This window comes from Staurois parvus, unplaced genomic scaffold, assembly GCF_062004578.1.
Source record: "Staurois parvus isolate SC_StPar_1 unplaced genomic scaffold, SC_StPar_1.0 ptg000376l, whole genome shotgun sequence".
NCBI lineage: Eukaryota > Metazoa > Chordata > Amphibia > Anura > Ranidae > Staurois > Staurois parvus.
In genome coordinates, this window is record NW_028318172.1 from 2250815 (window position 1) to 2394993 (window position 144179).

Genomic DNA, 144179 nt, shown 5'->3' on the forward strand with positions numbered 1-144179 from the left:
TCAATAGTTTGTAGATCCACCTTTCACTGCAATTACAATTGCAAGTCTTTCTGGGTATGTCTCTACCAGCTTTGCACATCTAGAGAGTGAAATTTTTGCCTATTCCTCTTTGTAAAAATAGCTCAAGCTCTGTCAGCTTGGATGGAGAGCATCTGTGAACAGCAATTTTCAAACTTTATCACAGATTCTCAATTGGATTTAGGTCTGGACTTTGACTGGGCCATTCTAACACATGAATATGCTTTGATCTGAACCATTCCATTGTAGCTCTCACTGTATGTTTAGGGTAGTTGTCCTGCTGGAAGGTGAACCTCCACCCCAGTCTCAAGTCTTTTGCAGACTAGACAGGTTTTCTTCTAAGTATTTGGCTCCATCCATCTTCCCATCAACTCTGACCATCTTCCCTATCACTGCTGAAGAAAATGATCCCCCCAAATGATTAATGCCACCACCATGTTTCACGGTGGGGATGGTGTGTTCAGGGTGATATGCAGTGTTAGTTTTCTGCCACACACAGCGTTTTGTTTTTAGGCCAAAAAGTTCCATTTTGGTCTCATCTGACCAGAGCACCTTCTTCCACATGTTTGCTGTGTCCCCACATGGCTTCTCACAAACTGCAAATGGGACTTCTTATGGTTTTCTTTCAACAATGGCTTTCTTCTTGCCACTCTTCCATAAAGGCCAGATTTGTGGAGTGCACGACCAATAGTTGTCCTCTGGACAGATTTTCTCACCTGAGCTGTGTATCTCTATAGCTCCTCCAGAGTAACCATGAGCCTCTTGGATGCTTCTCTGATTAATGCTCTCCTTGCTCGGCCTGTCAGTTTAGGTGGACGGCCATGTTTTGATAGGTTTGCAGTTGTGCCATACTCTTTCCATTTTCGGATGATGGATTGAACATTGCTCCGTGAGATGTTCAAAGCTTGGGATATTTTTTTTATAACCTAACTCTGCTTTAAACTTCTCCACAACGTTATCCCTGATGATGCTGTTTGTTCATCAATGTGCTCTAACAAACCTCTGAGGGCTTCACAGAACAGCTGTATTTATACTGAGATTAAATTACACAAGGGTGGACTCTATTTACTAATTAGATGACTTCTGAAGGCAATTGGTTCCATTAGATTTTAGTTAGGGGTATCAGAGTAAAGGGGGTTGATAACAAATACATGTCACACTTTTAGATATTTATTTGTAAAAAATGTTGAAAACCATTTACCATTTTCCTTCCACTTTCACAATTATGTGCCACGTTGTGTTGGTCTATCACATAAAATCCCAATAAAATACATTTACGTTTTTGGTTGTAACATGACAAAATGTGGAAAATTTCAAGGGGTATGAATACTTTTTCACGGCACTGTACCTTTCCCTCTTCATTCTCGCTCCTGCTCATGCTAGGAGTCAGGACAGTAATGTTTCCTTTTGTTTTAAAAATGTGCTTGCTTTTCCTGGGTGTCAGATCAGTAAGTCCCAGATCCAGATATTTGTTTCAGGTGGCACAGAACTTTTCACCACCAAAGCAACCTTATACCACTGCCCCCCAGAAAAACATTATTCAAATTTGCCCACACACCATCTGTACCTCACATGGATATTGAGAGGAGGCTAAAATGAGGAGATGTAATCGGGTTATAATACTTTATCCAAAACAAATTTCACAAACAAGGTGTTGGTGGAGGTGCATCATATCCTTGCCTTTTTTACAAACTGGCTTGGGTTAAAGCTTAAATTGAACCCATTAGTACAGAAAAATGAGAGCTGCCATGATTCATTTGGATTTAAAAGGCACGGCTCCAGGCATGTCATTCTGATGCAACACTTTATTTGCCTAAAATAAACGTTAAAGCATCATCTTTTGGAATACATCCTAAAGGAGACCTGCCATGACAAAAATCTGCAGACAGCTATAGATGATGTCAAAAACCTGGCTATCATGCAGATTTAATGGCTTCAGTGCTTTTTGAGTCACTGACCTAAAACACATATACAGAAAGTAAAGTTAGAACTGATTTGCAGATTTATTCCAGGTCCCTGGTTTAAAAAATATTGAAGACAGGGTTTCTACATGATAGCCAGGCAGCTAGCATTGTCAAGTCAGCAGTGGCTGCCCACATATTACTCCCCTTACTGATTTCCATTATCTATAGCCAAATACATGACTTGCTTTTACTTTAATGCATGTGTTTAGGATTTCAGAGAATATTGCTTTTGCCTGTATCAGCTTGCAATGTCTAGGTACACGTGTGTGTCTGACACTCATTTGTAAACTATTCGTAAGAAATGAGCAATACGTAAGACAATATGCAGGACACATACCAGTTTTAATAACTGCAGTGCCAAAGTATGTGTAAACACAAGGGGTGAAGTCACTCATGCAGGGTGTATCCAGACAATTGAATCATTTTCATATAAGGAGGGTGGTGAACAAAGAATTTGTACTAAAGTAGATAAGAAGTGCTTCAAATGAGCTTGTCACTGTATTAAATAAAATGATAGCCACTCTGTCAGGCCTCATTCATATAGGCATACCAATTCATATGTCCACGTGAAGAATCGTTTTTGGCCGACCAGGATGCAAACAGTGCGGAAAATAATTATTTGATCCCCTGCAGATTTTGTAAGTTTTCCCAGTTACAAAGAGATGAAGGGTCTATCATTTTTATCATAGGTGTATTTTAAATGATAGAGACATGATATCAACCAAAAATCCAGAAAAAATACATGGCACAAATGTTATAAACTAAGTTGCAGTTCAGTGAGTAAAATACCGTATTTTTCGCTCCATAAGACGCACCTGACCATAAGACGCACCTAGGTTTTAGAGGCGAAAAACAAGAAAAAAAAATATTCTGAACCAATGGACTGCAGACATAGTACAGGGGATGACCAGAGACTGCGGACATAGTACAGGAGATGACCAGAGACTGCGGACATACTACAGGAGATGACCAGAGACTGCGGACATAGTACAGGAGATGACCAGAGACTGCAGACATAGTACAGGAGATGACCAGAGACTGCAGACATAGTACAGGGAAAATACCAGGGACACAGTACAGATGATCAGAGACTGCAGACAGTGCAGGGAATAACCAGAGACTGCAGACAGTGCAGGAAATGACCAGAGACTGCAGACAGTGCAGGGAATGACCAGAGACTGCAGACAGTGCAGGGAATGACCAGAGACTGCAGACAGTGCAGGGAATGACCAGAGACTGCTGACCTTTGGGGAGTGAGGGGGAGCGGGTACCTGAATTTGACAGGTACCCGCTCCCACTTCCGCGGAGTTGTCCTTCCCTCTTCTTTCCGCGCCGGCTTCTGTGACAGCCGGGTGCCCACTGCGCATGCGCGAGAAGCGCTGCGCTTTGTGAATGGCCCAGCGCCTTCTGGGACCTGTGTTGTGTCCCAGAAGACACCGCACCATTCACAAAGCGCAGCGCATGCGCAGCGGACACCCGGCTGTCACAGAAGCCAGCGCGGGAAGACTGTGCAGCGCTGGAGCGAGGAACAGGTAAGGCCCTGCAGGAGAGAACAGCTGAGCGGCCGGCCCGGTATTCTGACTTGGTGGCTGCAGAAATACCGGACCGGCCGCTTTATATTCGCTCCATAAGACGCACTGACATTTTTCCCCCTTTTTTGGGGGAAAAAAGTGCGTCTTATGGAGAGAAAAATACGGTAAGTATTTGATCCCCTACCAACCAACAATAATTCTGGCTTCCACAGACTGGCTATGTGCTCATGTGGCACACAGATTAGTCCTGTTAATTTAAGAAGGTGCTCCCAATCACAACTCAGTATGTGTATAAAAGGCACCTGTCCACAGAATCCCTTTCTTCCATTCAAACCTCACCATGACCAAAGAGCTGTCAAAGGATATCAGGGACAAGACTGTAGACCTGCACAAGGCTGGAATGGGCTACAAGACCATCAGCAAGAAGCTTGGTGAGAAGGAGACAGCTGTTGGAGCGATTATTCACAAATGGAAGAAATACAAAATAACCATCAATCGCCCTTGTTTTGGAGCTCCAGGCAAGATTTTGCTTCATGGAGTAAAGATGAACATCAGAAAAGTGAAGGATCAGCCCAGAACTATATGGGAGGAGCTTGTGAATGATCTCATGTCAGTTGGGACCACAGTCAGCAAACAAATCATTGGTAACACAATAGGCCACCATGGATTGAAATCCTGCAGCGCCTGCAAGGTCCCCCTCCTCAAGAAGGCACAAGTACAGGCCTGCCTGAAGTTTGCCAATGAACATCTAAATGATTTATAGAAGGATTGGGATAAAGTGCAGTGGTCAGATGAGCTCTTTGGCATTAATTATGACCCTAAGAACACCATCCTTACAGTCTAGCAACAAGGTGGAAACATTATGCTTTGGGGCTGTTTCTCTGCTGGGACAATGGACAGGGCCATGTATTGTAAAATAGTGGTTGAGAACCTTCTTCCCTCGGCCAGAACACTAAAGACGGGTCATGGATGGGTCTTCCAGCATGACAATGACCCAAAATACACCACCAAGGCAAGAAAGGAGTGGCTCAAGAAGAAGCACATTAAGTGTCACGGTCTGGGTCAGGTTCAGAGACCAGTTACTATAGCAGTGAAAGGCTTACCTGAAACCAGCAGGATAGGTACACCAGCAGGTCACCCTGGGAAATGATGCAGGCTCACCTGAGGTGCGGGGTCTAAGCACTAACCGGTTTTCACCAGAGCTCCTAATGGTGGAGATGGATTTGGCTGCGTGATAGTACCAGGTCACAGATCTCAGGATCACCCCACCAGGGAATGAGCAAGCCGGAATCCAATAGCAGACCGAACAGGTTAGGGATCAAGCAGAAGCAGAGTCAGTCAACAAGCCAAGGATCGGTCACAAACGGTAGTAGATGAGGATGAGGCAGAATCGTAGTCCAGGAACAAGCCAAAGGTCGGTAGCGAAGGTATAGACGGCAGCAGGAGAGACAAGCGGGATATTGGCTGGAGAAGGCACAATAATCTGGCAACCAGGAAATGCAGAGACATGGCTTTTATCAGGAAGTTCATGGGAGGAGCAAGGGGTTCAAGGTTCAAGATAAACAAGGTCAAGGTAGGATCATCCAAATAATTGTCAAGGGAGCAGTCCAGCATTCCAGGTGGCTCAGCAAGAAGAAACATTGCCTCTCACCACAGAAGGCCCAGGTTTGAACCCAGGCTCTGACGTTAAGGTCATGGAGTGGCCAGACCTTAGTCCAATAGAAAATTTATGGAGGGAACTGAAACTTTGAGTTGCCAAGGGACAGTCAAGAAACCTTAAGGATTTAGAGCAGATCTGTAAAGAAGAGTGAACCAAAATCCCTCCTGAGATGTGCGCAAACCTGGTAACCAACTACAAGAAACGTCTTACCTCTGTGCTTGTCAACAAGGGTTTCTCCACCAAGTACTAAGTCATGTTTTGCTTGGGGATCAAATAGTTATTTTTCTTACTGAACTGCAACTCAATTTATAACATTTGTATCATGTGTTTTTCTGGATTTTTGGTTGATATTCTGTCTCTATCATTCAAAATACATGATACACTGTAATAGAAATTCAAGTTGTGGGTGCCCATATTGGGCACCATTCAGTTGGATAAAATTCGATTGTTCAATCCATTTTTGTCAAAGGACCCCAGTGAAAAACTGTCAGCTAAAAGATGAATGCATCCAATTAGATGCAGTCGTTGATCTGGTATTCTGACAACCGCAGGTGCAGGTTATCAGAATAAAATAGCCGGCAGGGGAGATTTTTTCATCTGCCCTGTTTGGATGAAGGAATCTGTTAGATTTCTTTATTGTTCAGCCTGTGAAATCCATGGGCACCCAGCATTCAGAGCGGGACATACTGATGCTCGGTCCATACATACAGAATAAAAAAAAAGAACCTTAGATTTACCCCCAACAAACAAAAGTGGTCACAATTATAAAAAAAAACAAAAAAAATTCAGCATGTTTAACAAAAAGATGTACTACTGTGCAATGTCTATATGTAAATGGTTTTAAAACTCAAAACAGCAAAGTACACTGTGTCGCAAAACAGGAACAGCGTGCAATCTGTAGAAAAGAGGACTGGGTCAAGTCACTGGTTGATCAAAGGAATCAAGGGAGATTCCTATAACATGGCAATCTGGAGCAGAAGAAAAGTGGGTGATTCCTGTGATTTTTAGGGCAAGTTGACAAGACTGTTTAATTTTCAGGTCAAAAGGGGCATTAGTGTTTCTGAACTGTTTGGAGAACTGTTTTCCCAGTGTCAGTAATATCACCCAGGATTATGTAGGCCTCTCATTATTACATGCATCAGGACATTTAGTTCTGCTACTTCTGTGCAAGGCCAGTCCAGTATGCAAGGACCAGTGAAGAGAGCTGGTAAATAACAAAGTCCTTTCATCCATCCTGTAACCTGAGTCTGTCACTAGGCAGCAGGTGCCTCTGTCATAAACAGGAAACTTTCACAGTAATTAGAGCAGATGTAGCTGGGAGCAGAGGGGGAAACTCACCTGTAACATGGAGACTAAATCACTTTTATCTTTCTCTAATCTCTAACACCACACTGCCTTCATTTAGATTGCCACAAAGCAAGCGAGTGCAACACAACTGACCAAAACAATCAGAAACCTTTGCTTCTGTTCTTTATGAAGAAAAGATTATGCCTAGTTCACATGATGAGAAAATTAGACAAAAAATACCGCTTTCAAAGTGATCATCTGATAACCTGATCATCAGTACACAGCTTTCGAGTGCCGACCATGTGAAACTATCCCAAGTGACAAGCGTGAACATTTTTCTTGTACGATAAAGTGAACAATTTTCATGTAATTAGTACAGTATTCATCTGAAAAATATTTATGAAGACCAAATCCAGGCATGCTTGGAAACAAAAGAATACATCACAATACATCACTTCCAAAGTTGTATTCTGTTGTACAAGAATTTTCGTACGTTTAGTAAACTCATTTTCGATATGAGGCTAGCAGGCAACAAAAACATTTTTACTATAGAACCCTTGAAATAATTTTAGAGTCTTAGTACATAGTACATGAGCACAATCTGTAAGTTTTAACTATATTAAAAAAAGAATTTGGTGTCCAGAGCATGTTTGACACCTAAAACTGATCATTTTTAACATCCCACCTCCACTGCACAGCAACTTTACTATAAGTAGTATTCATGAAATTTGAAAAGTAATATCAATGGCAAAAAATAAACTCAAACAATGAAATGTGTAGTGTTCCTTTACAGTTGTGTTCAGTGGAAAAAGTATCACTTATGTTAGTGATCAATGGAGAGTTCTCTTACCTTTGTGGCCCATGGAGAAATTTCCATTTACATAGTTTGTCACAGGAAAAATGGTTACATGCTTTAGTGGGTCACTGGAAGGCTCTTTTACATTAGTGGTCAGTGGAGAAATTCCCCTTTACTGTGGTAGTCACTTGAAAAATGGTTACTTGCCTTAGGAGTCAGTGGAGGGCTCTCTTACATTAGTGGCCAGTGGAGAAATTCTGATTTTCAGTGGTTGACACTGAAAAAATGGCCCCTTACATTAGTGGTCAAAGGGGGGCTTTTTACATTAGTGGCTGGTGGGGAAATGACCCTTTGCATGGGAATACACAGAAAGAGTTAACATTTCCATTTGTGGTCAGTAATGGTAAGGTGGTCTTACATTGTCAACCAGTAAGAGAGGTGCTCTCTTACATTGGTGGTCAAAAGTTGTATGGTTACAACTTACATTGATTGTCACAAGAAGGAGTAAGTGCCAGATTACCAATTAGGCAGAGTAGGCACCGACCCATAGGCCCCACGCCTTTTAACCACTTGCCTACTGGGCACTTTTACCCCCTATTGCCCAGGCAGGCCAATTTTCAGGTTTCAGCGCTGTTGCACTTTGAATGGCAATTGTGCAGTCATGCAATACTGTACCCATAGGAAATTTTTATAATTTTTTTTCACACAAATAGAACTTCCTTTTGGTGGTATTTAATCACCACTGGGTGTTTTAATTTTTTGCATTATAAATGAAAAAAAGCAAAAAGTTTGAAAAGAAAAAAAGTTTTTCTTTGTTTCGATTATGAAATTTTGCATACAGGTATATTTTCTCCTTCTCTGATGTGCATTGATGAGGCTGCACTGATTTGCAGCACTGATGGGTACTGATGAGGCGACACTGATAGGCAGCACTGATGGGTACTGATAGGTGGCAATGATTGGCACTGACTGGCGGCACTGATGGGTGGCACTAATGAGCACTTTTGGGGCTGCACTGATAATCAGGGCACTGACAGATGCCCTCTGTGACACTTGTCGGTTATCAGCAGTATAGTGCTGCCGATAACTGGCAACTGTATTTACTTTGTGATCTTGTGGTAAAAGGCCACTGTGATTGGCCTTTAACTGTGTCATGTGATCAGCTGTGTTCGTTGGACACAGGCATCACAGACAGCGCCAGGTGAGTGCCACTGGGGGAGCGTTCTGGGAAGACGTCATATGACGCCCTCCCAGAAATGGACAACCGCGCCATCGTTTGGCTATAGCGCAGTTGTAAAGTGGTTAAGGGCCCCACGACAACGGATCAAAATAACATTGATTTGATCTTGAAAGAAAATTACAATGAAGCTTTCTTAAATTGTTTACAAAACATAGAAAAAAATTAATCAATTCAAAGAAACAAAAACTTTACATGAAAGACTCTATAGAGAAAACAATGTACCCAATAACAACTTAAAGTACATAAACAATGGACATCAGATTCACATTACAGGTTCTTTAGCTGCCAGAGCTGTTTTCGCATTTCTTGCACACATTTAAAAACTGATTTTAGGCCTAAGGATTACACAAAACCCCCAAAACATATATTTTCTGAAAGCAGCCACCCTAGAGAATAAATAGTGCTAGTTTTTATGTCACACGATATTACTGCAAAGGTGAAAAACAAACTAAAGTGAATTTTATGGTAAACAAATGCAATGTTACCCACATTTTTGGTAAAATATAAAGATGAGGTTGTGCCAAGTAAATAGATACTCAACATGCCAAACCTTAAATTTGTGTGTGTCTATGAAATGGCGACAAACTTCAGTACCTTATATTTTCTATAGGCGACGCTTCAAAAGCCCCTACAGGTCATCCGTTTTGCGTTACGAAGGTGGTCTTGTGCTAGTATTATTGCTTTCACTCCGGCATGCGTGGCAATATGTAACGTGTATCACAATCAACGTTTTCATGCGTAGGCGTCCTGACGTGTGCATTTACGTTCATACAGCGTATATGTGGAAGTGGCCTCATACTTTTTTTTTGGGGGGGGGGGGGGTGTTATGTTCTTGGCTGTCACTTTATTTTTTTGCAATTACAAAAAGAAAAATATTTTACCTAACTTTGGCAGGGGTGGGCAACTGTGGCCCTCCAGCTGTTGGTGAACTTCAAGTCCCATCATACCTCTGCCTTTGGGAGTCATGCTTGTAACTGTCAGTTTTGCAATGCTTCACGGAACCAGTGGTGAATTTATGTTTTGTGCTGCCCTAAGCAACACAAAAATCGTCTGCCCCAATGGACACTGACCAACACCACCCCCCCTTCCCCATCCTGCAAGAGATCCTGACACTGACCGACAACACCCCTGCCCTCCACTCGGGAGGGCCTTCCACTACCCCCCGCCCCACGATAAAGTGCGAGACACTTATCTTCAAAGCTCCAGACATCCCCGGGAACGGGAGTCAGGCTCTACATACACCATCAAGCAGCCCACAACCTCTCTTGGATCCCACCTGGTTCCTATGGCATGAATGTCCCTTCTTTCATCCCTTCTTCTGGGGGGAGGTGCTGCCCCCCTGACAAATCCCACACTAGGAAAGTGCCTTGTGGTAAATATGCCTCTGCATGGGACTTGTAGTTCTACAACAGCTGGAAGGCCACAGTTGCCCACCCCTGCCCTATGGGATGATTTTTAGGTGACAGGTTCTCTTTATTGGGCTCCACTCAATGTATTGCAATGCAGACCGCACTGCAATACATTGCTTCTTGGGAGAGAAGAGCACTTACAAGAGCACTTGTAAGCAATTACAAGTGCACTAGAGCTCTTACAAGAAACCTCCAGAAACCTACAAGGGGCGCCCCAAGGTTTCAACTGCCCAGGGGCCTCCATAGAGTTTAATCCAGCACTGGAATGAGTGCCCCATTATATTGCTCAGGGAACCCCTAGCAATAACTGGAGGAAAAGCTGGATTATGCTCTCACATAAACACTAAAGGAATCATTAATGAAAAATGTACATACATAGAGAAAAGCTTTAAATAACATTTCAGGAGGTTATCAGGGATCAGGTCATTTCACCTAACCAGGGTCACATTTCAATCTCTGGAGTCTGCATGCAGGCACTTAACCTGCGGCACACAATGCAACACCCCATGATAGGATCACCTCTATTACACAGAACATATCCTTGTTTTACTTACTTACCTAGTTTAAGCCTCGTACACGCAATGAGAATTGTGACCAAAAATACCACTGTTGGAGCGATCGTCCGATAATCTGATCGTTAGTACACAGCTTTCGAGACCCAATTACGAATGTTCACGTAAAATTATCTGAAAGGACAAACACAAACATTTTTCTTGTATGATAAAAGAATGAACGATTTTTATTTAATCAGTACAGTATTTATCCGTAAAACATCGACTGACCAAGACTGTACATGCTTGGAAATGAAAGAATACATTACAATACAATACATCACATCACTTCCAAAGTTGTATTCTGTTTTATGAGAATTTTCTTAACCTTAGTAAGCTCTTCATTTTCAATATGAGACTAGCATGCAAAAGAAAAAAAAAATGGATGATCATTCATCAGATATTTTCATTGTGTGTATGCAGCTTTAGAATGTTGAGATAATGTGTAAATAATAGGGATGCACCAAAATGTTGGTGGCCGAAATGTTTCAGCTGAAAACACCCCTTTCGGCCATTGAATGAAATGAAAAAAAGCACCGATACAGGTGAAGAAAGCTGAAGGAACCCTGCCCCTTGCCGTTGCCCCCTCGCCGCTCGGTAGTTCTCAGCCTTACCTGAGAAACCACTGAACGATCCCGGCGCTGGGTGTAGAGATGAGTGAAGGGAAGATGGCCTCCACTCATCTTTATGCCCTTGGAGGACCGGAGTGATGTCACTTCCAGTTCCGGCCATTTTTTTTTAAAGCACTAGATCAACGATTTTTTTTTATCTAATGCTTTACATTGCAGAGAAGAAATGTGGGGTCTTATTGACCCCATATCTCTCCATAAAGAGGACCTGTCACTAATTATTTCTATCACAAAGGATGCATGCATTTCTTGTGATAAGAATAAAAGTGATTCAAATTTTTTTTTAAAGGGACAGTGCAAGAAAAAAAAGTTTAATTTGCCCCCATCCCCCTGTGCTCGCACGCAGTGGTGAACACATATGTAGGCCATGCCCACATATGTAAATGGTGTTCAAACCACACACGTGAGGTATTGCCACGAATGTCAGAGCAAGAGCAATAATTCTCACACTAGACCTCCTCTGTAATTTTACACTGCTAACCTTTAAAAAATTTTAAAGCATCACCCATGGAGATTTTACCGAAGTACCGCAGTTTCACGCCATTCCACGAGCGTGCACAATTTTAAAGCATGACATGTTAGATATATATTTACTCGCTGTAACATCCTCTTTCAGAGTTTACAAAAAAATTGGGGTATATATATATATTTTTTTTTTTAATCAAAAGTGTAGTTTTTTCTAAAAAACATATTCATTTTTAAAAACTGCATTTCGGTTTCGGTTTTTGGCCAAGTGCAATTTGAATTTTTGTTTTCGGTACCAGAATTTTCATTTCGGTGCACCACTAGTAAATAAGTTCATAAAAAGGACAGTAATTCATACTGGGGACTGAAAAAAGTAACAGTACAGTATATCCATAGAAAAAGCTGCCTCTTTGCTTCTGCACAGGCCTACATGGCCATAATGCTAAATCTTGCAATGCACAAAACTAATATTGTTTCAGTTCACGGATCACATTTCCCTAAATTCTGGGTAGCTATAATGGCTGAGATTACATAATACAGCACAAAAATTAGAGGAAATAGTATATTTATTATTATTTCAGTACAGGTCATAAATACAAATGTTAACAGACATTAATGGGTTTCTGTGATTATTTTACATAGCCTTTACAGTAGTTTTCATTTTGTCTGATAGAGGTGCATGTACGTTGTTTTATGAAGATATGGCATCTAGTATACAGGATCTTGCTGGCAGAAAGATCCTGCGTAAAAAGTGATTTGTACAAATGTAAGGTTTGAGCAAGATGCATACAGCATTGCAGCCTGTTGCAAGGACACAGGTCGCTTCTTACAGGAAACTCCTTAGTTGCTAGGCTGCAAGCGGCCGTTGCCACTTAGTGTGCTTTTGTTACTAAGATGCAGGTAGCTCCTATAAACTAATAGAGTACATTTGTAGGGCGCTCCCATAGGAGCCTCTGGTCCAATAGTACACTCCAATTTCACCACTTAGAGTGCACACAGCATTTTCTTCATTCTTCCACTGGCTCAGTAAACAGTCTAGTGGTTCATTCTTGTCCTTTTTAGGGTTTTTATTGGGAAGGATGAACTGGGATAGGGAGGAGGAGCATGGGATATCCCAAAACTGTAGAACTGGATAACTTGAGCACTGCACAGCCAAAACAACTCAATGTCCCACAGTATCTCTTATACTGTAGGTGACCAGAGTTAAAAGCTGCACACAGTCACTTTTCAGCCAGCACTGGTGGTCATCTACTCACTCAGCCACAGGCTCATCGGTTGCCTCCTGCCGATACCCACCAGGATTTCCAAGTGAGGGAGATGTAGACTCACACCTCTATAGGGCAGCTGGACTCTTTTCCACCAACTTCCTCTCGACACTCTCCCATGAGCTTCTCCAGACCCAACTTCATCCCTGGACTTGAACTTGCGAATAGGCCCCCCAGCTAAGCCTAGCTGGGACCTTGAGGTCTTCACAAAGGTATCTCTAGCACTCCTGCCCCAGGGGCAAAGCCTTTGCACATGGGTCTCCTCTTGCAGGACTGGACCCAAGAACACTGCCCTGGTGCCTCAGACCACTTATGGGTTCTCCCACCAGCTACTGAACAAAGATCCCCAGGGATTGACTGGAGTTCTATAAATATTGAGGCTGCCTATTCCACTATAATTCTAGAATCCTCTACAAGACAGGTGGAAGCAACAGAGCAGCAGACTGTGAAACACTGATCAGCCCTAACCAATCAACCCCTGCTCCACTGATAACTGGGGAACTAGTTAACTAGCAGCCTACACTACACTAGGAGGGTGCTACATGTGTAACTGCTAGAACAAACATTTACATCTGTACAGTGTAAAATATACAGCCAGTATTGCAGAGATTTTGGCCTTGTGCACAGGTGCGGGAATCCATATATTGTAAATCGCAGGTATATTTCCATGCATCGAAGAGAAAACTGCAGTGTATAGTTATGAATGGCTGTATGCGGGTATATCCCATGTTTGCATAAATACATGCATGGGTGTAAATCCATGAACATGTCTTGTATGTCCAGGGATTTATGCCTGCGTTTGCTCAAGTGCAATATATACCTGTGTACTGCTAGAGTACAGCCATTCATTATTTTAGATAGCTGTACACTGCAGCTGTGTCTCCTGAGCACAGGAATATGCCTGCAATTTACATGGTATAGCCTTGTGCCGATTTCTGTTTTTTTTTTCTATGAATGTGAATGCAGTGCACGTTTACTGATCTTTATGCAGTGGATTGCATTGGCTTTTAGTGTACTAGGATCTTTGTGCCTGTGTGTTTATCCACCCCGAAGAGACAGGTGGTCCATGCAGCCAGCCTGTTCAAATAAATGACAAGTTGAGCTGCATGGATCTTCACACACATCCCCATGGGACTGATGCCTAGTTGTAGGCAGGGGCGGACTGACAACTCATGGGGCCCCCGGGCAATAGGGGATCACGGGACACCCTTCACACAGGCGTACTGCTCAGTACCAGCCATGTTTATGCCCTTGGGAAGCACAGGTGGTCTGTGCAGCCAGCCAAGTTCAAATCAATGACAGGCGAAAGGATCTTCACAAAACTCCAACCGCATTACTGGGTGTACATCCGCGTGGGGACTGATGCACGGCTCAGGTGAACCAGGCTGTACAGATAGACTGCATTTAAAGCAGTCATTGATTTTAAAAGGCTGGCTGCATGCACTCTCCTCTCCTTGCAGGAATGACCGTACAGGTGAAATGGCTTCTGATTGGTCAGCTCTGTAGCGGTGCTGACCAATCAAAAGCCATCAAGCCCACACTGTCATCCCTGCACTGAGAGGAGAGAAAGCTGCGGGTTTTCAGCACTGTCCAAACAGAGGTCAGGGCTCCTGCATTCTCCTAGAGCAGAATGAAAACTCCTCCTACAAGTTTTAACCAGTGCTCTGCTGAAGTCACAAGACTGCTCTAACTGCTGATGAGAAAAGGTATTTAGCAGTTTATATTTACTAAAATAATTGCACTTCCATGTTCTGTGTACTGTGGGAAACCAGATATAGTGAATGCAGGGTCCTGGGTTTAACACTTTAAGTCTAAACAAAAGGAAAAAATAAATTCTAAAAACAAATTATGTACACATGCGCGTCTTTACCTGTTTAAGTACATCTGATATGCAAGTATTTTACTGGTCATTATGCAGTAGCTTCAGTAACATTTTTATATCCATGTTCATTTAATCTTAGAGGAGTATGAAACTATACACATCTAAACGCAATGTTGTAGATGTCCATGTGAATGAGCCCTAAGGGTCAGTTCACATTACAAAAACACACTCCAGATGCATTCTGGATATGTTTTTGCTTACAGTTCACAGCACACGCAGTTCCAGTGCAGTTTGCCATGTTCCCGTATGGTTCTGTGCAGAAAGAATGCAGCACTTTCTGCTTTTTTTTCCTGCACCGGAAACTGACTGGAACTGACTGCACTAGTGTGAACCGGGGCCATGGGAATACATGGAAAACACTGCATGCATTTTTGATGCAGAAAAAAAGCGCACTGAACTGCATCTAGTCTGAATCAGCCCTAAGGCCCAGTTCACATTACAAAAGTGCACTCCGGTTGCATTCCAGATCAGGGGCGTGTAGAAAACTTGCTCATCAGAGTTGGACACGGAGTTCCCCTTTTTTTTATTAGAAGTATTCCTCAATCCTTTATTCTCCTTCCCCCTCCCTTCCTGAGAGGCACAGTGACACATGGTGGGCTGTTATGGGTCAACCACAGGTTAAGGCATCCTTAGTTCAGGGCCGAGCAGTCTGCAAAAGTGTAGCCTTCCTCACCTAAGTCATGATAAGGCCAGTGTTCCTCAGAGAATTGGGAAGCACTGACCCTAGACCCTGCGTAGGCTCACACATCATAAAACAGATAAGGCAGCTTCTCCCAGGAATTGAAAGAGATTGTAACCTCATAAAACCTAACAGTTAAAGGTGACAGAATGAAATTAACATTCCTCAAGTCAGGTTTTTCCCCTATGTTTCATGTCATGGATTATGACAGATGTTGGTTCTAATTCAGAGTTCGCCCAACTGACCCCTCCCAAAACAGCATATTGGCCAGTATTCAGAGCCACCCCCCCCCCCCTGCAGGGGGACTTTAAAAGACAGGCTGGCAAGCCTAAAGAATGAAGCTAAAGAGATCTTCTAATTTTTAACATCGTAACAGCAGCAGATCAAAGACCCTTTCCGCTCTGCAACTTGGATCTGCTTACCTTAAGGCTTAACATGGCAAGTACCTTAACCCTTTAACTTCCTTCCTATTATCTCTTTGCTGTGTCTTTATATACATATATATATATATATCTTAGTGATATCTTTGTAAATATTTTATTGCACCTGTTTGACTCTTTTAGTAATAAATCTTTCTTTCTGAAAGTGTTAAACTGTTTTTAAGCGCTTACTTGCAATTCACGAATTCCTGCCTTTGAAGAGACCCTACTGTTTGCTTTAATCTCTGTGTAACTGGCCTGCGGACCGTGTTACACAGACCATTATTTCAATCATTACAGTGTATATTTGATAAAGAGAGTTTCCCCTTTCTCTGTACAAAAAGGGGTGGTGGCAGTGAAGGGTTAGTTGCGTGATTAACCCGACCCAGTAACAAGCGCATTCAGGCTGCCGGTGCGTCGATTGTGTTCCATTAGCTGGACAATCGTTGTAGGGCACAACTGAGTGTGGCATTGTTACGCGCGTCACATCGCGGTTTTACAGCGGCCGGTCCTTTGGTCATGAGTTTGGAGAGAAGGTCTGGGGTCTGACGCTATGGGCGTGACGTAATATTGTTGGTCGTGCGACTGTCGCATGTTGAGGGTGGCGATTGGGCGATCGTGACAGGGGCGGACTGACCATTTGGAAACTCGGGCACTGCCCGAGGGCCCAGGATCAGTAGGGGGCCCCATGAGATGCCCCTGGTACCTTTTTCATAGGCTTTTTTGTGTTTGGGCAAGGACACAGGGGCCCCATGATCCCCTATTGCCCAGGAGCCCCATGAGTTGTCAGTCTGCCCCTGTTCCAGATACATTTTAATTACAGTTCACACCACTCATAGTTCCAGTGCAGTTTTGATGGAGTTTAAGTTCCAGTATGGTTTTGCCCAGAAAAAATGCAGCATGTTCTACTTTTTATTTCTGCACTGGAAACTGACTGCGCTAGTGTGAACCTAGGTCATTGGAATACATGGAAAACACTGTGCATGTTTTTTTGATGCAGAAAAAAGTGCTCTGAACTGCATCTAGTGTGAACTAGCCCTAATACTTTACTTCTAAGCTACACTAAGAACACACCCACTTCCTGCCACCAATCAGAGTATAGTTTGACAAACCACACCTACCTCTTCTAATTACCTTCCAAAAAAGTCGGGACAGAGTCGGTAAATGAGGTCTGCAAATGGATTTGTGGCAGGAGGATTTCTGGATGTGATGTCAGGGATGGATGTGATGTTAGGTGTACGATGCATCTACTGGGAGGCACTGAGCCTGTAATGCAGATTTAAAGGGAAGCTGAGTCGTGGAAAGGCTGACAGCAGGGCTGGACTGATCCATTCTCGATGCAGTCCAGAGCCAGGAAGGGAGGGGGAGGAAGGAGGTGGTACCGGCACCCACAGCACCCCGAGGGCAGACAGCAGAAGACAGAGAGCTGCAGATCGGAGAACAGGGGGACCGCACCCTTCCTTCCCATCCTGCCTTCTATCACACCGATCCTCTCTGCAGTACTGGCACCGGCCCAGACACAGCACAGCGGAGATCCGAGGTGTGTGCGCCTCCTCTACACCATACACCGGGCTGTGTCTTCTATCATCTGCAGGCTGATTGTACAGAGAGGTCAGGGGTCACAGAGTCCAAGGCAGGACAGGCAGTCCCCCATCAGGGATGACAGATTCCCCTGGCCCCCAGTACACTGCTGCTTCTATTTCTGATGGTCCCAGTCTGTAGAGGTGCCTGCTGATTGGGGCAGATTATTCTGCAGGTGGTGGGTGCAGGTGTGAGGTGTCAGGGTAGGATTGCAGATACAATTGGAAGATCAGACTGTCATCTGCTGATAGGAGGTATTACTGTGCTGCTTTGGGAATAACTTTTTTTTTTTTTTTTTTGATCAGGTGCCATGTTTAGAAGTTGTACATTCTACTGTTGATTGTAACCATCTTTGCTTTGCTTAGAGAGGCACATTGACTCAGGATCCTGCACCGACATTGGAAAGTGAAGCATTCCCTGTACAGGTGTCCAACTTCTGATTTGGTATGTAATATTTCTCTATAGATTCCTGTGTGTGTGTGTGGTGGTGACCATACACATAACAATCTGATCAAACCGTTCTACTCAGTATTAGGTAATATTGGATCTATGGATTATTGGATAATTTGATCTAACCTATGAATGATCAAAAATCAACAATTGATTTTGAGCAAAAACAACTGATTTAGGTCCGGTTTACAACAAAAAAATGCACTCCAGAGCCGGATGCATTTCTACATGCATATTTGTGATGTGTTTCCAAATGCGTTCCACTTACTTTTTGTTTTTTTCTTTTCTCTTTTTTTTTTCCACTGTACTGGGGTCTGGTGCATTTTTTTTATGCATTCCAGTGCGTTTTTGATGCATTTTACTGTGCTCCACTACAGTCCAGTGCAGGAAAAATGCAGCATGTTCTTTTTTTTTTTTTTTTCTAGAACTATATAACCCAGCGAAGATCGCAGTACTATCTCACACCATATGCAGTCCAGTGCATTGAGTTTTTTTTCTGCATCAAAAACGCATGGAAAGTAGGTTATCTGGTTTCCAATGGCATAGTTCACACCAGTGCAGGCGTTCCAGTTGCAGAAAAAAAGTAGAACATGCTGCATTTTTCCTGCACTGTACTGGAATGTGGTAAAATGCATAAAAAAACCCACTGGAATGCATTAAAAATTCACCGCACCCCAGTAAAGCAAAAAAAAAAAAAAAGAAATAAAGCATCTGGAATGCATTCAAAAATGTGCATGTAGAAATGCGTCTGGAAGAGATCTTGAGTGCATTTTTTGTGGTGTGAACCGGCCCTTTATCAGAATTTTTTTCTTTTCAGCCTGGATAGAAAATCTGATCATAGTAATGTAGATAATTCAATATGATCATTAAGCGTATGGCACAGTGAAAGATATTTAAATCTTATTTCCAATCAAGCAATAAATTGATAATGTGTGTGTTTTGGTTTTTTGTGTTTTTTTTTTTTTTTTTTTCTTGGGAGAGTGCATGTGATTAGCACAGGGCCAATCAGCACTTTCCAGGCAGAGGTCAGGGGTTTTGCATCCTCCTAGAGCAAAATGAAAACTCCTTCTACAAGCTTTAGCTAGTGCTGGGCTGGACACTGATAGAAGCCACAAGACTGCTCTAACTTCAGATGAGAAGAGGTATTTAGCAGTATCTACTTACTAAAATAATTGCATTTCCATGTTCTGTGTACTGTGTGAGACCAGATAGTGAATGCAGCGTCCTGGGTTTAGTAACACTTTTAATTTTTAAAATGTATCTAAACAAACTGAAGCTAAAAGCTGATTGTTTGCCATAGATAGCAGATTCTGTCTGCTCCAGTCTTGATAAATTCCCCCCTGTGTTTCTGCTACATCTCATAGCTTGATTTATGGTAAATGTCTGTTAGATTAGCGTTCTTTGCTTACCCAACAAATGCTGCCTCCCAACACTGTAACCCATCAGTTTTGTGCACAACAGAGCTAATGCAATTTTAATGCTCCATAGATCTTTCTTGGCTAGGTTTTCCTTGCTAATATCAAAGTTGTGTTTGCTCCCTGAAGCTATGGATTGGCACATCTGGTTGTTGTTCTGCCGGTTACTGTCTTGTTAATCTGCCGTTCCCATTCATTCACCTCCTGACTGCATGTGTTCATTTTTTCCTGAACAGTTTTAAAGGAAACCTGCCAGCAGAGAACTATGGTGGGTGCCATTGCCAAGGTGATCTGGGGATAGAGATCACCTGAAGTCTGACAGTTACTTGCTTTTTAACTGGCTGACCTCACATATTCCCTGCAATTCATAAAGAGTGTCATAGGCACTCACTAGAACTGTCTCCTCTTCATACAACAGATGACTTTGTGTAACTGTTGGTAAAGTGTGTATAAATCTGTTGCAGAATTGTACAAACAGAGTTCCGTCTCAGGGACAATTGATTCCAAGGTTGAAGAGTTCTTATTTATGTCCACTGTTCTTATCACCAATGTGATTTATATTTCTTAAGGTGATTGTAAAGTAATTTTTTTTTTTTTCTGTTATTTCACTAATAACCATGTCATACTTAGCTGCTCTTTTGGGGTCCCCTGCTGGTGCTGTCTTCTCCTCCTACTTCTTTGTGTGCCACCATAGGAAGCCACTTCCTATGGGGGGCACCTGTGGGCTCGCTCTGGGGCTGTGTGTTTCTATTGACATACACAGCATGGCTCATCCCCCTCCCCACATTCTCTGCTCGCAGGATTTGTTTGACAGCAGCAGGAGCCAATGACTGCTGCTGCCTCTGTGAGCAGAGAGCTGCTGCAGACGGGCATTGTGCTGGATTGAGATCAGGCCCAGGTAAGTATACAGAGATGTGCGGGGGCGATACAAATACTGGGCTAATTTTTACCTTAATGCAAGGAATGCATTAAGGTAAAAAAGTTCAGCCTTTAGACCTACATCAACTGCTTTAGGACAATATGCTTTATTGTGGATGCAGTCCTGGTGGGCTTAAAAGCCCGGCTGCCATGTATATGCATAGTTGCTTTTTTTCTGGGGCACGGTCACGGGGCACAGCCCATGGCTCACTATCTGTTGCTGGTAGGACAGGCTTCCAGTAAATTAGCACTGTGTAACCAGGGCCCATTCACAATGCTGGCTTTTGTCAGCGTAAAAGGGGTCATTGAATGTATCATGATCATAGTGCCAGGATGTAGAAGTCTTAAGAATTACCTGAATCTGTTGCACACACTGGTAATGACAAGAAATCTGTCACCTCTTCTTCCCTTTTTTTTTTTAAATTTTTTTATTTTTTTTAAATTAATTTGGTGTAGGACTTTCTAATATAGCCATAATGGCAGAAAAGTGTTCTTGAATTGCCCCATTATTTTCTGTCTATTCCCTGTGCTGTATATTAGTTCAGGCAGCGGACAAGATAGCAACTGTCTTTCTTCCGGTGACCTCTGATCCTGTGACATTTTCAACTAGAATGTCCAGCTCAGATAAAGTAAGCCTATGGTATTTCTAATAATTAAAGACTAAAATGTCCTTTACTGTTGTAACTGGTTTTCCTCAATGGCACTTTATTTGGTCTATATTTTACTTAAAGCTGAACTCCAGGCATAAAGAATAAGATTGGATATAAATCCACTTTGTGCACCAAATGTCAAAGCAAACCCAGTTATTATCTTGTAAAAGTGGCAGTGATCCCTGTAGTGCAGGGCTTGACAAATCCCAGGTGCCAGGTCGCCATGGCAACTAGAAATTGTGTCCTGGCGCCTGGGTTCACACACTGCCTACCATGGACTTCAAAGCAAAGGGCCTTCCCATGGACTTCAAAGCAAAGGCACGTCCCATAGACTAACTGTTTTTACTGGCTCATAGTTTCAAACAAATTTGTCAAGCCCTGCTGTAGTGTAAATAGCCTGTGTAGAGAGCAGAACTGTGGGAGGGATCTAACAGGTCCACCCACTACAGGCTGCCTGCAAATAGTAAGAGGGAGTGGAGACAAGACCAGTCACCCTGCACAAGGAGAGAGAGCAGCAGTGACCAGTCATTATTAGAAGAAGCTCCTACACAAATACAAAGTGTCACACTGCACAGAAATACATAAAGCACACCAAGATTCAAGGAAGACCATGCTTGCCTCTTGTAATTAGACAATATATGCTTGTGCTGGAGTTCAGCTTTACACTTTTGCCTTGACCACTTATATTGTCATTGCCTGTGAAAGAAACCCAGTCTAGTTGCTTCTCAGAACAAAGCGATCACAATTTAATGCAAATGTTGGGGCAGCACAGTGGCTAAATGGTTAGCACTTCTGCCTGGCAGTACTAGGGTCATTGGTTCGAATCCCAGCCATGGCACCACCTGCCTGGAGTTTGCATGTTCTTCTGCGTGGGTTTCCTCCAGGTACTCCGGTTTCCTCCCACACTCCAAAAGACATGCTGGTAGGTTAATTGGATCCTGTCTAAATTAGCCCTAATATGTGTATGTATGAATGTAAGTTGGGGACCTTAGATTATACACCCCTTGAGGGTTAGGGACTGATGTGAATGTACAATATATATGTGTAAATTGATGGCGCTATATAAGTACCTGAAATAAATGTCCACATTGCTAACTGTCAAGGGGAGGGAGAGAATTATTATATGGGTCTGGCCTCTTACTATTTTTTTTTTATTTATTTATTTCTTGATGTAAAATAACTGACTTTCACGGAAGAAACCGTTGCCAGTAGAAGACATACAAGTATTTCAAGAGTTAACATAGATGCTTCCAAGAGCCAGCTGCTTGGAGAACACCTCTCAGTACATATCCCTCCTTCACTGTGCATCTCTTGTGTTCCACCAAAGTAACATTCTTTCTACTGTTAGCTACTGAATGGCAATCACTGTTTAGAATGCTACAGTAGCCTAGGTGTTCTGTGTAGTATCATTTACTTATACACACATGTGAGTGTCCAGATAAATGATTAATCCTCTGCAAACATAGACGCTTATCCTGGCAATCCTAAATTACCCAGCAGCTAGGTAACCAGAAAGTGGACCAACACACTGCAGACTGGTAAAATACGGCTTAAGGTCTGGGCACACACAGATGGCCTATGGAAGTGCACAGTACATTTACTTTATGGTACCAACCTTCATCATCAATTTCCTATCAAAGGTGGAATGCAAGAATAGAGCATGTGTAAGAAGGCTTCCTAACGTGCACATAAAAAAAATTGTAGTCCTCTGAGACATTAGCCACTCTGCAGCCTTGCTGGCCATACTGTACAGGAGCTGGAACTCTACCTGTTCTCTCCCTATGCTCTCGCTAGTTTGCAGACCATAAAAATTGATGTTCGAAGCATACATAGATGCTACAGTCAGTCATGCCCATACTGACTCCTCTCCCATTTTGGGCTTCATTACATTGGCGTCGCCTTCTGAAGAGCAATTTGGTGGATCATTTTTCAAAGGGAAATTGATTAAAAGGTGAGTTCATCTTTACAATAAAATTGCCCCCCATGCATTATAGAGTCCCCAGTACATTAAAAAAACACTGCTCAGGTTTTTAAAACTAAGCTTCTTTTAATGACAAACATATTGGCCATCTGTGGTCTCTACAAAACCTCTCCCAGGTAAGTGACCATCCTCATCCTGCCTGGATGTCAGAATGTGCCAGATGTTGGACACACCCCCAGCTTTGCAGAAATGAGACCTCTGGCTGATTCAATACCCACATAGGGCATTTCCTCTGCTGCTACAGTGGTTGAGCTCTGCATTGTGCGTCAGAGGGAAAGAGAGTGCACTGCACATGATTTAAATACGCCAGAGTGCTTGTTACTGTGAAGCGGAGGCGTTCAACCAATGCCCATCAAGTCCTGCTATCTAGGGGGAGGGGGGGGGGTTAAAACTGGTGTCGGTACTTTTTTGACATCTGTATCTCATTAAGATTTCCTTTTAACTTCCAGTTCTATAGTCTATACAGGAACAGTTGTCCCCATTGGCAGGTTTCCCCTCTATTCCACATACAGTAATAAACTTAAAAGGGTTCTAATACCTAATCACTCTATCAAAATCTTACAAAGGCAAAAAAGTTTTTTTTTTTTTGTTTTTTTTAAAGGTATACTTTACCCTTACTATGGAAAATTTAAAATTTTTAAATCCTAAAACTTTCTCTGTATAAAAGTAAGAAAAGCATACTTTCTAATCCAGCATTACTTTACTTGTAGGGAAATGTCTCCCTACACTGCTCTTCTCTGACATAGACCTCTTGAATTCATATCTGGTACATGTGCAAGCATGCCACAGGGGTCTTTGCCAGGTTGGCTTGTGCGCTGAACTGCCAGCTGCCTCATGGGATAGATGACGTAGAAATCCAAATCACAGGAGCATGTGCATGCACAGAAATGCAGCAATGGACTCGGGAGTGACCTGTGTCATTCCAGCACATGCACAAGGTCCAGGTACATTGAAATCATCTTGTCGAGAATGACGGACCTGAATTTGAGTAGGAAAAAATTGAATTGAAAAAAAAAAAAATTGCAATTGTGTTTTAAGGAGTGGGAAGGCAGGGAGAGGAACATAAAAAAAATAAAAGTGAAGGTCCGCTTTAATTATAAATACTTGTAATGTCATTTTATGTCTAAAAATAAAAAAACCCTGCATCAAGCATTTACCGACTTGTGGACTGGCAAAAAATGCTGATCATTTTAGAGTGTGGTTTTTTTTTTTTTTTTTTTTTTTTTTTTTTTTCCCCCCCTATTCATTTTATTAATTAATAAAATCTTCTTTTAACCAGAAACAGAATGCCAGGCCTATTTGATACATGTACCTGGATGCAGCTGCCCCTAGAAGCTTCATGTGTAAATGCCTGTGCGAGTGGATACAGTCTGGGGCTCCATTCTCATCTCACCTATCGCAACACTAGTAGTGAAACCATGCAAGGTAGGTTTATGGTAATGTGGGTTCAATTGCTTTTGAGCTGTCGGAGGATATCTTTTTATTCCCTGTTATAGCAAGTTGTACCACCCTTTTATTGGGAGCTTTTGTCTGTAATTAGAGATTCCTGTAGAACTTTTAGATTAAATACAGCAGTACACAGAAAAGTATTTGACAAGGTGGCATTGAGAAGAACATAAAACAGAAGGTGAAATCTGGCCTCCCTATTCTTTTTAAGACTTGATACAAATATAATCTCTTATCTCACCCTGTTCCTCATCCATTGCATTCTGGTGACCTAGCATAATGCTGGCCATACACTGTTCTACAAAGGGGAAAAAAAACGTAACGAAGCACAGACCCAGGGCTGGTCTGGCTGTATTGTCCCACGTTCCATTCCCTGTGAGGCACAAGGCAGCCTTGGATTTTTAAAGTGCTTGGAAAAACAGACTTTTGAAGTAACCAAATATGAATAAAAATCAATATATTGTTAAAAATAAAGCTTTTGCGTGCACATGGACTATTCAACAGCAGTCGCTCATTGTATATACCTGCACCCTTTAGAACTATACTCACCTCCACTCCAGTGATGGTTGTTCCAGAGCTCCCTCACAGGCTGCTGACATCTTTTGCTGTTCTTGTTCTGGGTTTCTATCTTTGGCCATTTTGATTGGCCGAGATGACATCAAATATCCACTTTGACACATAGCCACCATGTTACTACCAAGAATGTTTCAAAATCATGTTAAATGTTTGTTGATAATTAAGAGGCAGTCTTCTTCTTTCTCAATAATTTTTTATTGAGAACATTTTTTTTTCCAAGACAGTATGGAGCAAGTACAATCCAGATAAATGTCAAGTAACCGTATCCTATCATGAGACAACAAAAAAGGACCCCCCTCTTCCTCCTCAGGCTGTGTACTATGTAGGTGGTAAGTCATAGTCAGTTGCACCTTAAGGAGTAGGATAGTTTTCACTCCTCGGACAGAGGTGGTTTAGGGGTCCTAATACCACCACAGAGAGTGTTATAGTTCTACATTGTATGAACTGCAAGGACGATGACGACAAGGCTATAGAGCAAAATGAACAGTTACTGAAGAACCGTATAAGGTTCCCAGTGCCTTAACAAGTTAAGCTGGAGAACTCCTTCAAGCTTGTACCAATACATTCTTAAATGATTCGTATGAGAAACAAATAATGGAGATTAGAGGAGTGAAGTAGAGAAGCTGAAGAAAAAGGAGAACTGAGACTGATCACCACATTCCTGCCTACTGACCTTCAGGCTACCTCGCCCACTAGGTAGATTGGAGGTATCTAATACTGGAGGCAGGGGCGGACTGACCATTGGGATACTCAGGCACTGCCCGAGGGCCCGGGGTCAGTAGGGGGCCCCATGAGATGCCCCTGGTACCTTTTCTTCATAGGCTTTTTTGAGTTTAGGCAAGGACACAGGGGCCCCATGATCCCCTATTGCCCAGGGGCCCCATGAGTTGTCAGTCCGCCCCTGACTAGAGGTATCTAGTACAGGGGTTCCATACTTTTTTTTTTTTTTTTTTTTTTTTTATATCAAGGCAGTTTGTCTTGGAGGATGCTAGCCAATTTTTCATTGATCATATTTCAGGAAATTTTATGTTTTGACTAGCACAAGGTTGATCACAGGAGTTTTCTACGCTCGTGCTTTGGTAATCTTGGCTGCCGACAAGATATAGAAGGCAAGAATTCTGATGTATTTAGGTAACTCACTGTGCAGTCATCTTCTTGATGCTTTTTTGCAAGTTGGTTCCTCAGGAAATCTGAGACAGATTTGCTAAGATCACACCTGTACTTCACAGCAAAGACAAGGGACACCTTGGATTTATTGTCCATATCTTTTACCTTTTATTTAAAACTTAATAAAAGTTAGATTTTATATATTTATGCATTTCAGGCATGCTAAAAATCTGCTTTTAAAACAAAACAATTAGTTTTTCTCAGGTTATTTGACTATTGGGATGTGGTGTTGGAGCTTCTCTATCAATCCAATCTACAGTATATTTTGCCATAAACAACTGGTTAGATAAGTTGATCGGAAAGTGATCAGTAATTTTATGTGGACTGCCTTTTTGTGTTTTTGTAGCCATATTTATATATCTTCTGGAGGAGGGGGAAGTGGTGACAAGTTTTGAGGCAGTGACTGGCAACAGGAAGGTTCAAACACAGATTCAGAGTCAGAGTCGAATAGAGGAATGCTGCTTTGGTTGTCAGTGGGAGGCCCTGCCATGTTATTGCCCCAATGGTAAGTAGCCACCCAATACATTTCAGCTAATTTAGAATACATATGACATTGCCTCTTAGGGGCACACATCTGCCTGTATCTTTATCTGATTAGCAAAGAGCATGAATCTTGCAATAAACACTAACCGACTTGCTATACGCCAAAAAAGTTGATTTTATTAAAGTGAATGTAAGTTGAGAAAACTGTTCTTTAAAAAAAAATGTTGTCATACTTGCCAGGTATTGTGCTCTTGGTTCCACTTCTTTTTCGTGTGCCACCATAGGAAGCTGCTTCCTATGGTGGCGCACATGCCAAGTTGATACCAAGCTGGGCTGTGTGCATCTATTGACCCCAAAACCCCCCCCCCCCCCCTCACACCTACAGCAGGAGACGAGAGATCAGGGCCGCTGCTCACCTCCACAGGCAAAGCTCAATCGAAATCAGGCTCAGGTAAGTATCTAGGGGCCTGGTGGGGGCTGAACATTTTTTTTTTTTTTCTTCATACCTTAAAATGACCAAGTGTGCAAACATGAAGATGCTTTTCAAAATCTGTTAGTATCATTAATTCACTAGAACTGTTTTGTAAGTTTAGCCCTGTGGTTATTTCCTTGGCTTTCTGGACACATTATCAACTATTGCACTAGTTATATAAAAATATACAATAGTGATAAAGTATTAGCATATTGGGGTTTCCTATATTGGGGGGGGGGGGGGGGAGGGTGTGTCCAATAGAGTTGAAAGTTGGTTCTGATGGATCTACCATTAAGTGATTGTTTCTTTGCTTTTGTTTTTGCCTTAAAAAAAAAAAAAAAAAACAGATCCATGGCAGGGGCGGACTGACACCTTATGGGGCCCCCGGGCAATAGGGGATCATGGGGCCCGAGTCCTTTCCCAAACTCAAAAAAGCCTATGAAAAAGGTACCAGGGGCCCCCTACTGACCCCGGGCCTTCGGGCAGTGCCCGAGTTTCCAAATGGTCAGTCCGTCCCTGATCCATGGTTGTAATATATATATGTGTGTGTGTATATATATGGTGGACCCTTTTTTGGTCCTGGGCTGCTACAATCCCTCTCTGATAGCGAAAAAAGGAAGTGCTTGCCTGACAGTACATTCATGGGTGTGGTGTGCCTGCCACAAAAGTTCATCTCACTTGAAGGACTTTTTGAAACCTTTTATGGTTAAGAGCATTGTTACAGACCCAACTGGGACAGGGGCTTTTGGAGGGGACTACAGCCTAGCCTCTTGCCTACTGACCATGGGCCCTGGCATCTGAGAGGGCTCTATTCATTGGGAGGTGTGTGCCTGGGGGGAACTTTTGGAGTGGTTTTACTTTTGGATTAAGGTCTGTGTCTCCCTGAAACACACAGACTCTGAAAACTGGAGGATTAGGATACAGATTTGGGGTCTCTGTGCCCAAACCAGCATTGACTGCTTCAACCTCCCCCCTCCCTTAGACTTAGAGCAGATGTTAATATAATCCGCTCAAAACAATCTGATGCTGAGATCTCTTGCTGTAATCTGTTTATTAAGGTGTTCTGTGTCTACTGTTGTGTCTTTCTCCCATGAAATGAGTCTGTTTGTTGGCTAGTCTTCCTAGAGGTTCCTACATGATGGGATTAGTCTTGTGTCAACTTTACCTTCTTACCTTATCAAGTGCATAAAAACCTGTATTTGTGTTCAATAAAGTTGAGTTCCTATTTGCACCCAAGCTAGTGTCGTTCCTGTGTTCCAGCGGCGAGGAAACAGCTTTCTGACCGAAGCACCCAGGCGGGGTGCCAGGCAGCCCATCAAAAGCATCAAATACAGCCATCAAGTCTTAACACAGGTCCCGTCCTGTTATGATTTTATTAACATTGACTGCTCCAGCTCTGAATGAGGAGGTTTTTTTACTGCCGAAATGTATTGGCTGTAATTGACACTCCTTAACAATTAAATGTTTAAGATAAAAAAAGTGTTTTTTTTCCTTTCAATTCTTCAGCTGGTGATCTAGGCAGTAACGCACTTTTCTGTCCGAGGGTGACACCAAGTGCTCACTTACTGTACTGTATCTGTGGAGGAGCAGCATTGTTACCATGAGTCTGTTTAGTGTATTAGGATTATAGAACATCCCCCTCCCTCCATTCCATAAAAAGTAGGAGAGGTGTTCTGTAGTCCAGAAATGGCTGAAAAGAATGTTAATGACAAGTTGGCAGAAAGAAAGTTATCAAGATTTCTGGCAGAATCAAAAGGTGTATGTGGTGTGGTGTGGTGTTTTTTTTTTTTTGCCTGTATTGATCTGGTAAAACTGCTTTTGCTGGTATATTTAACAGACCAAATGGGGCATATAAAAGTTCATTATTGAGATATACATACACTTTAAGGTGTGTGTTTTTTTTTTTTTTTTTTTTTTTTTTTTTTGTAATGCAGCTTAACATGTATTTTCCAGTGGGCAGGACCTTCTCTGCGTGTGTGCTACCATTTATTCATATTAAAGATGCACTTTTTATGAAGAATGCAGGTAACAATGTAAGGGTAACATCGTGCCATGGAAAACAATAGCACAGGACTGCCCGTATGCTCTAGGTGTAATTTAAAACAAAACTCTTAAAGTGCAGAGCTGCAAATGAAAACTGGAATAAAAATAAAATTGAGTTAGCCAATATTGACCAGCCAAAATGTGTGTGGTGTTTTTGTAGGTTTTTTTTTTTTTTCTAAATTATAAAGTGAATCACGAGTGGTTGCTGTAGGCAGAAGATCACATTTTGAGCTAATTTACTTTCTCCACTTTTCATAAACCAGCTCCAATGTTGGCCATGTTGAATATTCAGCTATAATGTTATTGCTAAGTGAGTATATTTGTGTCATGAGCTATACTTTTCAAAGGAAATAGTATGCAAACACACCAGAACTGTAAGTGTTTGGAAACACTGCTGTCCTTATAGTCAACACTTCATAGCTGGGCTCAGTTTTTAGTTTGTGTTTTTTTTTTTGTTTTTTTTTTTTTTGTTTTTTTTTTGTTTAAGGCGAAGTTCAATTAAAAAAAAATGTTGTTTTTAAATGTAAGTGTGCATTTTGTTTTTGTTTTTCTCCAGAGCCTGCAGAGCATTGCATCTGCAATCAGCAGATCACAGGTGCAGTATCAGGTTCCTGCATACACTGCCTACAGGTTTTCTGTTTGAAAGCTGTAGGATGTGTCAATGAACTGAGCACTTAACAGCGCCCTTGCAGTCTATTTAGAACTACAAGCTGACTGCAGCAGTGGAAGACAGGACTTGTAGTTCATTCACAGATTGTTGATGCAGCTGTGCGGGTGGAGCCCTGCACAGCTGCGCTGTGTTTAAAATGTGACAGCGGGTGTGGGGAGAGGATCCCCTGTTCGCTGTTTTGGGGGTTGATCTGTGGCTGGAGGTGCTGGAGCATGTTCCACATTTAAAATCTAAATATGCATGCAATATGCTTCAAAAGGTGAACATAGCCTTGTAAGAGGAATTAAATTTCTGGAGGCTGTGCCCCCCCCCCCCCAAACAAAAAGCAGGGGGCTAAGGACTAGTCCTTAGTGTTGCTTGTGGTCCCTCTGCAGCTGATCTTTGTACATTACTGACTTACGATAACTTGCTCTGCACTGTGGCCATCTTGGAAGAGTCAGGGTTTTGCTTCATCATGTTGGAGCCTCCAGCAAGGAGAACAGTGAGCAGCACAGTAGTGACATCAACATACTAATTGCAAATCTCTGAGAGTAGAGTAGCAATCTGAGGTGGCAGTGCCTTAGATTTTGCACTGCAGATATACCGCTAGGACAAAGTACATTGTTCATGGTAGTGCTTAGGCACAATTTAACATTTCTAATTATTTCCTATAACATAAATTTTTCACTTTTTAAATCATCAGGTCTGTTTTAGAATGCTCATCCTCCATTTGAAGAAATCTCAATCTCTGCACTTCTGATTGTCTCCCTGTTTCATATTTTTAGGTCACCTTGTGTTGGACGCAGACACGGCACACAATGTGTTTGTACTCAGTGTGGGAGCTGTACATCCCTCTTCAGTAGTGAGTGTGACTCTGCAAAGTTGCAGAGAACTGCAGACTCTTCCAGGAGGAACTGTGCGTGTGACCCTCAACTCCACCCTTACACCCTTGGCCCTGAGTCCAGGGGATCCTAGCGAGCATGGGGATGGTCTTTGTGACGACAGGTTGTGCTTATGGTGATTGTGTGTTTGTGTACTGGGCTTTCTGGTGTCCTCTTTAATACAAAATCTGTCCTATCCCTCCCTGTAATTTGAGTCTCCTAACTTCTGTAGTAATCTGTTCTTCTACCACTACCTTCACCGTATAGTCCTAACCTTTGGCTGTAGTGCTCAGAAATGAAAACCAAGCACTAAAGAGCCTGATTTGCCTTTTGAGATGAGGTATTTTTTCAATATTTTCCAGCATTCAGTGCTGCAACAGAAATATAAAGAGCTTATTATCATGTAGAAAATGTTGTCTTTGGTTCACAAGTGGAAGTAGTTTAATGTTTTAGTGCTTTAGCATGTTATAAAACTTTTTTTTTTTTTCTAATTTTGTACAGCACATCAGTTATATTTTTCCACCTTTTTAAATAGTCGGTTTTAAAATATTTAGCTGCTGTGTAACAATCTTCATTGTACCGCTCATATTTTAATCTGTTCTGTTGACATTAAAGCTAAAGACCATTTGGGAAAACTCTCAATACTTTAGAAACTGGATTATTGTCCAAAAGTGTTGGTTTTCATTTACCGATGCACACATCCTCCAGGGCACTCTCCTTGTGTTATACGTTAGGTGTGTATTGTGACCGAATTTCATTTATGTGACTATAATGACGTTCTTTGTCTTACAGTCCGGCCAGTTGTTTTGGTGGTGTGAGTGGAGCAGCGGTAAATTCCTGGCTGCTGCTTCCAGATTCCCCTTCCCAGTTACTGCACTCCACACATCCCCGATCTTTGTCTGCTGCTCTCACCGGCCTGGCTACTAACCCGCAGAGCTATCACTTTACCTTCCAATTACAAGTTCAGGGTCCTTGTCTTCTGGCAGGTGACTATTTTTTATTTGTAAATTGGTATTGATAACTGAATCTGTGTAAATTTCTAGTTTTAACTTGGTTAGTGATCACATACTGTATATATGGCCCTCCATTTTGGAGAAACTTGTAATGTGACTTCTCTCCTTTGTACAGGTATAGAGAGTCCATCCCATGCTCTTCGTGCTGACGCAAGCCCTTTTGCTCTCTCGGCTTCTTCCATCTGGATTAGCTTGGCAGAAGAGTATAAATGTGATCGTGCTTTAGAAGTTATCCTGCACCTTAGTGGTAACTAACAGGAAAAATTGTGATTTGATTATTGACAAGCACAATTTACCTAACTCTGGAAAAAATTTTTGGCAGACACATGCCTGTGGTGGTAAGATTACTAATTATTTAGCACCCACACACTCAAATGTGAGTGTTATCTGCATTAAAGCCCAAATTACCTTTGTTTAAATTGGCTAAATGCATTGTAGGTAAATCCAAAACAAAAGGCGTGCAAGATCTTACAGATGTTGTGGACCTGGTTGGTCTTTTCTCTGCACATGCTATGTCTGTCCAAACTTCCTTTCCTTGAAATTAAGTATTACTTAAGCTAGGTTTTTCCATTCTGAATTGTAAGGCATGCAGTGGCACAGAACTAGTCTTCCTCGTCGTGTTACTACTGTGATTGACAGTCACATGACTGGGAGCTTCTGACTGTAGACTATGCCTGGGAGCTCTGTGACAGCTCGATCCCTGTGCTGGGAGTACGCAGTGAGTGCGACCTCAGCACAGGAGATCAGTTTCCTACAGACGCATATGTACAGCAGCTGGGCATTAAGGCTTGCCCACCAACTCTACTGTCGCGTATATGCCTTCAGCCAGTGGTAACTGATTAATCAATCTCTCTCTCTCTCTCTCTCTCGTGCCCCCCTTTTTTGGGAATGGCAATTCCCTATTTTTATTTTGGCCCTTCTTCTAAATCTTATTTATGCTTTTTTGATTCCCTCGTATACTTACTCGCCAAAAATCTTTTTCATGAAGCCTATTAAGTGACACAGGTTACAGGCTCTGTATTATTGGCTCTTGTTCTGCTCCTACACAAAACTAAAGCATGAGAGAGGTGGGGTTATATGGGGGCTATCTTACTACTTTTTTTTTTTTTTTGTCCCGGCCTCCTGTAGGTGGCCGTATAACCATTGAGGGACACTGTAATTCCCTGAACTTCAAGAAAAAGGTTTCACAGTAAATACAGAAATCTTATTATTGCCTTCTACTTACCTGAGTCCAATGTTGATCAGTGGCTTTTGGCTCTCTCCCTCCTCACTGGAGAGAGGGGCAGCATTGGAACCCATTGGCTTCTACTGCTGTCAATCACAGCAAGTGGGGGGGCCGAGCCATGCTCTGTGTTAATGGACAAACGGTGCAGCTAAGGAGAGAGCCTGCACGAGTGCCCCCATAGAAAATGACTTGCTATGGGGCACTCAGCAGGGGGAAGGAGCCAGGAGCGCCAGTGGGGGGCTATTCTGTGCAAAACCTTTGCTCAGAGCAGGTAAGTAGAACATGTTTGTTTATTTTTTTAAATCCCGTAGAATCACTTTAAGGCACTGTCAAAATGAGTACTGTAATTATTTGAGATCTCCTGAATAATTGTGAGCATAGTACACTTTAATTTGCATACATACACTATGAAATGGCTTTAAAACTTTAAAATAATGAAATGCTGAATTAAATTAAATACATTTCAATTTGCAGAACCCCATCTACCCCACCTTTGTTTGGAGAGTGGCACCAAGAGTTTTTCACAGTATGAGGCACACATAAAAGAAAGGAAAGATTTCATCAAAGGCATGAAGAAATCTAGTGATCCTGAAAGACAGGTGGGTGCAGTTGATTAATAGTGCTAAACAACTGGTATGAATAAAGGAAAGCTGGCTAACTGGTCATAGCTATTATTTATAATAATGCACATTAAAACAAATGGCTATGCTGTCTTCTTTCCAATAGGTTAACTTTGTACGGAGGAGGTTTCACAAAGATCTTAACTTTAATCCAGTTTTGATGCTGAACTTCTGTCCTGACCTTGCTGCCCTCAGTACTCTGAGCTCTGACCTTCCCACTGTTACCCGTGAAGTCATATTCATTGTCCATTTGATGGGAGAACCATCTCGCAATGTTCGGGTGAGAGCCAAGCTACGTCATTGAACTTGGGGTTTAAATCTGCTTTCTGTAAGAATCTGGCAGCTTGAGGTGGAGAAAGGTCATCTTTTTTGATATATATTGCCTGTAATTAAAACCTCTGTATTAAAGCCCAACTCTGGGAAAAGTAAAACTCCTCCCTTGTAGTGCGACTGCACTCATACTGCAAAGGTTAAATACTAGTTTAGTCTAAGGTAAAAGTCATGTTTACTTTGCTGATCCTCTGCTTCCCTGGAAAATGGCACTCTCCCATACATCAGTGGGCTGTCTCTCTGTGTTTTTTCACTTTTTAATCCACATACTAGGGCAAATTAACTTAACACCAAAGAACCCAGAGGAAATCTACACAGGAACAGGGAGAACATGCAAAATCCAGGCAGGTAGTGCTTTTGGTTGGGATTTGAACGAACGACCCTAGTGCTGCTAGGCAGAAGTGCTAACCAGTCCCCGCATCAGTCTTGATGATGTAAGAGGACATTAGCGCAGGGAAGAAGTGGCTGCAGTGTCCAGTCTGGGAGTATGAAGGAGCTTGTGGAATAAGAGGATCGGGTAAGAAAAACTGCTTTCTTCCACCCCCCCAGGCATAAATGACAATTTAACCCTTGCGGTGTGGTCAAAGCCCTGCTATGAGGGAGGACTTTTTTACTTTTTCTAGTGATCAGATTTAAATAGGTCTTTGTTTTTGCATGTTTCTTTATGAAACCCATTTTCAGTAGATTTATTCAAATTATATTCGTACAACTGAAATTATTTGACCTCACGGATAAGTACAGTTGAGCAGCTGGTAAATAAAACTGAAATCTCCATTTCCGTAGGTCCTCACTGGAGGACAAAACCACTGACAATGATAAAATACTGATTTTTACAGCATCTGGAAATTTATTTTTTTTTCCCACATGTTTATTTTCTTGAGGGACACATAACAGAAGTAATTCTTGGACATTTGGGTTATACTTCTGCCTACAGGAGGTTTAAACACTGGCAAACAAACTTTAAAGCCAGTCCCCGTATAATTTTGTTTCCAACAGTCACACCTCCGTTTTTTGCTATTGTTTTAGGAGATTGGGCATTATTTTTCTCCGCTAAGTTGTGAAAATCTAAAAAAAAGGGAGGAGCTACAGCGTCGTGACTTCACACCGCCGGCACCATGTGGGTCCCGGCGGCCATCTTGGATTCTGTCATCTGAGCTACATGAAAGGAGAGGCAGAGCCATTGCTGACAGCGGAGTTGAGCAGTGAGAGACATCAGACCAGACCACATTCACCTTAAGGGAACCTCCAGTTTACCACTGAGAGTGTTATCTCTAAATGCGCACATTGATTGCGCATCTGGTGAGTGCGCAGTCTTTATACTTTTGGCCACATCACCACCTCATTGGATAGACCACCAGTTATTGAAAATCTTCATGATCTTCCGTGCACCTATTTTGGACATTTGCTGATTATCATTTCCAGCCCTATGTTGTATGCACTGCTGGTCACCACATAGTGACAGAGTTTCACGTTACCACTGAGTCACTTTATTTATTTGATTTGCTAGCACCTTGTCACTGGTCACTTTAACAGATTTTCTTATTTTTCAATTACATATGTGGTTATGCATATAGTGACAAAGTTTTTATGTCATCACTAAGTCACTTTATTTAAATTGATCTGATAGCACCTTGTCACTGGTCACCTTAACAGATGCTTTTATTGTAATTTTATTTATATACATATTTTACACATGTGTTTATGTTCATTTTAGCGCTGCACCCGATTTTATGTTGATACTTTGGAGGTGTTTTTGGTACCTTTTTGGTGTCTCAGCAGCTATGTTGACTTCAAGCGCTTACTTATTTCTTTGTGCTTTTTTTTTGTTGTAGTTTCTGCTTTTTCCAAACCCTTGTGGATCTTCTGGTCTCTAGTCTTGCTCCGCTGTTTGCCTACAGTGACTTGGTCACCTGAAGTCCCATGCAATTCTCATCTGCACCAGCTACTTGGGTTTGAGGGCATGCTAGACCTTGCCAGGGATGTAGATCTTCTTCCCTTTTTTTTCCCTGGGGGAGGGGTTCAGCCTTGGGCACCCTGAAAATAATAATTGGGCAGCAAAATTGTGCTGACAGAGGGAAGGGCTTGAAACTTGAACCTCCTTACTGTGTACGCTGTAAAAAAATGCCATAATCATTGTACCCAAAACATTTGCTTTAATTACTCTGCTATAAGCGAGACAGTCTAACAGACACATGCAAACCTCATAACATTGATTTGTAAAATATGATCCTCTTCCATTTACATATGCTTTTCTGCCCATAGTACGGCCTATGGAAAAGAAGAACTTCATTATCAGTGACCACTGAGCAATCCGCATCTGTTGCACTGGTGCAGGGGTCAAGTGTATGTCATATACAGTCTAGCATCCTATTTAGCCAAAACTTTACAGCAGATCCCTGTGACAATAAACCAGTAATAAACAAATAAGGGTGACCAAAGGCCTTTGCCCACACTGATGCTGCAGCTAACCTCCTCATGCAATCAATATTGCATAGTCTGTCCTACCTGAGCAAGAAGTAGCCAGCAATGCTATGAGCCCCTCTCTCAAACCTGGCGTCCACGTGCTCCTCTGGCTCAGCTGTCCATCCCTTGGTGGCCAATCATGTAGGCTGGGTGGAGATGGAAGAGCAAGTCACACACATGGTACAGTGGAGGGGTTAAAGCCTAACTCCATGTTTGCAGTGACTTTAAACAGTTCATTTGGGCCAAGTGGGTCCTAATTAACTATTTCCTTTACTAATAGATGCATTCGCTGTCAGCACTGTATTATTGTCTGAGTTCCATCAACTTGGGATCTCTGATTCCTATCCTGGAAGAAATCTATCTCTAAGTTTGTATCTCAACCTCTCGCTCTTTTCTGCAATGGAGTTTTTAAGTGATACTAAAACTAAAATGTTTTTCACCTTAATGTATTCCTTGCATTAAGGTAAAAAATGTTTTCTATCTCTCAGCACCCCCCCCCCCCCTTTCCCTTTTGAGGAAGAGCGGGGAGGATAGATCCAGCGTTGTTCATGACTGCATCTCTTCTCCCCTCTTTCTCTTCACACAGCCATTGGCTCTGCTACTCTCAATCAGATGCAGTGAGGTGGAAGTGGGGGATGGGCTATGTCCCGCTGTGTAAATCTACGAAGCAAGGCTCCATAGACAAACCGTTTGGGAGCACGTAGACACTGTGTGCCTCCATAGCAAGTGGCTTGCTATGGGGACACACGAAGAAGAGGAGGAGTCAAGATCTCCGACGGCGGACCCGGGAAGAGCAGGTGAATATAACATCTTTGTCATTTTAATTTAAACAATTTTGATTTTAGTAACACTTTAAGCTTCATATATACTTATTATCCTGCTAGATCTTCTTTTAAGCCAGTTTCCTGCCTGTGGGAATTTTTGTGTGTATCTAGTACGTACTAGTTTTTTCCATTTTGTCCTTTGTAACACAAACTCTGGTAGCTCTTTACTCCATACCAATGACATCCTCTCTAGGTTTCCTTGTTTCCCTATCGTGGAACCACTTCTGGTCACCTTCACTGACAGGAGTCATTGACATTGTCTCTTGCAGTCCTTGCTAAAGATGCATCTATTCTCAACTCTCACTGAGTGTTCAGATCCTTTTTATTCCCTCCTCAGGGATCTTTTAACCCTGAAGTTCCTTCTAGACATGTACATGCCAGAAATTTTTGTTTCATTTGGGATGCATTCGTTAGTTGAAGAATTTTTTGTTTTGTCATACTCGTTATGTTGAACAGATTTGTTTTAGAAATTTGCTTTGTATCTTCGGCATTTATTTTATATATTCATTGGTCCGGGTGGATTTGAAAACTATATTGAAACTATTCGGGATTCAATATTTTCAGACGCAGGGAAATAAAATCAACAACTCTGACTCATCTGCTGTCATTGGGATTACCCGCTGACAGCAGAATGTAAACAAAACAAGTGCCGGCATTAAAAAAACAAAAAAAAAACAGTATGTGGATCCCCCTCATCCAAACTAGGCCCTTCTGGTCTGGTATGGATTGTGAGAGGAACCCCACGTCAAAATTTTAAAACATGGCATGCGGTCTGTCCCCCCAAAATCCATACCAGACCTTTCTCCAAGAATGCAGTCTGGCAGGCCAGGAAAGGGGGTGATGAACAATTTTTTTCCCCCCCTTGTACTATACCAGGCCATATTCCCTCTACTTGGGGTGTTGTGGGGGCATCTTGTCCCCATGTTGATGAGAACAAGGGCCTCTTCCCCACAACCCTGGCCCAGTGGGGGTGCGGGAGGTGACTTATCCAAATCTGGAAGTCTCCTCCAGATCCCACCTTCCTCCTCCCTATGTGACTGAGTATGGGGTACATAGTACCCCTATGCATTCACCCAAAACATGTCAAAATTAAATAAAAACACAGTCCTTTTTTATTGGAAGAAAATAACATGGCCAGTGTCAATCACGATGGGCACAAACCTGCATGGGGGGAAAAAAAGGAAACTCTGCCCACCTAACATGTCTGGTCTCTTCGAGGCCCTCACTCGTTCCCCGCCCCTTCTTCCCCTTTCCTTAGTTCCTTATCACTTGTCCCTTGTGATTCTCCTACTACCATATTTCAGTGAATGTGCAATTTGTTCTACAGTGGGGAAAATAATTATTTGATCCCCTGCAGATTTTGTAAGTTTCAACACCTCTAAAAGTGCTCTGTTCACTTGAAAATAAATCATAAGAAAGAATATATGTGCAAACTGAAATTCTTATGTTATCAAATGTGTATATAATAATACAAAAATTTACTAAATATATACCATTAAGTAGTGTGTGTGTCCCAATCTAATGTGAAAAAAAAGTGCTGCGCGCTGAATTAATGCTGCTGTGCTCCTCAGGAAAAAACAGACAAGCCTTTTACCAAACCAAGTTGATCTCAAGCTATAGAGATCAAATGGGCAGATAGTGTCCAAACGCCACACTGACACTCTCACTGCCAAGTCCAGGGGGATGGATAACTGCATGCTCACACCAGGAACCGGTTTACCCAATTCAAACCACTCTCCGCAGTAATATATGGAAGAGTTTAGACGAGAGAAACTTTATTGTGCAGCCCCATTAAAAAGTAGTTTATTGTAGCTAAAATAATGCACTTCCATTCAGTTGAGTACAAAGAGATCAGTGGAACAAAACAAGTCAGCCGCAGTGTCAGTCCATCGGCTGGTGCGTAGTGACATCACAGACTCTGCCTGGCGCTTTTCCCCAAAAATGGCATTCTCTGGGATTGGAGATCATTCGTGCGACATCCGCAGTCACCATATTTAAAGGAAAAAGAACCCCGAAGTACTTTACACGCAAATGTAACCACCTCAGTGTCTTTCAAAAACGCAGGAGTTTTATTAATGAATGGTTGCAAAAAGAAATCCGTATATTTGCCTATACGTGAAGTAACTCACTTCACTGTAGGTCTTCCAGGGGGCATATGAATGCTTTTTTTATGAACCTTAGGGAGGTAATATAAAATGGGAATTCTAGGAGCCAATGGCAATAAATATTGGTTCTTTTTTTTAGCTATAATGCCATCTTTAAGTCCTCCCTGTAAAATTTTGTATTATTATTATTTATTTTTTTTACCGTATATATAAGTACAAGTGGGATCTTTTCTTAAAATTTCATATGTGTTTGTGTCGGACAAGAGATCGTTCATTTCATCAAGGTAATCCTGCTTCTTAAAAAGGACGATTCCTGGTGTGAGCGTGAGTTCAGTATGGTTCGATAAGAGGCTTGTCTGTTTTTTCCTGAGGAGCACCTTTTGAGCACAGCAGCACTTTTTTGGAAGATTAATTCAGCACCCAGCACTTTATCTACGTACGTGTGTGTGTGTTTTGTAAATCATTTTATTTAATTGTATATATTTTGTAGATTTTTGTATTAAAATATAAACATTATTTGATAACATAAGAATTCCAGTTTGCACATTTTTTTTCTTTTGACTTATTTTCAAGCGAACAGCACGCTTTTCTATGTCTTGCAGCTCTTCATTCTGGTATTCAGGAAGGTAGTAGCAGCAGTTCACTTTACATCCATTCAGACACATTTTCATTCATCTTATTTGGTTTCATCACACATGATATTGGGCATACCCCAGGATTTTTTTTTCTCTTTTCACAGATTTGGTAAGTTTTCCCACTTACAAAGTAATGAAGGGTCTATAATTTTTATAATAGATGTATTTTGAATGATAGAGACAGAATATCTATCAAAAATCTGTAAAAAAACACATAATGCAAATGTTATAAATTGAGTTGCAGTTCAGTGAGTAAAATAAGTATTTGATCCCAAAGCAAAACATGACTTAGTACTTGTTGGAGAAACCCTTGTTGCCATGCATAGAGGCAAAACATTTCTTGTAGTTGGTTACCAGGTTTGCGCACATCTCAGGAGGGATTTTGGTTCACTCTTTATAGATCTTCTCTAAATCTCTAAGGTTCCTTGACTGTTGCTTGGCAACTCAAAGTTTCAGCTCCCTCCATATATTTTTTTATAGGATCAAGGTCTGGAGACTGGCTAGGCTATTCCATGACCTTAATGTGCTTCTTCTTGAGCCACTCCAGTGTTGCCTTGGTGGTATGTTGTGGGTTATTGTCATGCTGGAAGATCCATCCACAACCCATCTTCAGTGTTCTGGCTGAGGGAAGAAGGTTCTCATCCAAGATTTTACAATACATGGCCCTGTGTATTGGCCCTCAATGCAGCAAAGTCAGCTGTACCTTTAGCAGAGAAACCGCCTCAAAGCATAATGTTTCCACATCTGTGCTTGACTGTAGGGATGGTGTTCTTGGGGGTCATCATTTTTCTTCCTCCAAACACGGCAAGCCGAGTTAATGCCAAAATGCTAAAATTTGGTCTCATTTGACCACAGCACTTTCTCCCAATCCTTCTCTGAATCATTTAGATGTTCATTACCAAACTTCAGACGGGCCTGTGCCTTGAGGAGGGGGACCTTGCGGGGGCTGCAGGATTTCAATCCATGGTGTATTGTGTTACCAATGGTTTGTTTGGTGACTGTGGTCCCAACTGCCTTGAGATCATTCACAAGCTCCTCCTATAATTCTGGGCTGGTCCTTCCTTAACTTTTATCATGATCATCCTTATCCCCATAAGGCTAAATCTTGCATGGAGCTCCAGACCGAGGGCGATTGGTGGTTATTTTGTATTTCTTCCATTTGCGAATAATCGCTCTGACAGCTGTCTCCTTCTCACCAAGCTTCTTGCTGATGGTCTTGTAGCCCATTCCAGCCTTGTGCAGGTCTACAATCTTGTACCTGATGTCCTTTGACAGCTCTTTGGCTCATGGTGGTGCCCAAGAAAGAGAGCGAGATTCTATGGACAGATGTCTTTTCTACACATAAGTTGTCATTAGGAGCACCTTCCTAAATTAACAGGACTAATCTGTGTACCACATGAGCACAGAGCCAGTCTGTGGGAGCCAGAATTATTGTTGGGTGGTAGGGGATCAAATACTTATTTTACTCACTGAATTGCAACTCGATTTATAATATTTTGTATCCTGCAATTTATTTATTTATTTTTTCCCTGGATTTTTGGTTGATATTCTGTCTCCATCATTTTAAAATACAACTATGATGAAAAAAATTTCTATACTGTTTTTTTATTTCTTTGTAACTGGGCAAACTTACAAAATATGCAGGGTATCAAATAATTATTTCCCCCACTGTATGTACATATGGTATTTCCTCCTAGAAATCCATACATCTTTGCCAGAGTTTAGTTAAAGTGGGGACTGTTCCTTCATTAACCCTTCCAGCTTTCTATTACTGGAGGCATCTTCTCTCACAATATCTGTTTAGTTTGACAAACCGTGTTCAGATTCCTGCATATGATGTTCCCCACTTAAACAGAGCGGGTCCTTCATGTAGGTATGCCACCTTCCAAGTCGTATGAAAGTATCCATCCCTAATAAATCTTGTACCTTCCTGGCCCTCTGTAGGCCTTATGTAATGCTGACAAAACCAAGGCATGACGGTTGGAGGTGGGTTTATACAGGGACGACGGTTGGAGGTGGGTTTATACAGGGACTGGCTTTTTTATTTTTTGTTTGCCAGTGCCAAACCTCCTGTGGGTGGCAGTATAATCCACATTTCCAAGAATTACTACTATCCTGTGTCATTCAATGGATTTAAAGAAAAAGAATTTTAGGGCAAGTACAAAAAAATCCTTATTTCCAACCGCACAGCTTTCAGGAACCACCTGAATAACTACTAAAGTGTAAATTTAACAGTTCATTGCTGTGTTTTACCCATACTTTCCCTGGTTTTAGTGTCCGGTTTGTATCCCATATTATTATTATTTTCATGCAGTCATTTTTGCATGAATTCTTTTGACGTATGTTCACCATAAATATAAATAAAAAAAAAAATTATGTAGAGGGGGTTGGTATGTACCTTGGGCTATTTGTCCATAAAATGTCCTCATTTCTGCACATATATCATATGTGGCAATGGAGTTATTTTTTGTTTCCAGTCTTTATTGAAGTTTTGACAATGTGAGAAAAGTACAAAACTGCAAAACTTTGACTGTTGGCATATTCAAACAAGTGCTTTGTAACAGAAAGAAGTACAACCGTAGGAACAATCTGAGTTCTGCATAGGGAAATGCAGTTGGCAATGGCAATTTTTCAGTAAGAAAATCTATTAATCTTAAAAATATAATGCATGGATTTGAAATGAAATTTTTGTTTTGCAGTGCAACCTAATTTATCATTCGTAGACTGTGGTGTTTTTTTTTTTTTTGCTTGTTTTTAAATTAGAAGCAATGGTTCTAAGAAAGTGTAACAATTCATGGACATAAAATATACCTTCTAACTGTATTTGGTAATATATAGAGCATTCCCATAACCACCAAATAGAATTTATCTGTCTTTTGATCTTGTTTGATTTGCTAACTGTACATTTCTCCATGCCGATCCTGGCACTGCCTTATTAAATTAGGATGCAGTTTTGCAGTTCTATGCTGCTCCCCCTGCATTTATGTTGTCATACAGCATAATCTACTTTAATATTGTGTTATTCCCAGGTGTAATCGGACAACTTCCCACTTTTTTCCTGAGCTGCCTTGTCTTTATTTCTTCTGTTGCAGGAATCGCTTCTATTGGCAGTGAGGAGTTTGCCAGCTCGAATTTTGCTGAACATAGCATGTTGCACAGGTGACAGCAGGGCCCTATTTCCAGCAAGCAGGCAATGCAGTAATGTGAGTGAAGGAAGGAGGGAGGAGTTTAAGGGATTTTGGGTACTCTGAGTGCTACTTTAAAAGGAAAAAAAAAAGATTGTTGGATAAGCCTTGCTCCAACTTTCTAGTTTCCATTATCCTGCACTTTTATCTCTGTTCGTCTGTTGTTTTGTTCTTTTTTTTGTTTTTTTTTCCTCCATCCTTCTTTTTTTTGTTTATCCCTAGATGTTATCATTTTGTCCCTGTCCCAGTGGCCCTCTCTATTGAACTGTTCTATTGGTCTGAAAAATGTGGCCCATTACATGCAGCAAGTGGATGCACATAGAATAGTTAGTGTAAGTGGCATAATCCATTTCCTGCACCCAACATCCCTGTGTGATTTGCTGGCAGCAGATTGCTTTATATCATCAGGTCTTTAAGCTGATGTCTGAACGATTTCCAACTGCCTGCCAACCATAATACCTACACCAATTAAACAGCATTGGGCTATGGGCATTTGATTGACATATGGCTTCATTCCAGTCTGACATTAATGTGAATTCAAATTAGATGTTCTTTGGTGACAATAATTGAAAAGAAGCTGTATAATTAGGTCCACGCCCTACTGCTCTACAAAATTGGAATCAGCATTTAGGATTCTGAATGTTGTGTTCTTGATAGGACGCGTTGGAGTTGGCTTGTGATTTCATCCAAAGTAATAGGTTGTGTGGGACAACCAGCAATCTGTTTTCTGTGTTGGGTCGGATCATGGAACTTCCTGTGCATCGAGGCTATCCCCGACAACTCTTTATGATCACGGATACTGATTTTATTAATACGAGCAGGATTCTTGAGCTGATTAGAAGACACACAAGAACTACACGGTGAGAACATTCAATTAGACTATACATTTCTTGCAAAAAATGTATGTTACTCAAGACTTACTTGTACTAGTTGTGCGCTTTGATTTTTGCCTACAAAACAGGTGCAGAGAATGCAGTTTCCTATTTTTATCAGTGAATCTGGGTCATGACCAAACTAATAAATAAAAGCACTGTGCGCTTCAATATGCACTGTTAACAAACAAAATTGTTCCTTTCTTGGTTCAACTGGCCTTTTAGAGGATGGTGAGCTATTGGGCTTTCTTTATTCAGTGTGATTCCTTTTTATCAACATTTTTTCCTTCACTTTTGTTACAAAATATGCCTAACCGTGATGGAATACAGTATATTTTTCATGTAGAGGCAATGACTTTGTCTGCTCAGAAAGAAATCTGATAAATTGCAGAGGTGCTAAAATGAATGGCTACTTTGTGGCCTGGTGGGAAATTGGTGAAAAGTGTTCTTAGCTGCTCCAGTTATGCAGTATATGTAAAATAACATCCATTGTGTTTTAAACCAATTTTATATTCTGCATGGATTGTTGTGGTTAAAAAGGAAAATGCATCATATAGACCAGTGAAATCAATTCTGTTTCTGAATATGTGCTCTAAACTGTGGCCACTGACAATAGTGTTCCTTGCATTGAAGAAGGCGAACTCTGTTTGACTTTTATGTTGGTTTCCATTTTGGGAACTACAGTGGCTCAGGGCAGTTGGGCAGCCCCAATTACCAGCTATTTACCAGCAGACAATTCCAATCAAAACCTCATATTTTGTTTTTGTGGCTATGGTATGATTATGCATCATGGCATCAAAGTATTACTGAATCTTTGTTTTGTTGCTTTGCTGGTCCATAGTGTTTCTGGTACAATATACTAATATTTTTCATGTATGCAGGGTATTTGGTTTTGGCCTTGGTTCAAGCATATGCCACAGATTTCTTGAGAAAGTTTGCAGAATAACAAGGGGAACAGTGGAGCTGGTCAGTGAGGGTGAAAGACTCCAGCCAAAGGTAAGTCTAATAAAACCGATTTTCATGAACACATTTACGGTAGATAATTGTTACTGATAGTCAATAAAACTAAAGTTAATGTATATTTTAGTGACCGATTACTAGGTTACCTGGCATGCAGCTATACTTATTTGCTGTGAAAACTTGGCCCAGGAAAGATTATTTTCCCTTACACCACTACTTGCTTATCTTGCTTTTACCTAGCAGAGCTATACATTTTGCCTTGTTGATTTAATCGGAATCTTCTGTCATGAGCATTGCATCTCCTTCAGATTGAGGCTGAATAGTAAACCGCACCTGATATGCTGCACAGGAGGTCATAAGAGAGAGTTAGTATTTTGGAAAGGCATATGTACATAACTAAAAACTACTGTACATAATGTATCTGTATTCATTCTGTCCTTTTACAAAAGGCAATTGTAAAGGCTGGGTTGTGGAAAGCTGTGGAACCTCAGTGCTGTTATGAATGAAAATAAGCTTGTCCACTTTTCCTGTTCGCCCTCACTATGGTTAAAGACAAATGGTATGGATGCATGCAGGAATAGAGTAGACTATAAAAGTGCACTTCACCACACTTGCTGCCTAAATATATGTGCTTTATGAAGTGTTTAGCATAGCTGAAACATTTATTTACTTTTTGGAGTAAGTTAGGATTAAAATTCCTATTTTTTAAGTTTTTTTTTTTTTTTTTTTTTTTTTTCTCCTAAGGAAAAATAATAGCCACCAGCTGAGAAAAATAAAATCTACTGTCAATCCATAGAGATCAGCATTCGAGGACTGCCTTGAGAATCAGATTCCTCATGTCCCTTAAATATTGGTCTCTATGGAATGACTGTAAGTTTCCATTGAGGAACACAAGAAGCTATTCACTTTAGCTTTCAGGTTATACTGCTGGCTACATGAACGTCTGGCACAGACAAAAAAAAATAAAAAATTGTAGGCCAGATGAGGATAGCCCCTCCTTTTGCCAGCATGCCTCCTTTTTTTTTTTTTTTTGTTAGTGTACTTAGAATATTTTTTGCTAGCATTTTTTTTCTCTTTTAATCAAGTGTCTTTTGCTATATTGCTGCTTGAGTTGGGCTCTACAATGGCAGCTATCCAGATCAGCCTTTGCAGTGATGTACCCAGACCCCACTGGACTGGATGTTGTGGGACTAGACTGGAAGTGACCTTTTAGGCATTTGGGTTTCAAATTAGATGTTTTTGAGACACTGCTCTAATAAATTTAGAAGGTACTTTTCAGGTCCAATGTTATTTCCTTTGCCTCTGCACTTGTCCTGTCTCTGAAGACTTACTCTGTGAACAAGCCCATTGGACATCACGCCTAGAGCTACCTTGTTGAGCACACTGTGCTGGCTTCACTGCGGAAAGGGTTAATGTCGATGGATCAAGTTCGGACGCCATCCACTGAGTGGAGTGTCACGTGTACATGTGCTTTTTTTCTACTATTCAGCATTGAGGAAGCATCTTCATGGTGCTGCTCCTGTTTTGTAGAGAGCCACATGGAACTCTTCTTATCAGTCAGTTTCTGCTGCCCATCTACAGAGACTTCTGGCCATCTGACCCTACACCTGTTACTAGCAGTTGGATTATGTGAGTACCTGAAGTCTTATCTTGTTCCCTGAGCTACACTGACTTGCTGCCATGGGTTTGCTATGTGTCTAATTCTAGATGCGAAAAGGACAGTTCCCATGTACCAGGTGTCTAAAGTTCTCATTCCATGAACGACTCAAGTGCCAGCTAACATCTGCAGCCTGGAATCATCTTGCCCTCTGCTCCCTGAAGTTTTTTTTCCTAGGTCCATCATGCTTTGTTTTGCTGTCTCCTCTGCATGTATGGCTTTGTAAGCCCAATAGGACAGCCATTTGCTGACACTGAACACAGATGCCGCAAGAATGCTGCTGCGCCTTGCCCTGCAGATTCTGCATTCGATCTGCCTGTGGCCTCTGAGCCTTCAGCCAAAGAGACTCTGTCTGATCTCAAGTCTCTCTAGTCCTTTATCTGGCAAACCTACCACTGAGGAGTCTTTGGTCTTTTGTCATCACTCCCAAACTAAGAGACCGTTTTGGCTCTTAACTTCACATTACAGTCATGCCATGGACAATTGACAGGCAGGCTTCCTTAGGCAGCAACACCTAGACCCAAGGGAGTGGCCCTTACACCCAGAGGTGTTCCAAGGTATGTATCGCAAGTGGGGCATACCAGATGTTGGCCTGCAGGTTCAGCAATAAACTGGACAGGTTTGTCTTCAGTGTAGGGATCCTGTAGCAGAAGCAGTGGATGTTCTGGTGGCCCCATGGGATCATTACATCCTTTACTCCCTTGAGACTCCATCCTAATCTGCCTCAGAGTTGAGATGAAAGGCATTCAAGTTTGTAGTTATGGTATGGACCACGAGGACATAGCACCCATTGAGACTTCTGATGAACATTCCATAGGATTTTTCATAATTGTCTGGATCTTCTTTCTCAGGGTCCAGTTTACCAGTTTTCCAGTTTTCCTGCTTCATGGTCTTTGGCTTTAACAGCACCCAGGTTCTGAGGGACAGGGGCATCTCTGAATCCCTTATTGGCAAGCTAGAAAGTCTACTTCTTGCAGGGTCTCTCACCGTAAGTGGAAGACCTACTTCCCTTGGTGTGAGGCACAAGGCTTTCACCCCCAAGAAGTTCTCAGTGCGACTAATCCTCTTCCTTTCTACAGCTGGGTTTGGACCAGTATTTGATCCTTATCCCTCATAAGAGGCAGGTCTCTGCTCTTGCTGCCTTGTTCTAGAGACCACTGGCTTCCCATTCCTTTTATTATGGCCTTTGTTCAGGGCATATCCCATGTGGCTCTCCATGTTTTGCTATTTAGTGACTTTGAAGTGCTGAGAGAACCAAATTCAGTTCTCACAAACCATGATCTTTGAACCCATCAATGATATTCCTCTCTTCTGTTACCCATATATTCTTTACCCATAAATACATGTTAACCATGTGTTCTTTGCAGCCTTACCTTTTGTGAGGCGAGTGTCTGAGCTGGTGGGCTCATCCTGTAAAGAACCCTTTCTGGACTTGTACAAGGATCTGTTGAGACCCAGGACTTCCTTACTACATAAGGTAGTTTCAGCCTTTCACTTCAGCTAGGTCATATGTATTCCCCCCCGCCCCTCATATGTTTTGGGCCTGAGCCACGGGTTCCTTCAAACTTACTGGCTTCTCAATCTACCATTTCTCAGTAGCTCAGACAGGCCATTATCCAAGCTTATGATCATATGGATTGTTTTCCACTATTTCTTGTCCATACACACTCTACTATACCTGTGAGTGCCTCTTGGGCGCTTTAGCATCAGAATACGGTTTCTCAGATTTGCAAGGCTGCCAAAGTCTTTCGTTTTTAAACATTTTCCGCAATCTACAAGGTGGATGTTCTGGCCATATATAATGCTAGCTTTAGCTGTATGGTCCTTTTGGGGTGGGTCTTTAAGCTGCAGGCAGTCCCCAGGTCTGGTTAAGGGGCCTGTTAGCGTTTTGTTTAGTGTTTTTGTCTAGTTGTCAGTTGGACTTCTTTTGGAGGTCTTGATAGCTAATGACTCTTTTGTATCCCTCAATGGACAAGAAGGAAATTAGAAGTTTTGTACTCATTTCAAATCCTTTTCTTGAAGTCCATTGGGGGACACAGGTCCAATCCTTCTGTGTTTTTAGGATCATGCTCTTGGTAGTACTTTCCTACAAAACAGACGCATGCTGGTAGTAGGAAGGGTTACCCTGATCTTGCCTGTAATTTTTTTTTTAGTTTGTCAAGATCATGTAGGTGGCAGTATAACCCATCCAAGAAAAGGATGTATGGCAAATGCAAAATCCTATTTTTCCTGATTTCTGGAGTGCTGACTTTTTCTGTCTTGGATTTGCATACTACCACCACAAGCCAAGCACCATCTGGATTTTCTTGACACAGTCAGTGTCGCAAGGATCGATTCATTTTTGCTCTGTGTTATGTTGGGGAAATATCCCTTTTACGTATGCAAGATTTTTAGAAAGGGAGTTAATATCCCTTGTGAGGGGAATTGTCTGCAAAAGCTCGCCATACATGGATTGAAATGTGGCTGGTTCAGCAGGAACTGTCTGAATTTTGATCCACGTATGGCTGTACCCGATTTTGATTGACTTCTTTATGAACTAGCTTAATGGTAAAGTCTTGTTCCATCAACGCATGCAGCCAATAGATTGTAGCGCCGAACAATGTATTCTGATGGCGGGGGACACAATGACACAGCGAGGGGGATTCCTGTATCCACATCGACTGTGTGGATGAGAGAATCCGGTCAGCTTTAGACTGTTGTCACTGGAACAGGTGTCCACATTGGAAGATTTCCCCTCAACTCTTGTTCTGGTGACAGCTCTAAAATACTGCTGTTCACTGCACTTTCTATCGTGGCAACAATAGTAACAAGGACAAATTGAGAAGTGAATTCCACCTAGTAAGCACAGACCACAATAAATACTTGACTGATGTAATAACGCTTCACTCTATTAAAAAAAAAAAAAAAAAAAAAAAAAAAAAAAGTTGCCCATGTATATATCTCCATTATAATTGCACATGTAAGTTGCCCTACAAACCTACTTGAAGAATAATTGAATCTGATTACTCACCATTTTGAACCCCAATGTAGATTTCACATTGCATATGATTTGACATAATGTTTACCAGTTGATCATTTTCTTGCCCATCTAGCTGATTAATGCATTGAAGAAAGCACTGGAGCCTGCTCTGAGTGACATTACAATAGACTGGTATATGCCAGAGACTATGGAGGCTCTGCTCACACCAAATGAGATTGCTCCACTCTACCCCGGTGATTGCCTTATTAGCTACTGCACTTTATATAACATTGCCAGTTTCCGCAGCAAGAAAGCAATGGTGAGAATAATCGCAATTCAAATGGGCTAAGTTTATTTGACTTCATTGGTCATATGTGGTACTCTTGTTACCCTGTTCTTTCAGGCACGGGTAACTAGAGGAGGATCACTTAGTTCTGTATTCCAGTCTCATGAAGAGTCTCAAACTTCAGGGACAACAGATGCAAGTTGCCTGAACCAGTCTGCTGCTGTGGAGGATGTTGAGCGAGCTTTGCAGGAGATTTCACATGAAATTTCATTGGAGTTCTCAGCATGGAGTGAAGATCCAGAGAGAAGTGAAAGCACCTGTATGTATTTACATGCCAATGTCACCAACCTCATTTTTCAGTAGTTGTTTTGTGTTTTTTTTTCTCCACTGAGGGACACAGGAAGTCTTAACCTTTGGGTTATACTGCCACATACAGGAGGACTGGACTCTTTCAAACAGAAAAACTGTAGCCCAGCATATACAGTAGCTCCTCCTATGTCCAGCATGCCTCAGTTTTTGCTAGTGTCCTAGGTAGATGAACGTTTTTGTTGTCAGAGCTGGTATCTACAATTACAGCTATCCATCGAGGCCTGTCCTCAGCTTGGCCTTTAGAGTGCTGTGCCTAGACCCACTGCACTGAACATTGTTGGGCTAACCTGGAAATTACTTTTGAGCACTGGGCTTCTTGAGACCCAGTTTTGGTAACCGGTTTAGCCTCAGCACTTTGTAGGTCCAGAGCCATTGATTCCATGGGTAAATGAGGCCATGCCTTATTCCCTGAGCCTAGTTGCCTTACTGCTATGCAAAGTACATGTTTCTAAGTGGTTTCGCTGTAATGGGTGACTGATCTCACATTCCCCTAACAGGAAAATTTTGTTCTGTGACTTCAGAAGGTACTAATATCTGGAACCCTGTTACTGTATAAGTATAGGGTCCTCCGCATCAGGGACTTCTCATCATCGGGGTCCTCCTTGGCTCCGCAAGATAAGACCGAGTTCCTTGCCTTGTTGGCTAGGGCCTCTAATGCAAGCAAGCAAGACTCCGTGGCCAAATTCATTCAGGTTTTAGCTGGTTTTTACAGAAGATGCTCCAGTTATGCTCCCATCTGAAGGATTGTCTCCAGACTCAGGACTTTGAGAGCCCCTACAGCTGCAAAGACTTTTTCAGTGCCCCTACTTTTTATCAGCATTTCTCAATAGGGATTGGAAATGACCTTGTGTGTATTTTACACCCTCAAAAATGCTTACTAAATCTGTTTCTGTTTTGGAAAGGATTTTATTAAAGTCTTTGTAGGGGCAGAAGTTTTTCTTCTTCCTTTTTTTTTTTTTTTTTTACCTTACTGCATTCTATACTGTAAGGTAAAAACGTCTGCATACAGTTTCCCCCGCAGTCCCCTAAATACATACCTGAGCCCAATCCAACATTGTGAACGGGAGCCAAGTCTCTGTTTCGCTCCTCATTTGGCTCAGGCATAGCAGCAGGAGCCATCAGAGCCAGTGACGAGGGAGCTGGTGCAGGGCCAGGGTGGACACATAGAGCAGGGCTTGGGTGTGAGCATGCATGGGTGCCCCATTGCAAGTGCCGGCAGGGGACCCAAGAAGAGGAGGATTGGCGTTGCTCTGTGCAATGGTTTTGTAAGCAAGTATAACATTGTTTGTTTTAATAATTTAAAAAAAAAAAACCTTTTCAATCACTTTTTAAACAGTAGTCTCCTCCCACTAAGGATCTGCCAGTGGCTTACATCATTGGTGTCCATGGGGCACTGTCGTCCCCCCCCCCCCCCCCCCACGGACACCAATGATGGGACACTGTGCCCACCACTGGCAGCAATGATGGGGCATTGTTCCTCCCACTGGCAGCAATGATGGGGCACTATTGCTTCCAATGACACCAATGATGGGGCATGTTCCTCCCACTGACACCAATGAGGGGCACTGTTCCTCCCACTGACACCAATGAGGGGCACTGTTCCTCCCACTGACAACAAGTATGGGCCATTTTCCCTTTTACTGATACCAATGACGGTATAATTCCTCCCACTGGTTTCAGTGGAAAGAATAACACCGCAGTGTTTGTATCAAAGTTAAGGCACTACTATCCAGGGAACCTTGGTGTCTCCACCACCATACAGTAGTCCCACTTCATTCCTCCTCCACTGAAGCATGCACACCTCCAGCCTTAACTGAGAATCCAGGGAACCTCAGCACCTTCACTATCATACATGCTGAATGCTTCAGTGAAGGAGGAATGATGAACTATTGCATGGTGGTGGAGACATTGAGGTTCCTGAATTTTCAGTTAAGGGTGGACGTGGCCATGCACACCTCCACCCTTAACTGAAACCCAGGCACTTCAACCTCAAAGAGGCAAAAGAGAGGGGGTGTGTGAGAGAGAGGGGGTTTGTGAGGGAGGGGGGTCTGAGAGGGAAGGGGAGGGTGTGAGAGAGAGTGAAGGGGGTCAGAAAGAGCGGGTGTGAGAGACCCCTAACCCTGTACCTGTCTGTAGTCCCTCCTGCACCCCCTTGTCCCAGGACTTGTGTGTGATGCTTGGTACAGTACCTTCCATGCCAGCAGGATGTTCTGTCAGTGATGTTCATGTGCAGTGATGGCCAGCAGCGGGTAGGGTTCGGCCACGCTCTGGGTGAGGACAGGAGGTGCTCTGCTCCATCCAGCGGTTCTATGTGATGAGATGGAGCGGTCTCTGGCTGCCTGCGCCTCCTACCCGACCCTGTTCTCTGGGCCCCCAGTCGGTCTGTCTTCCATCCTCAGGAGCAGAGAGGAGGTTGTGCGCGCATGCGCCCGACATCACCATAGCAATATCTGACGCTGGAGCGGCTGTTGAATACAGACAGCTAGACGAGCTACAGGACACAAGCACTGGGGCAAAAGGAAGTGAGAGAAGGTGCAGGAAAAGACTGTAATGGGAAAGGACTAGCCAACAATAACACTCGCCGCTCCCCCCCCCCCCCATGTTATTTCCACTTGCCAAATGCGAGCAGGTAAGTGCATATTTTGAGGCCTGCCCTAGACCAAACTGGGGCCATATGCTTGCCTTTATCCATCCCTTGGGGCACTATTACCCCCACTGATACAAGACTCTAATCTGCCAACTGACAGCAATGGGGCAGCATTTCACCCACAGACAACAACAGTGGGGCACTATTCCTCCCAATGATACCAATGATGGGGCACAATTGTTCCCCATAATACCAAATGTGGTAGTGTTTCCTCCCACTGATGCCAGGAAAATTTCCACTCCTTCTTGCCACAATCCGGCCCCCCTAAAATCTGAAGGACAATAGGGCCTTTGTTTAGAAAGTTTGGAGTCCCCTGCCCTAGACCTAAACAAGCAATTAACCCTTGCAGTGTGTGTGCACAGCCTCATTGCAAGAGATAGTGTTATAGTTGCCTGGATATCGGCTTTAAATCTGGGTATACACAAATATAGCAGGAGCTGGCCAACATTCTGATCATGTATACAGCTGTCCTTCCCACAGAAGCTGGTCTATGGGCCAGCTTTTGTTGAAGGAACATGCTGGAAAACCAGCATCTGATCAGCAAGTGTGGATTAGTGTGTTCTGGTGAGGGGTTAATGGGGAGTCCCCCTGTCAGAACGCAAAGGCACATCGGGAGAGATTGCTACACTAACAATGCTTGTTCAGTACAGCAATCTGTGTTTTTTTTGTTTCATTTTGGGTTTTTTCAGTCTGCTGGGTTGAATGGGGGAAAAAAAAACTTAGTGTGTACTAGGCTTAAGTCTTCTGTGTCTCCCAATGGACGAGCTAGAAAATAGGTTATTTGTACTCACTGTAAAATCTTTTTCTTGGGAGTTTGAGGGACACATGTCAAAACCTCTGCGTGTATGATTATTTGGTTAAGATTTACTGTGAACCTCAAAGGACTCCCGTAAGAGAATTTTACAGTGAATACAAACAGTCCTATTGTCTTCTTTCAGGTCATTTTGTAGCAACCAATAAATTTGATTATTTTAATAAATAACTGCTAGAAGAAGAGACCGAAATACACCTATAATCATTCCATGAGAAAATACCTGTCTGTAGCTTTACTTATAATTACTGACCGCATTATATGTGTGTTTCAGTAGTACCACCAGGAACAAAAAGGCCAGGAGACCATGTTTTGAGAAAGATTGTGTTTCCTTTTTAGCTAAGGAAAATTGCTGGACTGATTTAGGGATAGAAAGCCTAATAATATCAATCTCCCAAAATACATCCAAAAGGCAGGGGGCTACCTAGGCTGCTTGTTATCAAAAAGTACTGTTGAAACATTTTGTGTGCACCAACACTGCTTCTTTGGTCTTGCATTAAAATGTGCTGCAGCACTTCATTATAAGTACTTGTTTTTCTTAATCCATATGCAAAGTCCCATAAATACTTATCGAGCCTGCCAGTTAAGTCCATCCAATGCAGCTTTATGTGATGTATGGCAAAGGTCTAGAATAGTGTTGCCACTCTCATATAGGCCATGGTTGCTGGCACTACAGTGGATGAAACTAATTGCAGGGGGTGTAGCTATCAACATTGTCACTGCAGAGTCACAGGCCTGTACTTGTCAGTGAGCATCTGGCCACATAAGTCATCTTTACTGCTTTCTGGATTAACAGGACTACCTCAGTTGCTAAAAAACCATCCACTGTGAGCTGCAGTGTCTGAGAGGGGAAGGATAGGAGACCTGAAGGAAGAATTTTTTTTTTTTTCTTCTTCTTTTTCAGTCAGAGAAGGTAAAAGCAGTTTTTTTTTTTTTTTTTTTTTTTTAACTTGATGCATCACATCCTAACTGGATTTGGTACTTATTTCAACTGTCATGAGAGCTTTCAGTCATATTTTAACTGATTTCTTAGGATTCAAAGAATGCACACCATTTGACCAATGAGACCAATCGCCCTCCATTCCATTATACAAGCAGTTTTTTATGTCATTCCATACATTAATATGTGAACAGACACAAGGCTATCATTCACAACTAGTGGCAGAACCATCACTAGTGTTTTCTAATGTCATAGCAGCCTACGAGGCCAATGCTAATAGAAGAAATGACAGCTCAGTGTAGCAACAAAGAGGCAATGCCACTAAAAAATTGTATTTACTGTTCATAATCTGTTTATATGTGTTGGAGACCCAGGGATGGCTTCTGTACCTTTCCACATGCATTTTTTTTTTTTTTAAATGTTACACAAATATGGATGATCTGCTTCTATAATGATACAAATTCTGTCATTTTAGGTGTAGATGGAGCTCAAGTAAGTGACATTAGAAGACGCATTGTACGCTCCTCCTATGTGCAGGATCAGTACGTTCTCACTCATTGCTCTGTCAGCACTGAGCCAACTCGTGCATTGACTCAGCCCTCCATCAGCAGTGACCGCACTCGTGCCCCTAGCCATGGCTCCACCAGCAGTGAGTCTGTAGGTTCTAGGGATACGGTTTCTGGAGAATGTACGATCCCATGTTATGGTAAAGTTTCCCAGCAAGGACAGAAGACTGTATTGCAGAGTGAAGGTGCTCCTGCATCAAACAAAAACATAACTCCCCCATGCAAGGTAAAAAGATCACTACCATATTTGGCATATTATAAATATTTTGTTCTTTGGCTATATATTAATAATTTCTGCTTGCTTTGTTATCAAAAGACAATTTCTACCCTGAACTAAAGCTTTCCTTTCTATGCCGTTATTTCTACCAGACTTCAGTCGGCCAGAGTTCAGAGGAGCTGGTCAGAAGAAAAGCCTTGATTCAGGCAACAATGTTTGGTCGCAGCTTTTCATCTCCACATGGGGAACTGGATATGCTTCGGTTACGCACTGTCTTGGATAAGGTTTCTCAAAGCCGGGAGTCTGAGGATGAAGGTCGTGTGAAACGTAGTGAAGGTCTCACTGATTCCTGTAAGTGAAAGAATGGGATCATTGCAAATGTGCTGGTGTGGTAGAGGGTCATGGCTGTAATATACAGTAATGGTCCTGTATTTTAAAAAAAATAAGGAAGAATACCTGATTTTATTTGAAAGACCATAATACATTTTATATATTGCCTCTTTTCAGTGTTTTCAGTGATCTGATTAGCATGCTCAGAGTTTTTAGTCAAAGCTCCTTTTTTTTTTTTTTTTTTTTTTTTTTTTTTTGTGGGACAAGGCATTGAAGATTAGAACCTCTAACCATAAACTCCTGTCAGGGAGGTTATAAACCCTTACACCAGTTTACATCAGTTTTTACACTATGTTTCAGTTTTTAGATCATAGAAAAGTGAAAGAAACATAGAAAAGTAACAGCAGAGACTTAGTCTGTGCTATATATAATAATAAGTTTTATATTTAAATATAAATATGTAAGAGTGCAGTGCTAAAAAAAAAAATATTGCGGAATGCTAAAGTGCACCACGTAAAAGTGCAAAAAACATTTGGAAATTCGAAATCTAACAATCAAACAATATGGTAAAGTGCATCATGAATGTAATGAGCTGAGTGAAACCGTAAAGTGCATCAAGTAAAAGCATGAAAATATCAGCTAAACCACTCAAAAAGCAATTGCCAACGCAAAACGTCCTTTGAACACGTTTGTCAGCACTCCCCAGGTCTCATTTCTGTAATTTATGCCTCCCTTAACAGTAGGTCCTCCTCACCACCCCTGTCTTATGTCTCTCAATGGGAGAGAGATCTGGGTGTCTCAATTGCAGCGGTGGATTGGTGTAGAGCCTGGGGGATGGTGGCGAAATGTTCATTCAATACAGTCACTCTTGAGGCAGCCTATAAAGTTCTCCTGCGGTGGTACTGTGTCATGGCTCGGACTGCTCACTTTAATCTGACCAGTGGAGATAGATGTTTCCGGAACTGTGGTCTACGCGGGGATGTCTTGCACATTTGGTGGTCATGCCCGCGATTGATAGGCTTCTGGTCTAGGGTTTTTGGTTTGCTACAAACGCTATTTCACATTACGGTCCATAGGGATGCAAGCGTGGCCCTTCTGCATTGCCCAATTTTGGGTCTGTCTAGATCTCAGCAGAAACTAGCATCCTACCTATTTATTTCGGCCAAACGTGCCATAGCTCAAGCTTGGAGAACCCCTTCGGTTGTCTTCCAAGGGGTGAAGACCCGGATGAATGATATGTTGATCAATGAACAGATGTCTAGCATTCTTCATGATTCTCATCCGAGATTCCTTAAGGTTTGGGAACCTTGGATATGATATTCCTTGCCATCCCTGCCCCCTACTAGTTATGGCCTCTTATAGTTGCTGCCTGTGCTAGCCCTGGATCCGTGATTCTCCTAGTCTCCCTTTCCTCTGTTTTCTTTCTGATTCCCTTTTTTTTTTTTTTTTGTCATTTTTTTTTCTTTTTCCTTTCTTCTAACCTTTTTCCTTTCCTCTTCTCTTTACGGTATTATGTTGGACTACTGCTGATAATATTTGGTCTGGCTTTTTGCCATTCTTCCTTGCTGTCATTGGACATGTTATCTAGCTAATACAAGTCAGCAGGATGTATCTGTTTCTGAGTTATTGTTATACTCTGCCCCTGCGTGGGCGTATATTGAGCTTGTTGTGTTCCTAAAACAAAAATTTCTTAATAAAAATATTGAAACAGAAAAAGCAAATGCCAAACAAAGTGTATCATGGGCAGAATCTAAATACAATAATGCTCATGGTGATCGTGAAGTAAAGTGCAATAGTAAATGATGTTACAATAAAAATATAAAATCTGAGATATATAAATAGGATAAAACTCTACATCAATGTCCGTGGTTAAACGTGTTGTTTATATAGTCAAATATCCATAAATGGAAGCAATTGTCCGTGAAACCATAAGACGCAGTATAAATAAGGTGCAGAGTGCAAATGTGCTGTTGATCACACAAAAGAATCCACCACCTCTCTCGGATGTACACTCACCAGATGAAAAATGGTAACAGGCAATCAAGCATTAAACATCTGAGAATGGAAGGCAGCCAAAGGGTTAAACAGGACCAAATTCGTGCTGGGCACTCAGATGGGAAGTCAGCCATTGTCCTAGAGGGTATAGGTCACCACAGGAGCCAATAAAGTTGCATACAGTGTAGTATTTATTGGAACATTAAAAAGTATCCACGTGGAGACAAAAATCAAAAAGCATAAAAAGTGTACCAAGATGGCCAATGCTCCGACCATCAGCAGCAGCGGGGTGACATCAGCATATACTATTGTAGGTGATTGTTACCTTCACCTTGTGTGCTAGCTGCTCCCCAGATATCGCCAGCGCTCACCTATATATTAGATTCTGTTTAAAAATAAATCTATACAGTTAGGTCCATATATATTTGGACACCAGCACAATTTTCATACCTTTTTGGCTCTATATGCCACCAGAATAAATTAAAATGAAACAACCCAAATGAATCTGAAGTTCAGACTTTCAGCTTTAATTCAAGGGGTTGAACATAAATATCAAATTTTAGGAACTGCAACCATTTTTTTACAGTCCCTCCATTTTCGGGTGCTCAAATGTAATTGGATAAATGAAAATAATCGTAAATAAAATGTTCATTTTTAATATTTTGTTGAGAATCCTTTACTAGCAATGACTGCCTGAAGTCTGGAACCCATGGACATTACCAAAGACTGGGATTCCTCCTTTCTGATGCTTTGCCAGGCTCTAACTACAGCTGTCTTCAGTTGTTCTTTGTTTGTGAGTCTTTCTGCCTTTTTAGTTTTGCCTTCAGCAAGTGAAATGCATGCTCAATTGGGTTGAGATCATGTGATTGACTCGGCCATTGCAGAATATTTCCCTTCTGTTACTTCAAAAGCTCCTGGGTTGATTTTGTAGTGTGTTTTGGATCATTGTCCATCTGTACTGTGAAGCGCCATCTAATCAACTTTGCTGCATTTGGCTGAATCTGAGCTGACAGTATCTCTCTAAACACTGCAGAATTCATCCAGCTGCTTCTGTCTTCTGTCACATCATCAATAAACACCAATGACCCGGTGCCACTGGAAGCTATGCATGCCCATGCCATCACACTGCTTCCACCATGTTTTACAGATGACGTTGTGTGCCTTGGATCATGAGCTGTTCCAAGCCTTCTCCACACTTTTTTTTTTCTTCTCGTCATTCTGGTTCAGATTAATCTTAGTTTCAACCGTCCAAAGAATGCTTTTCCAGAACTGGTCTGGCTTTTTTAGATTTTTTTTTTTTTTTTGCAAAGTCTAATCTGACTTTCTATTCCTCATGCATTTGAATGGTTTGCACCTTGTGGTGATCCCTCTGTATTTACTCTCCTGAAGTCTTCTCTTGATTGTAGACTTTGACAATGATACACCCACCCCCTGTAGAGTGTCCTTCCACTTGTCTGGATGTTGTGAATGGGTTTTTCTTTACCACATATTTTCCTGAGATCATCCACCACTGTTGTCTTCCGTGGACAGCCATTTCTTTTTTATGTTGCGGAGCTCACCAGTGTGTTCTTCTTTTCTCAGAATGTACCAAACTGTTGATTTTTGCCACTCGTAAAGTTGTTGCTATCTCTCTGATGGATTTGTTTCATTTTTGAAGCCTTACAATGGCCTGTGTCACATGCATGGACAGCTCCTTTGAACGCATAATGTAGGTTCACAGCAATAGATTCCAAATGCAAATACCACACTTAGAATCATCTTCAGACCTTTTACCTGCTTAATTTATGAAGAAATAACAAAGGAGTAGCCCACACCTGGCCATGAAACAACTTTTGATTCAATTGTCTAATTACTTTTGGTCCCTTGAAAAAGGGGGGATGGCTACTCTTAAGAGCTGTAATTCCTAAACCCTTCCTCCAATTTTGATGTACATACCCTCAAATTTAAACCCAAGAGTGTGCACTTTCAGCCCATATCCATTATATAACTATAGCTTGAATATGTTTTGGTAAATACCTGAAAAAGCTAAAATTGTGCCTGTGTCCAAATATATATCGACCTAACTTTATTATTATTATTATTATTATTATTATTTTTTATTTTTTTTCAGTATAGACCTATATATATATATGTGTGTGTGTGTGTGTGTGTGTGTGTGTGTGTGTGTGTATGTAGTTGCCTGCACAGTGATTACTCCCCTGGAGGGAAGAGATATTCTCGGTATATGTTTCAAGTTGCTGCGGCGCTTTTATGTTACCCAATGAAGAAGAAATAAAAAAAAATCAATACAAAAATTATAGCCTACAGGGCCATTACAAAATATAAAGTGCCATCATATACAGTAAGTGTCATGATGCATTAATATAAAGTGCCATATATGCAGGGCTGGTGCTTCCACTAGGCAAACTAGGATGCCGCCTAGGGTCCACTGCCACCTAGGGGAGCCTGGGCACAGCACAGGCTGGCACTCTCTCTGTGTGGGACACAGCAATGTCATGAATGATCCTCCCAGCTGACGGGAGGGGCAGCAGAGGGGAGGAAGAAAGGACAAAGGAAGATGCTGGGTGTCTGGGGCCAGTTTATCAGCTGAGCTGCTGCTCCTTCCAGTATTCCTCTCAGACTCAGTCCCTTACTGCAAGTCTGCTGGAGGCTGCTCATCACTGTGGGGTTCCAGCCTTTCTCTTCCCATTCATCAGTGGAGGCGGAGCTGCACCTGCAGGAGGAGGTAATGTCTGACTCAGGATATGTTAGTGTGTGGATCCGTCATCCTTCACTCACTGCAACTCACCCTGCCACTGCCAGCCACTGAGGTTGTCATTGTTTGCTGTGTTGTCTGCCCCTCAGTCGAACTGTTGTTTTTTTTGCATGTCCCAAAAAACTTCCTGTGCCACTCAATATTCAAAAAAGAAAATAGAATTTTTGTACTTGCTGTAAAATCCTTTTCTTCACTGAGGGACAGAAGTCCTACCACTGTGTTTTTATGATCATGCCGTCACTATTAGCATGCCTCAGTTTGTAGCAAACCATACTAAGGGAGATTATCCTGGGCTTGTCTACAATTTTGTCAAAGTTTAAGTAACATTTGAACCTTTTTTTTGTTTTTTAAATTAAAATAACAAACATGGTATACTTACCTGCTCTGTGCAATGGCTTTGCACAGAGCAGCTCCGATCCTTCTCATTTGGGCCCCCTCCCGCCGGCACTCCAGACTCCATTTGTTCGGCAAGTGCCCCCATAGAAAGCGGCTTTCAATGGGGGCACCCATGCAGGCTTTCTCCCAAGCCGCTCTTTCTGCATCTATTGATGCAGAAGGTGACTTAGCCCTGCCCCCTGATTCCTCATCACAATGCTTGATGGGCAGCAGTGGGAGCCAATGCTATCAGTTTGCTTAGTGCGGAGGGAGACCGTGGCGAGAGCTGCTGCTCTCGTGCTTATCACTGCATCAGATCGGCTCAAGTAAGAATAGGGCTGGGGGGAATCCTGCAGCACAGAAAATTTTTTTACCTTAAGGCTTTAGAACCATTTGTCCCTTGTCGGCAGCAATATAAACCAAAGGTGAAAGATTTCCTGTGTCCTTCAGCAGACTCCAAGAAAATGATTTTTATGGTCAGTTCAAATGGTGCAAATTGTGACCTATGTAATAAAGGTAGCTCCTGGTGTTCTGCCCATCTGTCTTATTCACTAAGCAAGTCTTCAGCAAGTGCTAAGGCAATGCCTGTGGATCTGTACCTGTAAAGCACCCCACGGCTAACTTGATACCAGAGCAGAAACTGGAAAGTGCCTAACATGGAGCCTGAAAGTTTCATCCAGACCTACCCCTGCAATGTCCAGTCTAGTGAGGTCTGCAACTTAGATTGCAGCTATCTGGTGTGGCTGTTCAGCCAGCTCCAGCAGCAATTTAGTGAACAGTCTTGATTGAAGATAAAAAAAAGTTCTAGCAAACACAAGGTTATATTTTGCAGAGAAAAGCTGAAAAGGGTGTCCATTTTCCTATGATGTTAGCAAGTAGAAGGGGTTATCCTAGATGGGCCTACAGTTTTGTTTGCTACTGTCCAAACCTCCTGAAGGCATCATTATAACCCAAAGGTGAATGACCTCTGTCTGTCAGTGGACTCAAATCCTATTGTCTTGATATTAATGTACATTAAATCTGTAAGCATTGAAAGGTCACACTTTTGAAACTTGATTTGACAAAAGAAGGCCCACGCTAAGGGTAATAGCCTGAAAATAGTCACCTTTCTTAAAGAAAACCCTGCTCCCACCTCTGTTGGTCATGTTACTATAAACTTAGGCATTGTGCCATGTGCTCTTTGCTGAAGAGAAGGATCAGTTAATGATTAGTTGATCCTGCCTTCAACAAGGATCCCATAACCAAATGCATAGGACACCCTTCCTCTCTATTTGCCTTCACGTCCAGGCACCAAGAGATGATAGATTGTTTACTGTTAACGGTTTTTTTTTTTTTTGTACTGGATGTAAGCTTTCATATGGTTTAAGTGTGGTACAGAAGTGAACCAAACTTAAGGCCTGTACACACGATAAGATAATGATATGAACATGTCCATACGAGAGAATTTTTATCATACGTGAACACCGGCCAATTTTTTTATTTTTTTTTTTAACCTCAATGCGTACAGTAATCGTAAAGAAATAATTGAATAGAAAAAACATGCATGCTCGGAAGCAGAGGACGACCCTACACTTCCTCTTCTACTACACTAGTACATAGCTACATTTGTCTTCGTTGTACAAGTTTAATACCATTGTTGGTTACATCATGATATACATCTTTGTGGAAAATTGGATAATCCTTAGCTCTGTTTTCTCATAGTGTGTATTAGACATAAAATAAAGTCAGCGCAGGCCCGAGAACTGAGCGTTCAGCAATCTTTGATCTCTCAGCTCTCTGTTTTAGAGCAGGTGGGGGACAGCTGCAGCATCAGATCGGCGACTCATCTACTGTAGGTGAGTATGGATGTTTGTTATTTTTGAATCCTGCATTTCTCTTTAAACAAAAATACTGAAGGTGAATCTAAACAGTTGTTGTGGTATACATTTTCCAGGTCAATTTCCATCTCCTGCACAGCTAGACTGGGACATGCTGGTAGATGCACAGTATCTTTTCTCTGCATCCCCTGCAACTGAAGGGGCAAATGTGGTATCTGCAGGGAGCAGTGATTCTGGCTGGCAGTGTCGAGCTGTAATCCATGGCTATATTGGTGGGAAAAGTCACTCTTGGAACACAACTGTAAACCTAGAGCCTCTGCTGTGCACTGCTGAAGACGGAGGAAACCATACAGAGAGTGAAAAGTGCTGCAACCTACATCATTTGGCTGCACATTCAGTGATTCAGGACAATGAGGACATGGCCTGGAGGGAGTCTGACATTGAACACAGTGAGTAACTTTTCAAGTGATGTATTTGGTGGCTTAAGATAATATAGCATAGATGCTGATAAGTTCTCCTGCCTTTTTTTTATTTTTTTTTTATTTTTAGGCTCTTCTCGTCGCTTTCGCCTAAAAGCCATGCAGTCCAGCAAATCATGTTCGCAAACTTCATCTTTTACTTGCTATATCCCTGTTGACTCCAGTACTCAGGAAGTAGTCCCTGGACACAAAATTGTGTGTAGAGGTATGCAGTGATTTTTAAAGTGTGCATTTTATGAAGTCATATTCATTTACTTTTTGTGAGGTTGGTTTGCTGTTCTATATCTAGGGGAGCAAAGTAGAAGAAGCTGCAGCTCAAACTCTACAAGATGGAGCGCTGGAGACAACAGAGGCTCTGAAAATATGGACGACTTATTTGAAAATGGAGGTAAACCAGTGTTGATCTGAGATTCCCTGGTTCAGGATTCTTGTTTAAAGCCGAAAACCTCTTTACATGTCCTTGTTGCTGATTTCCTACCTTCACTGAATATGTCATCCAAATTCTGGTTCACTCAGTAGTTGCTCTGATATATCCTATTAATTTTCAAATCAAACCATTAATTCTCTTTGGTTTCCTGTTTGTAAGACCAGTGGCTGCTATGCCTCCTATCCCCCCCCCCACCCCAGCCACTGGTCTTGGCACATCCCTTCTGTAGTTCTTTCTCCAGGAAGCAGTGATGTAATTCTAAGCCACTTCCTGTGGTGGGCAAACCGAGACTGACACATTCAACATGTGCAAGCCTAGTATACCCACCCACATTCACTACAATTCCCTGTGGTTGATGGGAACTGTAGTTTCCTCTTACTGCAGAGAGAGGAGAGGATATGATGTAAGTCCTGCTGTTACACCTCCTCCTTGGCAGAGCAGATTATGTTATTGTTTGAATTGCAGAGATGAGGTCATGAAAATTGAATTAGGCTTTTCTCCTAAACGGTAAGGATTTTTACAATTGTATTAACTGTTTAGTATTTTGTGTAGGGAGGTGTACTAATGGGTGTGGTGTGTTTTTTTTTTTTTTTTTTTTTTTTTACCTATCCCGGAGTTCTTCTTTAAGACATCCAGCTAGAAAGCTTGGACACTTTGCTTTCCTGTTACAATAGAAGCAATTAAAGTGGTTGCAAAGGCTCATGGTTTTTTACCTTCATGCATTCTATGCATGAAGGTTTAAAAAAAACCTTCTGTGTGCAGCAGTGCCCCCAGTCCCCTCAATAGTTACCTGAGCCTCATTATGATCCAGAAATGTGTCTGGGACAGCCTCAGTTATCCCAGTTCTCTGCATCAGTGGGTGAGACGGCAATGCTGCCGTCAATCACAGCCAATCAGCCAATGAGGAGAGAGAGGGGTGGGGCCAGGCCGCTGCTCCATGTGTGTGAATGGACACATGGAGCAGCGATGCCCCCATAGCAAGCTTCTTGCTGTGAGGGCACCCGACAGGAGGGAGGGGCCAGATAGCCTGCGGGGAACCCAAGAAGAAGAGGATCCAGGCTTCTCTGTGCAAAACTACTGCACACAGAAGGTAAGTGTAGCATGTTTATTACTTTCCCAAAAAAATAAATTAACCTTTTAGAATCGCTTTAAATGTGAGTCACAAGCACATGTGTCAGCATAGCCCATGTATTGTCTGCATACTCTATACCTCAAAATAGGTTTTAGCCTATGGTGCATTATTGGAGAAGAAAATCTAAAATCTAAAATTAAGTGAATCTGGTATACATTTCAAACAATTAAAGGTTATATATTAATTTTTTTCCACGTAAATAACAAACCTGTTATACTTACCTGCTTTGTGCTGTGGTTTTTTGCACCACCCTGATTTTTCTCTTCTTTTTCGGTCCCCTGCCGGCAGTCCTGGCTCCTCTCCTCTGCCAAGTGCCCCCAGTAGCAAGCCTCTTCCTATAGAGGCACTTAAGCAGGCTCGCTCCCGAGTCAAGCCCCTATGAATGGATTTTCATACAGCTCGGCCCTGCCCCTTGCTCTCCCCTAATTGGCTGTGATTGACAGCAGCAGGAGTCAGTGGCTCCCACTGCTGCGTGAGCCAATGAGGAAAGAGACCTGGAACAACTGAGGCTGCCATGCACTTTACTGGATCAAGATGGGGCTCAAGTAAGTATAAGAGGGGCTTCAGAGGGAGCTGCACCCAAAAGGTTTTTTACCTTCATGCACAGACTGCATGAAGGTAAAAAACCTTCTGCCTTTTAGAACCACTTTAATACCCATGCTAAAGAGCAGACATCTGCTATTACATTTCTTAGCCAAGAATCCTTCCTCTCTGTGCCTTTCTGAAAGTAGTTGAACTTTGTTGATAGCCCCAAAATCCATCTCCCAGAATCTAAGTGGGAGGCAGGCATTTTGTAGTGTCTATTCTTAGGTAGCACATTTAAAGTGGTTCTAAAGCCTAAGTGTATTTCCCTTAATCTCGCCAACTGAGAGGTGGGCAATACAGCAACTGCTAACAGACCCATAGAAACATGGTCGTTGCTTGCTAAAAAAGCCACCCAAAGGACCTCACAATGAAAGTTTGCATCATGAGGCAGAAATGTTCACTGGGTAGAATTTGGAGACTGAGTGAACAGGAGACCAGGTGGCAGCTTCACGAAAAAGAAGCCAATGCTGAAAGACCAAGAGGTGCTCGCTGCCCTAGTGGAGTGAACCTTAAAAGTAAATGGGGGGACCCAGTCCTTGAGCCTTTGGTAGGGAAAGATCTTTTGATGGTCCTGACAGCCGCATTTTTCCTAGATCCAGTTGTAGGAAGGAGAGGATCCATCTCATGGACTCTCACCAAGGGAAGTATGTCTTCCAAAGTCTGGTGGTTGACCTTGAGGGGTTTGAATTACCTAGTCTATAGCATTGTAGGAATCACCAATTCAGAAATGTCCCTCTCCCTCAGAGCCTGGGCTTCAAAAGCTGTGATGCTAAAGCCAAAGTACACTAAGTCTGTTAGAAGTCTTATAAATGGATATACTGCATCCATGAGCCATTCTGGAGCAATAAGGATCACCAAAATGATCTTCATCTCAATTCTGCAGAGGAGATAAAAATATTTTCAGAGAGGGAAAGGCCTAGATTAACGTGCACAAATCCCATGAAGCCACCAAAGCATCCAATTTTTTTTGCCAGTGGATCCCTGCACCTGGATTCAAACCTGTACAATCTGGATGTGGACCTTCTGACCCCTAGGCTCACCAAACGTGTCCCTCACCTGGAAGCACAGGTCCTGTAGCAACCACTCTCCTGGGTCTAGTTGCTGCCAGCTGAATCCAATCTGCCTGTCAATTGTCTATGCCTGGAATGGAATGAAATAAATAATGAAAAGCAGGAATGTAAGGTTCTACACAGGACAGAATCTGTTCCATCTCTTGCTGCAGTGAGGCTTTCTAGTTCCTCCCTGATGATTTGATATATGTTACTGTGGTGGCACGGTCCAGCTGAATCTGGATTGGATGGCACTCTGACACATTGTTCCATTGTCAAAGGGACAGTAAAATCGCTTCAAGATTTTTCTTGGGAGACGACATTCCTCTGATGACCAAGTTCCCTGCACTGAAAAGGTGCGAAAGACTACCAGTATTCAGAAACTCCGTTTTGACAACTGCAGCTGCTGCTATGATTGAGAGAGTCTCCGCTGGTGTTTTAACAGCTGGGATTCTCCAGCAAGAGCAGCTGGTAGAATGTCAGAAGAATAAAGGGGACATCATGTGATAGATTGCAAAAGATAGCAAGACAGACTCCAAAAAATTTGTCAAATATATTAATAGTAAAAAGGTCTGGTTCGAGCATGAAGGACCTTTACAAAATAATCTAGAGTGGGTGACTGGGGACAAAGAGAAGGCAAATTTATTGAAATACTTTCTTCAGCTCTGTGTATACAAAGGCGCATGGGGAAGCTCTTGTCCATAATGGACATGGTATTGACACAGCTCTAGATGATCCACATAGGTCCTTTAAAGAATTGAGCTCTGTCATTTCACAGCCATTGTTTCTCATTTTTAGGGACTCTAATCACTGGCATTAGTAATACCTCATCTGGAATATGCAGTTCAGTTTTGGGCACCAATTCACAAAAAGAACATTGGGGAACTGGAGAAAGTACAGAGAAGGGCAACTAAACTGATACGAGGCACGGCGGAGCTCAGCTATGAGGAAAGATTAGAGGAACTGAATTTATTATCTCTTGAGGAGATTAAGGGGGGATATGATCAACATGTATAAATACATCAGTGGTTCATATAGTGAACTCGGAGTAGAACACTCTTTACATCTGGAGGAAAAGAACTGTAAACTCCAAACATGGAAAGCGAGAGTGAGAGCTGTGAAAATGTGGAATAGACTCCCTCAAAAGTTGGTTCTGGCCAGCTCAGTGGATTGCTTTAAAAAAAAGGCCTGGATTATTTCTTGGATACACAGAATATAACTGGTTACTAACTTTTATAGATAAAGTTGATCCAGGGAATATCAGATTGCCTCTCGTGGATCAGGAAGGAATTTGTTTTTCTTTGCTGGGTTTTTTTTGCCTACCTCTGGATCAACTGTGGGCATAGGATAATAAATAAATAATTATATATATTTATTTGAACTGGATGGACTTTTGTCTTTTTTCAGCCAGACTAACTATGTAGCATGTACGTTGTGCTTCATTGAATTTTTTTTTTGCATGCACTGGTGTGCATTGTAAGCCCAAAGGCAACAAGAAGTCAAGACATGGGTGTTGTGAGGCCTGGATTAATGCCTCTGCTCTTTTATTTGTGGCAGTCTCCATGTTTCCAATTTTTTTTTTTTACTTAAAGCTGAATGCCTCTGAGTCCACTCCTCTCCTGCTAGTGCAGCTTCTGTGACTGTATTGTCTTGTGAGAGAGTCAGCTAGTTTACTGAACACTAAAAGGGCTGGTTCACATCTATGCAGTGCGTTGTAGGTATGTTACAATTGAACTCTCTGTAAAATGCATTTTCATGAAAGAGCATCAAAGATGCAGCAAGCAGGATTGCTTTAATGCATTGCACCGAACAATCACAGGTGTGTATTGGGCATTAAAGATGTACACTGTGCTTCATGTCTGCCAAGAAGAGATCACATGTCTCTCTAACCACAAACCTCATTACATACACTGTACAGGTGCATCTCAATAAATTAGAATATCATAAAGTTCATTTATTTCAGTAGTTCAATTAAAAAAGTGAAACGTATATTATATGGATACATTACACACAGAGTGATATATTTGTACATCTGTTTCTTTGATTATGGCTTACAGCTAGTGAAAACCCAAAATTCAGTATCTCAGAAAATTAGAATATTATGAATATTCAATATTGTAGACTCGCGGTGTCACACTCTAATCAGCTAATTTGACTCAAAACACCTGTAAAGGTTTCCTGAGCCTTTAAATGGTCTTTCAGTCTGGTTCAGTAGGTTACACAATCATGAGGAAGACTGCTGATTTGAAAGTTGTCTGGGAGGCAGTCACTTACACCCTCCACAAGGAGGGTAAGTCACAAAAGGTCATTGCTAAAGAAGCTGGCTGTTCACAGAATGCTGTATCCAAGAATATTATTGGAGAGTTGAGTGGAAGGAAAAAGCGTGGTAGAAAAAGGTGCACAAGCAATGGGGATAAACAAAGGCTTGAGAGGATTGTGAAGCATAGGCCATTCAAGAATTTAGGGTAGATTCACAAGGAGTGGACTATGGCTGGTGTTTGTGTTTCAAGAGCCACCACATACACACGTATCCAAGACGTGAGCTTCAACTGTTGCATTCTTTGTGTCAAGCCACTCTTGAACCAGAGACAACGTTGCAAGTGTCTTAGCTGGGCTAAGGAGAAAAATGACTTGACTGTTGCTCAGTGGTCAAAAGTCCTCTTTTCGGATGAAAGTAAATTTTGCATTTAATTTGGAAATCAAGGTCCCAGAGTTTGTGGAAGCTTCTAACTGGACCTCATGCAACTTGGATTCTATGCCTGTCAACTCTTCCTCCAGTCAGTGATTATTTGGAGAGCCAAGTCATCTGCTGGTGTTGGTCCACTGTGTTTTATCAAGTCCAAAGTCAGTGAAGCTCTCTAACAGTAAATTTTAAAGCACTTCATGCTTCCCTCTGCTGACCAGCTTTATGAAGATGCTGATTTCATTTTCCAGCAGCACCTGCCCACACTGCCAAAAGTACCAATACCTGGTTTAATGATCATGGAATCACTGTGCTTGATTGACCAGCAAACTCGCCTGACCTAAACCCCATAGAGAATCTGTGGGGTATTGTCAAGAAGATGACACCAGAACCAACAATGCAGCCGAGCTGAAGGCTGCTATCAAGGCAAACTGGGCTTCCAATAACACCTCAGCAGTGCCACAGGCTGTTCGCTTCCGTGCCATGCCGCAGTAATTCATGCAAAAGGAGCACCAACCAAGTGAAGGGTTAGGGTGGTTCTGGTTGTATAATGAAGGTATTTTGCTGTCATGAGAGTTGCTGAAACTAATACACTGTAGCCCACCTGTGGCTGATCACAAATAATATATAACGTTGGTTGGGTGTGTTGTGTTTTTTTTTTTTTTTAATTAACTTGGATGGTGAATGACTGACTTACCAGTTGTCCCAGATGTTTAATATTGAAGGTTGTGAGATACTGTATATGTTATTGTAAATGTTGAGCCTTAATTTTGTCTACCCCTTTTGTCACAGGTAGACCTCCAGTCTCTCCCTCATCTCCACTCAGGCTACCCTCTGAGAATAGCATGGAAAAGTTGGGAGTCCAAGAAGGTATGTTCACTGGGGCTGTAATTTACCACAATAGGCTCAATTCACTAAAGCATATTGCATGCGATACTTAGGTCATGCGCCAAATTTTTCTCAAATCGCAAATGCGCTATTAAAATTGTCAATTCACTATCTCTTTATGCAGTATTTGCCTCAAAAAGCAAAAACAGCATAAAACATGGCTTGTCAATTCAATAAGTAAATACAGTAAATGCATGCGCTAAATAGGAAGTCCAGGCATAGGAAATCTAAAAAAAATGTCTGAACTTTCAGCTGCTCAATAGCTGGCACCTGCTGCAACCTTAACCATGATTCAACTGCTGTCAGCAGGGTTGACCAGAGCTGGCAGTTAAGAGGAAAAAAAAAAAAACCCACAACGTGACCCCCCCCCCCCCTTTCAAATTAAAAATAAAATTAGAAAACAATTAACATGCAGTCCCACCCATAATCTGGAGCATGGTGGGTCAGTGATGTCATAGGGGGCAGGGTCACCCAGTGATGTCACCAGGAGATCCTTTACCTTGGAATGCTTGCTCTTCTTTTATATATATTTATGATACCAGCAGGTAATCCCTGCTGACAGCAGATGAGTCTGTTCACTGGTTAAGGATGCCAGTGGGTTCTAGCGGTAAAATACTGCATCGCTTTAAGAAATAGCACATGTATTTTAGTAGCTTTTTTAGTGAAGAGTTTTTCAAAATTTTTATTTTGCAATTATGAGCTATTTTACTGCTGCTCTTAAAGTGGAACTGCACTGCATCTGAGCACCACAACCAAAAATGCTATTTGTTAATATTCAAAAGCAAACTCCCCCATCCATCTGTGTTTCCATGCTTTATTTCAATGCAAACTCCCCCATCCATCTGTGTTTCCATGCTTTATTTCAATGCAAACTCCCCCATACATCCGTGTCTCCATGCTTTATTTTGCTGAGAAATCCTTTTGAAAAGCACCCCCTGGCATTTCTGGCAGTGGCCACCTTGAGTAAGGGCAGGTAAGTCATACAGCATTTACTTCCTGGAATCCAGGAACCCTTCCTCCCCTCCTGAAGACTCCTGGGATGTATGACATAATTTGTCTAGGCATAGAAGCCAAGATGTAACAAAAGAAATATAAAAATTTTAAAACCAGTAAATGTGATATAGTTTTCAATTTTACTAATGCTAGCAGCATAAAGATTACAAATGGTCAATTGAGAGAGTGAAGGTCCACTTTAAAGTGGTAGATAGCATTTTGTAAATTGAGCTCATTGTAACTTGTTGCCCAGGCTCCAGAGAAGCACCAAGCCTTAAGAAATGCACCCATTGTGATTAGCTTTTTTTTTTTACATTCATTTACTCTTGTTTAGTGGTTTGTACAGTTAAAATACAATCCTGTCCATAAAGCAAATGGCATTCTGTCCTCATGCAGCTGCACCTAAGTTGTTGTGATGTCTTAATACAGCCATGCTATACCTTAGTTTAGGTCTGCGTCATGTGTTTAAATACTATAAAAACTTGTAGGTGAAGAAAGGTCAAAGTTTTTCATAAGGAAAGAGATGCTTCAATTGCTTAGGTTGTGAAATTAGTTTCCATTTTTCAGCTGAAATTTTCCATTTTGTCACGTTACAAACGAAAATGTATTTTATTAGGATTTTATGTGATTGACCAATACAAAGTGGCACATAATTGTGAAGTGGAAGGAAAATGATAAATGGTTTTTCAAATATCTGAAAAGTGTGGTGTGCATTTGTATTCAGCCCCCTTTACTCTGATACCCCTAACTAAAATTTAGTGGAACCAATTGCCTTCAGAAGCCAGCTAATTAGTAAACAGAGGCCACCCGTGTCCAATTTAATCTCAGTATAAATACAGCTGTTTTGTAAAGCCCTCAGGTTTGTCTAGTGAACAAACAGCATCATAAAGGCCAAGGAACACAGCAAACAGGTCAGGGATAAAGTTGTGGAGAACTTTAAAGCAGGGTTAGGTTATAAAGAAAATATAAGCTTTGAACGTCTCACAGAGCACTATTCAATCCAACTTTCGAAAATGGAAAGCGTATGGCACAACTACACACCTACCAAGACATAGCCATCCACCTATACAGACAGGCTGGGCAAGGAGAGCATTAATCAGAGAAGCAGCAAAGAGGCCCATGGTAACTCTGGAGCGATCCACAGCTCAGGTGGGAGAATCTGTACACAGGACCACTATTAGTCGTGCACTCCACAAATATGACCTTTATGGAAGAGTGGCAAGAAGAAAGCCATTGTTGAAAGAGACAAAAGAAGTCCTGTTTGTGAGAAGCGATGTGGGGGACATGTGTGATGGAAAACTGACATTGCACATTACCCTGAACCCACCATGAAACATGGTGGTGACCGCATCATGTTGTGGGGATGCTTGTCAGAGTTGATGGGAAGATGGATGGAGCCAAATACAGGGCAATCTTAGAAGAAAACCTGTTATGTCTGCAAAAGACTTGAGACTGGGGCAGAGGTTCACCTTCCAGCAGGACAACGACCCTAAACATACAGCCAGAGCTACAATGGAATGGTTTAGGTCCAAGCATATTCATGTGTTGGATTTAAATCTGGACTTTGACTGGGCCATTCTAATTGAGAATCTGTGGCAAGACTTAAATTGCTGTTCACTGATGCTCTCCATCGAACCTGACAGAGCTTGAGCTATTTTGCAAAGAATAGGCAAAAATGTCACGCTCCTAGATGTGCACAGCTGGTAGAGACATCCCCAAAAAGACTTGCAGCGAAAGGTGGTTCTACAAAGTATTGACTCAGGAGGGCCGAATATAAAATGCACGCCACACTTTTCAGATATTAGTAAAAAAATTTGAAAACCATAAATTTTACTTCCACTTAATTATGTACCACTTTTGTGTTGGTCTATCACATAAAATACATTTGTTTTTGGTTGTAACATGACATAATGTGGAAAATTTCAAGGGGTATGAATACTTTTTCGAGGCTCTGTACATTTCCCAAAAGATGTTTCACTACTTCTTCAATGCAGCATGCTCAAATTGGGTCTGGTTCGTTAAATTAGTTCTTTCCATTCTAACCTGTATTTAGTGCAAGAGCCCAGGTAGTGCCAGCTAATAGTTTAGGGCATTACTGGTTTTATAAAATCACATCAAAGATGCAGGGTATTTTTTTTTTTTTTCTCTTTAATGCATCATGCCTAAAACACAGGTGTGATTGTGAGCTTGGCTTCAGGGATATTAATAGCTCCCCCCTGCCAACATAAGATATTTTGGAGTGAATGCAAGTGACATTGAGGATTACATGCATAATGTATAACTTTTCATACAACATGAAATTGGCATGATTAATTATTACAAACATATCGCTTAGGTTTTTCTCAAGGAAAAGTATAGCCAAAGCTTTTTGTCTGTACTTCCCCTGTAGCTCACAGGAGTGCCGTTTGTTCTGCACTCCTATAACCTGTTTTCAGTGGACTGAAGTCACTCAGCCAGTCCACGCTGGGGAAAGATCTCAACTTCAAAGTAGAGATCCACCCGAGTCTAGAGCAGTACTCTGCTCAACCTCTCAGCAAGCTGAGAGCCTGAGCCAGCCCCTCTCTCCTCCTCCACAGCCTGCCACTCCAGTGAGCGCAGGACGGGCTGAGCATTCAGCAGTAACTGACCGTCCCGCTCTCTGCTCAGAGCGGCTGTGAGACTTCAGCGGTCATGTGATCATCTGGCAGGGGGACCGATGCTGCATCTGCTTAAGTATAAATGGTGGGGGGGGAAAAAAAAAAAAAAAGTAGTAAAATGTTTAAGCATTAGCATCCACCCCCTCCTTTACTTATCTGAGCACTCATTCGAGCCAGCGCCATGCAGCTCTTTTCTGGCTCTGCTGGGGCTCCCAGTGCTGTCAATCAAAACCAGCGATAGGGGGCAGGGCCAAGTTCCACTGTCTGTGTCAATGGATGCAGCAGTGGGGCTCAGGAACCAGCATGCACAAGTGCCCCCATGGCAAGCAGCTTCCTGTGGGAGCATTTGACAAAGGAGGGGCCAGGACCTCGGGCAGGGGGCCCGAGAAGAAGAGGTTTGCAGCTTCTCTATCCAATTCTATTGCACAGAGCAGGTAAGTATAGACATATGTTATGTTGTAAGGCAAGAAAAAAAAAACAAACTTACAAATCACTCTGATTTAAAATATCCAGTTATTAACATAGTTCTATATTTCAGGACAATTTTCCAACTCTTTTGGCTCACAGAAGTCTTCGGATGCGTCCTTGAGCTCTAGGTAACAATTGGTCTTGTTTGTCAAGGTTATTGCAGAACTGCCTATTTTATGAATTAAAATCTATTTTACACATGTGCAGGATAAGTGTGGGAAAGAAGAAGATTCGTAGCATGTCTGGGAAGCTGTCTCCACTCAAACCATGCTTAACGGGGGACAAAGAGCCAAGCATTGATCTTGTAGTACAAGACTATTTACCACTGGTGAGCTATTTGGTGATCTAAAAATAAATACAATGAATAGCATCACCTATTTGCTCAGACTTCTTTATTTTCTTATAGATAAGCTTGCAGTTTGCAGAGGGTTTTTTCAGCTTGAACAACGCTTTCTCCAGTGTAGTGCAGATCTCACTTCAACGTCTGCTTCGTACTTCCCCATTCTCCTGTCATCGTGGGAGCCTAAGCCCAGTGTCTGAGCCTTTCCCTTCAGAAGCTGGGGAGTGTCTTAAGGCAGAAGCACAAAATTGTAAAGGGGGGTCTCAGCCTGAAGTCCCAGCGACCCAGGAGACCTCTTTTCTCCCTGTCTATGCCTCATCATGTCCTGAAGCTCTTTGTCATCAAGCAGACAGTGGACGGGGATCTGAAACTGACCCATGTGATACCTCTCCATGTCCTTCAGAGGCAGGAGCAGAACTGGACACAGATCTTGAAGGCTCTTCCTGGGCTACAGCTGTGGCTCTTGCATGGCTGGAGCATCGCTGTGCAGGTTTTTTCACAGAATGGGAACTGCTGGCAGCCAAAGCAGAGGGATGGCTACGGACACAGACATTGCCTGATGGGTTACAGTTACCAGCTTTGAAAGGGGCTGCCCGTCAACTTTTCCTCCTCCTTCGTCATTGGGATGAAAACCTTAATTTAAATATGCTCTGCTACAAGCCAGGTGATGTTTGAGTTGTCATATCTGAACATATACAATTACCCAACACTGGCTGTTGGCCTATCCGACTGATGCTGGGTGGGACCCTTTGGTGGTGGATGGCTATTTTTTTTTTTTTTCTCTTTCTTAAATCAAAAACCATTGTGAGATTGTTTTAACAAGTGAAGAGGAAATTTCCATCTTTATTAGCTTACAAAAATAAAGTCTATACTTTTTATTTTCCTTGAGACAATCACTCTTTAGAAGTGTTCTTTGTACCCTAGAGTTTTAAGAAAACCGGACATTTAGAAATGAAGATAAGGAAATCAGTCCTTCTTCTTACGAGGAGTTCGAGTGGATTCCGAGGGACTGGTCTCATCTGGTGGACCGCCAAGCCACAAGTGCAGCAAAATGGCTCCATGACAAATATGAAGAGCCCCCGAGCTCACAGAGGTGGAAGGAAATGTGTTCCATGAAAGCTCAATAAGGCCAAGGATAAGGATCCTGGATATAAAGAAAAAAAAAAAAAAAAAAAAAAAAACTGTTCATATCAGCTAATTAGAGAAGAAAATTATTCAAGTGTATACATACTTACTTGGCAAGTCCTGGCAAGATGCTAGTATTTGTGCACCACAAAAGATATGGCAGTGTGTGGAAGTACCAGACATAAAATTGGTAGTGCAGGGAACGGCTGAAGGTTATACCCAGGAAGTTACTGGAAAATAGGACAAATATAATCTCTTAGAGAGTTAAGGAAAATGAGGCTTCAGGGGCTCATTTTCTACCACTTCAATGGAAATTGTTAAAGACTTGATTAATCATCCACGTCTATTATTTGTCCTAGAGCATTTAAAAACTAAAATCTAATTGGCTGTTTTGGGAAACAATTTTAAAGGGTTTTTAAATAAAATTATTTCTATGAAACAGTTATGTTATATTACTTTGAGCATTTGGTCTGTATGCTGTAGCACAAAACAATGAAAAAACAGTAGGTTAATTACAAATGTTTTCACATACCTTTTTATCCAGAATTCACATTTTCCAATTGGCTGTCTCAATCTTGTGTAAAAACTTTTATAAATTAGAGCCCTTGGTTATGGATTGCAGATGCTAAACTATCACTCATAGGAAAACTGTAGTTTTGTTTACACTTTTAAATCTGTTGCTTTCTTTTAAAATGCAATTTAGGCTTTTTTTGTATTCACTTTGGATAATCAACTACCATCAAAAATAAAATTTTTGTACTCACTGTAAAATCTTTCTCCAGGTACATTGAAGGGCACATCTGTTAAACACTTTTTTTCCCCTCACTAAATCCCCCTCAAGTCCGAGAACATTTTTTTTCTGCTTTACTGATGTCCTTGGTTCCAAACATTAACTTTTAGGCTACCTGAACGCATCATACATTTCTTTTTGGACACAGAAGGCATGGTAGCAAATCTGGATGTTTTTATTCCTCTTATTGAATAATAAAATTAGAGAAAAATGCATTTTCTGTATTTTTTTTTTTTTTTTTGCAATTCAGGGTTTACAAAATTTGCATACCCCAAAATATGCATTTTACTGTAGGACCGCTTTATTCTCTTTCCAAACACGATGTTGCAACACAGCAGGCAAAAAAAAAAAAAAACCCCTGTGTAAATTGTTAGCTTAATGTTCAGATTAAGGCCAGCCATACATTGGGTTGAAGAAAAAAAAAAAAATTTACTCAACAAGTCAGTGTTGATGGGGAAACCCTCCCACTGCACTTGTATTGTAGTCTTGTGTTGCTTGTATTCTGACAGCAGGAAGTTTCCCTGCTATACAATGCAATGTACTGAATACAAATGATCACTGCTGCCAGCTATAGTCAGGGACAGTAATCATGGAGAGGGGAAAAAAAAAAAAAAAAAAAACCACACTTGATAGACTGGATGTACTGAAGTCGATCAATAGGTTGACAGCAACAGAAACCTATGGCCAGGCTAGTTTTACTGAACTGGCTAAATTTCAATCTGGCTATGGCCAGCTTGTGTCAAATTAACTTTTAACTGCTAAAAATTCAAATGACATTGCATTCACTTGCATAAGTGTTTGATGCTTACACATTGACTGCAGATGTCATCCAGATCTGACATTTTTGCAATACATGTAACTCATACGCATGCTATTTGGTAAAGCAAGGTTGTAATTGCTGCCTTTTAAAGGCTAGACCCTGGGAAGCTATAACCCCCCTCCAACCACACACCTGCTAAGTTATTGCTAACAGCCAAAAGAGGAAAAGATGGCATGAGGGGAGGGAGCAGTGTCCCTCATAAGCTGCATGTACAAAAATCCCATTTTCTTCACTTTACACTAAGGAACACAGGAAGCATTAATTCAGCTACATTTTGCAACTTATCAGATCACTGCCACAGAAACTATACCCAGACCCCTGCTAAGGAGGAAGGGAGACTGGCCTGTAATGTGTCATTGAGCACTGGACTCACCTAAGACACCTGTGTGTAACATGTGAGTCAACTGCAGAGCGCTTTACAGGTCCAAGGGCACGGTGCACCCATATAGTGGAACCCTGTCCCTGAAGTCTCCTTAGGGAATGTACCAACCACACAGACAGTTGAGTACTTTTTTTTTTTTTTTTCCCGATAAGGCATACAGCAGATCATATAGATCCCATGGTGCTACACCATGATCTGTCCAGCATCTTGTTGAACCAAGCAAAAGATACAGAAGAGTCAAAAGAGCAGGTCCATTCTCCTGTTGACAATAAGCGTATCTGGGCAGCTATAAAGTTTAAAGTGTTATAGCCTCTAGGCAGACTGGCCTTCAGTTTGTATGTGTGAAGAGAAGATTAAAAGGTTGAATCATGTGACCATCACACTTTTTTTTTTTTTTTTTTTTTTTAAAACATGATTAGCAAGGAGGTGGGTGGGGGAAGATTTTATCCCAGGGGCTTTAAAGAATAAGTTTACCTTTGGTAACATGTTGCCAAACAGCACCCCTCAGTTCATAATGTTCTCCAGGAACTGTGCCCATATACAAACTTTCTATAATGAGTCGACACTGAAATCTCAGATGGGGTTATTGGCCCTACCTAGTTAACCTCAGAACTACATATTTCTTACAGAGAAATATGCACATCCTATCCTGTGATAATGCTGCTCCTGCAGTACAATGAGTGGCCGTTCCCATCCCAGGACAGGAGTATTAATGGAAGGCTCACCAATTTAACTAGAGTTTAAAGTGGTTCTAAAGGCTTTTTGCCTGCATGCATTCTATGAAGGTAAAAAACACCTGTGTGTTACAGCCCCCCCTAAAAAAAACTTACCCGACTCCCCTCTAGTTCAAGCGATGTACACAAGAGCCTCGGTTCTCCGGGGGGACACTCCTGATTGGCTGAGACAGCAGTGGGAGCCATTGACTCCTGCTGCTGTCGATCTCAGCCAGTGAGCTAATCAGGAGAGAGGGGCCAGGGCAGAGCCGCTGCTCTGTGTGAATGGACATGCAGAGCCGCGGCTCGAAAGCACACCTGCTCGAATGGCTTGCTACGGGGGCACCATACAGGAGGGAGAAGCCAGGAATGCCGGTAGGGGACCCAAGAAGAGAATCTCTGCAAATCCACTGCACACAGCATGTACATTTAACATGCTTGTTATTTATATATTAAAAAACACCACCACCTAAAAGACTTTAGTATCACTAGCTTTTTAAAAGGATACGGTTTGCTGAAAGTTGGTGTGACCGGGGCTTCCTTTGTGCTGGATCCTTCAGAAGAGTAAGAAGGCTCTGCCCAGACCTGAAAGTAATGAAATAGTAAACATTTTAAAAATACACTCAAATAAAACCCACTAAGATCACTTTTCAGTGTGTACCTGTGCCAGCGGTAAAAACAGAACAGTGCAAGGCCAGTCAGATGAGCTGTAAGTAGTGTCAGGTGGAAAGCCCTGTGCTGGAACACATGCTCTGGGAGGAACCGCCAGTTCACTGTCCATTGGAACAGAAACTGTCTGCCAAAATCGAAGGATCGTATAAGATACCCAGTAGGATTTTCTAGCAGAAACGGAAGAGCCAGGATCACCTGTGGGATCACAACAGTATAAAAAGAGAAGCATAGGAAAAGTTATAAAAATTGCTCGCTGGAACCTGACTGTTATTTAGCTCCTAAAAAAACATGTTGGCCAAGTTGCGATTAAGAGACCGGAGATAGGATTTGTGAAGGAATATCCATAACTCAGATTTAAAGCCCCGATTCTATATTTAAAGTGGAAGTAAAGCCCACTTTATAAGTTGTACCTACAGGTAAGCCTATAATAAGGCTTACCTGTAGGTACAGTGAACATCTCCTAAACATGCACCATTTAGGAGATATTCACAGCAAACAGCTGGTGATATCAGCATGGTGCCAAAGGTCTCTATGTACAGGCAAGTCTATCATAATGTTCTAGTATGCAGTGCATACCAGTACATTATGGCCTAAACCTGCAAGTCCCCTTTTTTTTTTTTCTTAATTATTTTTAAAGGGAAGTTTACAACCACTTTAAGGCGGTTTACAGCCAAAAACAGGGTCACAAACTAGCATTTCTCACATCTGACAGGTTTTTCATATTTGAAAATATAATTGATCAGTCTCTCTTTTCCTAGAGAGAAGGAAAGTAGTGAACCACACATGCATCCTTTTAATATATCAGGCAAGACATTTAAGTGACAGGAGCAGATTTTCTTCTTTTTATTTTCCAGGAAGTGTCCGTTTATAGCTGGCCTTAGTCTCCCTACTCTCAGCTTACTTTCCTATTGCAAAGGGCAGATATGTAAGGGAAGGTTTAATAGAAAAGTAACAGGTAAGTAAATACAGCATAGTTTAAAAAAAACCATACCCAATAATTCCAGGTATGGGTAAGAATGTGACCCACTCCCCTCCCCAGCAGTACACATTCATCTTTCTTCTGCTCCATTCAGCTTCCCAGCTTGGTGATCTATGTACATTGCATTTTAAAAAAACTGTGTTGCAGATTCTTACTAGTTTCTGCTCTGAAGAAAAAAAGTTGTATGTTTAATTATGTGCAAAATGACTCTGAATTGGAATAACTTTTTCATTATTAAAGTGGAACTTTAATCAGAAAATGTAAGGCCTACTAGATCACTTAAGCCATGCCCCTTTTGCAGGTATAGCTATGTAAAACATTAAAAAAAAGTGCCTATACTCTTTAAAATCCAGTAATACGCTGTCTCACCCTGCCCATGCTCCGCTCTCTAATTTTCAGTACTGTGCCGATCTGCTGACAGCCTAAAAATGTACTGCCGCTCTGAGCAGAGACGATCAATCTCCGGCTCTCTGCTCTGCCCCTCCAGCACTCATTGGAGTGCTGGGCTGTGGAGGGGGCAGGAGCGGCTGGCTCAGGCTCCTGGGTGGATCCCAACCTGATAGATGGGATATTTTCAGAGCCTGGACTATCTGTGACGTCAGCCGACTTTAGCCAGATATTGGCTGAAAACAGGTCACAGGAGTGCAGAACGAGCTTTGCCTGCACTTCTCCTTTAAATCAGCTGATGCCATTGCAGTGTGCCAATTAGGAAAACTACAGCGTCAGCCTCCTTTTAGAAGTGATTAACTCTTTGGGAGTATCGCACCAAAAATGAAATTTTTTGTTGCATCAGATGCCTAAAATCTGACTTGTATCTTCTGGGGAAATCAAGGTGTCCCAATCGCACAAGCAGGAAATGATATTTCTGGGGACATTCTATACACCAACTATGTACAGAAGATGTCTAGTTTGCCACAATGCATATAATTTTTACAGAAAATTACAGTCCTGCAGATTGAAAAGGGAAGGTTATTTTTAATAACATTCAATTACAATATGGCTTAAATAGCAATTGTATATGCTACATCTTTGTTAATTGTAACAACAAAAGTAGAGTTACCCTTTAATGGACTAGGGTCCCCTAAAGACTAAACTAGAGATATTCAGATTATGATGTAGAACTTGCCAAAAAGGAGTTGAGTAGTTGAAGCCCATTCGGTTTCATAATAAGGCCAAGAATATCAGTCAAATCCTGGTTTCCAACTAGATTTTAAGGAAGGACTTCCTCCTAAAATCCTGATTACCAAATAAACTTCCAAAACCAATCCAACTGCAGTCAATAGTTCACGTTCCAAAAACAGCTTTCCCCAATTCTGTTTCTTTCGAACCTTAACCGCCTCCCACCCGCCATATAAGGAAATGACGGGCACAAGGCGGTTTTCTCATTCTGGGAGGACGCCATATAACGTCCTCCCACTCTAACCATGCGTGTGCACCCAGCAATGAGTGGTGCGCTGTATCCCCGGGACACAGCAGATCAACGATCAGCGGAAAGAGCCGATGACTTCGGCTCTGTTATGTGATCAGCTGTGTCCAATCACAGATGATCGCATGTAAATAAGGAAATGCCGGTTGTCAGCATGACAGCTCGTGAGGAGAGAAATGCCGAGAGCTCATGAGGAAAGGAGAGCCGATAATCGGCATTCCTCAGAGGGGAAATCTACATTGATCATCAGTGCCCTGATGGTCAGCGTAGCCCCATCAGTGCCACCTGTCAGTGCCCATCAATGCCACCTGTCAGTGCCTACCAGTGCCCATCTGAGCTGCCGGGGGGGAGGGGGGGGAGGTGTGGTATCGTGCATACAAGAGCCAGGCACAGACTCTCACTGTATTAAGAAGTCTTCATGTATCCCCTCCTCCCTCAGGAATGCGATCTGCGTGTGATGCTGAGCCTCTGCCTAACAATTCTTTGCCAAATAAGGATTGGCTTGTCCGTGGTAGAAAGATACCAGTTGATTTTGTGTAGAAAAAGAAGCGGTTATGCTTTGTGTGTAGTCAGAGAAGTGAGGACTTTCTGCATGCAACATCTCGCAGAGAAAGAGAAAAGAAGATCTCCCTGCCTTAATATCGAAACTAACAGTGGGAGATCAAAAGCATCCTTTTGGTCATGAGACTTGAAGCTGCTTAAAACCAAGGCTGACTGACAAAACATCTTTCTGTAAATATTTTTACTGCACCCTTTTGACCTTTTGGTAATAAATCTTACTTTCTAAAAGTGTTGAACAGTTTCTATAGCTCCTTAATGTAACTTACGAATCCCTGCCGCTGGAGAGCGCTACTATGAGTATTTAACCCTCTGTATAACCAGTCTGTAGAGATAGCGGGATACTGACCAGTCATCCTAGTGTATTGCTGAGTTTCCTCTTTCTCTGTATAAAAAGGAGGTGGTGGCAGTGTGAATGGTTAATTGTGTAATTAACCTGACCCAGTAACAATCGCATTCAGGCTGCCAGTACGTCGATCGTGGTCCAATTCGCTGGAAAATCGGTGTGCAGGGTGCAGCTGGGTGTAGCATTTTTGCGCACGTGACATAGCGGTTTTAGATTGGCTAGTCCTTCAGTCACGAGTTTGGTGAGAAGGGCTGGGGTCTGACGCCGCGCCCGTGACAGATGGGATTTGTAGTTAATTCATAGATTTCTTGTAACAGTGGCTGTGAGGCAGAGGAACCTCCATCCACTGTCACAGCAGGGGCCCAGAGGGTGAGGGGGGTGCTGCAAAGTAACATGTTACACTCCAAGTAGGGATGAAAAATGTTACTAAAGGTGAAACAATCCTTCAAAGTATGGTTTATAATCATTAAACACACACACACACACACACACACACACGTGAACATGAAGTATTTTAAATTGAACAGTAGGATAAAATCAGTTGGATTCACTATGTTCTCACCTAACTCAACAAAAAAGGACTTTCAAAATACAACATAGCAGAATTCTCTTCTGATTAGTATGGTGTTGGCACTAAGCACTTTGCACTGTTTTATTGAAGGAGTCTGAAAATATTTTAGGGTTCTACTGTCACCTGAAGAATAGCACAGATACACAGCTTCAGAATTGTGCGCAGTAGTCCAAATCGGCAGAGGAGGAGATACAGCAGTCCTGGCGCTAATAGAAGTATGTTCATCTTGACAGAGACAGCTAGGCTGTAAGAAAAGAGTGGATACAACTGTAAGATACAGATACCGTAACTGTGAGCTCCTACCTCACCGACAACAATCTTCTTGACCCTTTACAGTCTGGCTTTCGCTCACTACACTCCACTGACGCTGCCCTACTAAAACTCACTAATGATCTACTAACTGGTAAAACCAATGGCCACCACTCCATACTCTTACTACTTGACCTCTCCGCAGCTTTTGATACGGTTGACCATCCCCTCCTCAAAAAAACTCCACTCTCTTGGCCTCTGGGACTTTGCTCTCTCCTGGTTCTCCTCCTACCTATCGCAGCGCTCCTTCATAGTTACCTATAACTCTGCCTCCTCCTCTCCCTCTTTCTGTAGGGGTCCCTCAAGGTTCTGTCCTTGGACCTCTACTCTTCTCCATCTACACCTCCTCCCTTGGTCACTTGATAAACTCCCATGGCTTTAAGTACCATCTCTATGCTGATGACACCCAAATCTATCTTTCTACTCCTCACCTCACCCCTTCAGTCGCCTCTCGCATTACTAACCTACTAAGTGACATATCGGCATGGATGTCACTCCACTTCCTCAAACTCAATCTTTCCAAAACTGAGCTCTTAGTATTCCCCCCAGCCCGTGCCCCCTCCCCTGACTTCTCCATCAAGATCAATAACACAACCATCAGTCCCTCCCCTCATGCCAGGATACTAGGTGTAATCCTAGACTCCCATCTGTCCTTTCAGTCCCAAAGCCAATCGCTGTCCAAATCTGGTAAACTTCACCTCCGCAACATCTCCAAGATACGGCCGTTCTTAACCTCGGAAACTACTAAGCAACTTATTCACTCCCTTCTTATATCTCGCCTTGACTATTGTAACTTCCTCCTCATTGGCCTACCTCATCGCAGGCTATCTCCTCTTCAGTCGATCATGAATGCTGCTGCCAGGCTTATCCACCTTACTAACCATTCTGTATCTGCCACCCCTCTCTTCCAATCCCTCCACTGGCTTCCCGTTGCCCAATGGATAAAATTCAAAACATTAACAACAACATATAAACCCATTTATAACTCTGCCCCAAATTACATCACCAATCTTGTCTCCAAATATCACCCAAACCGTACTCTCCGCTCCTCGCACAACATCCTCCTCTCTAGCTCCCTTGTCTCCTCCTCCCATGCTCATCTCCAGAGCTTCCCCCATCCTCTGGAACTCTCTACCCGGATTTATCAGACTATTGCCTACTCTGCTCACTTTTAGGAGATCTCTGAAAACCTCTTTCAGGGAAGCCTATCCTTCTCTCAGCTAGTAATGGAATCTTCTACTCTTACAACCAGTCCATCCCTCAGTTACTACCTTTTGTACCACTAGCCCCTCCCTCCTAGATTGTAAGCTCCAAGGAGCAGGGCCCTCCTATTCCTCTTGTATTGAACTGTATTGTTGCTGTATTGTCTCCCGTTATATTGTAAAGTGCTGAGCAAAGTGTTGGCGCTATATAAATCCTGTATAATAATAATCATAATTATTAAATACCCAACAATAACAATCCTGATGGAGGCTGATCACTGATTATTAGATATACCCCTAAAGACAACAGCTGAAGCTTGTGCTGACATTCCTACACCACCTGAAGCTAACAGTGGTGGTGGTTGTGATCACATTTATCCTTGTACCTATGTGGGTAGATGCACAATACATATTACAATAAATCTGCAGGTTGCACTATGGAATACTTGCTTATCTTTTACATGGCTTAATGTACATGCTGGAACAGAGCTGCAAACAGTGAATCCATGATGATGTACTCTGGAGTTCCTAAGTGCCATTAAACAACCTGTTGTTGTGATATGACATATGGTTCCAAGGTTGTGGATGGATGATTACTGACAACATACGGTTATAATATCACCTATAATTTGGGTCTTATTGCTTGGCAAGAGGCTGCAATTGGTGGTGGTGTTGAATGCACAAGTGGAAACATATGACAAGATGTTCAATGGTAGTGGAAACCTACACAAAATTACTTGAAACAGCAACTGGAAGGTTTTTTTCCCCACCTTAATGCATAATTAAGGTGAAAAACCATTTTACTTTAGAACACCTTTAGGTATTATAAGTAAAAGCATTTTATCGAGAGAAATTGTATGAACTACTTGTCAGAATCCTATAATTTACCTATAAAACACAAATCTATAAATATATTGTTACCCATTGTGTTACAGAAATTCCTATAATATACCAGTGTCATCTATATAAAAAACACAAGTCTTTGCATGTTTCGGGGGGAGTGTTCATTTTTAATAATGCAATCAAAACAAAGACTTTAGGTGCTCTGCTGCTGAGCTAGCAGTTGCCTACCTGTAGAAAAAGCAGCCCCAGCTCCAGCGGTCCTGTAATAACAGATTGATGGAAAGGAATAAGATGACCATTGCCACAGGGTCATTGAAAAGCCGGAGGAGGAAGATGGAGTGGACACGATACGAAGCACAGCACATGAAGAAAAATACATAGGGTGGTACCTAGTAATACAAGGACACATGTATTAGTTATATAGAAGTATCATAGAAATGGGACTTTAAAAGCCATTATACAAAACTACAAAAAGTTAAAATCAGAACACTTAATTACAAAAAGTAGCACATGATTTATGAATGGATACATCATATACATATTAGAAATAACCATATTCCCCCCACCAAAAAAAACAAAAAACAAAACTTGAACACATTTAGTGTCATGCAGCTCCTCACCTTCTTGGTGATAATGTAGATACGAAACACAAGGTACAGTGTGAGCAGGTACAGCACTGCAAAGATATACTGTGCCAGTCGGATGTTGCTCCCTTGCTCAGTTATGTAATATAAAGCACTGAAAATGTATACAAATCCAGCCGGATACCTGTTCCAAATACAGTGACACAAAACAGATCTTCAATTCAGACATTACCAGTACACAAGGAATTGTGTGGCATACACAAGGCTAAATGCATGTCAATTGTCAGCAGATGGAAAATTCAGTAAACCCTGAATGTAAATCCAAATTGTCTTTTCCAGTAACAACCAATAACATTATAGCCATCTTCATATAGTATAAGACAATAATGAAAGCAAATATGTAATTGGCTGCTCAAATCTATGCCCCTTTGGAGACGGAATATCAATTGGCAGGTTAGAAAACCTATGCTGATCACCATTGTGCTCTCCAGAGATAAAAGCTCTGCCTGTGCCATTTACTGCTGTGGTAGATCACTCTTCAGAGGTGTATGCAGGTGTTCAGGAAGCGATACTGCAGCCTCCTGAATAGAGAGGAGCTCAGGCTTGTTCGGATCCTAGCCTGAACCCACCTCAGTGATCCTGCTAGGAAGTGGTCACTGTACCACTCCAAAGCAACCGAGGTACTGCCAGCCACACATATACATGTCCTTTGCATATGTGCAGCTGCTGCAAATGGCTCAGTTACGATTGGTACAGTACAGTGACAGCTTTCTGTCAGGATTGCTCAGGTGGGTTCAGGCTAGGATCCGAACAAGCCTGATCAACTCGCTGCAGTTTACTGAATAATCACCTACTGAAAACACAGAAATATCTACAACAAAAAACTTTTCAGAGGGGCGGCAGGGACTGCGGCCAGGTTAAAAAGTACTAAAATTTCTGTATTATTGCTCTCCTAAAGGAAAAAAAGATAGCCACACACAGCTAGAATTCTGTTCGAACAGAAATCTAAAAAAAAATTTTTAAATTATCTTTAGAGCATGCATTAGTACCTTCAGAAAGTCCGTCCATGCACACTAGGAGCAGAAAAAAAAATGCCAAAATTTCTGGTAGAAAAAGCAGAATTAAAAAATGCTCATATTGCACAAGAGTTTGAGCATTTTCTTTTACATGGGCAGCACAGTGGCTAAATGGTTAGCACTCCACCTGGCAGTGCTAGGGTCATCGGTTCAAATCCCAACCATGGCACCACTTGCCTGGAGTTTGCATGTTCTCCCTGTGTGGGTTTCCTCCGGGTACTCCTGTTTCCTCCCACAAATTCAAAGACATGCTGTAGAATAATTGGATCCGTTCTAAATTGGCCCTAGTATGTGTATGTATGAATGCGAGTTAGGGACCATAGATTGTACACCGCTTGAGGGTTAGGGACTGATGTGAATGTACAATATATATGTAAAGCGCTGCGTAAATTGACGGGACTATATAAGTACCTGTAATAATAAAATACAAGTTTTTTTTTCCCCAAAACAAATTTCCCCCTTTATCTGCCTGAAAACTTCTCTCAAAAACACACTTGTGAAGGACTTTTTTTTTCTGCCTCAACTCTCCTCTTGAAATATGCTTCAAAACGTCCTAATGAGCATGGACACATAGGAGGTTATTTTACTAAAGCTGGAGAGGGCAAAATCATGGAAACCAATCAGCTTCTAACCTCAGCTTGTTCAATTAAGCTTTGGCAATAAAAGCTGGAAGTTGATTGGTTTCTATGCTGAAGTCAACTTGATTTTTGTGCTCTCCAGCTTTAGTAAATAAACCCCACAAAATATGAGCTGCTTCTGTAGGCAGGAGAGTGTGCATGGTGTCCCTAAAGCAGACCTCTGCGTTTGTCACTTTAAATAGTTTGCTTGGACCGTGCTGCATGGACTGTATGTAGCGAATACAAAGTGCTGGGTTTTGGCTGTCAAACAGGGACTTCCCTTCTAACACCCGGAACAAAATAGTCAGTCTGAGTGGAGCTCAGTCATTCATAGGCAGCTTTGTATTCTGTGATTGAATACAAAGCTTCCCCTGATTGACCAAGTTGGAGCTTGTGACATCATCAGCCCACTTTTCAGCCTAAGCCAATCAGAGGAACCTCTATTTATTCACTGAATGGTCCAAAACAGCTTGGTCCAAACCATTTAAAGTGATAAGAAACCTTGGTATCAGTTTTAAAATTGAATTTGATTGCTACACCAATGGTTCAAATGTTCATGTTTAAATTCAAAATGCATGGAAATTATGTAATGTTTACATCTACGACCCTACAACATACCATATATAAAATGGACAAATGTCTGTGACAGACATAGAAATTCTACTTTCAGATCAAACTTTGCCTAGCACATGTGCATGCTCCCTCAAAAGTCCCTTTTTTTATGGATGGTGTCTGTTCAATCCCAGCAGGGAATCCTAGACAGATTCCGTGCTACGTTAGTTCAAATAGTACAGACATCTGTATCGGTTCCTATTTATCCTACATGAAAAAAAGAAAACCAAACAAAAAAACTAAAAACAAAAACAGACCTATGCAATCCCTATGGGAGGGATGATGTAAGTAGATGTGCAACAACTTAGATTGCTACCTCTAATCAGTAAAAGCCAGCACCAGTAAAACTGCACCCCCATTATGTGCAAACTTAGGGAATCCTACCTCCAGCAGTGGACTTGGAAAAGTGCAGTAACAGACTTGGCAAGATCTACTCAATGTTGTGATCGGCAGGCAGCAAGCCCGCCAAATGAGACACATGCCCAGCAACCATGTTTAATGGATGCAGTTGTGATTCATTTGATAGCAAAAATGGGGTTAAAACAAGCAGTGAGCTGGCATCACATTGTCTCTTCAACAGCGGTCTATCTCTTCCAAATCACAATCTGAACTCGGATCATGCTTCAGAGGAAAGGCAGATTTTTACGCACTCTGAAGGCTACCCTACAGGCAATAAAAGGTATTTTAAATTTATGTTTTAGAAATCCTTTCCCCCCCCCATTTATCGTTGTGTTTGTTAGCAAATTCTTTCGCAGTTATGATCTGTGAAGCGAGTACAATTGTCAGTCACCAATGCCCTTACTTCAGCTTTCTACATTCATATGTCTATACTTACTTTCAAACCCATTTATAGAATTAATGGGCTTGGAGGTATTCAAAACCTCCCATACTAGTGATCCCCATGCACTCTGTCAAATCTGAGATGTGCAGGGTTCTCTTACCCAGCCCCTACTGCAATTTCTGGTGCCTGCGTGGGGGGGCTGGTAAGATGACAAGGATGTAGGTGGGGACTGGGCAAAAAAATTCAGCACTGTCCCGATCTCACAGCACTCCTGTATTCAGAAGCCAGAAACTGTGAGTACATGAATAAAGGAAAGCTGCAAAAACAGGAAGGAGGAGCTGGAGGTGGAGAGAGAGGCGCCATCCCTGCCTCCTCCCGGCTCTCTCCTCCACTCTTCGCCTCTTCTAGCTCTCAGCTGTGTTCCCCCTTCCCTTCCTCCCTCCTGCCAGTGCAGCATGTGCATTCATGTGAACACTGCTGCTGGGTTCTGAATACAGGAGCTGCACTGGGAAAAGGGAGAGAGAACAAAGCCTGCACCTCATCCCAGCTCTCTCTTCATCGCTTCCAGCACCGGACTGATCGAAGTGGCGATACCGCTGTCACTACTTCTCTTAGTCTTGTAAACAAAATTAGTTCACCACAGGGCACCCCAATACACTCCTGGCACCTGGCGCAGTCACACCTTCTGCCAACTCTATGTCCCGACCCTGGTAAATGTGGACCAGAATGCAAATATTTTGTTTAATCCATCTGACCCAGAGGTGGATGGGTATAGCGAGACACAAATGAACCCACCTGTAGGGATGTATAGCTCTCTGTTTTGAACCAGGTATCAATGGCTACTCCTGTGAAAGGGGCGAAAGGCTGATACCTGGGTGGTCATCAATGTACACCCTTAGCCCTCATGCACACAGACATTAGCTTACAGGGCAAGTTCACTTTTAAAGAAAAATGTAAAGGTGAACTAACACTGGACATCCTCCCTGCTGCACTTACCGCCATGACTGCTGAGCGGTTTGTACCCACACAGCCAGTTCAGTAGTCTTGGGATTTGAAATCCCTGTTCTTCTCCCTCTGCTCTATGCAGCAGCTTCTGCGATGGACCAGATTGATTTGCTGTGACTGTGCTGCCCAATCAGAATCAATCTAATCTGTCCTGGAAGCAGCTGCACAGAGCAAGGATTTCACATTTTTTTTTTTTTTTTTTTTAGACAGATAGAGCTTTCTGTATTGTATTTATTTTTATATTTAATCACCACTGGGTTTTTTATTTTTTCTAAAACGAAAAAAAAAAAAAGTTTGTTTCTTTTATATAATTTAGCAAATAAGTAATTTTTCCTCTTCACTGATGTGTGCTGATAAGGCTGCACTGATGGACACTGATAGGCTCTGATGAGGCTGCACTGATGAGCAGTATAAACCATGTACTGACAGTTTGCCAGTTATCGGCTCTCCTTTCTTCACACAAAGTGTCTGAGGAAATGACTGCCAGTAACCGTCAAGTCTGTTTACATGTGATCAGCTGTGATTGGACACAGCTCATCACATGATAAATGGCAGCTGTGATTGGCCCTTTACCCTGATCCGTGATCAGCTGTGTCCAAAAGGATAAAGCAGTCACAGAGGGCGCCCGATGCAAACATCGGGGGAGCACAGGGGGCAGGGTCCAGGGAGGTCATCCACTGATGCCCTCCCAGAACTGGGAAGCTGTGCTGTAGCCATCTTTTGGCTATAACGCAGTCAGCAAAAGGTTAACTACTTCAATACCGGACACTTTTACCTCCTTCCTGCCCAGGCCAAATTTTCAGCGCTGTCGCATTTTGACAATGACAATTGCACAGAAAAGGAACACTGTACCCATATGAAATTTTTATCATTTTTTTCACACAAATAGAGCTTTCTTTTGGTGGGACTTAATCACTGGGTTTTTTAAAAAATTTTCTAAATACAAAACCCCCCCAAAAACAAACTTTTGAAGAAAAAAAAAAAAAAAAAAAAGCATTTTTCTTTATTTTTGTTGTTAAATTTTGCAAATAAATAACATTTCTTCATAAATTTAGGTCAAAATGTATCCTGCTACATTTCTTTGGTGAATCCACCCAAAATTAGTGTATATTATTTAGTCTGTAGGAAAGTTATAGAGTCCACAATCCAAGGTACAGGCGGTACCTCGTTTTACGAACGCCTCGGTTAACGTAATGTTCAGTTTACGAATGAAAATCCATTGAAAATAATGGCTCAGTTTACGCATTTTTTTTGCAATACGAACAGATTAATTGGTTTTCAAAGCATTTATGATTTTTTTTGCAATCATGACCCTGTACAGTACTATGCCTTTAAAGTGCACTTCATAAAGAGTTTTGAACAGATAAGACTTAACTTTTTTCTGACCTCCGAAATGGATTAATTGGTTTTCATTGCATTTACAAATTTTTTTTTAATCATGTCCCTTTATGCCTTTAAAAGTGCACTTTATAAAGAGATCAGATCAGATTTTTTTTTTTTTTTTGAACTTTTTTCTGAATTCCGGAACGGATTAAATTGATTTACAATGCATTCCTAAGGGAAACCGCATTTCGGTTTATGAATTTTTCGCAATATGAAAAGTCCCACAGAACTAATTATATTCTTAAACCGAGGTACGCCTGTGTGTATGTATATATGTGTGACACATGGACATATATAACACAATTGATCAAACCTGATGTACTGACGACCAATCGCATTTCTTGAGGCCCGAAATCGCCAGGAAATACCCCCCAAATCACCCATTTTTGGAAAATAGACAATTCAAGGTAATTGGTAAGAGGCATTGTGAATTTTTTGGAGGTTGTACTTTTTTTAGAAAAAAAAATTTTTTTTAACCACTTGAGCTCCAGAGGATTTACCCCCCCTTAATGACCAGGCCTCTTTTTGCTACTTGGCGCTGCACTAATTCAACTGATAATTGCGCAGTCATGCAATGCTGCACCCAAACAAAATTTACGTCCTTTTTTTCACGCAAATAGAGCTTTCTTTCGGTGGTATTTGATCATCTGTGCGCTTTTTATTTTTCACGCTATAAACAAAAAAAGGCCAAAAATTTTGAAGAAAAACAATGTTTTTTTACTTTCAGCTATAAAAAATATATAGTAAACTCAAAGTTGGTTATAAATTTAGGCCAAAATGTATTCTGCTACATGTTTTTGGTAAAAAAAATCCCAATAAGTGTATATTGATTGCTTTGTGTGAAAGTTATAGCGTCTACAAACTATGGTATAGATACTGCAATTTACGCCATTTTTCTGCTATACAGCACTGCGCTAGTTTAACGAACAATTGCGCGGTCATGCAATACGGTACATAAATGAAATTTACATCCTTTTTTCCCCACAAATTGAGCTTTCTTTTGGTGGTATTTGATTGCCTGTGCAGTTTTTATTTTTTGTGCTATAAAAAAAAAAAAAGGCTGACAATTTTGCGGAAAAAAAAAAACATGTCCAGTTAAAAAAAAAAAATGCAAAAATCAAATTTAGTCATAAATTTCTGCCAAAATGCATTCTGCGACATGTCTTTGCTAAAAAAAACCCAAAAAAACCCAATACGTGTAAATTAATTGGTTTACGTGAAAGTTATAATGTTTACAAATGGCGGGAAAGATACTGGGATTTTTAGTTTTTTTTTATACTAATAATGGCGGTGATCAGTGACTTATGGCAGCAACCAGCGACTTATGGCGGGACTGCGGCGGACATTCTGACATTGGGGGGTACTGACTTGGGGTCACTGACATCCCCAAAAACACTAATACAGTGATCAGTGCAAAAAAGAAAAAACACTGACACTGTACTAATGGCATTGGGGAGGAAGGGGTTAACTTTATTTTGCAGGGAAGGGTTAACTGTGTGAGGGGGAGTGTTTTACTAGGGGGCGGGGGTGTGTGCTGCACACCACTGATCGAGAGAGAGAAACTCTTCTTTCTCGATCAGCTCATCCTCGAGCTGTCAGGGAAGTGACAGACAGCACAGCTACTGCAGCTGTGCTGTCTGTCACTGTTTGCCGCCGATCGCAGGGAAACAGCCTGTAAGGACCGGCTGTGACCCGGCGACTGACATCAGTGATCGGCGGGACAGATAGGGCGGCGCGACCCCTGTTTACAAAACACACGTTTTAAAACGTGGTTTTGCCTGCCTGTGCCGCCCTGCCGCCGTATTTCTACAGTGGCAGGGCGGCAAGTGGTTAATTTACATATTGTCCAGTGTTATTATATAACTGGTGTGGCAGTGATCAGAGACACTGACTGGTGACAGTATGTAAAAAAAAATAAATAATTTAATTTGTATTTTTTTCACATTTATTTTTTATTACATTATTTTCTTTTTTTTTTACTATTTTTTTCCCAACACACTGTACCCAAAGCAATACAATGTTACCATAGTAACATTGAACTACTCTGGGCAAGTGATCAGGAATTTTTTTTTTTTTTTTTTAAACACATTATGATTGCTGATACCAATGTATTTCATTAATATTTGCAATCTTTGTTGCTGAATGAAACGGATTCATTCAGTCTTTTGTTGCGATTAGCTGTGATTGGGCAAAGCTCGTGATACAGATGGGCTGTGATTGGCCCTTTCTGTATCATGTGACTGCTTTGAGCAGTCACAGCTAACATAATTGTATACAATGGATGGCATGACAGGAAGCCATCCATTGTATAAAATTGACATATGACCTGCTGTGATTGGTCACAGCAGCCACATGACACTGTTAATGGGCAGGTGTAGTGATAGGTCATTGGCTGTGTCCCGTGAACAGCGTCGTTGCCAAATCGCGCTGCTGCGTGGCCCCGTGAGCGGCTTGTTTTGGCAGGATGTCATACGACGCCCAGTCACGAGTAGTGTCCCGCCTGACCTACAACAGATTGACGGCCGGGTGGGACACTCCTCATTGTGACTGGGCGTCACAGTGTTACTAAACCAACAACAGTAAAATCAGTCTGTTAATGCAGTAAAGCATGCTTGTTATACTCCCTGTGGAACCTAAGGGGTTAATCCTCTGCATTGTGTAAAAACACCGTTTTATCCTGGCTTCTCTGATCCTCCCCTTACCTCCCAAGATATATTGTGTGGAGTCACTCTGCACATGCTCAGTTTGGTGTGTATTGCTAGAAAGGTTTTTTTTTTTGAAAGAGAGAGAGACAGAACGTGTAATCAGCATCAGTGCTCTCCAGAGGTCCTGCATCCTCCTAGAGTGAAATGAAAACTCCTTAAAGCTTTAACCAGTACTCTGGACACTGATAGAAGTCACAAGACTGCTCTAACTGCAGATGAGAAAAGGGTATCAGTTTATATTTACAGAGGTCAGGGGTTTTGCATCCTCCTAGAACAAAATGAAAACTCCTCCTACAAGCTTTAGCTAGTGCTGGACACTGATAGAAGCCACAAGCCTGCTGTAACTTCAGATGAGAAAAGGTATTTAGCAGTATATACTTACTAAAATAATTGCATTTCCATGTTGTGTGTACTGTGGGAGACCAGATAGTGAATGCAGGGTCCTGGGTTTAGTAACACTTTAACTATGGCTTTGTTTTCAATGGAGCCATTCACAGGTGCACAAACATGAGCGGTTTTCAGATCCGTAACACAGAACCCAAAAACCTCTAAGAACATGCGTTTATATGCACATGAGAATGTATACAGGATTGGAAAGACAGAAATTAGGTCTCAATGGGAAATAGAATATATCGTGAAAACAAATGATGTCCGCATGCGCCTGCATACACAAGTCATTCCGTAGGACCATTACTGCTAGAAATGACGTGTCATCTTTATGGCAATGAAGCCTTAGCACAGGCCATGTCCATGGGGGTCCTACTCACACGAGGGGTCCGGTCTCCCCCTGCAGCTTGGTGTAGTCGTACGTCCCATTCAGCACCCCCTCCACCTCGTCCATGTAGGCTCTCCAGTCTATCTCAGTGTCTGTGGGGAGAGAAGGGGGTTAATGGAGACGGGGCTGAGCTCCCAGCACATACACATACAAGGAGTGCCACTCACAGGGGACCCTCTGGATGACCCAGTGTGTCACCCCCAGCTCCAGAAGGCACAGGCACACTCCCAGCACAGCCGTGTACCGGGGGTCGGTCAGGACCAGCCTATAGTTCTCCCGGTAGCGCCGCAGCGAGTCCACCAGGCTGGAGCGGACCCCGGGGGGGCCCCCTCTTCTGCGGACGCCGACAGCCGGAGACATCTGCACAGACACCGGCCTGGCCGGAAACAGGAAGCTGTGTTCAAGGGAGGGGGGAGATAAACCGGAGCGGTGCGCCTGGGGGCTCCCCCCGCACAATGACGTAGGCTGTGCCTCCAGGTGATCCACGTGTATACACGGCGCAGGTGTCTCCGGCCACTGCGGTGTACAAACCCCGGCCCCGCCCACCAATGACGATAGCGGAGGCCGGCGGAAGCTGCACGTGTCCGGCATGTATAAGGAGTCGGGGTACTGGGATGTCCGCTATGAGCGGGAGAGGGAGCAGCCAGAGGCCGGAGGACATGAGTGGTTCGGGCCGTACCAGGACTTCGCTTACCTAGTCAGGAGACAGCTGAGGACGGGCGTGCGAGGACTAGTGCTGGGTATACATACTGTGCACTCCTACGGGGGTAGGGGTGGTAGGCAGTGCCACTGACTTCACAGGAAGGAGACCAGCTCTGCACTGAGGGGATCTTCTGGGTACCCCAACTTGGCATGGACACGTCATTTCCACAAAAAAGCAGTCCACATGTTTCTATATATGCGTTTTTTTACACGCTCCAGTGTGTTTTTGATGTGTTCCAGTGTGTTTTTATGCATTCTGAGCCAGTACACCCTGCTTGTTTTTCAGCTGGGTTTTTTTCTGCATCAAAAACGCACAGAAAGTAGGTTATATGTTTGGCAATGTCCTAGTTCACATCTGTGCTTGCAGTTCCAGTTTGTTCCAGATGCAGAAAAAAAACCCTGCTGCATTTTGTCTGCACAGAACTGTACTGAAACATGGTAAAATGCACCGGAACGACATGTCCCTATTTAAGAAGAAAAAGGGGAAAAAAATGAACTGGAATGCATCACAAACACACCAGAAAATGCAAAAAAAAGTCAATAACATGCATGCAAAAATGCATCCGGAATGCACCTGGACTGCGTTTCTATAGTATGTACCAGCCCTTAGGGCCTGTTCACACTACGTGCATTTCAGCCGCTTTTTTTCTGCATGCAAAACACACAGAAAGTAGGTTATATGGTTGTCAGTGTCATAGTTCACAGCAGTGCTTGCAGTTCCAGTGCGTCCAGTTGCAGAAAAAAAAAAGCAGAACGGGTTGCATTTTCACTGCACTGGAATGCACCAAAAAAAATGCACTGGAACGCATGTGTCCCTATTTAACCACGTCCGGCCCATGTGTATAAACAGCTGGACGGTGGCAGTGCAGGGTCGGGTGGCCGTTTATAAACTGCCTCCCCACCCCCCACTTGTGCACGCTCCCTGGGAGCGCACAGCATCGCGTTCCGGTGCCCGCTGTGTCCCCCGGACACAGTGGGACACCAACCATTGGACAGGACCTCTGTGTGAGGTCCCGATCATGTGATCACTGATTGGTCAATCAGTGATCACATGCAGAGTAGTAAGCAAGATATCACTTCTGACATCATTGCTTACTATGTGTGAAATCTGTGAATGATCACAGAGGTCACATGGTACAAGGCTATTCACAACAGCCTTATACCATGTGACAACCTGTAACCAATCGCAGCTCACATAGTAGTTTTCAATGGCTGCAAGAATGCAGCTAGAGAGGAGAAATTATTGATTTTACAGCCTTTATGGGTGTGAAAGCAATCAGTGTACAGTGTCACCAAAATAAAGCTTTATCTGTCTCAAAAAAATGCTAAATTCATATGGGTACAGTGTTTCATGACTGTGCAATTGTCATTCAAAATGTGATAGCACTGAAAGCTGAAAATTGGCCTGGACAGGAAGGGGGTAAAAGTGTCCGGACTGGAAGTTGTTAAACTGAAGAGGGGGGAAAAAACTGGAATGTGTCAAACGTGTATGTGGAAATGCATCTGGACTGCATTTCTACAATGTGATCTGGCCCTTAGGGCTTATTCACGCTATATGCAGTCCAATGTGTCTTTTTTTTTTTTTTTTTTTTTTTTTAATGTTCTGCATCAAAAATGCATGCACATTGTTTTTCATGTAGTCCAATAGATCTGGCTAACAGTACAGTCAGTTCCAATCAGTTTCTGGTGTAGAAAAAAAAGTACAGCATGCTGCATTTATTCTGCACTGGAACATAGCAAACTGCACCGGAACTCCATGTGGTGTGAACTGTAAGCAATAACGTATCTGCAGTGCATTCAGAGTGCGTTTTTGTGGTGTGAACTGGCCCTTAGCATTTCAGTTGCTTTTTTTTTTTTTTTCTGCATTCAAAACGCACAGAAAGTAGGTTATATGGTTGTCAGTGTAACAGTTCACATTAGTGTTTGCAGTTCCAGTTGCAGAAAAAAAAGGTAGAACAGGCTGCATTTTTTTTTTTTTTGCACAGAACTGTACTGGAACGTGTTGAAACACAAAAAATGCATGTGTCCCTATTTAAATCGAAGAAAAAGAGAGGGGGGAAAAATGAAGTGCAATGTATGGGGAAAAAAAGCCCCAGAACACGTAAAAAAACCATGCATCTGGACTGGACTGTCCCTTAGGGCCATTTCACACTACATGCGTTTTTCAGGTTTTTGTTTTTTAGCATCCAAAATGCACAGAAAGTAGGTTATATGGTTGTCACTGTCACATCAGTGCTTACAATTCCAGTGCGTTCTGGGTGCAGCAAATAAAGAACAGGCTGCATTTTTTTCTGCGCAGAACTGTACTGGAACATGGTAAAACGCACATGTCCTTATTTAAATTAAAGAAAAGAAGGGGGAAAAAATGAACTGGAACGCGTAAAAAAAAAAAAAACTCCAATGCATTGGAATGCATAAAACAGGCATGTGTGAACTGGCCCTTTATGTCTGCGAATTGGAAAAAAGTAACCTTGTGGAGGGAAAATGCTCATTTATGCAGGCCATAGACGGGTCGTAAACCGTCCGTTTTTAAAACAAAAAACAAAAAATTGGTCGTTCAATAGGCCGATGTTACCACCAACGGTAAAAAAAAAATCGGCTGATTTTCCTCCCGTCTACGGGCGGCATTTAATTACTTCTGTCCCTGCAGAGAGCTCCGCTATTATATTTGACATGAAAAAGTATTGCGGTTGCAACAATGTATCTATTTGTATCCATTTTGGATACAGATGTTTTTGTTCTGATACAAATAGATACATTGTTGCAACCGCAATACTTTTTCATGTCAAATATAATAGCGGACTGTAATTCTTCTTCTTTTTTTTCTTTTTTTTTTTCTTTTTGCTGGTCAGGGCTCATGCGCAGATTTTTTTTATCGGTAAAACAATCGGCTGATTTGCCCATCATTGCCAGCAAAATCGGCAGATTTTGGGGAGAAAAAAAAATTACCAATAAAAAAAAAAATGTGCCAAAAAACCAATTAACCCATTATAGGTTTTTTTTTTTTCTTTTCTAGAAATGGTGGCGATCAGCAACTTGTAGCGGGACTGCGGTGGGCATTCTGACACTGGGGGAGGGAACTGACTTGGTGTCGCTGACATCCCCAATGACACTAATACAGTGATCAGGGCTAAAAAAAAAGCACTGACACTGTGCTAATGGCAGTGGGCAGGAAGGGGTTAACATGAGGGGCGATCTAAGGGTTAATTGTGTGCTGTTTGTGTTTTACATAGGGAGGCAGTGTGTGTGCTTCACTGTAAGCACACTGCTCTGGATAGCTGTGCTGTGCACAGCCATCCAGAGCAGTGTGCCCGAGCTGTCGGAGATGCTCAGTAATCATTGGCCGGGACCCGGTGATTGACGGCCACGAACGGTGGTGTGGGTAGGAATAGGAAGCGCGCCCTCTACTCAAACAAAATCACATGTGTGTATATTTACGTGACTGCGCACTCCTGTAGCAGTATCAAGACCAACTGAAAGAGCAAAAGATTCACTCCAGGTGAGTGCTGAATCTGCCCCTCCAGACACGCAGGTGCTGGCTGACCATGATCACAGATATAATGGAAAAACAGAATGGTTGGCCGCACAAACAGCAATGTGGTGGTTGAAATCCTTTATTGGAATCCTTTACATGCAATATAAGAACATGGCAGCTCCAAGACAGGACAGAGGAGCAGTAGACGCTTTTCACACAAACACGTGCTTCGTCATGCCCTAATCACCTGTGTAAATGTAGCCCAACTCCAAAGTCATATGACTGAGCACATGTTTGTGTGAAACGCGTCTACTGCTCCTCTGTCCTGTCTTGGAGCTTTCATGTTCTTATCTTGCATGTAAAGGATTTCATCCACCATGTTGCTGTTAGTGCAGCCAACCATTCTGTTTTTCCATTGCCCTGTAGCAGTATATCTGCTATAGGGCGCTCAGGAAGCTGTTAAAGGTGACTTCTATTTGACTTGTACCGATGGACTTTAACCACTTTCCCGCCGCCCTATAGCAGAAATACTGCTACAGGGTGGCAGGGGTGTGCAAAATCGTGTGTGTTTTTGCATTTCTCGCACCACCATTTGTGGCTGGCCATGGCTGTCAATCACTGGGTCCCGCCCGGTGATTGCCAAGCATCTGAGGGGGGAAAGAACTGTTTGTGAAAACAAAACACTTCTCTCCCCTGTCATCTCCTGCACATTGCTTTGCATGGCTCTGGACAGCCATGAAAAGCAGTGTGCTTACAGTGAAGCACACAGAAATACAGAACAGTTAACCCTTTGATCACCCCACATATTAACCCCTTTCTGCCCAGTGTCATTAGTACAGTGTCAGTGCTTTTTATTAGCACTGATCACTGTATTGGTGTCACTGGGGATGTCAGTGACACCAACTCAGTTTCCCCCAGTGTCAGAATGCCTGCTGCAGTCCTGCTATAAGTCGCTGATCGCCGCCATTACTAGTAAAAATAAATGTTACAAAATCCCAGTATATATGCAGCTATTTGTAAATGCTATAACTTTCACGTAAACCAATTCATTTACACGTATTGGGAAGACATGTAGCAGAATACATTTTGGTGTAAATATATGATGAAATTTGAGTCTTTAAAGTATTTTTACCAGACATGTTTAACTGCTCCTAAATGTCTGTTCACATGATCACATTGGTTTTTGTTGAGTTCAGGGGCTTTGGCAAACACTAAAAGCTCCTAAATGAACGTTTGGGAGCAGCGGTGTATATGAGGCTTACAGTTGTCTGTCAGAGACCATGCTAACTTGTGTGCCAAAACACATGGTAACAAAGTACTGTGCATTTGTAAAAAGGGTCATATGCTGCTTTTGTGTTTTTCACAAGTAGGGCAACAAAGGGGCTACCCTAAACACAATGTGCAACAACCAACTGCTCTGTTGTATCTTTAAAAGCGTGAATGGCATCTAAGACTACGTTCACACTGGCAGCAAGGGCCGCTGTGAATTGTAGCACTGGGATTTTTTGTTTCTATTCTGGAGCCATGAACTCCCACCCTTCTGCTCCTGCACATGTGTGTTGGACCTTTCAAAGGGTATTCCTTATCCTCTGGAGGTGGCTATATTCACACTGGTGATCAGGGCCAGTGTGAATTGTAGCAGCAGGAGTCTTCTGTTTCTTGGTGCAGCCTCTGGCCCTGTTCACTAGAATGATGGGTTGCTGGCAGCTGCTGGTATTCATGGCTGTCCACACACTGTGTGCATCCAGCAGCGATTACCACAGGTAATTGCTGGCTGTGCAGAGAGCTGCAAATAGCTGGGGCTACCAGCAACTTGTCCTAGTGAACAGGGCCAGCGGCCACACCAAGAATCAGAAGATTCCTGCTTGTACAGTTCACACCGGCCCTAATCACCAGTGTAAATGTAGCCCAACTCCAAAGATGAGGAATAAGGAGATCTAAAGACAAGGAATAGTGGAGATTTACTAAAACTGGAGCAATCAATCTGTGCGTGGTAGCCAATTGGCTTCTAACGTCAGCATGTTCAGTTAAGTTTTGGCAATAAAACCTGGAAGCTGATTGGTTTCTACGCAGGCATTCACCTGATTTTGCGCTCTCCAGCTTTAGTAAATAAACCCCATAGTGTCCAAAAGACAATCGGTCCATAGTTCCTATGTATAGGCTAAGGAACAATCCAAAAAGAGCAAGCAGCCAGCTTGTCAGAGTATTATTATTATACAGGATTTATATAGCGCCTACCATTTGCACAGCACTTTACAAATAAAGGTAGAAGATACAGCAGCTCTTTCTGAGCGTAGTGTAAAATCAGCGGTTGCAGAAGATTCCTGCTGCTACAATTCACACCGGCCCTAATCACCAGTGTAAATGTAGCCCAACTCCAAAGGATGAGGAATAAGGAGATCTAAAGACAAGGAATAGTGGAGATTTACTAAAACTGGAGAACTCACAATCTGGTGCAGCTGTGCATGGTCGCCAATCAATAAAATAAGGATAATTGGATGAGGTAGTGAGTGGTTGGGAACACGGGAAGAGGAGTTCAGGAGGTTGCGGTTGTGGGGAGTGAGCTGGGGCACATTTCAAACCCTTATCGAGGACCAGGAGCAGACTCGCCATTTGGAAACTCGGGCACTGCCCGAGGGCCCAGGGTCAGTAGGAGGCCCCATGAGATGCCCCTGGTACCTTTTTCATAGGCTTTTTGAGTTTGAGCAAGGACATGGGCCCCATGATCCCCTATTGCCGGGGGGCCCCATGAGTTGACAGTCCGCCCCTGTCAAGGACTTGATAACTCTGTTCTTTCTATATGTGGAGTTAAGCTGAGAAGAGTCCTGTGTATACTGTCATTGAAGGGGTGCCTGTCATCGGCTCTCTGCTGCCATCTAGAGCACATTTATGGAATTACCATGCTTGGTTGACCTGTATTAATTTATAGGTCCATGGTATGAGGTGAGCGGCTATCTATATATCTCTAGGTGGAGGAACACCAAGTCAAGGTGGAGCACTGTGTTTTTTGAAAAGGCTTCACTTGTTCGGAGCACATCGTATTGATTTTTCACCTTTCAAGCACTTTATATATTTTCTAATTTATAGTTCATATTTTGATTGCACTATCACATTTGAGCTTTTTATGGACTATTCTTTATATATGAGTTAGCGTAACACTATATGTTTCATGGTAGCCAATCAGCTTGTTCAATTAAGCTTCGGCAATAAAACATGCAAGCTCATTGTTTGTTTTTTATGGATTCACCAGAGTTTGCACGCTCCAGTTTTAGTAAATCAACCCCATAGTGTCTACAAACTATGGGATATATACTGGATTTGTTTTTTCTTTTTATGACTACTAATGGCAGTTATCAGCGACCTATAGTGGGACTGGGATAGTGTGGTGGACAATCTAACACTTGGGGGAACTAACTGCCACTGACGTAACCTGTGACACTAATACAGTGATCAGTGCAAATACTGTACGCTGTCACTGTACTAACACAGGCTGGGAAGGAGTTAACATCTAGGGCGATCAAGGGGTTAAAGTGGTGACTAACAATGTGTATTATGTGCTGCTTTTACTAATGAAATCTTTGTTTCTCATCCCAAAGCAGGGATCAGAAACTGAGAGATTGTCCCCTCTTTACAGAGCCCTGTGTTGCTTGTTAACACAGTGCTCTTGACTGTGATTGGACATAGCTGGTCAGCAGGTCCCGGCCATGAATCATTGTCTGGGACCTACTGATCGGCTGTGTCCAATCACAGGCCAGAGCCCTGTGACAATCCGCACAGGGCTCTGTGCAGAGGGAACAATCTCTCTGTACAGAAAAAGAACACTTAAACTTTACGTTAAAGGATAAGTTCATCTTTTGCTAAACAAATAGTAAATGCACTTTTTTGCAGGTAAAAAAGCGTGTGGTGTGTGTTGTTTTTTTTTTTTTTTTTTTGTGGTGGCGTTGTGTTTTTTTTGCAGGAGTCTGTAAAGAAATCATTGCACCAGCGATCAACAGATTGCTGGTGCTATACAGGTCTCCTGCAGACCTGTCAGTATATCTGCTTGCCTGTACATCCCGTACACTGATGCATACCATCAAATTCTTGAATAAAATCTGCCCTCTGCCAGAAAGTTGCCATAGGGAAGGTGGTTTGCCTTCCAACATAACCCAGAGCACACAGCAAAAATGAGCACACATTGGTTGAAGGAGACAAAGGTGAATGTCCTTGCAAGGCCTACTGAGTCCAGACTTAAACCCCATTGATAATCTGTGGGATGACTTGGAACACTGCAGCCCACAAACTGTCATCAAATTTAAATGAACTTAAGCAGTTCTGCAAAGAGTGGGCAAATATTGCAAAGTCTAGATGTGCAAAGTTAGTAGAGACATCCTAAAAGATTAAAGGCTGTAATTAAAGCAAAAGGTGATTCAACAAAATACTGACACAAGGGGTGATTTCCCTTCCCCCCCCCCCCCCCCCCAACTTGGTGGTTCTGTTTTTGAATTTTATTTATATACACAAACCGTGTCTCTTCATTTCAGGCTTTCTATATCCACTGTAGCAGGGGATCTTTCTCCCCACCAGCTGTCACAAGTTTAAAAAAAAAAAAGTGTCCGTGCGGGCCTCTGCCTTTGTGGCTGTCTGCTTGTAGTTCTCAATGAACTACCACGACACTGGAGTGCTGTGGTAGTTCATTGATTCTTACTGTCAGAGTAAATCCATATGAGGTACGAGCACACAGTGACATGTCTGCCGGAGTCCTGCATGGCACCAGCGATCTGCTGATTGGTAGTGCAATGCTTTACAGGCTCCCAAAACAAAATGGTAAATGCAGTTTGTTTTTTGGTGGGTTTTTTTTCCTGCAAAAAGTGTGTGTGTGTGTGTGTGTGTGTGTGTGTGTGTGTGTGTGGTTTTTGGATGAACTTTTATCCTTTCAAAAAACAAATGTTTTTTCATTATATTTTGTTCCATGTATAATTCATTTCATTTTCACAGGATGTGGAACCAGTTCACTGAGCGCTGATCTGTATGCAGAAGGTGTGAGCCCCATTATCAGCATTGATTACTCTCCAATTTGTATAAAGGAAATGACAGAAAGAAATGCTGGCACTCCTGAAATGAGCTGGAAGGTGATGGATGCTCGACAGCTTCAGTTTTCTGATGAAAGCTTTGACCTGGTTATTGAGAAAGGAACTTTAGATTCAATGATGGTGGATGAGAAAGACCCGTGGAATGTTACCCCAGCAACTGTTAACTTGGTAGATGAAGTGCTGAGTGAGGTAAATTTTAAAGTGATCTTTTCTTAACCACTTCACTGTGTAGCAAATTTTTTTTTCCCCTCATTTTTCACATATGTTAAAATCAGCAATTTTGGCTAAAAACAAACTTAAACCCCCAGAACATTATATTTTTTTTTTCTGGACACAGAGACCTTGTAAAATCAAACGGTGGCAGTTTTGTACAAATTTGGGATGATCAAAGGGTTAACTGTGTTTCACATTATGTGCTGTGTGCGCTTTCAACGGTAGTAAGCACACTGCTTTGTATGGCACAAAGCAGTGTGCAGGAGTTGACGGGAGAGAACTGTATTGTTTACATACAGTTCTATCCCCTGTCAGTAATACTCAGCGAGCATCGGGTGCCAGCGAGTAATCATCAGCCTGGACCTGGTGATTGACAGCTAAGGCCGCAAATTGTGGCCCTACTTGTAACTGTGAAATCACGTGTGTATGTGATTTTGTGCACCTGTAGCAGTATTTCTGCTATAGGGTGGACAGGAAGCGGTTAATGTGTTTGTTTTTTTGGGGAGGGGGGGTTGTTTTTCTGTCTTCATTGATATCACAAGGAAGCTAACAAGCACCCTGTGTGATCGCAATGTGTAGTTGTCAGATTTTCTACAGGGACACAAGGGTCTACCTCTGCTGTGTGATAGCCAGAGATGCTCAGAGCTGAGTGTTTTTGGTTAGAGCTGCACAAAGGAGATCGAAACGGATGTGGGGTAGGGGATACCTGCAAATACAGTAAAATTGATAGGGAGGCCCTATAGCAGCCCACATCACTTTTTATACAAACCGCAGCCATGAATTTGAACCTCAAGATTGGGGACACACTAGATGCCTCAAAAATGCTGAACTATTCAAAGGGTTGTACTGACCAAATCTGATTCCTAGTTGTTGGAAATGGGATAAAGTGAGACGTTTGCTCAGACCTCCCCCCCCCCCCCCCCCCTTCTGTTTGGCAAGGCTGTAGTGATCTGTTTGTCTCCATTTAACCAGAGATGGCTGCTAACTTGCAGAGTAAGTGATCTCTACCCTGCTAGAATAATGTCCCATATGTGCCCATCTTGTCTTAATATATTTGAAAGTTTTGCTGTATGTAGTTACATTTTAATCACTGACTGCCTGTGTCAGTGTGAAAAACATGGAGATGCTAGAAGAGTGTGTGTGTGTTTCCAAATCTGTTTAATGTTTATCTGTTAAATGCTGCGGTCCACTTACTAGTATTCTAACATTGTTTTAATGTTCTAGGATTGTTATAAAGTTGTATCAGAGAAGAAGCATAACCCTGCTGTTTTCATCACTCTGTTTTTCTCCTCCAGAAACCAAGCTCCCAGTGTTAGCCCCCATTTACACCATTGACCGTTCAAAATCGCATTACAAGTCATGCCCTGTTTGTGCCCAAGGAACCATTCAAATCGGCACGACTCTGACTTGCACAGATTTTGAAAAGGGTTCCTGTATTTTTTTTTTTTTTTTTTTGGTGATTTCCTGTCTGACTTGCATTGACATCTCTGCATGAAGTCGCACAGATATCAGCAAGCCACACATGAAATCGTGCCTTTGAAATCCTGCATCAGCTGAAGTAGCACAATTTCAAAGCCGCATTCGGTGTGAACCAGGGCTTCAACTATAGCATTGTATAATACTGTAGAGCAATAAGAGCCTTCATCCTGATGACTCTCTCTCCGTGTCCTTATGCAGATTAGGAAATCATTACCATGAAAGATATGATTGTACTAGCTATATTTAAAAAAAAAAAAAAAAGTATTTTTTAATGAACTGATATACCGGCCTCCTGGATCCATACCCCGCTTCCTGGAAGACTTCTCCTCCTGGCTACCCTTCTTCCTCTCCTCTGAGCTACCCACCATCATTCTTGGGGATTTCAACATCCCTGTCAACCTTGACAACCCGGACACAGCCCGTCTCCTCCACTTAACCTCCTCCTTTGCACTTGCACAGTGCATACAATCCACCACCCACTCCGACGGTAATATCCTTGATCTTGTCTTCTCCAACCGCTGCGCTCCCCACAACCTCACTAACACCCCCTTCCCTCTCTCTGACCACAACCTGATCACCTTCTCTATCTCCTCATCCTCCAACGCCTACCCCTCCAAATGTCACACTACTACCAGCCGTAACCTCCGCAACCTTAACCCTGCCCCCCTCCACTCTGCAGCTGATCAACTCCACGACCGCATCCTCCCCCTGTCCTGCCCCGACTTGGCTATGACTGCCTACAACAACGCGCTGTCAGCAGCCCTTGACTCACTAGCGCCTTTAACCACACGCAACATCAGACTCCGACCGCTCCAGCCCTGGCAGACTGATCACACCAAAACCCTCAAACGACGCAGTCGTGCCCTGGAGCGACTATGGCGCAAAACAAAATCCCAACAAGCTTTCACCTGCTACAAATCTGCCTTCCGCACCTACACCTCCTCCCTCCATGCAGCCAAACAAGCCTACTTCCTGACCCTCATCAAGACCCTCTCCTCCAATCCTCGCCGACTCTTCTCCACCTTCAACCCTCTACTCTCTCCACCCCCACCTCCACCCAGCACCTCACTCACCGCCCTTGAGATTGCCAATCACTTCAAAAACAAGATTGACACAATTCGCAAGGACATTGCCGCAACTCACACGCCCTCTCAACCCGTCCCCTCACACAGCTACCCCCTCATCCCCCCTCCCCCTCGACATTACCCGCAGGGACTTCGTCACTGCTCAAACTCCCTCCAACCCCGTTCCCCCTCACTCAGCTACCCCCTCATCACCCCTCTCCCACAGCCCCACCACTGCTCTGACCTCCACTCCCACCCCACCCTACATTCCTCATACTGAAGCTCCCCCAACACTCCACACCTTTTGACCTTACTACCATCGAGGAAGTCTCCAAGATCCTCTGATGCCCGCCTCACCACCTGCCCCCTCGACCCTATCCCCTCACAATTCCTACGACCTCCCTCCCCCTCCATCCTACGCTCCCTCACCCACATCTTTAATCTCTCCCTCTCCTCCGGCACTTTCCCCTCCCCACTGAAGCATGCACACATCACCCCCATACTTAAAAAGCCCTCCCTGGACCCCAATGACCCGAACAACCTCAGACCCATCTCCCTGCTCCCACTTACATCTAAACTCCTCGAGCGCCTCGTCTACACCCGCCTATGCTCTCACCTCAACGACAACAACCTCCTCGATCCCCTACAGTCTGGCTTCCGCCCCCTACACTCCACCGAAACCGCCTTACTCAAACTCTCCAACGATCTTCTAACCGCCAAAGCTAATGGCCACTATTCAGTGCTCCTACTCCTTGACCTCTCTGCGGCCTTCGACACAGTTGACCACCCCCTCCTCCTCAAAATACTACACTCCCCCGGCCTCAGAGATTCTGCTTTCTCCTGGCTCTCATCCTACCTGTCACAACGCTCTTTCAGCGTTACCTATAATGCTACCACCTCCCCCTCACTCCCCCTCTCTGTTGGGGTCCCTCAAGGCTCTGTCCTTGGGCCCCTTCTCTTCTCCATCTACACCTCCTCCCTTGGCCAACTCATACACTCTCACGGCTTCAACTACCACCTCTATGCCGACGACACACAAATCTATCTCTCAACCCCCCACCTCACCCCCTCGGTCTCTGCCCAAATCACACACCTACTGAGCGACATATCGGATTGGATGTCGCTCCACTTCCTTAAACTGAATCTCTCCAAAACCGAGCTCCTTGTCTTCCCCCCAGCCCGAACCCCACCCCCCATTGACTTCTACATCACATCCAACAACACCAATATCAAACCCGCTCTGCAGGCCAGAGTACTTGGTGTCATTCTGGACTCCAACCTATCCTTCCAGCCCCAAGTCCAATCTTTAACAAACTCGTGCAGACTCCACCTCCGCAACATCGCCAAAATCCGCACGTTCCTAACCCCAGAAACCACTAAACAGCTCATCCACTCCCTCATCATATCACGACTCGACTACTGCAACTCCCTCCTCACTGGCCTGCCTCGCCGCTGGCTATCCCCGCTTCAGTCGATCCTGAATACGGCTGCCAGACTCGTTCACCTTTCCAACCGCTCCATTTCCGCCACCCCCCTCTGCCAATCCCTCCACTGGCTTCCGATTGCGCAACGGATGAAATTTAAAATCCTAACACTGACGTACAAAGCTGTCCACCATACTGCCCCGAACTACATCACTGACCTAATATCCAAGTACCGCCCAGCACGCATACTCCGCTCCTCACAAGACCTCCTTCTCTCTAGTTCCCTTGTCTCCTCCTCCCATGCCCGCCTCCAGGACTTCTCCAGGGTGTCACCCATCCTCTGGAACTCCCTTCCCCAACCCATCAGATTATCACCTACTCTCCTCTCCTTTAGGCGCACCCTGAAAACCCATCTCTTCAGGGAAGCCTACCTCACCCCCTGCTAACTTGCTGACCTCCTCCACTCTTCCTACCACCCCATCCCCCACAGCTATCTCCTCCTGTACCACTATCCCATCCCTTCTAGATTGTAAGCTCGAAAGAGCAGGGCCCTCGATCCCCCTCATGTTTTGCATTGTATTGGTATTGTTCTGTCACATGTTCTGTCCCCCTTTGTAATGTACAGCGCTGAGTGAACTATTGGCGCTTTATAAATACTGTATAATAATAATAATAATAATAATGAACTCAACCCTTACTTTTTTGATTGTTGCCTTTTTTTTGTCTTCATTCTTGTTTTGTGCACTAGGTGGTGCTGTTTGTTTGAAAACACAGAGCACCATCCTGTGTTTTTTCTCTATTGATGTTTTTATACCTTACAAAAATTTTACATTTTAAAGATCATCCCTCAGTTTTCATACTCCTGTTTGTTTTGTTGGTCAATATGTTGTAAAACTCTTGATTTTAAAATGTTTACGTTATTCTTCATGCAGTCTGAAGACCAGTCAGTGGTAAGTATTGTAACCGGTTTGCTGTAACTCGCCATAATTTTGATTTTCATTCTTTTCCTTTAGTATTTTAGATTTGCCCTATGTAATTTTAGATTGGCTAGTGCAGTAGTGTCCAGTGTGCAGAGCATGACCCTATTCTGTTCTCTTTTCCTAATAGGCAGTTTTGTGCCTGTTCCTGCATTATTGATATTCCAAGTCCTCTTCCATAAACTGGTAACAGAAGATAATTAACCCTTAATTGATCCCTGAAGTCCTAATTGTGAACCTTTTAAGATCCTCCTAATTTCTGAGTCGAGCGCCTGTATTTTGTTTCACTAAACAATTAGGAGAAAGCTGTATAATTTCTGGAACCTCTAAATTCCAGCTTCAGAAAGTCGAGAAGCTGGAAGAGGTTTCTTGGTAATGTTATAGAATGTGTACATATTCTCTTTTTCTGTATAGATATCTATAATCCCCTCTTTCCCTCTCTCATATATGTAGAGTGCCAACTCAGGAGCTGCAAAACACAATGCCATCTTTATTATACGAGCAAGACACTTGCACTTCTGTCTTCTGCTTGTATAATAGAAGTTGTGTAAACCTTGCACTATAAAAGTAAAAATTGACACTAGAACACCTGATGGTCTCTTTGTAGAGATAGAGAGATATATATATTTGTATATGTAATTTTTTTTTTTTGGCCTAGTATCAAATGGCTGAGATTCATTTGTGTACATTGTTTTAATTTGTGCGTGTATTTCATTTTAATAAGATCCATGTTGCTCTGCAAAGTACTATTTGTGCTTTTAGGCCTGTGGCTCGTTGCTGCTCTGTATGTGCATACACTATATTTGCATGACTGCCAAGTTTACAGTGAGATGTAATGAGGTCCGATCAGCCTGCCTAGCAGTTAGCATATGCAGGTATATAATAATTAATTGTATTTGCCATTGTAAAGTTTCTAATCGCTGGTTTTAGAAGGACAGTTTAAAAACCTTACATCGCTGAGTGTGTTGATATATTTTCAACTTGTGATAATGACCTGTGACCTTTTCATTAAGCGAGGATGGGGCTTCTAATACTCGGAAAACTGTGGATGTGTAAGTTTCCATGGAGACAAAGTCAGTGTTGTCTGCTTAGGTTGTCATGGAAACTGCTGCCTGGAGGCATCTTTTTAGTTGGACAGACACAAATGCTTTTCTTTCTCCACAGAGTACCATACTGTTGTGACACCTGTATTGTTTCAGTGTTGGCAGTGTTTGTTATGATTCAACTGGCTTTGCATTAATGTTTTGTCTCATTGGTAACTTTTGATGTGGTTTATTTCTTAATTTTTGATCTTTGTATGGTTGTTTTACCTAAATGTTCTGGGTTTTTTTTTTTTTTTTCTCAGGTTAGTCGGGTTCTTGCCCCCAGTGGATGCTTCATCTCAGTCACATTCTCTCCCCCTCATTTTCGCACCCGACACTATGCACAGCTTAAGTATGGCTGGTCTGTGTCATGTGACACCTATGGAAGGGACTTCCATTATTTTCTGTACACTATGCTGAAAGGAGGAAAGTTGACATCCTATGATATTGAAAGAGGACGAAGTCTTTATAAGCCACGTGTTATCCCGGATACAGTGCCAGCAATATCGGCATGTGAAGATGAAGACTTCTTAACAAACATCCAGATATGAATGTGTATAGCAGTTTCAGATAACTGACATTGATTGTAATAAGTGACCTTGTGTTCAGTAACAAAAAGGAAACTGAACTGTTCACATCCCAGGCAGATGAGAAAACAAAGCTATTCTGAATGCAAGATTCTACAACAATGTGCCTCCATAATCTCGTGTAGGAAAAAGTTTACGTACTTTTATATCACAGTAGTCCAAACTAATGTATTTTTAAAGGGAAACATAAGGCAAGAAGTCAGTTATTAAACTACTTGTTTTAATAAGGAAATGCTCTAACTACATTCAAATAAGAAAATCCTCCTTATTTTTTTTTTTTTTTTTTTTTTTAAATCTGAATTTTCTAGAATTTTATTACTGGAAGGGGTGTAATAATAGCCTTATGTAACCTTCTCACTGTCCAATTTGCGGATAATTCTGGAGGGCTTCAACAGGAGAAGGTGGTGCTGGAACCACACAACACACTGACCTACTTTATATTTATAAAAAAAAAAATTGTTCTTTAGCCTTAGGCCATTCAGATTGCAATGCCAGTAACAGGGATGATTTAACAAAGTGTGGACTGCTTCCTGTAGAAGAGTGGCAGGAAATGTGTACTGAGAGAACTTTTGAGGCTGCTATGGCTGACTTTTTCTGACCATGCTAGGTGACTGGTTGTTGTGCTGCTACAGTGGCTTCAGTACTTTTTTGAATAACTGACCCAGAACAGGTATGCAGTTTTGAGCCATAACTCTGGAGATATATATATATATATATATATTTTTTTTTTTATTTTTTCCCCACTTCCCGGTCCCCCACCCCCTCCTGAAAGCAGACCAACTGGCTCGTTAGCCACTGGATCACTTTCAGTAGCAGCGGGAGGGGACATACATCATCCACCACGCTGCTTGCTGGTGTTTTTAGGGCCTACCCTTTCAACTAGCATGCCCAAAAAATGATCTGATGGTGTGGCTGGCTTGTCGCAGAGGTGATCTATCTTTGATCAACTCTGTGGCCTTGGAGGACTGAAACAATGGTAAATAAGATTTGGGGTCTTTGACCCCCAAATCTCCTTTTTATTTTAAAGAGGACTTGTCATCCTTATTTATATTACAAGGGATGTTTACATTCCTTGTAATAGGAATAAAAGATTAAAAAAAAGTGTAAGAAATAAAACACAAAAAAATTAACGTGCCCCTCTCTCCATGCTCGTGTGTAGAAGTAAACGCATACATAAGTCACGCACACGTTATCGATGTGTGCAGCACAAGTGAGGTATCGCCATGTTCATAAGAGCAATACTAGTGCTGGACCTCCCCTGTAACTAAATGGGTAGCATGTAAAAAAATTTTAAGCGTAGCCTATGGAGATTTTTAAGTACCATAGTTTGTTGCCATTGCGCGAGTGTCATTTTTAAAGCAGGACTTGTTGGGTGTCTATTTACTTGCTGTATCTTTCATATTTTACGAAAAAATGGGCTATGTATTGTCTTGGTTTTTAATTAAAAAAAAAAAGTGTATTTTTCTCCCAAAAAAGTGTTTGAAAAATCTGTGTGCTTTTTAGAAGTAATTTTCTAGCAAACAAAATACTGCAAATGCTAAAAAATTCTTGCTCCTTTCAAGTGGTTAATAAAGACTAAACATTGCTGCTAGAGCTGATCATGTGATTGTAGCTATCTGTTGCAGTGAAGTGCCTGTCAAAGCCTCCCCTGCATTGCAAAGAGCCATATGGGACTCCAAACTTCAGCTCATTTTTTTTTCCTCCCTAAAGTGAATTTGGTCACCTCCACCCATCTGACTTATCTGCCAGGTCTGTGTTTCATTTAGTACCCGAGGCTTTGCCCCCCTGTACCTTGAGCTTTACGTTGCTTAACCGCCATGCACTTACAATATGTCTGATCCAAGACATGAAGGGTATCCTCTCAGTCTATGAATGGCTCGGGTACTGCATGCGACTGATGTCTGCAACCTCAAATTGTGTTTCCCTTTACTTCTAGAGTCTCTCATCTTCAGAGTCTTCCCAATCTCTACAGTTATGGCTGACTCTGCACTTTCAAAGGAGCTACTGTATTCACTACAGTCATGCAAGATTTTATGGCCCATGTCACCTAGTGTTTGGTTTTTTTTTTTTTCCCCCTTTCGTCTTTCAGGACAGCACCTTGAGACCTTGGCTCCTCCCCACCTGAGGAAACACCTCCACCCAAAATAAGGCCTCTGACACTCTGGTGTTGTTGGGACAGCAAGACCTGGTATAGGGGGGAGACTGTGCAGCAGTGGGGTGAAGGCCGGAGAGCCAGTGGCTATCCCCAAGGCGTTGCATTGGCAGGGCTGCCTCCCCTGTAGGGACAGGGGAGGGTGCGCCCCTTGCCCCCCGGAGGGTTGTGGGAGCCGGGGCGTCCTCGTGTCTAGAGGGACCTGGGGAGGAGTCCCGCTGTCCCATGCATGCCAGTCCGGATGTCGGGAGACGTCAATTCTGGCGGAAGAGGCGGGGCTTCTCCCGGTGTTGCGGCTTCCGGCTGCGGCCCTGAAGACACGAGGGGCAGCGCATGAAGATGGCGGTGTGGGTGCTGTATCCTGCAGAGGCAGGCGACACAGCATAAAGGCAACCACCCTCCTGAACATGGCTGGAGCAGAGACGCTGGGACCAGGCCAGGCACAGGTAGGCTGCTCACTGGAGTCCATTTCTTACCTGTGGGCCCCTAGCTCCAGGGGGTGTTGTGCAGGCGGTTTCTGAAGAAGGGTAATAGGTTCCCTGGATCTCCTCTTCTTGTTTATGCAGGGTAAGGTCCGTGAAAAGCTCACGCACCATGCATCTAAGTGGAAGTGCCTGTCATGTAAGGTGGCTAAAAGATTCTTGGAAAAAGGTGCTATGTGGGCCCTTGAGGGATTAGTTAGGGAGGAGATTCCATCACAGGGGGACCTGGTTAAATCAGAGAACTGATCAATACTTTTTTTTTTTTTTTGATTCCTTCAAATCACTAGTCAAGAATTTTGGCTTTACCCCAGGCCGTGCCCCATTTCCCCCCCCCCCCCCCCCCGCAGGTTCTTCCTTCAACTAGTCGAGGGATGGAAGGCCAGGAGGCTGCAGAGTGCGAGCCATCCCTGGGCTCCAAGTCCGAGGAGGATTCCAAAGGGGAGAGCACCTCAGACAAACCCAGAGGCCCCGCTAGATACAAGTTGTCCCTGGAGGAGGTTGACTACTTATTGGGGGCAATCTATGCCACTCTGGACATTAAAGAGGATAAAACACACCTATCGTTGCACGACCAGATGTATCAGGGCATGGAAGAGCAAAAACGTAGGGTTTTTCCTGTTCACGAGGTATTAGTTGATATGATTAAAAAGGAGTGGCAGGATCCTGAAAGGAAGCCTTTCTTCCCTAGATCCCTTTTAAATGCAGATTCCCGTTTTGATGAAGACCCGTCCGCTTTGTGGAATAAAAATCCCAGGTTGGATGCTGCGTTTTCCAAAATAGCTAGGAGGATGGACTTGCCTTTTGAGCATATGGGGGTTCTACCGGACATTATGGACAGGAGGTCAGATTCCCTCCTTAAAAAGACCTGGGACTCTACTTTGTCCAATTTAAAGCCCAACATGGCTACTACGGTAGTGGCCAGAAACCTGGAATACTGGCTCACGCAGTTGCAGGCGCATATTGTGGCTGATCCTCTTAAGGATAGGATCCTGGCGTCTTTTCAGACGTTACTACAGGGGGTAGGCTACATTGTGGAGTCAGTGAGGATGTCGGCTAGGTCAGCGGCCCTTACTAATTCAGCCCGTAGAGCCCTCTGGCTCAAGATGTGGCAGGGAGATATTGCCTCTAAAGTTAAGTTATGTGGCATTCCATTTACAGGGCATCTCCTGTTTGGCCCAGGGCTAGAGACGGTGCTAGATCGCACGGCGGACAATAAAAATCCTTTCCCCTTAAGCGAAAACTGCAGGGGCGAAGGAAGTTTCGTCCCCAAAAGAGGGTGCAGGTCCTATTGCCAGAAGGTCAGAAAAAGCCATGGAGGCAGAGAGGTAGGGGCAAAGGAGGAGCGATTTCCTGTCGTCCTGAGCAGCCCCAGAAGCCGCAATGACTTGGTTCCCCCCGGTGGGAGGAAGATTGGGGGTCTTCCTCCCACAGTTGGAAGTAGAGAGCTCCAGCTCCTTTGTATTAGGCATTGTGAGAAGGGGGTATTGCCTGGAGTTCTCAAAGCCACTGCCGTGCAGGTTATTGGTAACGAACCTGCCCAGGTGTGTGCAAAAGGCATCGGCTTTGGTCGCTCATTACGGGAGTTAGAGGAGCAGAATGTAGTAATAAAAGTCCCCGATGCAGGGGGGGGGGATTTTACTCACATGTTTTTGTGGTCCGAAAACCAGGAGCTTACAGGTTCATTCTAAATCTGAACCCCTGAACAAAACTATCAGGTACAAGAGGTTTCGAATCAACTCAATTTTTACAGTCCGATCCCTGCTTTCGCCAGGTTCGTTCTTAGCCTCGATAGATTTAAAGAATGCTTATCTGCACGTACACATCGCGGAAACGTGCCAGAAGTTTCTCAGGCTAGCAGTTCAGTGTCCGGGGGGAACGCGTCACCTGCAGTTTCAAGCCTTGCCTTTTGGACTCTCCTCCTCTCCAAGGATCTTCACAAAGTTTATGTGTGAGGTGCTGGTTGCACTTTGTGTGAAGGGAATTTCAATTGTGGCCTACCTAGACTATCTTTTGTTCGCAAGCTCGGAGGAGCAATTGTCACGAGACATAGCCGTGGTGAAGAAGCATTTGGAGAGTTTGGGCTGGCTGTTAAACCTGGCCAAGTCCAGTTTGATTCCAGCCCAGAGGATGATATATCTGGGCTATATACTGGATTCCACCTGTCAGAAAACCTTTCTAACTCCAGAGAAGCTTTTTAACCTCCTTGGCGGTATGATTCTTTCCGATTTTTTTTGTGCTGAAAGAGGTACCATTTTTTTGCATGGAAATATGTAGTTTTTTATTGTAGGCTGTAATTTTTAGGAATAACTCACTGAAATCTGTCCGAACAAGAGTCTATTAAACATTCTGGATATGATAAAATTTGAAACATGAAATCATAAATTATAATTTAATAATCATAAAAAATAAATAATATAATAATAAATTTAATTCAATAATATAATCAAACCAAAAACACTGAAATTTGAAATACAGAGGCAAATTCGCACATCGCTGAGCAAAGTTGCAAAATCGTTTTCAGTGTCTGATGAATTTTCCCACGAATCATCACTCAGTTCTGCAAGTGGTTCTGATTTACTATCTCTGTTCTAAAACCGCTTTTGACGTAAAGGGACGCTTTTTGGACGCCATGGACTTTTCTAAGTTTCCAGACAGAAAGAACATTCAAAATGCAGGCAGGGCGCAGGACAAAGCAGTAGGGACCAAATATATGTGAAATGCATTGAAACAGTAATGACCGCAAAAAAATGACATTTTTTAAAAAATTCAAATTTACCGCCAGTTCTGGCGCCTGTACGTCCCGACGTCACAGGGACTGGAACACAGAAGCCGGATGCCGTCATCCGCTGGAGGAGATGGCTGGGGATGCTGCAGGGGACACATCGCGGGAGCGAAGGACAAGGTAAGTGCTGCAGGGACCCCCAGAGCAACGCTGCATGGTAAGCCCGAGTGTAGCTTGGGGTTACCGCTCTTGGTTTAGAAATTTTACCCCGAGCTACACTCAGGATTACCGCTAAGGAGGCTAAGTTAGATGGAGGAATCCGGCGGTTACTGGAGAGCCAGGGTTATTGCTAAGGCTGGCAATGTAAATTTTGGGTCTGCTAACCTCATCCATTCTGGCGGTACAATGGGCAGAGTTACATCTATGTCCCCTCCAGGTGTTCATTTTGAACGTCTGGGACCGGCAGCAGACGTCAGACTCCTGAGTGTGGATTCTCTCCAGGGTAAAGAGATCCCTTTGGTGGAGGAAGGCAGCCAACTTGACCCAGGGGTTACTTTTACTTTGGAACTTTCCGGTGGTCAGGGAGATCACAACGGACGCGAGTGCCCAGGGGTGGGGAGCGCACCTGGGGGAAGCTGTGGTACAGGGTGCTTGGTCTCGAGAGGAGTGAAAGGAATCCTCATACTGGAAGGAACTCAGGGCAGTCTGGAAGGCCCTTCTTTCCTTCCAAGACTTGATTCGGGGCCGACACCTTTGCGTCCTTTCGGACAATTTGACACTGGTAGCGTATGTGAACAGGCAGGGAGGAACGCGAAGCCGGTCCCTATGGGTCCTGACTGCGGTGCTGCTGTCATGGGCAGAGGCAAATCTAACCTCCTTATCTGCCGTCCACCTGAAGGGGGAACTAAATCAGCCAATTTTCTCAGCAGGCGGCAGTTGAGAATCAGAGTGGGTTCTCAGTGGAGAGATCTATCAAACCATCGTAAAGGACTGGAGGTTCCCAGCCATAGACCTGTTTGCGTCGGGTCAGAACAACAAGGTCCCAGTGTTTTCACTAAATCGGTGGGACGGGGTTCGGGCAGTGGATGCGCTGGCGCAGAAGTGGGATTTTCCCCTATGTTATGCCTTTCCCCCTGTTGCCTTGCTGTCGGCAGTTAAAAAAAAATTTAACTTTTATTAAAAAAAAATTCAGAACAGAGCAGACTTCTCTGATTTTAATAGCTCCATATTGGCCCCGACGAGCGTGGTTCTTGATGCAGGTGACCTTAGCAATTCGTTCACCTTTTGGTATTACCGCTTTGGAAGGAATTCCTATCACAGGGCGCGGTCTTGTGTCCCAGGGTGGAGAGATGAAATTTGGCGGCGTGGTTTCTGAGGAACAGCTCTTGCTAGCGAAGGGACTCTCAGCTAGGGTAGTTGCCATGCTCCTAGATAGTAGAAAGGAGACCCAGGCAATCTATTTGAAGGTCTGGAGGTGCTTCAATGATTGGTGTTCCCGGGCCTCGATGGATGTTTATAACTTGGAGTCGGTCCTAGAATTTTTGCAGGCAGGGGCCGATAAAGGGTTAGCGGTCAGTACGCTTAAGAGCCAGATATCGGCTCTAAGTGTGTTTTTGAGTCCCCATTGGCTAAAGAGGCATTTGTGGTTAGGTTTTTTTTAGGGCCTTGTCAAGGTAGAGACTGGCAGGGAATATACCATTTCCAAAGTGGGATCTGTCGAGGGTGCTAAAGGTACTAACTGGGTCCCCGTTTTTGAGCCTTTAGTTTCCAACTCCCTGAGGGCCCTCATGTTCAAGACCATTGATTTTTTTGGTAGCGTTCACTACGGCAAGGAGAGTGAGTGAGCTAGAAGCTCTGTCGATCAGAGCTCCTTTTTTTTTTTTTTTTTTTTTTTTTTTTTTTTTTTTTCCCCCCCCCCCCCCCCCCCCAAGTTTTTTTTCAGACAGGGTTACATTCAGGATCCGGCCTTTGTACCCAAAGTGGCCTCAAATTTTCAGTGGTGAGGACATTATTTTGCCTTCATTTTACGCTAATCCTTCATGTGATAGGGAAGTAAAGTTTCACACGGATGGTGTGTGCTCCTTTTTATATGGATAGGACAAAAGAGTTCCATAAGTCCGATTAATTTTGTTTCTTTTTTGGGGGCAAGAAAGGGACAGAAAGCATCCAGACGCACGTTAGCCAGGTGGTTAAGATTGGCTATCGGGCCGAAGGCCTAGAGGTTCCAGAGGGCATCATGGCACATTCTGCTCGTGCCATGGTGGCCACACAAGCTGAACGGGCAAGGGCTTCCCCAGGGTAGAGCTGCAACTTAGTCCAGTTATAGTACCTTTGTTAGACATTACAGACTTGACTTGGTCTCGGTGCAGGAGCAAGCCTTCAGACGTAAGGTTCTGCAAGCAGTGGTCCCGCCCTAGGGGTGAGTACTCACTTATCCCCTCAAGGTGCTGTCCTGAAAGACGAAAGGGGAAAATCAAAGTTACACTTATGGTAACATCTTTTCCAGTAGTCTTTCAGGACCGCACCAGTTACCCACCCTCTTTTGTATAATTATTATGAGATATGTTTTATTGGGTCTTTGGTGTCTCATGTTATGTCTACCCAGGTGACCGGAGGTGCTAATCCAAGAACTGAGGTCGGAGGGGAGTGTCAGAGGCTTTATTTTGCATGGAGGTGTTTCCTCAGGTGGGGAGGAGCCAAGGTCTCTCAAGGTGCTGTCCTGAAAGACTACTGGAAAAGACGTGAACATAAGTGTAACTTTTTTTTTTTCCTGACTTCCCTCTCCACTTCTGTACCTGATCATCTGCAGCCTCTGAGCCATCCATTGCTGAGACTGTCACTCGATCCCTGTCCAGAGAAGCTTGCCCTTGAGGAGTCACTTTATTGACAGTTTCAGTTTTTATTAATAAAATGTGCACCACTTAGAAACTAAAGGATCAAAGTGGTCCTTCTTCCACACTATCCCCAGTCTTGGGTCCTTTAAAGCTCATAGGGCTGCCAAGACTTTCCCAGTACAACCGCTGTTCAATGTCTTCCTGTATGAAACTTCTTCCTCATCTGCTTAACAGGATCAAGATTGAGGGCATTCCAGTAATCCTTATTGCTTCAGATTAGCCCAGGCGGATGTGAAAATTCAACCTGGTAAAAACACCTGGCTGATGCTCTTTGGTTTCTACCAGATAGTCTAGATCTTCTGTTTTGGAGTTCTTAATAGTTTCTACCTGTTGAAGTGAAGTCTAGGCTTGGAGAGACAGGGGCATCTTTGAACTGGTAATTCCCACAATGAAGAGTGCTAGGATGTTTGTTTCTCACAAGGTCTATTGTCTGATATTAAAGGCATACATCACTTGGTGTGAGTCTTGGGGCTTCTACCCTAGGAGATTCACTATGGAATTAATCCTCTCCTTCCAGCCGCGTCTGGACCTGCTTTTGGCCTTTAGCACTATCAAAGGTCAAGTCTCTGCCCTTACGGTCTTGTTTCAGATACTGTTGGCCTCTAACTTCTTGATTAAGGCATTTTTGTAGGGGATCTTCCATGAAACTCCCTTTGTTCTCCTAAAACCCCATGGGATCTCAATCTGATTTTGTCTGTGCTTACAAAACTGACATTTGAACCCATTCAAGACATTCCGTCTTTCACCCTTTAGGTGGTCCTCCTTGTAGCCATCACGATAGGCAAGTGTCTGAACTGGGGTTTTGTACCGAACCCTTTTTTTGGCCTTGCATAGGACCAACGTGATAAAGCTTAGAACTTTCTTCTTGCTCAAAGTAGTTTCTGCCTTGCACGTTAACCAGAACAGTGTTCTTCTGTCCCCCATCTGACTGCAGTTTACCAAAAAGAAATTTCCCTCAATTTTCTTGATGTGATTTAGCTGTGAGGGTCTTACTTTCTGCTGCTATTGCTTTCTGAAGGACTGTTTCCCTTTTTTTGTAATCCCAGAAAGGGCAAACAAGCTGCTCTTTCCACCACATACAGGTGCCTCAGACAGACCACCATTCAAGTTTATGGTCTCGAGGAAGCAGTTACACCCTTCCCTATCAAGGCATACTTTTTAACAGGCATCACCAAATAGGGGCCTGTATTCTGGATCCGAACCAGTCCACTGTCCCATCCGGACCCATGGTTGTGCCATTTATGAGCGGTTTCTATTCCCTAGGATCCGCCACTGTCACTATGTCTGGAGGCAGGATGGAAATAAGCTGAGTGCGGGAGGCACAGCTCTGCATTGGATGGAGGGCGGGAGCTGCCAGCTGTTAACTTTTCATATTAACCAGCAGGTGACTGGTGGTTAGGACAGCTCTGCATCCTAGCCATTAGTCACCTGCTGACTAACCTGGAAAGTAAACCCTTGCAGCTCCCCCCCCTCCCTCCAATGCAGAGCTGTGTTTACCTACTTTGTTTATTACCATCCTACCCCCCACTCTCCACTCGGTCTAAGGTAGGAGAGGGAAGGGCAGAGGATGCCACTGGGGGGAATGAATGTCTAGAGGGCAGCACAAACTGCTGTGGGTGGTAAAGGGGGGCAGTGCTGTAGGGGGGTGAAGAGTGCAGAGCACACTACAGGGGCGGGGGGTTGTGATGTAGAAGGTTGCAGTGCTGTGGGGGGAAGGGACTGGAAGCTTAAGTGAATCTTGGGCAGGGGGTTCTAACTCGGGGGGGTCAGGGTTGAGTTGTTCTTCCATTTTCTGTGTGCTCACTCAGTTCTGTCCTCTTTCTCAGAGTGGCACCCATCAGCAGCTTCTCCTTTCCATTCTCTGGTCATGTGATGTATTACATGACAAGAGGAGACAGGAAGAAGAGTGGTCTGCCCCCCCCCCCCCTAGCAGCACTGCACTGAGATGTGTTCTCATCAAGCAACCACTCACTCTCCAGTAGCAGTCTGTGATGGATGGGAGTATCAGAATCTTCCCTACAGCAGCTATCAAGGTCCCTGCTCCTTGTGACAGGAGTCAGTGTAGCAGTCAGTTCCATCAGTGAGGTTACATTGTCTGGCTGGAAAAAGATAAAAGTCCCATCTAGTTCAACCAGAACAAAAAAAAAGTTCTAATTCTATACCAACAGTTGATCCAGAGGAAGGCAACCCCCCTCCCTTCCTTCCTGATCCTCTGAGAGGCAATCGGATGTTTCCTGGATCAACTTTACCTATAGATATTAGTATCCAGTTATATTGTGTATCTAGGAAACAATCCAGGACTTTTTTTTTTTTTTTTTTTTAAAGCAATCTACTGAGCTGGCCAGAACCAACTCCTTGAGGGAGTCTGTTCCACATTTTCACAGCTGTCACTGTGAAGAAACCTTTCTGTGTTTGGAGATTAAATCTCTCTTCCTCCAGACATAAAGTGCCAGAGAATGGAGAGGATAAAGCTCCCCATGCGGCCCCCCAACTACAAAGCAACACTGTGCCCAGTGCATGTAGATCTGCCCACCCCTCAGTTGGGTTGCGTTTAGATATCCCAAACCCCTCCATTTATGATGATACTCAGTGCTGCCTTGCTACAAAATTAGGCATGCTGGTAGTGGGAGAGGTTTTCCTGGGCTGGCCGTGTGTGTTTTTGGTTGATTTTTTTTGCTTTTTTGAGGAGGGAGGGGGGGGGGGGGAGGGAGGTGCCAGTGTCTAATCCTTCGCTAGGTGGCAAAGGTAACTAACTTCCTGTGTCCCTCAACAGATTCCAAAAAAAGGATTCTACAGTGAAAGAAAGATAATCCTGTATTGATATTTGGTAACCTTGGACAAATTCCAGAAGACAGCCAATGTGACAAAGCAATACAATAAAAAGAACTGGTGCCTTTTTTTTTTGAGTGCTGTCTGGAAGTATGGGTCTTCTTGCTTAGAGGCTCCCAGTTTTTATATTATTTTATGTTTTTCTTGGGAATCTAGCATAAGGAGTAATGTCTAGGGGAAAAAGAAGCCTAACTGGAATTGATCTAGGCATGTATATACTTGGGTGCATGTATCTGATCTGTTTCGCTTGCAAAAAATAGGACAACAGCAGTCATATATACTTCAGTAGACTTTTGTTTACCACATCTCATCCTGTAGGTTTACAGGACAATAGTATAAACTTGAAATAATTGTCCATGGTCCTTATAAACTGCTTTGTCATACCGGAAGTTGTGAACACAGGAAAAGATTGCATCTGCTATGTTTGTATTAATTATTTTATGCCAAAGGCGGTTGTGAAAATACCAAATATGTTGTTTTTTTAAATTGGCTTTTTGTATGTTTTTAATAGTAATTTATTTCTGAAAAAAAAAATACACAATGCTTGTTTTCTATTAAGATTTTTTTTTTTTTTTAATTGTCTTTCTATCCTTTTTTTATAATCTAGAAGCTCTATGCACGTTGGATCTCCATTGTCTTGAGTGTGTAGTGTCACTAGCTGTGGGCTTCACAGTGAAAGTAGCCTAAGCCCCTGTTCACAGAGTTCAAATTGCAAAGTTGAACCCAATCATTGGCAAAGGAACTGTTCTAATCGGTGTGACTCCAACTTTGAGTCGCACCAGAAAGTAGTTCCTGCACTACTTTTGCCGATTTATTTATTTATTTTTTCCGATGCAACTTGAATAGACATCTGTGCATGAAGTTGAACAAGTTTCTTACAAGTCACACCTGAAGTCGCATTGACTTCAAGTGAAGTCACATGATTTTGAAGTCGTTTTATGTGTGAATCCGGACTAAGTGTTATAGTGTAATCATCTGTTTAGCGCATGGTGAGCATGTTTACTTGCTTTTAATAAAATATTTATATACATACTACACTATGTGAGATTCCTATTTTCTTGTGGTACACTTCACTGTCTTGGAACCCTGAAGGAAGATTATTCATTAGCCAAGGAGCCTGAATGCCTTTCTTGAGAAAGATAGGTATAAAGATCTGGTGAATGTGGTCAGGTGTTCTGGTGAAAAGGTGCACATTGGCTTTGTTTGTATGGAGCAGACAAGCACATAGTAAAACTGATTTATGCACATATTGAATTTTATTGCACACTTCTATGGGCTGCCTGCACACAGCTTCCAGATGGCCACATCAAATGGTGGATGCATCAACATTTTTACTAGCTGTGTGAGGGTCTTAAAGGGGCATTGTTAAATATCTGGATGGTTTTACAGTGACGCTCCATGGACCTCTGCACTTTCCCAAAACGTAAAAAAACTCATGTCCTGTTTTGAGGTGCCTTTAATTGTAAATCCAGAAGCAAAGGCATGTTTTTTTTAGTGCAAAAACACCTGACAAAAGCAGCAAAACACGCAATAAAAACCATGTAAACTGCAATGTGCTAAAATGCTCCATGTGCTACTTTGCCACACTTGGGCGTAGGGCAGCCCATTGAAATTAATGGGCTGCCCTATGCATGCCATGGGAAAGACGCACCAAAAAAATGTGATCTCACACTAGTCTAGGTGGGAAAGGGGCCAGAAAGTGAAATTAAGTCTGTTTACAGCTTCCCATCCCTGAGATGGATTACAAGAACAATGACAGCGCAGAGGTTTGGCCTACTCCCTCCCATGTACTTGTATAAAGCTGGCCATACACTATACAATCTGATTGCACAATCTTTTAGTTTTACCAAAATTATGTAATAAGAGGACCCACCTGAACAAGAGATTCAATTTGCATCAAATCAGACAGACTCTTGCACTACATACAGGTGAAACTTGAAAAATTCGAATATTGTGCAAAAGTTCATTTATTTCAGTAATGCAACTTAAAAGGTGAAACTAATAAATGAGATAGACTAATTACATGCAAAGCAAGATAGTTCAAGCCGTCATTTTGTCATAATTGTGATGAATATGGCTTACAGCTCATGAAAACCCCAAATTCACAATCTCAGAAAATTTAGAATATTGTGAAAAGGTGCAATATTCTAGGCTCAAAGTGTCCCACTCTAATCAGCTAATTAAGCCATAACACCTGCAAAGGGTTCCTGAACCTTTAAATGGTCTCTGTCTGATTCAGTAGGAATCACAATCATGGGAAAGACTGCTGACCTGACAGTTGTGCAGAAAACCATCATTGACACCCTCCATAAGGAGGGAAAGCCTCAAAAGGAAATTGCAAAAGAAGTTGGTTGTTCCCAAAGTGCTGTATCAAAGCACATTAATAGAAAGTTATGTGGAAGGGAAAAGTGTGGAAGAAAAAGGTGCACAAGCAGCAGAGATGACCGCAGCCTGTAGAGGATGATCAGGAAACGGCCTTTCAAAAGTGTTGGGAACTTTTCACAAGGAGTGGATTGAGGCTGGAGTCAGTGCATCAAAGAGCCACCACACACAGACGGATCCTGGACATGGGCTTCAAATGTCGTATTCCTCTTGTCAAGCCGCTCCTGAACAACAAACAACGTCAGAAGCGTCTTACCTGGGCTAAAGAAAAACAGACCTGTTCTGTTGCTCAGTGGTCCAAAGTCCTCTTTTCTGATGAGACCAACGTTTGAATCTCATTTGGAAACCAAGGACCCAGAGTATGGAGGAAGAATGGAGAGGCACACACTGCAAGATGCTTGAAGTCCAGTGTGAAGTATCCACAGTCTGTGATGATTTGGGGAGCCATGTCATCTGCTGGTGTTGGTCCACTGTGCTTCATTAAGTCCAGCGTCCACTCAGCCGTCTACCAGGAGATTTTGGAGCACTTCATGCTTCCTTCCACAGACAAGCTTTATGGGGATGCTGACTTAAGTTTCCAACAGGACTTGGCACCTGCCCACACTGCCAAAAGCACCAAAACCTGGTTCAATGACCGTGGGATTACTGTGCTTGATTGGCCAGCAAACTCGCCTGACCTGAACCCCAAAGAGAATCTATGGGGCATTGCCAAGAGAAAGATGAGACATGAGACCGAACAATGCAGAGGAGCTGAAGGCCGCTATTGAAGCATCCTGGTCTTCTATAACACCTCAGCAGTGCCACAGGCTGATAGCTTCCATGCCATGATGCATTGAGGCAGTAATTGCTGCAAAAGGGGCCCAAACCATGTACTGAGTACATATTCATGCTTATACTTTTCAGAAGTCCGTTCTTGTTCCATGTACAATCCTTGTTTTATTGATTGCATGTAATCTAATTTTCTGAGATTGTGGATTTGGGGTTTTCATTAGCTGTAAGCCATAATCATCACAATTATGACAAATCACGGCTTGAACTATTTTGCTTTGCATGTAATGAGTCGATCTTATAATAGTTTCACCATTTAAATTGCATTACTGAAATAAATGAACTTTTGCGCGATATTCTAATTTTTGGAGTTTCACCTGTATTTGATGGTAAATTAAAGGAGAGTGTACAATCAGATTGTACAGTGTGTGGCCACAGGAAGATGTGGAAATAAAAATAAGAGATGGTACAGAAATGAGGAAGGTATGATCCAGAGGTAAAACGTGCCCTATTCTGTGATGCAGTAAGGCAGTGCATGATGGGATATGAGGTTTCTTGGATGGTCACATGATGGTACAGGAAGTCAGGCTTAGGTGCATTTTTTTTTTTTTTTGAAAAGAGAGGTGCTGATTGAAGGCTGCCGTGGACTAGAGAAGTGTGAGATAAGCACACTGGAAAGGCTTCATCAGAAAAGACAGTAGAAAGGCTTCTATTTATTATGAAAAGTGAAATTCTTTAAAAGCTGTGTTTAGACTTGCAGGCTTGCAACCAGCTATTGCTCCAGTGTCTGTTAACAAAAAGAAGCTAAATGGACTAGGACAATGATTAATCAACAGAATCCTATATTTCAGGATTATTCTTTAACTGAGCAAGTACCCTCTGCCTTGCTATTTTGTGTTGAAACCCTAGAGCAAGTTATGACACAGATCTCCAGAATCGCTCCAATTTCTATTCACATGCACAGGATCTTGTCACTCAATTAATCAAAGATGTCATTGGAGTAAAGGTCTTTCTACAGCAGAAGGACTCAGGGGCTTCTACCTCCTCAATACACAGAGCACTTCATCACTCTACACAAGCTTCAAATTCAAAGCCTTCTTCCTATTGAAAGGGCAACCTCTCCCGCCCTAGAATTAATAAAAGCATTTTATTTGCCCGTAGGGGCGAAGGTGGATTGTCTGTCCCGAATCTTCATGCATACTATTTAGCGGCAAACATAGCCCCACTAGCCCATCTTCACGCGTCCCACAATATTCCCTTGTGGGCCACAGTAGATATGATGGACTCCCATCCGACATCACTTTCTTCTTTGCCGTGGCTCCCCTCTGTCCATCGCCCATCACTCCTAAGCCCGACATTGTAATGTACAGCGCTGAGTGAACTATTAGTGCTTTATAAATACTGTATAATATAATAATAATAATTAACACATACGCTTCGTCTCTGGGACTCAATTAAATATTTGGCTGGTCTTATTTCTGCTCACTTACCCTTGATGCACCTATTTCACAACCCATTGTTTTCCCCAGGCCTCGATAATCCTGGCCAGTTTGCGTGGTGGTCAGCCTATGGCTTCAATGACGTACATTCCATGCTTTCTCCCACCCGGATACTTAGTTTCGCGACTTTGCGTTCTTCACATGACATCCTGTCGAGGGAAGATTTTAGCTACCTTCAACTTCAGCATTTTCTTACTACATTATTATGAACCCACTTGGGCCCCTATAGACTGACTCCTTTTGAAAGTCTTTGTAGGCATAGACCTCATGCGCCAAGCATGATATCCCTTGTCTACTCCGCTGTCATTTCTTATCGGGCTTCCCCGGTTCGCTCCTACCATCAGCAGTGGCAATTGGAACTCGGGGGTTGTCTAGACCAGCACGACTGGCGGATCATGACTCAGGCATTTTCTAAATGTTCGAGGAACGTTATCCTAGAAAACGCCTACAAGGTCCTTTTTATAGATGGTATTATACGCCTGCCTGATTGGCTCGCTTTATTCCAACATATTCTCCGACATGCTTTCGGGGTTGTCAACAAATGGGCACCATGGCCCATATCTGGTGGACTTGTCCCAAGGTATGCAGACTATGGATTAGGGTCTATGCCCTCCTCTGCACTATGCTACACACAGATATTAATCGTAATCCATATGAGGCGCTATTATTTAAACCACTAGTGGGCCTGCTCCGTCCTGAACGGCAGTTAGCATTTCATCTATTTATGGCTACCAAGTTGACAATCGTGAAAGCCTGGAAAACTATGCTGCTTGACACCCACACTAAGTTTCTACAGATCTGGCATCCTTGGATTGATGTGGCTCAATTGTCTAGATTTGATCAGACCCTCCTGTCGATATAAGACTCTCCTGGTGCGTTCCCCTGGAGCCCTTTCTCCTTCTTTTCCTTTGCTATTACTTGTCTCTTTTTTTCTCCCTTTTTTCTCTCCCTCTTCTTCTTTGTTTTTTTTTTTTTTTTTTTGTTTCTGTTAGTTTTTATGTTATATGCACTGATTGAGCTACCCTTAAAGAACTGTGTCTGTAATGTTTTATATATCGGTTGGACTTCCTTGGAAGTTCTAGATGTAAAGTTCTGATATGTCTCCCACGAGATTTTATGCTTAACTTTCCCCATCATCTGTATGCGACTTTAGTGACTATCCTTGGTCTTTGCCCATCAGTTCATTGACTACTATTTGCTGCCAACATAATTCTATAGGGCTTCATTCTATTCCTTTTGAGACTGTGTTTTTATATTCCGTTTCTCTCTGTGTCAGTCTTTTAGTGCATTGGTTATGTCCTTCATTAACAGAAATGTACACCCTACTTTTTTGTGTTAATGAGCTTGTCTCTGACTGTTCATATGTTGTTGCGTTGTCTAAAATAAAGTCCATTGTAAAAGAAAGGGCAACCTAAATCCAAGGAGTGTGTGTGTGTTTTCTTCTTTCGAACCAACCATAATCTGTCCAAGGACGGTCACAATTAAAGGACTCAACCATCTCTTGTCTCAGGGAATAGTTCTATTCCCTCTACAGGACAGGTTCAAAGTCTTCTGGTCCAACATGTGTGCAATACAAAAACCTAAGTCCATCCTGTCCGGGACCTACAGTTGTAAGAAAAAGTATGTGAACCCCTTGGGATTACGTGGAGTTTTGCATGAATTGGGCATAAAATGTGCTCTGAACGTCATCTAAGTCACAACAATAGAAGAACACAGTCTGCTGAACATAATACTACACAAACATTAGATGTTGCCCTGGTTTAATTGTACATAACATGTAAACATTCACAGTGCAGGGAGGAAAAAGTATGTGAACCTTTGGACTTAATAACTGGTTGACCCTCCTTTGGCAGCAATAACCTCAACCAAACGTTTCCTGTAGTTGCAGATCAGACCTGCACAATGATCTGGAGTAATCTTGGACCACTCCTCTTCACAAAACTGTTTCAGTGTAGCAATATTCTTGGGATGTCTGGTGTGAATGGCTCTCTTACGGTCATGCCACAGCATTTCAATCGGGTTGAGGTCAGGACTCTGACTGGACCACTCCAGAAGGCGTATTCTGTGCTGTTGCAGCCATTGTTTTGTTGAATTACTTGTATGCTTTGGGTCATTGTCCTGTTGCATCACCCATCCTCTGCGGAGCTTCAGTTGGCGGACAGATGGTCGTACGTTTTCCTGCAAAATGTCTTGATAAACTCTGGAATTAATTTTCCCATCAATGACAACAATCCGTCCAGGCCCTGAGGCAGCAAAGCAGCCCCAAACCATGATGCTCCCTCTGCCATGTTTTACAGTGGGGATGAGGTTTTGATGTTGGTGTGCTGTGCCTTTTTTTCTCCACACATAGTGTTGTGTGTTCTTCCCAAACAACTGAATCTTGGTTTCATCTGTCCACAGTATATTTTGCCAGTAGTGCTGTGGAACATCCAGGTGCTCTTTTGCAAACTTCAGACGTGCTGCAATATACTTTTTGGACAGCAATGGCTTCCTCCGTGGTGTCCTCCCATGTACTCCATTCTTGTTTAATGTTTTCCTTATTGTAGATGTGTCAACAAAAATGTTAGCATGTGCCAGAGATTTCTGTAGGTCTTTAGCTGACACTCTGGGATTCTTCTTTACCTCATGCAGCATTCTGCGCTGTGCTCTTGCAGTCATTTTTACAGGACGACCACGCCTAGGGAGAGTAGCAACAGTGTTAAACTTTCTCCATTTGTAGACAGTCTGTCTTACCGTGGACACATGAACATCAAGGCTTTTAGAGATACTTTTGTAACCCTTTCCAGCTTCATGCAAGTCAACAATTCTTGATCGTAGGTCTTCTGAGAGCTCTTTTCTACGAGGCATGGTTCACATCAGACAGTGCTTCTTGAAACCAGTAAACCCAAAACAGGTGTGTGTTTTTTAAGGGCAGAACAGCTGTCAGCAACACATCCAATATCATCACACTGATTGGAGTCAAGGTTGGCTCACTCCTGGCTCCAATTAGCTCTGGGAGAAGTCATTAAGCTAGGGCCTCACATACTTTTTCCTCCCTGCACTGTGAATGTTTACATGTTATGTGCAATTAAACCATGGCAACATCTAATGTTTGTGTAGTATTATGTTCAGCAGACTGTGTTCTTCTATTGTTGTGACTTAGATGATGTTCAGAGCACATTTTATGCCCAATTCATGCAAAACTCCACGTAATCCCAAGGGGTTCACATACTTTTTCTTGCAACTGTATAATCCCTAAGCAAATTCTCTTTTATGTTCCAAAATTTTAAAGATCAGTTATCGATGCTCTGAGACAAGGGGTATACCTGGCATCTGTAGACATCCAAAAATCCTATCTGCATATTCCCATTTATCAATCTCATCAGCACTTTCTGCGCTCGGCAGTAAGAGATGACCACTTCATTTGTCACACTGCAACCTTAGAAGAGCAAAGGTTCTTGCACTTCTCTTTGGTCTTCTAAGAAACCAGAACATCCAGATCACAGGTTATCTAGACAAGTTCTCTTGAAACATTCATCTACCTTCCAGTTATCTGAAAATGTCCACAATATAATTCAGATGCTTCAGGCTTTCTGTTGGGTAATCGACTTCTAAAAATCTGATCTCCAATCTTCTTGTCTGGAGACAGCCCCAGTTCCAATTTAATTTAAGACTTCTCCAACACAACATCTTGTTGACTTGCAACAAGCATGCTCCCCCTCTCAACCTGCCCATGCTCCTGTTTAGCAAAGCAAGGAACTCACTAGCTTTGTGAATTTTCAACCCAGCCTTGACAATGGGGAAGTTTTTTTCTGCCATATCACTGGAAGGTGATTATGACAGATGCCAGTCTATTTGGCTAGGGAGGACAGTTCAAATTGCTCACCGTTCAGGGAACGTGGTCACCAAAGGAAGCTAAGCTCCCCATCAACATCTTGGAGTGGTAAGGTTGGCCCTGCACCACTGGACCCCCCTTCTTCAGGGACACCCAATGAGGATGCAGCACTTACATTAATCACCAAGGAGCACCAGGATTCATGCAGCTTTGAAGGAATCAAGCCAGATCATCTTATGGATGGTGAAACCATGTTCAGCAATCTGTGCTGTCCATATCCCAGGTGTGGACAGTTAAAAGGCTGAATACCTCAGTCGTCATTGTCTGAAGCAAGGGGAATGGGCCTGTCACCCCAACATCTTCAACCTTATATGTAAGAGACAAGGAGAGACTCCAGGCATGGATATTCTAGCCTCCTGATTAAAACACAAGTTACCTCTGTGGCTAGGACCAAGGTTCCTGTAGCACTGGCATTGGATGCTCTATTAATTCCCTTGATTCAGTTCAGGCTAATGTATGCCTTTCCACCAGTGCAAAATCTGCCTTGACTGCTTTGCAAAATAGAGCAATAGAAGAAGCCAGTGGTTCTCAATGCACCAAACTAGCCCAGAAGAACCTGGTACATAGATATACTCAGACTGCAAAGAAATTACCCCTGGTTGCTTCCAAATAGGCTAGACCTGCTCTCTCAGGACCCCTTGTTCCATTCTGCTTCTCAGTCATTGGCTTTAATGGCATGCATGCTGAAGCGCAGACCTTCAAGGACAGGGATCTCTGAGTCTGTAATTCCTACTTTGCTAAAAGCAAGAAAAGCCACTTCTAGAAATATTTATTTTTGTACCTGGAGATTCTTCACTGCCTGGTGTGAACACAGGCACTTCAGTTTCAGAGATTATTCTATTCTTGTATTCTGGCCTTCCTACAATCAGGACTTGACCTTAAATACTCTGGACAAGTTTTAGTCATGTCCATTTTTTTTCCCCAAACCTCTTAGTTTCTTGTAGAAACCTTTATTCAATGTGTCTCTTGGATCAGACCTCCCTTACAGCACTCTGTGTTTCCTTGGGACCAGTGTCTACTTCAAAGCTACAGTTTCTATCAAGAAGACAGGCTCCCTATTCATTCTACCCTCAAGATGTTGCAAGTGACATTCTGCTTCAGAGTCCAACCAACGGTAGATGACTAGGGCAAACTCCATCTCAAGAACTTATGTTCCAAAAGAATAAAAACCTTCTACACTATTATGTGATCATTCTACAAAATTGGTGGGAGTTTCCTGGGCATTCTGACATCAAGCCTGTGTTGCCCAGCTTTTCAGGGCCACCACCTGATCTTCTGTTCATACCTTTTCAAAGTTCTACAAGGTGGATATCCACTCTGCTGTGGATGCAGCTTTTTGGCAGCAAGGTTCTTGCAGCAGCATTCTGTAGTTGGGTATGTTGTCCCTTGTTATAGTTGGGGCTGGTGGCAGAGTTCTGTTTGCCTAGTTGTTGCCCACCCTTCTTATTTACTGCATGGGAATGTCCCAGGGTCTATGAATATCAAGCCTGTGTCTCATACCTTACAATTAAGATCAAAGGAATTTTCAACTTACCTGTAAATTACATATCTTGAATTACAGTACAGTACACAGAACACCCTTCCTCTATTCCTGGATTACTTTACATTGCTTGCTATAAAACTGAGGATTCACAGGCTGGGGTAGGGTATAGGAGGATGCCTAGGGAGCATGTCCTTTAAAGCTTTGCCAGTGTCCACTCACCTGAAGGTACCAGCATATAACCCAGGATCTATGAATATCAAACCTGTGTCCTGTACAGTCCTCCCAAAATATGGAACTTACAGGTAAATCAAACTTGGTAGCTCAAAACATCTGAGCAGTACAAAACTTGTCCAGCTTAGTTTCCTATTAAATAGGAAGAGGAAATTGCACTGTAAAGCAGTGATAGTCTCTTTGCAAAGCACTAAGTCAAAGCTTTTAGTTGCTCAGATCCGTAACACAGGTACACAAAATGAATAGATTTGGTTGATGGATGGATCCCCCACTAGTCAATTTACTGAAAACAGAAACTGAATTTTAATGGTGTTCTAAAAGATACAGGTATTTTACAAAACCACATTAAAATAGAATGTTATTGATAATCTTAAAGTGATTGTAAAGTCTTTTTTTAAATTAAAATAATAAACAGGATTCTACTTGCCTGACTGGGGCAATGGTATTGCATAGAGGGACCTTGAACCTCCTCTTCTGGGATCCCCTGCTGGAGCACCTCCCTCTTCTGTGTCTGCCCCCACAAGCCACTTGCTATGGGGGCAGATGTGTGGGCTCACTCCGGAATTTTAATGTCAGGATTCACCCAGATGCCTGGATCAGCAGCTGGCTCAGCCTCTCAGCGTACTGCTAAGAGCCTGAGCCAGCAGCTCCCTCCAACTCCACAGCCCAGTGCTCCAGTGATCTCTGGAAGGGCAGAGCAGAGACCCGATTCTCTTCTCACTGAAGAACGAGACCCTAGTGATCAGCAGTCTTTGATCATTAAAAGTTTTAACTTTGCAAGGTGTGTGTTTCCCTGTTTCTTGTATTTTGCTCAGACCCAGTGCACTCCCTACTGCATGGTGTAATTAGGGACAGCTATAGAAGACTTTGGTTCAGTTCTTACCAAAGACTTGGGACTATATATTATTATTATTATTTTATTGGGACTTAATAGACAATATTACTTTCTTGTTTGTTGATTTATATTTATTGCAATGTTTACCTTGAGGTATTTGTGACCTTTATGTTTTACATGTTAGTTCTTCTGTAATGTTTATTATTGTTGATTACCTTAACACCATCAGCCAACTATCCTTTAAATGGTCTTCAAAGCAGGGAAATGGTGGGGCTTCCCAATCACATAACTGCTGTGATTGGCTCCAAGATCCCAATGAAAGGCCATGACAGTGATAGTTTGGTCAGTGTGCTGTGAATTCACTCACCTGACACTTATATTACCACTGGGATGCAGGGTTAAATGGAAAAATAGTCTGGTGTGGGAGGCACTCATTAGTATGACCAGTTTTTGGACATAAGTAAGGGAATGTTTCTCTTCATGGAAAACTCATTTAGAACACTACCAGATTTTTTTTTTTTATCCCCTGCATCCATCTACAGCAGGGGTGGCCAAACATTTGAAAAAAGGGCCAGTTTACTGCCCTCCAAACCTTAGGGGGGCCAGACTGTGGTAAGTGGGAAAAGAAAATGCCCTGGCATTGGAGGGAGTAAACAATGCCATAGGATTGGTGGTCAGTGAAAGGGGTTAAAAAAAAAACATCATTAGCGCCCCATCTCTGGTGTCAGTGAGAGGAATAGTGCCCCATCCTTGGTGTCAGTGAGAGGAATAGTGCCCATCATCAGTGTCAGTAGAAGGAATAGCATCCCATCATTGGTGTCAGTGGAATTAATAGCCTCCCAAGGGTCAGATAAAGGTAAGCAAAGGGCCACATCTGGCCCATGGGCCGCAGTTTGGAGACCCCTGATCTACAGGTTCGTGATTTTTACATTTTGCCAACATACATTATTTCTAGCTGTGCATGAATAAAAGTTATGTTTTAGGGCTTAGTGGGCTCTGTGCGTAGAGAGATTGACACATACCTCTCATATTGATTTGCCAATTGCTCCAGATTCTGCTCCAGTTTTGATGAATTCCCCTCATTGTACTTTGCTTTCTAACACATATATTTCTACATTTAATTCATTCTCTGCATAACAACTTGTGTGATGTTATCAACAATGTAGGCAGTGCATTTCCTTTACCTTCAGTGCAGTCTTCAGCCAGGTTCAGAACCCAGCCGTCTTTTCTGGCAGGGGTGCCTGGATCATCAATACTGGCTAAACATATTTTCAAATCTTTATGCAGGTAAAACAGTTCACATGTATGTATGTCAACTCTGTATTAGTTATTTGACTGGAGTTCTACTTTAACATTCACAACAGGACAAACAAGTCATGCCACCAGGACTGCTGCGGGTAGCATCCCCTAAGTTTGCACATAATGAAAGGGGGGGGGGAGTTTGGCTTCTTTACCCTGGGCATTGGAAGACCTTGTCCCGGCATTGCATGCCGCCAATATGCTTCTAGTGTGATCTATGCAACTGGGTGTAAATTGGAGATCACATTGCATGCCGCCAATATGCTTCTAATGTGTTCTATGCACCTGGGCAACTGGTTGTAAATTGGAGATCACATTGCATGCCGCCAATATGCTTCTAGTGTGATCTATGCACCTGGGCAACTGGGTGTAAATTGGAGATCACATTGCATGCCGACAATCTGCTTCTAATGTGTTCTATGCACCTGGGCAACTGGTTGTAAATTGGAGATCACATTGCATGCCGCCAATATGCTTCTAGTGTGATCTATGCACCTGGGCAACTGGGTGTAAATTGGAGATCACATTGCATGCCGACAATCTGCTTCTAATGTGTTCTATGCACCTGGGCAACTGGGTGTAAATTGGAGATCACGTTACATGCCGCCAATATGCTTCTAGTGTGATCTATGCACCTGGGCAACTGGGTGTAAATTGGAGATCACGTTGCATGCCACCAATATGCTTCTAGTGTGATCTATGCACCTGGGCAACTGGGTGTAAATTGGAGATCACGTTGCATGCCGCCAATACGCTTCTAGTGTGATCTATGCACCTGGGCAACTGGGTGTAAATTGGAGATCACGTTGCTTGCCACCAAAATGCTTCTAGTGTGATCTATGCACCTGGGCAACTGGGTGTAAATTGGAGATCACATTGCATGCCGACAATATGCTTCTAGTGTGATCTATGCCCCTGGGCAACTGGGTGTAAATTGGGGATCACATTACATGCCGACAATATGCTTCTAGTGTGATCTATGCACCTGAGCAACTGGGTGTAAATTGGAGATCACATTACATGCCGCCAATATGCTTCTAGTGTGATCTATGCAACTGGGTGTAAATTGGAGATCACGTTGCATGTCGCAAATATGCTTCTAGTGTGATCTATGCACCTGGGCAACTGGGTGTAAATTGGAGATCACGTTGCATGCCGCCAATACGCTTCTAGTGTGATCTATGCACCTGGGCAACTGGGTGTAAATTGGAGATCACGTTGCATGTCGCCAATATGCTTCTAGTGTGATCTATGCACCTGGGCAACTGGGTGTAAATTGGAGATCACGTTGCATGCCGCAAATATGCTTCTAGTGTGATCTATGCACCTGGGCAACTGGGTGTAAATAGGAGATCACGTTGCATGCCGACAATATGCTTCTAATGTGTTCTATGCACCTGGGCAACTGGTTGTAAATTGGAGATCACATTACATGCCAACAATATGCTTCTAATGTATTCTATGCACCTGGGCAACTGGGTGTAAATTGGAGATCACATTGCATGCCGCCAATATGCTTCTAGTGTGATCTATGCACCTGGGCAACTGGGTGTAAATTGGAGATCACGTTGCATGCCGCCAATATGCTTCTAATGTGATCTATGCACCTGGGCAACTGGGTGTAAATTGGAGATCACGTTGCATGTCGCCAATATGCTTCTAGTGTGATCTATGCACCTGGGCAACTGGGTGTAAATTAAAGATCACGTTGCATGCCGCAAATATGCTTCTAGTGTGATCTATGCAACTGGGTGTAAATTGGAGATCACGTTGCATGCCGACAATATGCTTCTAGTGTGATCTATGCACCTGGGCAACTGGTTGTAAATTGGAGATCACATTGCATGCCGACAATATGCTTCTAATGTGTTCTATGCACCTGAGCAACTGGTTGTAAATTGGAGATCACATTGCATGCCGACAATATGCTTCTAATGTGTTCTATGCACCTGGGCAACTGGGTGTAAATTGGAGATCACACCCCATATCTCCAGAGAGATAGCATTCTGTACATTTAAACTTTGGTGTCCTAGTGATATTTATATCTTACAGCTGAAATATTACATAACCACTCATCATGCGCTGTGTGGGTGTGCTTCTGCAATGACTGCTATTCAGTTTGGTAGCTGGTTGCTGCACACAGTTAAAGGTATTAGAAACCTATTGCAAAGATATGCACAGGTAATAACAAGCTGCTTCACACGTATTCAATAAGATCTCTGCAGATCAGCTGTAGCTCATTAAGGAGCATGTCTGTATGTCATCAACCTTGCAAACCCCTATTGTGTTTTACTGTATATCATGTCATAAAAAGGAGATAGCCAACAAACATTTAAAGAGGTACTAAGCAGAAAATGTAATATATTGCAGCTTACCAATCCTTAAATATGGTGGCTGCATTAATTTTAAAATTTTAGGCTTTTTTTCCTTTTATTTTTACCTGATGATCTACACACTAACACACATCTTGTCTTAGGGTGGCTCTTCTATCCATGGAGGAGCAAAGGAGACACGTTTGGACAGCAGCACTGGAGAGGGTAGTGTTTGATGGCCTAGAAGAAGGAAAAACCAGGACTGCTGTGTTAATGCTAGTGACAGACGGCATCATACAGTGGATATAGGTGTTCTTTTATGAAACAGATCAGCAGCGATCCTGAGGATCTCCTATCATCAGTGGTTTAGGAAACAGAGATGATCAGCGGAGAACATGTTCTCCACTGATCATCTCTGCACACAGATGGCCAGTATATGAAGGAGCGATGTCAGCCCTTCACTGGCGATCTGTGTTCTCCCTCCAGATTCTCCAGCCCAGAGGTGGAGTATAGGGGGAACCACAAACGAAGCAGAGATAATTTACCGCTGCTTAGTACACGGTGTTTGACTGATCTCTTACTGTAATCTGCAAGATTATAGTAACAGCAGCCATTTTCCAGTGTTGAAAGCATTTGTAGATCGCTTCTCTCTTCATTCGGAGAAACGATCTACACCGCTTTATAAAAAGGCATTCATAGGAGAACTGTCTCCTCTGAGAATGCTGGAGAACTGAGCAGTGGTCAATTACAGCTGCATTATAAAATGACACCATAAAAAGACTACACACCCCTGTTAAAATGTCAGGTTTCTGTGACGTAAAAAAAAATGAGACAAAGATAAACCATTTCAGAACTTTTTCCACCTTTTAATGTGACCTATAGACTGTACAACTCAATTGAAAAACAAATTAAAATCTTTTAGGGGGGAAGTAAACATAAGAGGGTGTGCACACTTATGCAACCATATTATTTTAGTTTTTTATAACTGGGGATGTAGCTGTGTTCAGAATTAAGCAATCACATTCAAAATCATGTTAAACGTGATGCGGTAAAAGGCCAATCACAGTGGCCTTTTACCATGTGACACAGCAGATCAATGGGTAAATGAAGTTGCTGGTTGTCGGCTGCACTTTCCTCACGCTGTCACAGGGTGAGGAAAGTACTGCCGATAACCGCCAATTGTCAGAAAACAGATTGGCACTGATCATCAGGACACTGATGATCAGTGCTCAGCAGTGCCATCCACCTGTGCCCAGGAGTGCCTATCAATGCCATCCACCTGTGCCCAGCAGTGCCGCCCATCAGTGCTGCCCAGCATTGCCGCCAGTCAGTGCCCATCATTGCTGCATGTCAGTGCAGCATCATCAGTACCAGCTCATCAGTGGTGCCTATCCGTGCCATTTCATCAGTACCGCCTATCAGTGCCCATCAGTGCAGCCTCATCAATGCACATCAGTGAAGGAGGAAAATTACCTGTTTGCAAAATTCTATAATAGAAACAAAGAATTACTTTTTTCCCCAATTTTCTGCTCTTTTTTTGTTTATAGCGCCAAAAATAAAACACCCAGTGACAATTAAATGCCACCAAAAGAAAGCTCTATTTGTGTTAAAAAAAATTAATATGGGTACAGTGTTGCATGACCGTGCAATTGTCATTCAAAGTGCGACAGTGAGAAAAGCTGAAAATTGGCCTGGACATGAAGGGAGTATAAGTGCAAATGGTTAAAGGTGGAAAAAGTTCTGAAATTATTTTTCTTTGTCTCATTTTTTTACATCACAGAAACCTGACATTTTAATAGCGGTGTGTAGACTTTTTATATCCACTGTATATATCATTGCACCTCATTACTCAGTGAAGGGGGCCCTCCAGAGGGGAATCTATTGGCAATGCGTGGTGTCTGGGAGTCCTTTGTGGTCATCTTTCTATGTCGGGGTTTTCCATCTGATATGGTGTCCAGTCACAGCAGCAGCTTCCTTACGCTCCACATTTTGATGCTGTTTAGATATTGTAGCCAGTGCTGCTCTGCCTGGTGAACTTAGGCTTTGGATATGTAATGGTGGTCAATTCCTGACCTCCCACTGACCAGGCTTTGCCTTCTGCGTCCACCAGATTGTTTGAACAAGTCTCCGGATGTATTAGAGCCTCCTCCCCTTTGGCTGACAAGGTCTATGAATATTTGGGAGGGGCCCTATGATTTCTAATGGTGGTCCAGTATATGACCAAACTTCTAGGGAAGTGTCATTAGTAAAGGAAGTACATTTTAAAACACATACCTTAAAGTGGTAGTAAACCACCATAAAAAAAAAAAAGGGGCCCCTGCAGGTTCAAGTCATAATGTACTAGTATGCACCACATACTAGCACATTATGACAGACTTCCCTGCACAAGGAGCCCTCCAGCACAGAGTTGTCACAGCTCCTGAATGTTTCTATCTTGATCCGGTCTTCCTTCCAGGTTCCTGCTGTATGAATGGCTGGCACCATGTTGATTTCACTCCCGCACATGTAAGTGGGAGCCCCAGTGGGGAGATCTGAAGGTATGGCACGGGTATGTCATCCCTTCAGAGCACATGCACTGGTGACGTCACGGGCTGCATCCCGTGTGAATATCTCTTAAACAGTGCAAGTTTAGGAGATATTCCTACAGGTAAGCCTTATTATAGGTTTACCTGTAGGTACAAGATAAAAAGTGGACTTTACTTCCACTTTAACTGTTAACCACAGCCTTCAATGTACATATGCCAAACTAATCTCTGTAATGCTTACCTATAGGCTCGTTAGAATTACCATTTACTTATTCGTAGTCCACCTGCAAAATCCCACAAATACCTGTTTAGCCGGCCAGTAAAGTCCACATAATGCAGCTTCCTTTGATGGTGTGGAAACGATGCTGCATTGCGCTTGAATTTAGAGCAGCATTGCTACTCTTATGTAGGCTGTGCCTGCTTGCACTACAGTGGGATGAAAAATGTGAGTTTTCCTAATGAGCAGTCTAGGTGCCCTGAACCCAGGTTGCATCTTATATGCACAGACTGACCCAGCTTCATGGGTTGAGAATGGGCCATGGCTTAATTGCACATACTGTAGAAGGGTTAGATCATTTATGTTCTCTGTGTTCATACTGGAGACATGTATTCTCACTTCTTGCCATGGTGATCTCTTTTCAATGGGATTGAATCTCTCAAATGGGGACACACAGTTAGTGAGATAGTCTTGTAACTGCTACATGAGAGTACAAATTGCAAACTCATATCTGCACATCCATGTCGTTGTCTAGGGTCATAAGTACGGCCTCTGGTACATGATATTTGGAAAAACTGTAATTTTGACTGTTTGTTCTAAATCACAATTTAGTTTAATGTGGATTGCCATATCCAGTGTCCAGCTGATATTGGGCCAGTGGTGCTTACCATGTACAGTTAGTATATATAACTAGAGTTTCCAATCTAATATGTGCTGTCATGTCTGATCCATATCCAGTGATAGACAGCCACTGGACCCAAGACAGTATCTCACAGGTATCCCATGTCTTGTTCATTTATATAAAAAAAACAAAGATTTTTCACCAGATCCCCCTTTTCTCTGTATTCCCTCTTTATTGTAAGTCACTTCATCCTTGGTTTTACTTGTGGTATGAAAATAGCAATATTTATATCAATAGCTCAAAACACAATGGTTAGTAAGGTGCAATTTACATTTCTCACAATTCCTAATGTGAGAAATCTATAACCCTCTGTTTATTTTCTATTTGACAGAAGTTCCTTCACAAGTAAAATAGCCAGCTATTGTGTTTTAATATTAAGTTACATTTTTTTATTGTGATCTTCTGTTGTATAGAATCTCCCAGCTGATGTATAGACCAGCCATTCTCAATCAGAATTCCATGGCAAGTTAGGGTTCCTCCAGAGGTTACTAGGGGTTCCTGGAGATGTGGTTGATTGGCTTCCCATCTGATGGTGCCTTTACATTTCCAGGTCCATACCCACTCTGTAGAGCCAGTAGCCTGACACCAGTGATCTTTTTGGCTTACTAACCATCACTGTAAGGGTGGCTATCATCCTACTTACCACCAATGTAAGGGGCATTCTCCTAGTGACCCCAGATGGACTAACCTTAGCAGGGGTTCCCATAGACCTGAAAATTAGTGAAATGTTCCTTTGGGGTAAAACAAAAATTGAGAAAAGCTAGTACAGACTTTTGCATTCAAAAACATGATGCAGGAGTGCACTAATCAAACAAATTACACTGCATACAACAGCCTGCTCTTTTTATAACAAACAAGAGTTATTTGGAGTGGCAAGGGTTTCTCTTTTTTTGCTTCTACATGACCAAAAGGTTGTCAAGCAAGCAAAACAAAAATTAGTAAAACACTTTGTGTTTTACAATATTTTACAATATTTGCAGCAGGCGCACCTCCCCAAACTCCCCATTGGGTCTTTCCAAAAAACATGAAGCAGAATTAATGGAGGAATTTAAAGAAATTTTTATTCCATACTTGACCTCTTATGCTAATTCTATTGTGGGGTTGGATGGATTCAGGTCTGAGTCACTCATAACAAATATACAGGTATCAGCACTACCAAAACCAGGGAAGGACTTGCTTAGCTGTGGAAGTTACCGTCCTAGTTCACTGGACTGCTCCCTTTAATCCCATAGTGGATAAGACCAGACCAGACAGGTTTTTCCCCAGGTCATGAGGCCAGGGACAATTTCTTACAAACTCTGTCCATTATTTCAATTGCCAGTGAGTGAGCTCAGCCCACCCTGTTGCTTTCTACTGACGCTAAAGAAGCATTCTACAAGGTGGACTGGGACTATTTGCTAACAACTGTATAATTTTTAGGATTAGGCCCTAAATTTTTTCACAGTATTACCTCTATATGTGCTCAACTACTTGGATAAAGGTTAATGGCTAAGGAGTGATGTAAAGAGTGATGTACAGTGCCTTGAAGAAGTATTCATACCCCTCAAAATGTTCCACATTTTGTCATGTTACATCCAAAAACGTAAATGTATTTTATTGGGATTTTATGTGATCACCAACACAAAGTGGCACATAATTGTGAAGTGGAAGGAAAATTATAAATGGTTTTCAAAATTTCTTACAAATAAATATCTGAAAAGTGTTGCAATAATTCTAGGGCCATAATTCATGGTTACCTCTCAACTGATAACCTGCAAAGGCTTTAATTCTTGCTGTATGTAGCTTTAAGCATCGTGATGTCAGAGCCCCTCCCCTATGTGTTATGCCACCGGGCCACGTAACTTTAACAGGGGGAATTCAACCCCATTTTTTATACTCTATCAAAAATTGGATATAATACAGTGTTTGTTTGCACTAGAATTCATTTTAGTGTATTTTTCCTGAAAATATTTGCTTGCTAAATAGCTGTGCAAATATTGTGTGACATAAACAAATTGCAACAAACACAATTTTATTCTTCAAGATCTTTGCTTTAAAAAAATCTATACTTTTTGGGGGTTTAAAGTAATTTCTAGCAAAAATGCTGATTTTAACATGTGTGCAAAAATTTTGCCCTGGTAGACTGGTGGTTAAACTGAAAGGACTGTGCAAAAAAAGAAGATGAATACCTTTCCGACAGGTGGCAGCTTCAATATTTGCTCTCTTCCAGAGCTCCAGGTGCCACTGCTAACCAACACTACAGGGTGTGTTAAAAAGATTGTCCTCTGCTGGCTGCTTTGGCTTCACTGGCTATTCCCTATTTTTCTACTGTGTTCAACAGTATAGTGATAGATGGGTCAGCAGGAGGAACCACAGCAGTCAGAGGGGAAATCATGATCCAGTACACCAGGAAGTAACAAATAGCTGCAGTATGCCAAAGCTGGAGTTGGGTTTAAATTGAAGACCATATGCTAAGGCATAGGACATGCAAACGGAGTCATTACAGACTACTGAGTTATTTCTGTGTTTGGAAAACGCTACATCCTTGGGTGAGATCTGAGTTACTGACCTAGAACTAGTAGGCAGTTTTGTAAAGTTATAGGTTCTTACCCACGTACCTGTTCTGGGCCAGTGGCTCAGAATATTGACACAAGAAGGTCAGATTAACAGTCAGTGAAATGGCATTTTTAGCAGCAGATGTGAGCAAACCAAGACTGATGAAATATGAAAGTTGTGATTACTAAGCTGTACTTTTGAAAAAAAGTTGTTTAGCTATGAGCCTGACCCATTGTCTTTGGTATTTTACATCACATAAGCTGGCAATGTACTTACACATTATTTTCATTCAGCCTGCGGTTGAACAAAAGAAATCTAACACATTTCAAGCCAACCTAAAGAGCACAGATGGACAAATCTCCCCTCCCAGCTATTGTATTTTGACCGCTGGCTCCAGAATATCCAAACAGTGCCTGCTACGTGATTGGATGCTGTTCGGATTACATATTTCCACCTGGCTCCTTTGACAAAAGTTGATTGTTCAACCTACTTTTTGTTGAGCCAGTTGGTTCTATTAGGGGCAACCACGACTTGAATTTCAGATGATTCAGCACGAATCGTTTGAAATTCAAGCCAGGTATGGCAAATGTTACAATAAAAATACATACATTCATAATGATCATATATAAATAAAATTAGCAAGTGCTGGATGTGATTCATTCCTGCTCTTTGAATGTATCTCAGAGGCTATTCTAATTATATATACTTTTATTTGTGCACTACGCTCTCCTTAAATTGCATGAAATGGGTCTCCTACTGAAGCCAATCTGTCCGAAATGTAGTAGGGACAATGGAGATTTATTCCATATGCTATGGCACTGGCCTAAGTTACATAGGCATTGGGAGCCAGTCATTATTACTCTTAATCAAATATTTGAAAGTTTGCTCACGTCAGATCCTAAACAGTGTATACTTGGTGTAATAGATGAAGTAGTCTTGGATGTGTTTCTTAGAAAGGAAGTGTCTAAAGCACGTAAAATATTAGTGCTTCATTGGAAGAGTACCACCCCTCCATCACTTCAGGATTGGATAGATCATATAGGGATGGCACTCTGCTATGAGCATGTTATATATCAGCACCGGGGCTGTCCTGCTAAATGTGAAAAAGTTTGGGGGGACTGGCAGGATATACCTGGCCTAGCTCCAGTCGAACTCGTTATGAATTGATTGCTGGGATGATCATTGCAGTGTACTGTTCTATTCCTCTTGCAGCACTATACATGGTACGAGTTAATGCATAGAATTATACTGCTGGAGGAAGAGGTGGTTTGAGATATTTGCATTTGTACTGTGATGCTTTTGTATTGTACAATGCTATTGAGGCGTTTCTGAAACGAGTTTACTTTGTTCTAATAAAGCTTCTCTGATTAAAAACAAATAAATAATAATAGTTAAATTATTAGCTGTATCTCACTTTCTTTTGGGCTGGCATAAGATTTATCCCCAACTGTCTCACACATGCCCCAGATGTCTGCACCTGTTGTGGATGTGCCCACACATACAAATTTAGTAGGATATTTTCGATCATTGATTCCAGGCTACAACTCACATTACAGCTGCCTCCTACTTTGGCACTCCTAGGTATATACATGATGATGAGCATTTGCCTCATCCTCTAAAACTACTGGTATTTTATCTGGTATGGTATGCTAAGGGGGAACTCCTTGTGAAAGTCTCAGTCACCACCTCAGATATCTTCCCAGGAATTCATCGTTAAGTCTGTAGTACCTATATACGAAACAACATATAGGAGAAGTAAAAGTGTGAAGTCTGGTTGCCTTGGGTAGGACAATAAACTTCCCCTACCACTCCTCTACTCACTTTCCTCTTTCCTATTTTCCCTCCGTCCTGGCATGAGTAATGGGCCAATGGAACCACATGTTAACCATTTTGCTTTGGCATAATGAACAAGGTTGTATAATTTCTACTGGTCAACTGCCCACACCAGAAGCCTTTTTCATTATA

The 144179-nt window shown here is 42.6% G+C and overlaps 3 protein-coding genes across 9 annotated transcripts; 2 read left to right on the forward strand and 1 right to left on the reverse strand.

Annotated features, from left to right (window-relative positions):
* The first annotated feature begins 16974 nt into the window (after positions 1 to 16974).
* On the forward strand, positions 16975 to 75708 carry VWA5B2 (von Willebrand factor A domain containing 5B2). Of its 5 annotated transcripts, none has more exons than XM_089685483.1 (23): positions 16975 to 17631; positions 17743 to 17821; positions 24071 to 24216; positions 26327 to 26485; positions 30413 to 30644; positions 31301 to 31494; positions 31637 to 31768; positions 33221 to 33345; positions 33473 to 33646; positions 42816 to 42926; positions 43566 to 43768; positions 44662 to 44776; positions 49490 to 49675; positions 49760 to 49961; positions 54885 to 55201; positions 55345 to 55543; positions 62581 to 62913; positions 63014 to 63148; positions 63233 to 63331; positions 69612 to 69689; positions 73875 to 73932; positions 74012 to 74132; positions 74211 to 75708. In XM_089685483.1, exons 3-23 carry the CDS (start codon positions 24078 to 24080, stop codon positions 74817 to 74819), a joined length of 3921 nt encoding a protein of 1306 aa, XP_089541609.1. In that variant the 5' UTR covers positions 16975 to 17631; positions 17743 to 17821; positions 24071 to 24077; the 3' UTR covers positions 74820 to 75708. The 5 variants fall into 5 exon arrangements, with proteins under 5 accessions (XP_089541609.1, XP_089541612.1, XP_089541610.1 ...); XM_089685486.1 differs by having other exon boundaries at positions 30413 to 30632; XM_089685484.1 differs by having other exon boundaries at positions 16975 to 17336; positions 17683 to 17821.
* On the reverse strand, positions 74955 to 95151 carry ALG3 (ALG3 alpha-1,3- mannosyltransferase). 2 transcript variants are annotated; one of them, XM_089685490.1, is made up of 9 exons: positions 95113 to 95151; positions 94411 to 94510; positions 85501 to 85648; positions 85109 to 85269; positions 82650 to 82770; positions 78636 to 78841; positions 78483 to 78559; positions 75380 to 75524; positions 74955 to 75288 (listed from the first exon to the last, which is right to left on the reverse strand). In XM_089685490.1, the coding sequence occupies exons 2-9, from the start codon at positions 94482 to 94484 to the stop codon at positions 75111 to 75113; spliced, it is 1110 nt and encodes a 369-aa protein (XP_089541616.1). In that variant the 5' UTR covers positions 94485 to 94510; positions 95113 to 95151; the 3' UTR covers positions 74955 to 75110. The 2 variants fall into 2 exon arrangements, with proteins under 2 accessions (XP_089541616.1, XP_089541615.1); XM_089685489.1 differs by lacking the exon at positions 95113 to 95151 and adding an exon at positions 94586 to 94964.
* On the forward strand, positions 94616 to 112084 carry EEF1AKMT4 (EEF1A lysine methyltransferase 4). 2 transcript variants are annotated; one of them, XM_089685491.1, is made up of 4 exons: positions 94616 to 95158; positions 103573 to 103856; positions 108780 to 108797; positions 110170 to 112084. In XM_089685491.1, the coding sequence occupies exons 1-4, from the start codon at positions 95008 to 95010 to the stop codon at positions 110455 to 110457; spliced, it is 741 nt and encodes a 246-aa protein (XP_089541617.1). In that variant the 5' UTR covers positions 94616 to 95007; the 3' UTR covers positions 110458 to 112084. The 2 variants fall into 2 exon arrangements, with proteins under 2 accessions (XP_089541617.1, XP_089541618.1); XM_089685492.1 differs by lacking the exon at positions 108780 to 108797 and having other exon boundaries at positions 94621 to 95158.
* The last annotated feature ends 32095 nt before the right edge of the window (positions 112085 to 144179 follow it).

Excerpts from the sequence above, each read along its gene's own strand:
- VWA5B2 (XM_089685483.1), top strand. The coding sequence starts at position 24,078 with ATGCCAGGCCTATTTGATACATGTACCTGGATGCAGCTGCCCCTAGAA. Across the intron at positions 31,495-31,636 it reads GGGTCCTTGTCTTCTGGCAG|GTATAGAGAGTCCATCCCAT; the intron begins GTGACTATTTTT and ends TCCTTTGTACAG. Across the intron at positions 43,769-44,661 it reads AGACACACAAGAACTACACG|GGTATTTGGTTTTGGCCTTG; the intron begins GTGAGAACATTC and ends TCATGTATGCAG.
- ALG3 (XM_089685489.1), bottom strand. The coding sequence starts at position 94,778 with ATGTCTCCGGCTGTCGGCGTCCGCAGAAGAGGGGGCCCCCCCGGGGTC. Across the intron at positions 94,511-94,585 it reads GGTCATCCAGAGGGTCCCCT|ACACTGAGATAGACTGGAGA; the intron begins GTGAGTGGCACT and ends CTCTCCCCACAG. Across the intron at positions 82,771-85,108 it reads TGGGGCTGCTTTTTCTACAG|CCTAGCTGTCTCTGTCAAGA; the intron begins GTAGGCAACTGC and ends CTTTTCTTACAG.
- EEF1AKMT4 (XM_089685491.1), top strand. The coding sequence starts at position 95,008 with ATGTATAAGGAGTCGGGGTACTGGGATGTCCGCTATGAGCGGGAGAGG. Across the intron at positions 95,159-103,572 it reads CGTGCGAGGACTAGTGCTGG|GATGTGGAACCAGTTCACTG; the intron begins GTATACATACTG and ends TCATTTTCACAG.